The sequence below is a fragment of the Leuciscus leuciscus genome, assembly GCF_965113295.1.
Source record: "Leuciscus leuciscus genome assembly, chromosome: 24".
Taxonomy (NCBI): Eukaryota; Metazoa; Chordata; class Actinopteri; order Cypriniformes; family Leuciscidae; genus Leuciscus; species Leuciscus leuciscus.
Genome location: NC_138723.1, coordinates 6188342 through 6332520, shown reverse-complemented (window position 1 = coordinate 6332520; position 144179 = coordinate 6188342). Strand labels below are relative to the sequence as shown.

At 38.5% G+C, this 144179-nt stretch overlaps 2 protein-coding genes across 2 annotated transcripts; both read right to left on the bottom strand.

Annotated features, from left to right (window-relative positions):
• Window positions 1–38883: 38883 nt before the first annotated feature.
• On the bottom strand, window positions 38884–52483 carry LOC309489138 (uncharacterized protein). The gene is made up of 10 exons (XM_082157719.1): window positions 52373–52483; window positions 51509–51574; window positions 51317–51397; window positions 48925–48990; window positions 48733–48813; window positions 47043–47096; window positions 45639–45737; window positions 41847–41925; window positions 39940–41088; window positions 38884–39904 (listed from the first exon to the last, which is right to left on the bottom strand). Exons 1-7 carry the CDS (start codon window positions 52406–52408, stop codon window positions 45723–45725), a joined length of 399 nt encoding a protein of 132 aa, XP_082013845.1. The 5' UTR covers window positions 52409–52483; the 3' UTR covers window positions 38884–39904; window positions 39940–41088; window positions 41847–41925; window positions 45639–45722.
• Window positions 52484–65451: 12968 nt separating this feature from the next.
• Window positions 65452–130530, bottom strand: epha5 (EPH receptor A5). Its single transcript, XM_082157654.1, has 15 exons — window positions 129786–130530; window positions 108936–109091; window positions 108531–108866; window positions 93827–93951; window positions 90851–91010; window positions 89364–89466; window positions 85531–85598; window positions 83989–84114; window positions 83397–83582; window positions 82828–82889; window positions 81675–81884; window positions 79956–80105; window positions 72597–72790; window positions 68925–69080; window positions 65452–68528 (listed from the first exon to the last, which is right to left on the bottom strand). Exons 1-15 carry the CDS (start codon window positions 130381–130383, stop codon window positions 68423–68425), a joined length of 2736 nt encoding a protein of 911 aa, XP_082013780.1. The 5' UTR covers window positions 130384–130530; the 3' UTR covers window positions 65452–68422.
• Between the last annotated feature and the right edge of the window lie 13649 nt (window positions 130531–144179).

Genomic DNA, 144179 nt, shown 5'->3' with positions numbered 1-144179 from the left:
AATCTGGTAGGTAGCATTATTTGATAGAACACCGCCACAGTAACTTCATATTGACGCGCGGCTAAACAAAGGCAGAGAACCGTAACTCAATTTGAGCGTTCCAAAACAAAGCCAAAGAGCGGTAACTGATATTACGGTGTTCTGCCTTTGTTTCTCATGGGCTTTTGGAAGTTACTGTTAAGACAACTCATTATTTTCTCGAAAAAACAACGGAATTGATTCAAGATACTCATCCACATGATAAAGGAAGTCTTGAATGTGCCAAAAATATAAATAACTCATTTTCGACCAAAAACGAAGTTACGGTCTTTTGCCTTTGCACGGCAGTATAGGTTACAAGCTTCACTATAAGAAAAATACAATAATAAAAAAAAACACCAAATTTTTTTAATGGCTTGTCAAGGTTGTTTCAGATCAACACCTGCAAGTGACCACTAGGTGTCACTGTTGAGATGGTGTCGGATTGATTCGAAGTCTCGAAACAATATGGCCCATTTGGTTCAACTGTTTCATTGCTTCACGAAGCCTCGATCTGCCCACCACTACAGGAAATCCTAGGAGAAATCGTCATGCCGTCAGTGAGGAAGCTGAAGCTTGGGCGTCATTGGACCATCCAAGAGGACAGTGATCCCAAGCATACCTCAAATTCCACCAAGGCTTGGCTGCAGAAAGTCTTGGAAGATTCTACAGTGGCCTCACAGTCACCTAACCTGAACTCCATCGGAAATCTCTGGTGGGATTTGAAGAAGGCAGCCCTAGTGAATAAAACTAAGGAATAACACAGGGAATATATACAGGAGACAGGGAGGAACTGATTAGACTAATTAACAAGACACAGCTGAACTAAATTAACTAATGAGGATGTGGTGATCATGGAGACAAGGAGTGGCGGGAAACTGAAGACAATGAAAACAGAAGAAAACATAGAAGAAAGTCCAAAAACAAGCTGACATGTAACAACTACAAACTGACATTTATCACTTGAGACTTATAATTCAACTTTATTTGGAGTTCTTCTTTATTGCACAATGCAAATGTGTTTTAATATCACTATTAGTAAGGATAGTATGATCTCTTTATAATATCAGCCCCAGAAACGCTGCCAGAAGCTGGTGTCTGGTTATACATCTCGTTTGCAGCAGGTCATAAGAGCAAATGAGTTTTCTCGTCATGACTTCAGTCTGATCTGCTGTGTTTTGTTGTCTTTGACTCCGTGTCTGCGTGATTTGTTATTTTTGAGCACATGTCCTTGTTTTGAAATGTCTTTGTGGCGTTTCCCCTCTCACTTGTTATCCTTAATTCTCATATGTGTTCACCGTCACACCTGTTGCTTATTAATTCCTCATTTAGTGAAAATCAAGTTTTTAATGTTGTTTATGTCTATGTGGTGTTTTTAATGCTTTAAGGCAAACCATGTGTAAATTCATAAGTCGACACCATTGCTGAGTATTTTCTCCTTAAAACTGCAGTGAACCAAAGACAGTCTCAAAAACACAGGTTGAAATCGCTGGTGTTTCTGACGTCACAAACTACCTTGTGTAACGTTGCTGAGAAAGGCAGACGAAGGCGAGGATCTAGACGCAGGGTTGTTTAATAAAGGAACAAAACCAGGGGAATCACAGAGGCAACCATTATACATACAACAACTGACAAAGTAACAAGTGAAACACAAGGGCTATAAATACACAGGGGCAAACAAGCTTAACTAGGAAATGAGGAAACAAGATACACCTGGGGAGACTAATCAACATAAAAAACTACACAGGACTACAAGACTTAGCACAAGACAGGAAATGACAAAAGAACACACAAAGCAAGTGGAACACAAGACAAGAATCATGACACCTTGTAACCAATCAGATCAACATGTGATCGTCAACCAGTGGATCTCTGCGCTGCTGTGAGTGAGTGGAGGAGGGGCTCATTTGCATATTCATAGTAGCGCGTATAAAAATATATAGGTTGAATATAATATGTAGAGTTATATTCAACCTATTTTAAGGCATGACAAAAACATTTTTAAAGGAAAAACTTTTAAATATGTCATTTTGGTGATCAAAGGTGAGGTTTAAGAGATAAAATTAAAGGTGCTCTAAGTGATGTCACGCGTTTTTAGGCCAAAACATTTTTTGTCACATACAGCAAACATCTCCTCATTTCCGCTAGCTGCCGGTCCCCTGAACACACTGTAAAAAAACGCGGTCTCTCTAGACACCACAGGCTCCACAAACGGCAACAAAAACAAACTGGGCTCACCCGTACCACGAAACACAACAAACAGTGCTCCAGCCAATCACCGGCAAGAAGTATTTGAGGGGTGTGGTTTGGGGGTTAGTGCGCGTGGACATGAAGGGGGTGTGGAGGAGAGACGAGAGAGAAGCATGAAGAGGGAAGTTTGAATTATGGCCGACACACGACTAAAGATTATTTGGTTATTTGTTAAAAGTCTGGAATTGCCCCAACTTATTAAGTGCCAACAGTCCCAATCAAGAGAACAAATTACAGTGATAAAAAAACTTTGAGACAAGAAACAAATGCTTAACACAAGAACTTAAACACAGAGGTCAGTGCTTGGCCAATGCATTGGAACCATTGTATTGCTGGCAGAAAACTACCAATGGAAGAAGACAGTTTGCGCTAATTACACTTGTGTTATGAATTGGAATGCAGTGGCGTAATGAAATCATGCTTTTTATATCCTGAAGCATAGAGTATATTTCAAGCTTAAGATTGAGTGAGGTTTAGTCTAAGTGCCAAGCTACTGAAAAGAACATTACCATTGTCTTGTATGGTGAACGAACAACACCTCACTGTTTAGTGGCATTTAACTGATTCACTACTCTGCACAAACATCAATCAACTGCATTTTAAACATACCAGACCTGTTTGTTTTTTGGGAGATGGTCATTCCAAATATGTTGTGAAAGAATCCAGTTAAACTAATGTGGTCAGTTGTGATTTATCTTTGATGTTCTGGAAAAGATGTCTAATTAAATGCGTAGTTTTAAAAGTTGAAGTGTGTATGCCCCTTTAAGACAAACCACTGTCAAAACCAACGCTATCTCACGACCAATTCGTATGTATTTTACGAGGTGGCTAATTCGTAAGACTTCACTCGTACAAAATTGTATGATTTGTCTAAACCCCAGTGACAGGTAGGTTTCAGGGCAGAGTAAGGGGTAGGTCATTCGTACAAATTCATACGAATTAGCCACCTCGTAAAATACGTACGAATTGCCGTGAGATCGGGTTGTCAAAACAGCAGTTATACTACTGGATCATACTAAGATAGTCCTCAGTGAATTCATGTAGTTTTGCAGTTACATCTTTTAAGCTAAATTTGCAAATAGTCAATAATAGTACTGTAGGTTTATGGATCAATGTTACATAATAGCATATAAAAAAAAAAAAAAAAAAAATCACTTTGACAGCTTTATAAATATATATATATATATATATATATATATGCAATTTAAATTATTCAAATCCCATTGCAAATCAGGTTTATTGGCAACATTAACAGACTTTCAGATGTTTGCAAGGAACAAATCAAACAAAAGTTATTGAAATAGTTGAATAACAAATATTAAGTTTTATCCACAAATTAAACTGAAAAATAAACTTTTAATGACTTCTGCAGTCTCAAAATTATGCAACCCCCTTGAATAGAATCCCTCACAACAGCAGACATCAGCAAAACAGGTGTTGTCTCAAGCACACCTGATGCAACTAATCAAGGGCTTCATTAGTTGTACCAGGTGTGCTTGAGCTAGAACACACAAAATACTGACTAGGTTTGTTGACGATCATGTTTGAATGCATGTTAGAAATATGGCCAAGTCAAAAAAATGGTCCAAACAATTAAGAGAAGATATCCATCGCCCTTCACAAACAAGGAACATGATACAAAATGTTCCTATAGACATTGTTGGAAGCATAGTTCGCAAGTTCAAAGTTAAAGGAACAATGTTTACACTACATGGACGGGGCAGAAAAAGCAACCAGATTTCTCAGAAGGCAGGTTCAGAAAAACCCTCCAGTGACTGCAGAAGACCTGCAGAAAGACTTGGTGGCAAGAGGCACTGAGGGTTCAGCTTTCACAGTGAGGCGTTTACTAAACGCATGCCAGAACTCCAAGACATACACCACTACTGACCCAAAACCACAAGAAAAGTCAGATCCAATTTGCTCAAATATTGTAGACAACATTTGAAGTGGATCAAAAAAGTTCAATGTTGTCCTAAAGACAAGAACGGGTATTGTTCAAAATGAATGTATAACTTTGATGAAAGGTTTTGATCCATTTCAAATGTTGACTACTGTAAATTAGCCACAGATGTTTTAGGATTCTGCTCTGTTGAGCGATGAAACAAAACTTGAACTTTTCGGCCCTCTGGATCAGCGGTGTGTCTGGAGGAAGGATGAAGCATATGCTGTAAAGAACACTCTGTCTGCAGTTCAGCATGTTGGGGCTCGTGATGCTCTGCGGCTGCTTTACATCCTCTGGCACTGGAAACCTGCAGTGTGTGGAAGGCAAGATGGATTCATTGAAGTATCAGGAAATTAGGGATGGCTGACGCGAAACAGTCGTTCCGAAGCTTTGCGAGATCCCGAAGCGCAGATGTTTCGAAACATCGATCCGAAGCGTGATTCAAAACACCCATGTCACGTGACTATGACCAAACAAAGCCTCGAAGTGTTTCACTAAGTGTTTCATCAGGTGTGGTCCGCCGAATCAGCGTTTGATTGACACGGTCGGGAACAGACCACACAATCGCACATCTGTATAAAAGTGAAATCAACGCATATTGACCTCGTGGGTTTTTGTGAGAGGAGTTTGATTTTGAGATAGCAGATTTTTGGTGATATAGTGACAAAGTGCGATTTGATTAGTTATAGGCTATTTAGGCTTACATTTAAATTTAACTGGAATTTAAATTAAACTGGAACGAGAGAGCCGTAATCTTTCCTCATTTGTATGTCCTAGCTAAAAAATATCTTTGCATGCCAGCAACAAGTGTCCCTTGTGAGAGGATTTTTTCAAAGGCTGGAGAAATTATCTGTAAAAAAAAAAGAAGTATAGGCTAAGTCCTTACACAGCAGAGAAATTAATATTTTTTAATAAAAATCTCTAAAAAAGTGAGACATTGTGGCTTGATTTCTTTGATTAATATTCATTTTGCAGGACCAAAATAACATTATGCACAGTGAGGAGCCCCTAGCCCTACAAAGGCAAAAGACCTTAAGTTGCTAGAGTGTGGAACTGAGAAAAATTACTTTAAAGATTTTTAGTTGTCCCGCCAAATTAATTATAGGTAGGACACTGGAAATCTGGCAAATAGATGTTTTAGTAATGACAATTATATACATAAAAAAATCTTGAGCTCAAACTTGACTTTTGACCACTATTTTTAAGTTACTGTACTCTGCCTTTGTATTGTCAGCAAAAAGTGAGAAGTCATGCCAAGGCAAAAGGCAGTAACTTCCACATTATCAATATTTGGTTGCCGATCACCATTAATAAAATCATTATAGTAACACCTGTATAAAATCTAGTGATCATGGCATTTATTTTGTATGATTTACAATTATTTATAGCCATCTATTGCTATCCTGTGCTTTGGTTGCATTCTGATGGCATTATTAATACATTTGACATGACAAAATACCTCCATAGATATATTAGTCCAGCGTTGGCTCGACCGTGTTTAGGGCGGGGCTGAAGTCGCCGGCGAAGTTTTGGCACTCTGCCAGCTAGATGCATGAGGGTTTCAACTAGGTCCGCTACCTGAACTGGGTGAGGCGGGGCTTTAGTTCTTGGTTGTATTCATCTGCTATCGCACGTTTGTCGATGGAGCGGTTTCAGACCATACTAAATCTTTTGACCGCGTTTATGCAGGACAAAGCTCTGAGGACATCAGAAGTTACAGGGACTGATGGCAGCTGTACAAAGTACACAAGCTACACCGTCATTTTAATTTTAATGGAAATTAAAACAAAGGATGATAACCATACAATCTGGTAGGTAGCATTATTTGATAGAACACCGCCACAGTAACTTCATATTGACGCGCGGCTAAACAAAGGCAGAGAACCGTAACTCAATTTGAGCGTTCCAAAACAAAGCCAAAGAGCGGTAACTGATATTACGGTGTTCTGCCTTTGTTTCTCATGGGCTTTTGGAAGTTACTGTTAAGACAACTCATTATTTTCTCGAAAAAACAACGGAATTGATTCAAGATACTCATCCACATGATAAAGGGAGTCTTGAATGTGCCAAAAATATAAATAACTCATTTTCGACCAAAAACGAAGTTACGGTCTTTTGCCTTTGCACGGCAGTATAGGTTACAAGCTTCACTATAAGAAAAATACAATAATAAAAAAAAACACCAAATTTTTTTAATGGCTTGTCAAGGTTGTTTCAGATCAACACCTGCAAGTGACCACTAGGTGTCACTGTTGAGATGGTGTCGGATTGATTCGAAGTCTCGAAACAATATGGCCCATTTGGTTCAACTGTTTCATTGCTTCACGAAGCCTCGATCTGCCCACCACTACAGGAAATCCTAGGAGAAATCGTCATGCCGTCAGTGAGGAAGCTGAAGCTTGGGCGTCATTGGACCATCCAAGAGGACAGTGATCCCAAGCATACCTCAAATTCCACCAAGGCTTGGCTGCAGAAAGTCTTGGAAGATTCTACAGTGGCCTCACAGTCACCTAACCTGAACTCCATCGGAAATCTCTGGTGGGATTTGAAGAAGGCAGCCCTAGTGAATAAAACTAAGGAATAACACAGGGAATATATACAGGAGACAGGGAGGAACTGATTAGACTAATTAACAAGACACAGCTGAACTAAATTAACTAATGAGGATGTGGTGATCATGGAGACAAGGAGTGGCGGGAAACTGAAGACAATGAAAACAGAAGAAAACATAGAAGAAAGTCCAAAAACAAGCTGACATGTAACAACTACAAACTGACATTTATCACTTGAGACTTATAATTCAACTTTATTTGGAGTTCTTCTTTATTGCACAATGCAAATGTGTTTTAATATCACTATTAGTAAGGATAGTATGATCTCTTTATAATATCAGCCCCAGAAACGCTGCCAGAAGCTGGTGTCTGGTTATACATCTCGTTTGCAGCAGGTCATAAGAGCAAATGAGTTTTCTCGTCATGACTTCAGTCTGATCTGCTGTGTTTTGTTGTCTTTGACTCCGTGTCTGCGTGATTTGTTATTTTTGAGCACATGTCCTTGTTTTGAAATGTCTTTGTGGCGTTTCCCCTCTCACTTGTTATCCTTAATTCTCATATGTGTTCACCGTCACACCTGTTGCTTATTAATTCCTCATTTAGTGAAAATCAAGTTTTTAATGTTGTTTATGTCTATGTGGTGTTTTTAATGCTTTAAGGCAAACCATGTGTAAATTCATAAGTCGACACCATTGCTGAGTATTTTCTCCTTAAAACTGCAGTGAACCAAAGACAGTCTCAAAAACACAGGTTGAAATCGCTGGTGTTTCTGACGTCACAAACTACCTTGTGTAACGTTGCTGAGAAAGGCAGACGAAGGCGAGGATCTAGACGCAGGGTTGTTTAATAAAGGAACAAAACCAGGGGAATCACAGAGGCAACCATTATACATACAACAACTGACAAAGTAACAAGTGAAACACAAGGGCTATAAATACACAGGGGCAAACAAGCTTAACTAGGAAATGAGGAAACAAGATACACCTGGGGAGACTAATCAACATAAAAAACTACACAGGACTACAAGACTTAGCACAAGACAGGAAATGACAAAAGAACACACAAAGCAAGTGGAACACAAGACAAGAATCATGACACCTTGTAACCAATCAGATCAACATGTGATCGTCAACCAGTGGATCTCTGCGCTGCTGTGAGTGAGTGGAGGAGGGGCTCATTTGCATATTCATAGTAGCGCGTATAAAAATATATAGGTTGAATATAATATGTAGAGTTATATTCAACCTATTTTAAGGCATGACAAAAACATTTTTAAAGGAAAAACTTTTAAATATGTCATTTTGGTGATCAAAGGTGAGGTTTAAGAGATAAAATTAAAGGTGCTCTAAGTGATGTCACGCGTTTTTAGGCCAAAACATTTTTTGTCACATACAGCAAACATCTCCTCATTTCCGCTAGCTGCCGGTCCCCTGAACACACTGTAAAAAAACGCGGTCTCTCTAGACACCACAGGCTCCACAAACGGCAACAAAAACAAACTGGGCTCACCCGTACCACGAAACACAACAAACAGTGCTCCAGCCAATCACCGGCAAGAAGTATTTGAGGGGTGTGGTTTGGGGGTTAGTGCGCGTGGACATGAAGGGGGTGTGGAGGAGAGACGAGAGAGAAGCATGAAGAGGGAAGTTTGAATTATGGCCGACACACGACTAAAGAGACGACGTTCCGATGAACAAATTGTAAAGAAGAGGGACAAGGATAAGGAACGCGCGAAGTCCCGAATTTACATCGGAAAAACCCTCGAAATGTGGCGAGAACTCCGCCGGCAGAAGGGCTTCCAATCAGACATTCAGTTGCTCTGTTTTTGCAGAACAAGTAAATCCATTTTTCACCCACTGTTTGTTATGGATTTGAATGTTCATTTATAGGCTATTGAACACTTTGACTAAATTTGTTTACGACGCCGCCTTTGTTTATGCTCACTGGGAAACGCGAAGCTAACGTTATCTTGCTATTATTGCGTCCTTGTATGGGAGCTATAGTTATAGTTATAACCTCAGGTGGCGAAACGATTTTAAGACAATGTTTCTCTTTTTCTGCATTCTGTTCTGCAATATATAAAAGCATTTATCTAACTTGGTGACATTACACATTGAATGAAGTGTCAGTAAAACTTAACTTTGTTTTTAGTGACTACTTTGACTTTCCTTTATGCCGGAAGGGAGGGGAGGAGGGAGGAGACGGGATGAGGAGGAGGGAGGGTCTAGCTAGCCTCCGTTTTGTTTGACAACAATTCGAATGTCAACACTCCCGGCATCACTTAGAGCAGGGGTTTTCAAACTGGGGGCCGCGGCCCCCTAGGGGGCCGCCAGGGGGCGCCAGGGGGGCCGCAGCAAGTTGGAAAAAAAATTTGTTAATATGAGTATTGTTATAAAATAACATTTTAATAATTTGTTGCATAGCCTATCTGAACATTATACTTTTAATGCTAATCTTTTAGAGATTAACTGATTGATCGGCTGGTGACCAGAATTGGCCGATTTTCACATGATTTTCAGTCTGACATAATGCCGATTCAAATGCACTCGGGCGCCGCATGATTAACATCGCGCAACATCAGCATCACACGTGCACACAGAACGCACATGTAGGAAACCTTGTGAATTACGGCCGTTTCAGACCGCGAGCGGCGCGTGAGTAGCGCGATTTTTTTTTTCGCCGTGCATGTTCAGTGAGTGCATTCACACCGCGAGCAGGAGCAGCGCGTGAGCGTCAAGCAGGAGCGTCGCGTGCTGTGAGCAGTAGTGAAGCGGAGGGTTTCGGCGCCGAGTCTATTTTTGCTGCGCTGCTCACGCTCAATTAAAGTGAAAGCACACTTTTGATGGACAAAATAAATATGATTTCACACAAAAAGTACCAAAAATGCACATGATTTGCATGTATAGTGTGTTTTAACAAGAACTTCAGTAGGCTTCAAGAAAATGAAGACTCAAAAATATTTATAGAAAATGTACCCATTTAAACTTGTTTTTATTAATCAGTTTGGATAAAACTGGTGTTTTATAAAAAATATATATATAGAAAATAAATATTTGTTTGTGCTGTAAAGTGGTTAGAAAAAATTAAATCAGAATCGGCTAAAATCTGTATTGGCAGGTCAAACTCAATGACAAATCGGAATTGGCCTTGAAAATTGTAATAGGTTCATCTCTATAATCTTTCTGATTGGCTGGTGTCAAACACCATCACATAATCTGATGTTCACCTAGATGTTTAATTTATTTATTTCTACATTTGCCATAGTATTGTCGATGGGTTCAATAACACATCCTGCAAAAGGGGGGCCTTGGCCAGAACCTAGTGGTATTTGGGGGGCCTTGTCATGGAAAAGTTTGGGAACCCCTGACTTAGAGCACCTTTAAGGACTACAGTTGTGACTTTAAAAGTTGCATTTTCAGTTGAATTTGGGGAAATCACTTGAAACATTTTTTTGTGTTGAGCCATTTCAGTTACTTGTTTGATTTGTTCATTGCAAACAGCTGAAAGGTTGTCCATTTTGTTTGTGTGTGTGTGTGTGTGTGTGTGTGTGTGTGTGTGTGTGTGTGTGTGTGTGTGTGTGTGTGTGTGTGTGTGTGTGTGTGTGTGTGTGTGTGTGTGTGTGTGTGTGTGTGTGTGTGTGTGTGTGTGTGTGTGTGTGTAAATCAATGTTAAAAAGCAAGGGGTCAACTATGTAAAAAAGGTCGATTTTAACCAAAATTATGAAAGTAATAAATGTAAGATGATGGCAAGTTTTTACACAAGTAATAAAGGTACTTCAAAAAGACCTTTGATGGTTGTACTTTATTTTACAGTACACCTGTGCTTAAATACAGACCTAAGAAAGTAGTGGGTCATATGAGGTTATGGGTTAAGTTAAGGTTTAGGGGTAGGTTCAGGGACAGTGCCTAGTTATTACCCAGTTAGAGTAATTACTATAATAATATGTGACCCTGCACCACAAAACCAGTCACATGGGAATTTTATGAAATTGAGATTTATACATCAGCTGAAAGCTGAATAAATAAGCTTTCCATTGATGTATGATTTGTTAGGATATGAGAATATTGGCCTAGAATACTGGAATATGAGGGTGCAACATAATCAAAACATTAAGAAAATCACCTTTAAAGTTGTCCATTTATGTTCACAATTGTTCTGCATTCACTCACAAAAATAAATGTTTTATACATTTACGGTAGGAAATGTACTAAATATCTCAATGGAACATGATCTTTACTTAATATGCTAATGATTTTTGGCATAAAAGAAAAATCGATAATTTTGACCCATACAATGTATTGTTAGCTATTGCCACAAATATACTTGTGCGACTTGTGACTGGTTTTGTGGTCCAGGGTCACATATGTGCCGTACCAGTAGGGGGCAGCATTCCTTATTGTATGACACAGCTGAGGCCTCCAGAGACATAAGGCAGACAGATGTGTTGTGTGTGTGCATGTGTTGGGGATCTTCTTGCAGGAGACTAAGCTCTTTTAGGGAGCACTATCACGTCTGTTTATAGCAGTGAGATGGAGGTGTAATTAAATGGGTAAGTTACACCATGCTCCCATTAGTATTGATCCACTGCTATATGGATACACCTACAAAGTAGCCCCTTGCCGGCAGGGAAAGGAAGGTTTATGTTTCTTCCAATCTGCCGATTTTTTTATATTTAATGGATACATTTTAGCCCATGGACATAATTGTAGCTGAGAGACCATCCTGAAGGTTAGCAGTTCTGATGCCACAACAGCTCAACACTGAAGAGTCACATGACCGCTGGTAATTAAAACAGAATGTGTGTGATTTGATGTATAACATCAGCTTGGCTACTGTAATGACCATCAGTGTGTAATCTGGGAAAGGACACCTTTGTAAAGCAATAATCATAGATTTGTGGTCCAACGAAAGAAAAAAAAGAAAGAAAAAAAGTTGCAGGTCAAAAACACTATTAGTGTTGCTTATGTTCTACAAATAGCACTATGATAATCATAATGGAGGAGATGCAGTATAAAAATAGCCTTTTAAACACTCTATGGGTTTATGTGGAGATTAGAATCGCCATGGCTTTTACGGATTACTTTTGCTAAGAATTATTTTTGAGAATGTGGCAAACATTACTAATATTAATAACACACACACACACACACACACACACACACACACACACACACACACACACACACACACACACACACACACACACACACCTGTCTAAAGTTCGGAAACATAACAAAAAACTAAAACAAAAAAATGAAAGAAGTCTCTTCTGCACCGACTGCATTTATTTATAATTTTAAATTAATTGTTTTCTATTTTATTACATTTAAAAATGTAATTTATTCCTGTGATCAAAGCTGAAATCAGAAATCATTCTGATATGATTGAAACCATTTTTTATTTTTTTATTGTAATTTAAAAAAAAATATATATTACTGTTTTTACTCTATATTTGTCATCTAAATAAATGCAGCCTTGGTGAACATAAGAGACTTATTTCAAAAACAGTAAAAAGTTACACTTTATTTCAATGTCCTTATTACAGTGTACATGTAAGTAGAGAGTAATATTATTTGACAACATATATTTACTATAGGGGGTTACGCTTTATTGTAAGGTGTCTTATTGTAAGGTTTACTGTTACAGTGTAATTATACATTTAATTACTGAGTAATAATAATTAACTACATGTACTTACTATAGGGTTAAGGTTAGGATGGGTGTTTGGTTAAGGGCTAATTGCATGTAATTATGCATAATTTATAGTTATTACTACAGTAACTACATGTAACGTGTAACAATGACACTGTAAAATAAAGAGTTACCCTATAGGGTTAGTTAAATGCATGTAATTTAATGTTTGGTCCTACAGTAAGTGCATATAACATGTGTAACTTTAAAATAAAGTGTTTCCAAAAAAATCTGGTAACACTTTATTTTACAGTGTCCTTGTTACATATGTTACATGTACTTACCATAGTAATAACAGTAAATTATGCATAATTACATGCAACTAACCCTCAACCAAAACCTAACCCTAACCCTATAGTAAGTATATGTTGTTAATTATTATTACTCAGTACTTAAATATATATTTACACTGTAACAATGACATCTTAAAATAAAGGGTTACACTTTATTTTAAGGTGTCATTGTTACAGTGTAAATATATATTTAAGTACTGAGTAATAATAATCAACTACATGTACTTACTATAGGGTTAGGGTAGGATTAGGGTTTGGTTAGTTGCATGTAATTTAGTGTTATTACTATGGTAAGTACATGTAACATATGTAACAAGGACACTGTAAAATAAAGTGTTACCAAATAAAGTATAACCAAAAATCGTAATTATTCCAAACTTTTGGCCCATAATAGGGCCTATAAACAAGAAGAAAAAAAAAAAAAAAAAACGCATGAAGGGTGCACACTATTATTCAGTAAGAATAATATTTCCAACAAACATTGGCTTGTGCATGAGTAAAATGGACTACCTATGTATATGAAACATGGTGCTTTTGCATTCTTTTTGAAGCTTGAAAGCCTCCGTCCCAATGCGGGAATAATTGCATGGAATAGAGCAATCAGTACAATTCCTTTTCTGTGTTCCATAAGAGTCCTTAAAAGAGCAAGGTTTTCTTATTCTGAAGAACATTTCAACAATATACAGAATGTTTTGTATAATGAAAATGTTCTATGGATGTACAAGGTTCTTAATGGAACCTTGTAATGGAACCTAAAGATTCCAAAAGCAACCTTTAATTGACCCTTCAAGGAATTGTTATTACATATATAAAGAATAATTAAATTAAAAAAAATCCACAGCAAAGAACCTTTAGCGCAATTGAATAATTCCATGGATGTTAAAGGTTCTTCATGGCACCATAAGCCGCTTTCCACCATTGGGCAAAACTGGCCCAAATAAGGTTTGGTTTTCACAGTGGGGCTGATAATCGAGCTCTATGGAATGAAATACAAATGCGCCGGTCTTTGCCAGCACACTTAACCAGCTGTGCTGAGAATTCTGGGCCCCTGGAATGGACATTTATGGACAAAGAACATTTATTTTTAAGACTGTATTGTGACTTACAAAACAGATTTTCAAGCTGTAGATGACAAAGAAGCATTTTAATAAGCTACATGGTCAAATAAATTTGAATTGAAACCAACTTAATTTCTTGTGTTCATATATGCACTTGAAATGAGATACTTTTGAAATTGTGCTCGCAGATTAGCCAGTCTCTATCAGTGACTTCATTATTTTCCCTTCAAATCCTCACAAATTATAATTATCCCTTTGGTCCAAATCCATAATGTTAGCAGTCTAATTGAGGCAAGCAAGCATTTTTAAACTTGCTCTGTATTCATGAGGACCGCACCACAGTGAACATGTCTGGCAGCACTCAAGATGCAAATGACTGTGGATTTAGACATGCTGCAGATCTGTCGCTCGAGGGCATCTGAACTGTATCTTATTACCCACAATTCAGAGCAGACCACATCCATGTAAAGCCTACATTTTCCACCCTCCTCTTCAGTTTTGAAAGTTTGTTACAGAAGTTCAGTGGAGACACAGGACCCTTGTCACCATGTTGTGCATTACAACCTCTTGTTGGCTTTTTTTAAAATCTGGAAATGCTTGTTATTTACACAGGCAAAGTAGATGACAATTTAAGTTTGACGAAGTTAATGGATGTTAAAGTGTAACAGTGTGGCTGTGGTAATCACACAATGACAAAGGAGTCCAACAACACACAGGGCCCTATTTTAAGGATCTAAGCACATGGTCTAAAGCGCATGGCGCAAGTGCACTTACAGTAGGTCGTGTCCGAATCCACTTTTGCTAGTTTTACGATGAGAAAAATGGTTAGCGCCCCCGACGTATGGTCTAAAAGGGTCGTCCCTATTCTCGTAATGAGTAATGGGTGTGTTTTGGGCGTAACGTGTAATAAACCAATCAGAGTCTCATCTCCCATTCCCTTTAAAAGCCAGTTGCGCTCACGCCATGGCGGTTTCGCTATTTATATGGCGGAATTTGCAAGCGGAAAAACTGAACGCTTTGCTAGCGAGGAAACGGATCTGCTCGTGCGCGAGGTTAAAGCGCAAGCAGACCATCTACGGGACAAAGTGTGGACCCGCCTATAGGCGCACATTACTAACGCGCTCTTTAAATAACAAAATATATATATCCTGCGCCATTGACTTTAGACCAGGTTTCAGTTGGTCAATGGAGCAGTCTATTTCAGTTTCCTCAAAATAGCAACGCACCAACAATGCGCCTGAACACACCTGGAACAAATAGATGCAAAAGCATTTGCTATTTAAACAACATGGTGCAGGACGTGAAAATGATAACTGCGTCGGGCTGCATTTCGCCATCTGTATGATAGGGCCCACAGTCTTTATTAATAACCCCAAACAAACAGGCAGGAGATCGCAGGAGAAATGCTAGAAAACAAAAACCAGAGTATTCGTCAATAAGATAATTGTTTTTGTTGCTGTATTTTTGTTTGTTCTATCCATCGGTTGTCGATTGAATGGAGGCAGAAGAATGAACTTAAAAATAAAGCATGCATTGATGAATCAATCATAATAAGATCATTAAGCATTTAGAAAATAGATGCAGTGAATTTCCACTTCTTGTATTCTTTGAGTTTAGAACCACATTAAGGCTCTTTTAAGGTGTGATTTTGCAGAACGTGACAGTGTAAAATGCAGTCCGTTGTTGCATGGAAAACAGAAGCTCAGACATTCTGCCAAACTTCTTTTTTGTTTAACAGAAGAAACACAGTAGTCTGGGTTTGGAATGATTTCAGGGTAAGTAAATTACATCTTTTTTTTCTTTTCTTTTTTTTTTTTTTTTTAGCAAACTATTCCTTTAAAAGTAAAGTGTCATCATTTGCTACAGAAATTGGTGTAAACAGGTGAAAAATAATGAAGATGTTTTCTGCAGACTTCTGCTGTAGTTCTTCTACTTCTATTTCCTCAGGCATTTATACCGGAGCACTGTCTCTTGAGGGCCCCCTATAGGGCACTTCAGCAAATGAATATCACATGCTGTCCTCCAGTACTCTATCTGGCAGATTGCTTATTCTGTTTGTCAAAAGTTTAAGCTGATGCAATGAACTTATTTTGACCTTTTCTGTTTGCCAACAAAAAAAAAAAAAAAAAAAAAAATCCTACAGACTCACAGCTCCTTTGGGAAAGGTCTGACTTCTTTTCTCCTTGCACATACTGCATTTTTTAGGGAATCGGGCAAAGAAGGAATATGAATGATGTTATTCCCACCCAAAAGTCTTATTTATTAAAATAAAAACACACTAGTTGCACTTTAGCTTTTGATCAGGACCCAGGGCTTCATCGCAGAGCCCAGATGAAAGCAAAAAGGTTGTTTAATGCACACATAATAAAGCCTTTGAAAAAGTTCCCAGTGGAGCTGTCTGAACGCACTGTTACAAATGCCACTTTTCTGCTCTTCACATGCACGATTTAAAATGATTAGGATCCGTGGTGAAGGCACATAATGAAAAATTAATTGCATCAATCTTTTCATTGTTGTGAGCGAAACAGCTCATTTACAGATGGTCATTCCCCACCTGCTCAACCAACCGGCGACAGCTGAGCAGAGCGCGGCTATGCATGCCAATGACACACACACACACACTCAACATGGCTGAGACGGTAAACGTTTCAGACAAGAGCTTTACATTTCTTCAAACTTTCTTTCTTCTTCACAATGGCAAGGATGAACAGCAATAACAATAATAATGAGAGAGAGCAGTAGGGTAACCAATATTTATCAGAGACTCTTGGAAAGGTTGTGTGTAAAGCATGCTAATATCATGCAAGAAAACTGCCCTGAAGTTGGTAGAATGTGTGAACAATCTGGGAAACATCAAACGTGCAAAAGGAATGAATAAAACTGCATGACTCTTTCAGTGTAAAATATAAAAAAAATTGAAGCAAAGTTTTATAAAGCAATAAATGCACAAATCCAGTGTACTTTAAAGGGCACCTATTATGCAAAATTCATTTTACATGGTGTTTGAACATAAATGTGTGTTGGCAATGTGTGTACACAAGCACCCTAGAATGATAAAAAATCCACCCAGTGCTTTTTTTATAATCCCCATAAATCATAAGCACTGTCTCAGAACAAGCCGTTCTCAGATTCGGGGCAATGTGACGTCACTTTGCACAGGCCCCTCCCACGACTGTTGATTGACACTGCAGTTTGAGCATAGACCCGCCCTGAGTGAGCTGGACACGGAGTCTGCCATTGTTTCGACGCTTGAGCAGCTGTAGACAAGAATGTCTCCTAAGCGATTGAGGTGTTTTGTTGTTGGATGTAAGAATGAACATATCAGTCTTCATTTACTCTCGTTGTTACTCGAGGATGGATCTGTACTGTTTGTGATCCAGCTTACAGTCTCCGGAGCGACAGTCCTAACGTTACTGACCACGGCAGAAATGAAAGTGAGAGCGCACACTTTATCACAGCTCATCGGATATAAGGTTTACCAGTTTATTAAGCACAGACTGAAAAGGTGTGTATATATTTGTCTACTGTTAGTTGTAAGGAGTGTTTTGTGTACTTCGCTGTGTATGTTCCATGATAATGAAAGGGAGAGAGAGAGAGAGAGTTTATAAGACTTTAATGTGCACTTCTTTTACTGTGTTTATTCAGCTCTTACAATGATTCTCTGGAGTAAAACTAACGCTTCATCTTTTGTGTGATGTACAATAAACTTCACTGAACTCATCAGTATATTTTGGTCATCATTCGGACGAGGTCTGCTACAGCAGGCTTGTATTAATAGTGGATAAAAGCAGATGACAAATAAGTTATAACCATAATTAAACTAAACTATACCTGTTTTATCTCCATACAGCATATATTCTCTGGCTCTGTGGGCATTATTGTCCGACTCCGAGTCGAAATGAACACCGCAACTGAGAGAGTTTCTGTTCTGATATTATCAGATGAGATTGTCCTGGCTCTGAGCGCGAGCTCGTGAGGCTCCGCCCCCTGGGCCGGGCAGCAGCAGTTCATTTGCATTTAAAGGGATACACACTAAAACAGCGCGTTTTTCTGAGCTCCAAAGAATGACAATTTAAACATGTTGTAAACAATTATCTGTTGGGTATTTTGAGCTAAAACTTCACATACATACTCTTGGGACATCAGAGACTTATTTTACATCTTGTGATAAGAGTCATAATAGGTGCCCTTTAAAGTGAGACCATGGGTCCATTCTTCACACGTCAATACATCTGTCATCTGAGATGAATTTACAGATGCCAGATCTTGTGATAACTGATCTCTGGATAATTTGGTTGTTTTAAACCAATTTTGCGGATTTGATTAAAACATCTGGATTAATTTGTCTGAGATTACTGCGCGTGTTCATTGGAAAGGGCAGATATATCGATACTCCAAACCATGATCTTTAATGCAGCGATTGGCTGGAAGCAAGACAGCAACGTAATGATATCATATAAAAAAATTTTTATAAAAAACATCACACACCTGATAAAAAACTAGAATTTTTGGACTTTTATAAGGAAACAGTCAAGCAACCAAAACGACACAAAAGTTGTAATAGCTGCCCACATTTTGCATGCAATCCCGTTACCACATAATTTTTACAGTGATCTGCCTTTTTCAAGCTCAAGTATTCACTGTTACCTGCAATGCTTTTAAAATATTATTAGAATATTGATCATGCAAATAATTGTATTTAATTTATGTGAAATACACATTTATTAATAAATACAAGCACAAATGTAATCAGTTACCCAACCTGAGTGAATACTCAAATTAGCCAAAATCTACAACCACGGTTATCATTAACTGAAAATAAAACTATTAAAAGTAATCTTTGAATTTAGATAATATAAAATTAAATTAAATATACAAAACAAATTAATTTTAAGTTAGCATAAACTAAAAAAAAAGCACAAAAAAAAGCACAAAAAAAGAAACTAATAAAAATTACAAAAGCACATGACAGAAATAATAAAACATAAACTATGGAAATAAAAAGAAAATAACATTTATGCAAATAATATAATTAGCATTAATTAGCATTTATTATTAGCATTACAGGCTATTACACTAATCACAATCATTTAGCTCAAACTCTGGTTCTCTATTGCCCGTTCAGTTCGTGTGCTCACCAGCAGACACTGGGCCCGAACCCCAGGTGTTGTCCTGCACAGACACTGATATTGCTCTGGCTGGAGAAGTGTGTTTGATCCCCTTGTGAGGCAGGCAGATGGCTTCCTTTGTGTAGCGATGGCTGTTATTAGCCATGACTCCCATCCATATGTTCCAATGGAAGGGCAGCTGGCCTGGAGATTCATTTTTTAAGCAGGTATTTTATGACTCTATCTGCAGTCAGTGTTCCCCAATGTGTGACCAATAGTGTCTCCAATGTCAATACCTTACTTAATATACTGGCTCTGCTGACAACATCATTAAAGTTACACATCCTGACTGACATTTTTGAAATGTTGGTACTGTAAAGGTCAGGGATTGGTTACAAATAGGAAACATCTGTACATTTTCCTGAGCTTAAGATGATAAATACACCACAACAGGAAGGACACAGACTCTTGGACAAACCGGTCCAGGCAGACTGAAGGCGTGTCTACTTTTACACGACAACGATATGCTTAAAACGGAGAAGTTTTTCCTTTGAGTTTTCCATGTACAGGCGACATCATTGTCAAAACGATCCCCATTCACACAGATCCGCGAAAACGACTAAAAACGACTAAAAACGCTGTATTCTGTTGCCAGGCCAATAGATGGCGATGAAACACTATAGACTGAACATGTGCATGACGTCATCGTCTTCAGAGATTCTCGATTTTGTTGTTTACATGGAGACCGTTTTCAAAAAATGTGCACTTCGAAACCCGTTTTCAAAAGTTTGCATTTTCAGGCCCAAAACACTGTTGTCGTGTAAACGAACGGCCAAAACGCAGACAAAGTTTTACGTTTTTATTTGAAACCGGTTTCATGTAAACAGACCCTTAGTTGTCCAGTCACATCTATGTTACGGTCGTGTTTCTTTTGCCTGCCTTATTTGAAATATCGTCAGTGTGGATCATTAAAGACTTTTGACCCTGCTTCCTTCATCTTCGTGCATTTGTATACAGCCGAGTTGTGACATGAACATAATCTAGCTAACATTTATATTTTAATTACCGCTGAAAAGTTTAATGTATATGTAAAAATCAATGTATTTATCATAATGTACTCTAAATGACATTTAAAAAAAAATGATGTCAGAAAGATATCAGTTCTGTTGTTGTTCATAAATACCAGTAGTGATGTTGTACAATGAGGATGTTGTCATCTCCCAATGTGTGGTGAGCCAGGGCCTTTATTGTCCTTACCAGTGCCTGGATTCATGTAAATTATATACTGATTCATGACCTAGAGAGCAGATTGTGAGTTTTTCTGCTCATGCTAATGTTACAAAGTCCCGGGAAGAGCTGACAAGAGTTACGCTTCAGTCAGTGCACTGAATACAAAAGCAAAGATGCAGCATTTTAGATGCGCAGTGATGTGAAAAGAATGAATATCACTGAATCGTGAGGACCAGGGCAATACTGGACACAAAACTGCTAAAAAAAATTATAATAATGATGAATTCAAATAAAAAGTCAAACCTGTTAAGAAGCAATCAATGGCATGTTGGTGCAACCTCACACTTCTTCCATTTTCTCAAATAACTTATTTATTTCCTTGTTGTAACTCAATATGTCAACAAAATGATGTGTCCTGTCATGTCAAATATATATAATATTGACATACAGTATATAGCATTCACTTTGATTAATAATGAATACAGAATGGTTTCCAACAGACTATATCAGCTCCATATACTGTCCTCGTGTACACTTACTCATAAAAATGCTGATACCAACAACCGATACCACGCAGAATGTGCACAGTGTTTGTGTCCAGACAAGGAAACACTGACAACAGAGAGTATAATGGGGATAAAAAGAAAGCTGTCTATGTATTAAATGTATATAATAAGTGGAATGATAAAGGCCCTCTAAAATCAAAATGCACGTTTTTTTAGCTTTTAGTATGAATATGTTAGCCTTAAGGTTATGAATAAGCTGGTGTGTTCCAAAACAATGATAAAATTCACATTTAGGAGTTATAAGCATTCCAAACTTACAGTCTCTCACTTCCGCTAAAATGGATCACGGATTTTTATGACATCACCTCGACTTCAGCTTCTCATCACATCTTCTGTCCAATCAAATGCTCTCTAGAATCTAAAGCTCCGCCCCCTATGCTATAAACACCACCTGGCCCAAGCGACCGTTGACCGTCACGGAGCAACATGGGCTGGAGATGTGTGTTCGGTTGCTCAAACGCTCAAGTTTTGTTCCATTTTCTAACTGTACGTTGGTTAAGAGTGAAATAGCTTGAATCCAGCGTATCATCAGCGCTCGGATTCGCTTCCATGGTGCTGTCAAGTACGACTTGCAGTCTGTGAGGTAAACTAAACGCTATTGTCTATTTAAAAAGGGGGAGGAGCCATTCAATATATCCCGCCTTAGCTTCCTGTTTCAGTGGAAATTACGTCAACGCATCAAACAAAGCTCTGCCTTCCAAGGCGCTTCAGTGGGGCTTTAAACTAAATAGTAACGCCTATATTGCTGTGGTGCACGAGCTGATAAGTGAAAACATGCAGTGGATTGAGCGGACAGCGGCACAGACGCACGTCCCTTTTTCACAGACAGCAGTAGCAAAGACAGTAAAATACGGCATTAATATGCACTTTATAATAATCAGCCAATATCCTAGTAATATGCATGCTAATAAGCAACTAGTTATTAGTGAGAATTGGTATAAGCAATTACCCTAGCATAAGAGACTTATTTCAAAAACATAAAAAAAATGTTAGCGCCCTAAACTGTTTAGAATGTACTTAGTGAGGGACAATGTCATAATTTTGATCAAATAAAGAGTATACACTGGTGATTCATGCACAGTACCTTTATTCCAAACATGACTATTTTCACCAGATGGTCACCATTGCTCAGACAATTTACTATTAGTACAAAAAGTAAACAAAATATGTTTACAAGATACTATTTCTTATTTTTTTATATTTACAATAAAAGCATCTACCAGTGTTTACAAAATAATATCTCATTTCTAATAAACTCTACAAAACTTACTTAAACACAGCCTAAAACCAGTTTGTTGAGTCTGGTCTTGACTGGGTATCCTAGGAAAGAAGAAACGTTTCCATTCTGTTTCCATTCCATATCTGGTTTTGCAGTGTTAATGAAATTTGCTAGTACTCTGTGTGATGTTTTTCATAGAGGTGTGTGTGTGTGTGTGTGTGTGTGTGTGTGTGTGTGTGTGTGTGTGTGTGTGTGTGTGTGTGTGTGTGTGTGTCCTTCTCAGCGCGTGAAGACAGTTGTTAACGAGAGCCATGGCAGGGTATCACTACACTTCCCCATGAGGAGGTGAACTCTCATAACTCTCCTTCTCTTCATCAGGTCATTAGTTCCAAACACCATCCTACCCAACATCCTTTGGGGGAGAAGAGCAAAGCAGAAACGGCAAGGAGAAAGGGAGGACGTTTGTTAAGAGGAAGGAGGCAGAAAATCGCAAAGGCCACGAGCGTGAACTCGACAGCAAGTATTCCCATTGTAAGGGTGTGAAAAGAAAAGAGCAATACAGAGTCATGGTGGAGGAACATCTCCTGTTGGAAAAAGGGTAAAGGGATTAAACTCTTTCTCAGGAGGCAAAGGATGCAGCGGCTCCTCAAAAATAAATAAATAAATACAATTGCGAGAAAATAATCAACAGTATAAAAATAATACAAGAGATAATGAAATATGAGATTATATGATATACATACATAATATACATAATATGTAAAGCAGCCTTTTTTTTTCTCAACATCAACATGATTGGTTGATACCAATCAGTATGGAAGTACATTTTACCATTTATAAAAAGTGTTATACAGTTATAAGCCATAAACCATGCAATCAGCTGTGGGGTGAATCAAAATATTACAAACTTTGATTTTAAGCAAAGAGGCATTTGAAAATCGGACATTATGACAAAGGTAGAAGATTGTGTACTTAACGGGATAGTTCACCCAAAAATGAAAATTCTGTCATCATTTACTCACCCTTAAGTTGTTCCAAACCTGTATGAGTTTCTTTCTTCTGTTGAACATACAATAAGATATTTTAAAGAATGTTGGCAACCAGAAAGTTGATGGTAGCCATTGGCTTCCATAGTAGGAAAAAAAAAATACTATGGAAGTCAATGGGCTATAAACTGACTGATCATTCAAGTTTGAATAATCGTTTAAATTCTATGAGAAAACTGCCACAACTACACCACAACTATAATGATAATGACACAGAAGAACTATTTAACTGGAATCAGAAAATTATGTTTCCAAGAATTCCAACTGATAAATTATTTTTAAAAAACAAAAAAAACATCGACTGCTGATATGAATCCACACGACTAAAGAGCTTGAACATTAAAAGCAGCAGGTGACATTCACTAATGCATTTAAACAGAATGTTTTCATCTGTGTAGACTCTTATACAGTTATCGTTCTAGTCATGGCTGTCATGTTTCTACATGGTTGCCTGTGTTCTCATTTAATCATCCGTTGTCATGGTTTCCTATTAGTGCTCACCTGTTCCCTGTTCCATTGATGATCTTCCTTTGTGTATTTAAGCCCTCCGTTTCTTCAGTTCATTGTCTCGCGGTAACACTTATGGTTTGTTGTGTTGTCCTTCTAGTGGTTGCATCGTCATTTCATTCATTCAGTGTCAGGCATCGCGTCTGTTGGATTATACACACAGCGTCCGTGACATCCACATACTTTTCTAGTCTCGTCTGAAATAGTAAACACTCTCATTGTGCGTATTCATGCATCTGTCGACTTACTTGCAACTAAAAACCCAAATAGATCACCGACAAAATGTGAGAAAAGATTTTGTTAATGTCTAATCCTTTTCTACAACACTTATTTTTCTATTTTAGGGATGCTTATTTAAAATGCATTAGCCTGTGGAAGGCACATAAAATATGCATCCGTTGGACTTTTCACCTTTTCAGAATTTATTTCTTGTATAAATCAAAGGGAAACTGAGTCTTTTATGGGTAAAAACTCATCCATGTTTCATGAGGTGCCAGAAGCAAGACCTAGATAATAGAATCCCTATCACAGGCGCTTTGTGTTCGGCTCTACCTTTCCCGAGATTCCATTACATCTCACACATTAATAGGCATGCCACATTACAGGAGCGTTTCAAGTGTGTATCACCCAGAAAATTCAATAAACAATCCACTAAGCTATTGTTTTAAGGTCCAAAGCATCTAGTTAGACTAAAAGATGTTCACAATTGCTTAAATGAGCTCAGAATGACAACAAGTTTCTACAGTATTGTAGAAAACTTATGGAGCATTACGTTATTCTACAGCTAGCTTTGAGCAACATGATGACTGTGGACATAAAGCTCAAATGGGACACTTGACTATTTCATTCAAGCACTGTGCAAATTAAACACTGACTTTCAAAATGATGCCCTTTTAAGGGAATTTCTTTAGGTCATGTTCAGGACTCAATATTTACTGCAACATTTGAATACCCTGTTGAAAAGGTCCTTATATTATGTAATATATATATTCCTCAGGGCAAATTGGCTATTAAAAGGCTAAAGGTTACGACTATAAAAGTAAAATTGGCACGACTATCCTGATTCTGGTACACTGTGAACATAAATAAGACTACTCTGCCCCTTGACGGTTTAAATACTAGGCTCAAATTCACAGGGCTCAATTACAGACTGACACATTTACAATTTCTTATTAGCTGGCCACTAATTTAGGGCAGTTTCTCATCTGACTTCAAGGAAGAATAAGCCGATTTCAAAGAAGAAATAGCTGGTTTTACCAGAGAGCTTCATTACGTCAGATCTTTGATATATTAAAATGTTTAGTTTGTATCAGGGATTTAACGCATGTAATACCATAAAACACAATGTTACGCTTTAGAGTACAACACTACATTATGCTTTAAAGTTATGTTAATGGCATTTTGTTTACAATTAAATAAAAAAAAATCTAAATCTAAAAATCCATTCATAATTTTTGTTGTGTTTCCCAGTAAAATATCTAAACATGATCTTTTTTTGGGATGGATTTTTTATTTTATTTTTCTTGTTTAGAGCATCTAACAAAATACTGTTAGATTGTATGTTTGTTTGTTTGTATATATATGCCACATTTGTAGAAGGATAGACAGTGAGCTCCACAAATTGCGGCATCCTTCCAAACAATGGCAGACAGCAACATAGTGTCGGCCCAGATCCGGCCCACATCTGGTACACCTTCCACACGAACCAGATGTGGGCCGGATCTGGGCCGACACTATGTTGCTGTCTGGGCATTTACTTGATTTACTTGAACTTAGTCTTTCATTTAAAAATATTCACAAAAATCAAATGGTTTAAAAAAAGAAGAAAATTCTTACCATTTATTTATTTATTTATTTATTTATTTCTGAATTGACTTATTCCACAATTAACACCCCTTCATTTCATACTCTGTGTAACCTCCCTTTGCCAAGATAACCGCTCTGGATCTTCTCCTATAATGATGAACATATGGCAATACATCCGAGACCATTCCTCCATACAGCATCTCTCCAGATCCTTCAGATTCAGAGCACCTTTTCTTCAGCTCATCCCACTGGTTTTCTTTTTAAGATGTGCTTTGGATCATTGTTATGCTGGTCAATCAGTTGTTGATTTAATATAGTTTATGATGCCATGTATTCAAACAAGTTGTCGAGGGTCTTTGGAAGAGAATCAGCCCCACGACATTAAAGATCCACCACCAGTCTTCATAGTGGGGATGAGGTCATTTTCCACATGGCTATGTTTCTGTCTATGCCAAACCCAAATCTGTTTTCCCAAAAAAGCTTTGTTCTGGTCTCATCTGAGCATAAAACCCAAGCAGTCCCAATGAAAGTTTCAGTAATGCCTGGCAAACTGTGTATGTGCATGTGATTGCTGTTTGATGTTACCAAAGGCGTTTTTTGTATAAATGTATATAGTGTTACCAGTTAGTCACAAATACTTTGATTCCAGTAAGCACCATGGCACCACGGTTGCCAGTTAATTACTGTAAAAAATCCCAGTTAGGTCTTACAGTTACGAAAGATTTATATATATATATATGTATAAAATGTAGTTTTTTTTAACTTCCTATTCACCAAAGTCTACTGTTTCTGAAAACTGTTTTCATCATTGATAATAATAATACATGTTTCTTGATCATCAAATAATCATATTAGAATGATTTCTGAAGGATCATGTGACACTGAAGACTGGAGTAATGATGCTGAAAATTCAGCTTTGATCACAGGAATAAATTTCAGTTTACTATATATTCCAATAGAAAACAGCTATATTAAATTGTAAAATTAATTTCACACTATTACTGTTTTTAGTGTATTATTGATTAAATAAATGCAGCCTTGGTGTGCAGAAGAGACAATTACAAAAACATTTTAAAAAATCATACCGTCCCCAGACTTTTAAATATGTAGACGTAAATTGGACGAATGAAATGTAGAAGGACAAAGGAAAGAGCAACCATTTCAATTCAAAATATTATCTCTTTATATTTAGAACATACATATGTAAATGTATTAGCAGCATACTACATTTTATTAATTTTTCGCTAGGGTACTTCCTGTTTTTTTCCACATTTTAGCCCCAAAAACCCAAAGAAAATACTTAAACCAAGTAAAAATGTTGCAAAAATACAATACAACTGACTAAATTGATGAGTTGGTGGGAGGTAATATTGGTATTTTTGCTGCAGGGAAGTCACCCCAGGCTGCAACACCATTTTTTGATGATCGATTACAGCTATTAGTGGCACCACTGTAGAAAAGAGCAAATACAAAGTGTGATGAAAGGTTAACCTTCTGGTTCTGGCCACTAGTATCCTCAAAATTCATTTCTCACTGTCAGGTGACTCAAGGTGAATTACAAAGTGAGGCATTGATAGCGCAACAGATTGTGACACATTGTGATATCATTCATTGAATGCCATTGCTATCATGCACAGTAATTTCAAAAGCATTTCATTATTATTATTTAGGAAACATTTAAGATATGTTGAATGTTTTGTATTTACATCACTGCCTTCCTTTAAGCATTGCACATTATGTTTGACTCCATGGAAACCGAAGAACCAAATCCATCTGTGCAGAGACACTCTAGTGGTGCGTCCCGACGTCAGAACAGAAGTTATCATGTCAGAAAATAGACATTTGGAGTTAAAGTGCTTCATCATAGAGGTCATTGTCTATGCGCTTAATTTATTTGATCAAAACACAGCAATATTTTGAAATGATTACAAATAATTATAATTTAAAAGATCTGTTTTCTATTGTAATATAATGTAAAATGTAATTTATTCATGTGGTCAAAGCTGAATTTTCAGCATCATTGCTCCAGTCTTCAGTGTCACATGATCCTTCAGAAATCATCCTAATATGATGATTTGATGCTCAAGAAACATTTCTGATTATTATGGCTTAACATTAATAGCACCCTCTTTGAACTGTTAAGCCCCCCCCTTAGCACCCCCAAGAAAAACATCCTGGAGCCGCCCGCCAATGAAACTTGTAAAAAGCATTCACTTCCTCATAGAGCTCGTAATTACAAATGGGACTTTTTCTGAGATCCCCTACTTGAACCACATTCTACTGTTTCCTATTGTAGGAACTGCATTGTAGTGATCTCTGTGTGAACTTGGTCCTCATTGACTTCTCTGAACGACTGGTGCGTCCAGTAGCTTTTTCTTTTTTTCTTTGCCTGTAAGTTCTTCTCCTATGCGAGAGTGCTTGGACGCATGTGCCTGTTACTTTTGAGCACCTTTTTCTCTCCAGTTTTTGAATAGCTAGGAAGTTAGAGTATATTGCTAGTGTATTTTTGGAATAAAGTCGAGTTTGTAATTTGCTGAAAGTGCTGGGGCAGGAAAACTCTGTCCTGGAGGGCCACTGTTTAACTCCAGCCCTGATAAAACTCACCTACCTGTAGCCTTCAAGCAATCCTGAAGACATTCATTAGCTGGTTCAGGTGTGCTTGATTAAGGTTGGAGCTAAACTCGGCATGACAGTGGCCCTACAGAACAGAGTTTGCCCATCCCTGGCCTAGGCTAACTGTAACAAGTTTGGGGGCTTGCAAGGGATTTGATGCATACAGTCAGACGATGAATACAGTCAGTCACAGGCAATCCACACTTCAATCCAGAAGGGGGGCACTTTTAAAAATGTTTTACCATCTCAGCACAAACTTCAAAAACGCAAATCTGTGAAAACGCAGACTGCGTGCACATGCGTATTACGTGTTTAGTCTATAGGTATGCCTATAGTCTTATAGGCGTGTAGTCTTTCTTTACAGATTGACCTCACCAAATTACTTGTCTGGCCTTAAAGGGGTGGTTGATTATGATTTCACTTTTCTAACTTTAGTTAGTGTGTAATGTTGCTGTTTGAGCATAAACAACATCTGCAAAGTTACAATACTCAAAGTTCAAAGCAAAGGAAGATATTTGCTTTTAAAGAAAAGGACTACAACAAACGGCTGGTTGGGACTACACGACATTCCTCCCGGGTTAGTGACATCACTAACCCTAGAATTTACATAAACCCCGCCCCCGGGAACACGCAGTCCATGTTGAGAAGAGGAAAAGTTGTTGTATAAGAGTACATTTGTGAGTCAGCTCAAACTTTAGCATCCATCTTTTCACATGCAATAGAAAGTCACTCTGTGTGCATCTCACAACAGTTCCTATATGAGCGATTTATAGATTTATCATGACAGAATATCCTAATTGAAGATAGTTAACTCCACATCAGCAACATAAATTCATCAACTAACCATTCAGAGACGTCCTGTTGCATTCTACATGTTGTCACTTCTTCTTGAGTCTCTCCATCTTTGTCTGATTCCGTTTTAACATTAAAGGCAGAACAGTTTCTGTCATTTTAGTGTGTCTGCGTGAGGTAATAGCAGCTGCTAACACACACACGAGCTCTTGAAACCCCGCCCTCTGCAGCAGCTCATTTGCATTTAAATGGCCAGGCACAAAACGGTGCGTTTTTGCAAACCCTCAAAATGTGACAACTTTAACTTGCTATATAAAAATATCTGTGGGGTATTTTGCGCTAAAACTTCACGCACACACTCTGGGGACATCATAGATATATTTTACATCTTGTGAAAAGGGCATTTTACCACCCCTTTAAAAATTCATAATACATAATTTGTTTGTTGCCTCCGAGTAGCCATGTGAACTGGAATCATTCTGACAGCATTCTATCAGTACGTTGGGAAGGAGGCCTTCACAGGGGAGAGACTAGTTGACACTTCAGGACTGTAATGTCGTCATGTCCAGGCGCAGGTCCTTCATCAGGTCTGGATACGTTACTACAGTCCAGTGATGGAATACCATGTCCTGGAAATGGGATGCCACAGGTGTCGCTTCACTCGCTGTCTCTTCGTGGAAAGACTCTTTTTCTCCTTCTCGCTCATCTTTCCGTGATTTCTTGGAAAAAGCATAATATTGAACTTTGTGCATCCGCCATTATCCCCGCATGTTAATAAACTCACGTGCAAAGAAAATTACATTGTATTCTACACACAACACCTTAATCAAACCACTAAGTTGGAAAACAGCTGTTGCGTTAGAGTAACAAATCAAAAATTCCTCAATTTTTTTAAGTTAGTTGAAAATTAGTTGTTCAGGCAACGCACTCGCTAATTTTGAAAATGCACATGCTTAAAATATAGATGATATGATACGACTATAATGATGAGTGAGACCTTTGCATTCTTGTTGCCAATTCCAGGAAAATTAAACTAGAACACAGTAAATTGAGTAAAGTTCCCAAGATACAACATAATCCTCCAATGCTACTCTGAAATATGACTCTCTTTTAACGCCATTTTAAAGCATAACTGTGAGTCCATGCAGATGAATCACATGGCGTCCCTGATTGCTCTTGAAAGTGCTCCCATCTGGAGTTCGCTGACAGATGATGAAGCGTCCTGGACCAGTCTGGCTCTGAAAACTCCCCTCGCTCATCAGTATAATGAGGACGATCATTTGTGAACTCATGCTGTGGCTTATGGCTGCCACCGGAGCTCTCAAGTGATTTCTGCTACAAGAACGTCCACACAGCTCATTACTTTGAATATGTCTGCATACCGCAACCAAGCCTGAGTGTCTCTGGGTAGTGAGGCAGAATAAGTAGGCTGCAATCACATTTGCTTCACCGCAGGCAAAGTGCTGTGTCATTCAGCAAAAACCAGCTTTATAAGCATTTATACGCCTGTGTTAGAGGAAGTTTAATTCAATAGCAAGGACATTGGGGTATGGGACCGTTTTTATTGTAGATTAAAGAACAAGTTCACTCAAGAATGAAAATTATGTCATTATTTACTCACCCTCATGCGGATCCAAACCCCTTTTCCACCACTGAACAGCTCTTTTTTTTCCGACGATGTCCAAAAAGGGCTAAAAGCATAATCAAAGTGGTCCATAACCTGTGCGATATATACTCTACTACTGCTATATACTCTATATATACACTCTACTCTGCTCTACTATTTAAAAATTATTATTATTATTCCGCAATGATGCATAAAATGTATTAAAAGTGATAACAAAGACTTTAAAAATGTGGGTCTTTTTAAACGTTCTATGTATCAAGATTTTCACAACAAAATATGAAGTAGCATGACTGTTTTCAACATTGATAATAATCAGGGATGTTTCTAATATGCAGCAAATCGGCATATTATAATGATTTCTGAAGGATCATGTGACACAGAAGACTGGAGTAATGAAGCTGAAATAGATTAAAATAGAAAACAGTTAAATTTAATAATGTTATACAATATCACAGTTTTTACAGTTTTTTCATCAAATAAATTCAGCCTTTATGAGCATATGAGACATACCCCAAACATTTGAACAGTGATCATTCTACAATAATAATACAATAATAACAATAATATTCCCAAAACCATCATTCAACAATAAAAAGCTATCAAAATAATTGATTTATTTTAAAATTGATTTAATTTAGATATCATATTTCATATCATAATGCATCAATGCAAAATGTTTCTAAATGTCATAATCATTTGTTAACAAACAAGTATTCATTACTTCAATGAGCTCATTGTTTCTGCCTTAAATTATTACACTGTTTAAATTGTGCATTCAGAAATAGTGCATTTCTAAAATAAATAACTCTGATCACCATATATTGCAATGTGGACTCATGCATTTTCTGTAGAGCTGCTCTGAAACGATGTGTATTGTGAAAAGCGCTATACAAATAAATGGGAATTGAATTGAATAAGAACATGTTATGATTAGCGTTAATTGAGAGACTGATCCTTTTCTATTATGAAGTGGCTGTCTAAGTTTATAAGTCAATTTTATGGCAGAATTCTTTATGAGTGAACTATTCTTCTAAGTCAAGGTAGTGTCACATAACCGCTTCAACACATTAGCAATCCTTTCCAATCTGCAAAAACAAGCATAGAAACCGTGTGTAATTCTAAGCGAACAGCTCAGGGAGTAGATAGCAGCGTTTGCCGTGCCCTCTGAACACCAATGACAGTGCTCATTAGAAAGAAATAATGGCGCTCCTTACATGCATTGGCCATTATTAATATGCCTTAGCTCGGGGATGTCACAGGTTAACTACTATTTCATTTCACCTTGGACGACCTCCAGCGAAACATACCTAATACTGCTGTCAGCTCCCCTGCTGACAATAGCAATTTAGCGGCGTCCACACTTACTACAGGGATAGCACGCTTTTAAAACACGGGAGACCTTGAGAGTTCTGCTGAAGTGACAAACACAATGACCCTCATCACACACTTGCGCGGTCTATCGGCACACACCTTTCGGGCTCTCCTGGGCCTGTGCCTGAGGGCTCGATGAACACCACAGAGGCTGGCAAGCGCAGGCTAGCGACAAAGGGCGGAATTATTAAGATCACACGTCGTGGCCGAGATCAATACGAGGGGATAGGTGGGCAAATAAGAGGGAAATAAAGCAGGAGCCCGGAGCAAAAGGAGCACGTAATTGCACTGGCTGTTTATGGCAGGAGGGATGTTTAACCACACAGGCAGATTAGCATGCGCTAGGAAAAAAAAGGTTACTTGATAATTGGTTGCAAGATAAGATGAATCACAAAGGTTATTGGTGCTAGGTGGTACTTGTATCCAGGTACTTGTAAAATCATTTAGGATGAATTTTGTGGCAAAAAAACAAAAAACCCTTACCTTTAGAGCTCAGCACTAAGCTAATATTAGAGCTAAGTGGATTTATTTTGTGACATAAGGATTTGATGTGTACAGAGTTTTTAGTGAATGTTTTGCTAAAACACATTTTTACTAAAATATATTTTGTGTTCAACAGGAAAAAAATGTTTTTGGGTGAGCTGTTCTTTAAACAACTTGCAATGCTATTAAAGATGTGATGTTATTAATTAGAGATGCACCAATGTATCGAGCTTTTATTGTCACAAGAGGGTGCAGAAAAACGTGTCAGACTGCAACTCATACTGTTTGTGAAGAAAATGTCATATTGAATTTAGGGCAAGTTTAACACGACATTAACACTTTAACAGTTAGAAAATAGCAACATGATTTTAGGCTTTATTTGACCCTATCACTCATAGTTCAAGCCAGGGTTGCCAGACCTGCTTTTTCCCCACTACATCAAACATTATTTGTAGCGCCTGCCATCCAATAATCGCAATGAGATTTGTGCTCTGTTACTTCTGATAAGAAACAAAGTCTTAGCTTTTAAATTCTGTAAATTTTATCATGAAATTCAAACAATAAATTGCGTTTTGATGCTGTTAAATATGACGTGACATATCGCCGTAACGCCTCAGTTCAAGTCTTTTCTTCCACTTTAATACAAATGATATCTCGAAAAACATGCATGAATATCAGAAGGTATGTTGAAAGATGCAGTACAACTTACCGAAATCCGAATCATGTCTCATGTAATCACTCAATATGCTTCAATCGTGGAAAGACGTAAATAAAACAGCTTGTGAACAATATCACTTAATGTTGCATTTAACATTACCACAGGAAAGTCATCCAGTGTCCTCAGTTAGTTAGTTAGCTAGCTAGCTATAAAAACACTAGAGAAAAGCTTATTTACTGTTAATTATATATGTTTGAATAAATTTACCATGAACTGTTTAGAAAAATTACCTTATTTGCAACTGAGTTTAATAAAAACATTTTGGCTTTTATTTGAGTGTAAATATTATATCTGGAAATAAATAGCAGTTGAATATCATAGCTCTGTTGTTCATTTTAACCTATAATATTATAGTGTACAAAAATGAGAGGGTTCCCTGTATTTGCAGCATTATTTGGGAGAGATCGGTATTGGCATCGGCCCGATATCATTCTGAATAATCAGCTATCAGTATCGGCGGAGAAGTTTTGTATTAGTGCATCTCTATTATTAATAATAATATTACATATTCTGCAAATGGCAATGTACATGAATATGCTATATTTATTATTTAGGCCTATCACATTGCATAATTATTTTGTTTTATGGTGTAGCAAAGAAAAAAAAAATACTGGCCTCAATAGAAGAAAAAAAAAATCGACCCAGCCTTATAAAAAAAAAAAAAAAAAAAAAAAAAAAAAAAACATGCCTATGGCGACATTTCTGCAAAATGATATTATGTTGCTCTTTGCATGTTTCCTGACAGTTTCAAAGTGAAATATAGTGAGTAGTACTAAAAGTATGTTCAGTTTTATCTGAAACAGAAAAAAAAAGTTGCTGCCTTAAATTTTTAAGTACAGTCAACTTGGATGTTTAAGTAATTTCAACTTAAATTACTTTAAAATGAGTTGAACTTAAGTTATTTTGATGAGTTAAAGCAATGTAAAAAACATAAGTTGTCATAACTTATTGTTCATATCATTTTTTCATCACAGCATTTTTTAAATGCTCTATTGTTTTTGAAAACAAGCAAAAGTGAGAAACATACTTCCTGAAGAAACCATGCAATTTCAGCTTGCTTCTACAAGTCTATGAACGTGACTTATGTTTCACAGGATTCAGTGAAGAATAAAAGCTGTTGTGTTTTACTGCCACTAGTGTTCATTTCAGCTGGAAACTGAGTTTTTGCAGAGATGTAGTCATTTTTCAAATGAGCCTGTGTTGAACAAAAGATTTTATCGGGAAGATGAGATGATACAAAGAGGGTTTAAATACACTTTTAGACACATAAACCCTCATACTGGCAGGACTGGAGACACGCTGTTGAAGGTCATTCATAATGATTAAAATCCAAATGATTCATAAATGACCCAGGGGATTGTGGGTCTAGTGGCACCTCTATACATGGAAATTGCATTACCAGCCAAAGACACTGTCCAGGGACTCGCACCTCGAGCATCAGAACAGACAGCCCGTGCCGCAAGCAATGAGCCATCAAAAGAACAATCAAATATGACGTTAGGCAAGGCAGCACTAGCAGATAAATGGTACAGAGAGGTTTCTTGTATTGCTGATGTGGAATCTTTGGTCATTTCGATATTTGATATATGACGTTGCCCTTGAGGTTGAGAAACAGGGATTGATAATTAACACCCAAGGCGATGTTTAGCAATGTGATTTCCCAAAGGAGCGCAATGGTTAGATGAGACTTTGTGCCATAACAAACAACTGGATTGGTATGAAATACATAAGAGGTTATATTATCATACACAGTACATTTATTGGTAGTTTAAAGTAATGAGTGATGAAGAGAACCAGTGAAGAACTTCTACATCTCTGGGTTATTCTACAGACTCTGTGTCTTTTGAGTCCCCTATTAACATATGTGTAAATAGTGACTTGAACAATGAATAGTGAAAATCTACACATTAACTTTCAATGCTTGTTGGTATATGAACACATGCTGTTTTTTGTTAGCCATTTTTTGGACATTGTGTTAAGTTTAAAGAGGACCTATTATGCTTTTTTACATGTTCAACTTTCTTTAGTGTGTATTGCTGTTTGAGCATGAAAAAGGTTGCAATGTTAAAAGCACAAAGTCCCTCCTTCAATCTGTATATTTTAGCGTGTCCACAATCAGCATGTGCATAAATGTGCAAGGAAGCCGCGGAGTTTGACGTAAGTGGAAACCATGATGAATCAAACATCAAATAAAGCTAAATGACATAAAACAATAACAGTGATAGTCATCAGGTGCCATGTCCATAAGTGCAGCATCTTGGAGATCTTGAATCGTTTAATTAGCAGAATGTATTACTCCACTACATGCACGTGACGTCATTAACGCCAGTCCTTTATCGTTGAATCAATGTGACCATGTTCGGGTCGTGACTAGCTAATTAGTTTCTTCAACGATGCTTCGTACTATGGTTGTTACTATGGTCATTGTATTGGAAACGCAAGTTTTTGAAAAAAAATACCATTTTTGTCTGTGTAAACTACAAAAATGCACAATTGTGAAAATGGTCATTACGTGCTCAGTCTATAGCAGTCCATATTTTCCTAACGTTTTGCCACTTTATAGTCCAGGTACATTTGTATTAATAAACCGACCTCATCGTCCGCTGAGACTAAATTGATTGATATTTTTGCCATTTTTATTGTTTGTAGAAGAATGCGAATGTGTGCAGGCAAATAGTGTTTCTTTACAAAGTGACATCGCCAACTACTGGCCTGGCAGCGTAATATAAAGATTTTTATCCGTGTGAAAGGGGATCGTTTTGACAACGTTTGACAACTTAACAAAAACGCAAAGGAAAATGTTTTCTGATTTCTGAAACGTGCTGCGTAACACGAGAATGAACCTCATTGGTTCTTGCTGAAGTTCAAACGTGCTGTGTTACACGAGAATGAACCTCATTGGTTCTTGCTGAAGTGCAAACGTGCTGCGTAACACGAGAATGAACCTCATTGGTTCTTGCAGAAGTTCAAACGTGCTGCGTAACACGAGAAGGAACCTCATTGGTTATTGCAGAAGTTCAAACGTGCTGCGTAACACAAGAATGAACCTCATTGGTTCTTGCAAAAGTTCAAACGTGCTGCGTAACACGAGAAGGAACCTCATTGGTTCTTGCAGAAGTTCAAACGTGCTGCGTAACACGAGAATGAACCTCATTGGTTCTTGAAGAAGTTAAAACGTGCTGCGTAACACAAGAATGAACCTCATTGGTTCTTGCAGAAGTTCAAACGTGCTGCGTAACACAAGAATGAACCTCATTGGTTCTTGCAGAAGTTCAAACGTGCTGCGTAACACGAGAATGAACCTCATTGGTTCTTGCAGAAGCTCAAACGTGCTGCGTAACATGAGAATGAACCTCATTGGTTCTTGCTGAAGCTCAAACGTGTTGCGTAACACAAGAATGAACCTCATTGGTTCTTGCAGAAGTTCAAACGTGCTGCGTAACACAAGAATGAACCTCATTGGTTCTTGCAGAAGTTCAAACGTGCTGCGTAACACACGAGAATGAACATCATTGGTTCTTGCAGAAGATCAAACATGCTGCGTAACACGAGAATGAACCTCATTGGTTCTTGCAGAAGTTCAAACGTGGTGCGTAACACGAGAATGAACCTCATTGGTTCTTGCAGAAGTTCAAACGTGCTGCGTAACACGAGAATGAACCTCATTGGTTCTCACAGAAGTTCAAACGTGCTGCGTAACACGAGAATGAACCTCATTGGTTCTTACAGAAGATCAAACGTGCTGCGTAACATGAGAATGAACCTCATTGGTTCTTGCTGAAGCTCAAACGTGTTGCGTAACACAAGAATGAACCTCATTGGTTCTTGCAGAAGTTCAAACGTGCTGCGTAACACAAGAATGAACCTCACTGGTTCTTGCAGAAGTTCAAACGTGCTGCGTAACACACGAGAATGAACATTTTGGTTCTTGCAGAAGATCAAACATGCTGCGTAACACGAGAATGAACCTCATTGGTTCTTGCAGAAGTTCAAACGTGGTGCGTAACACGAGAATGAACCTCATTGGTTCTTGCAGAAGTTCAAACGTGCTGCGTAACACGAGAATGAACCTCATTGGTTCTCACAGAAGTTCAAACGTGCTGCGTAACACGAGAATGAACCTCATTGGTTCTTGCAGAAGATCAAACGTGCTGCGTAACATGAGAATGAACCTCATTGGTTCTTGCTGAAGCTCAAACGTGTTGCGTAACACAAGAATGAACCTCATTGGTTCTTGCAGAAGTTCAAACGTGCTGCGTAACACAAGAATGAACCTCATTGGTTCTTGCAGAAGTTCAAACGTGCTGCGTAACACACGAGAATGAACATCATTGGTTCTTGCAGAAGTTCAAACGTGGTGCGTAACACGAGAATGAACCTCATTGGTTCTTGCAGAAGTTCAAACGTGCTGCGTAACACGAGAATGAACCTCATTGGTTCTCACAGAAGTTCAAACGTGCTGCGTAACACGAGAATGAACCTCATTGGTTCTCGCACGTTAAGAAAGTATGCTTGAGTTTCAGTTTACCATTACTGATGTGTGCGTTGATGAATGTTAGAGATAGACTTGTGTTGTTAACTTTGAGTCTTAGTCTTACAGAATCGTTGGGGCACACACACACACACACACACACACACACACACACACACACACACACACACACACACACACACACACACACACACACATGTCTGGTTCACTATCTTTGTGGGGACTCCCCATAGACTTAATGGTTTTTATACAGTACAAACTGTATATTCTGTCCCCTTACACTAACCCTACCCCTAAACGTACCCATCACAGAACACTTTCTGCATTTTTACATTTTCAAAAAAATATAATTTAGTATGTTTATTTACCCATTCCCCTCATGGGGACTGCTGGCTGGTCCCCACAATGGAGGTGATCTCAGGTTTTACTATCCTTGTGGGGACATTTGGTTCCCACAATGTAATATAAATCAAACGCACGCACACACACACACACACACACACACACACACATACTTGTTTTTGTGGTATAGAAGGACACTGATGCCCAAACAAGTTTGGTGGTGGTATATGGGGACACCCCTTTCCCAATGCCCTACAGTGATGATACAAATATCAAAAATTTTGTTTTAATCTGCAGATCACAAATCTGACTTCAAATGTTCTATACACACAACAGAACAGAAAATATGACCATATGATATTTTGGTGGTACACAAGGACATTCCCGCCCATCCTAAAATGTTCCCGCCTATGACATAATTGTGATTTTTGGGGCCCGACTTGATTATGAGGACACTCTTTTTACAATACACTAAATATGTCATTTCAGTGGATTACAGGGACCAATGTGTTTTACTGGTACATGACCACACACACACACAAACCTGACAACACAGTGTATTACCAAGACTAAGGTGATTTAAGAGGACTGGATCTTAAACACAATACACAACTGCATAATCCAACATTATAAGGACGAGTGTGTTTAATGGTACATGCCCACACACACACACAAACCTGACAACACGGTGTATTACCAAGACTAAGGTGATTAAAGAGTACCGGATCTCCAATACAATACACAAAACAACTTGCAACATTACAGGGACAGAAGTGTTTTAGAGGTGCTTTAATTATGAATTCAATAATATCATCATAAACATTGAGTTTTTTTCAGTTTTACCATGTAATACAATCATGTCATGCCATTTTAAGGGGAAAGTGACATCCACAAACTTAAAAACATGGTCAATAAAACTTGCACAACTGTGTGATCTTTCAGAAAGCATACAGTATCATTACTGTTTTGACATATTAAAATGACAAACAGATGAACCATTCAAAACTTCGAAAAGATTGACAAAACAGCCCTTGGAAACAGGCACAATTTAAAGATGTCATTAAACAGGCTTTGAAATGTATAAAATGAACTCACTCAACATGCAATATATGCTGCAACATGTAGAGAAACCGACTTACAAGGGACGGTTTACCTAAAAAGACAATTCTCTTATTTCCAGAAAATGTAAACAGAATTGTCAAGTTTCAAAGCAGAATTACAGAGATAACAGGAAAAGTATTCAACAAAGTTAGTTTGGGCTGTACATCAGCTCTAGAAGAGTATAGTGTCATTAGAATACAACCATCATTGTAAGTACAAAAGCTCTCATGTGTTTAGGGCTGGGTATCGTTCAAAAAATTTCGATACCAATACCGATACCGATACCTTGATTTCGATACCGGTTCCTAAACGATACTTTTTTCGATACCAATTTTATGAAATCCATTTTAACAAGATTACATAACACTTTACCTCAGAAAAACTTGGTGTTATTTTTTCAGTTTGACTCATGCTCCTTAGCCAGTGCACAAAGGAACAAAAAAAGCACAAAGGAACAAAATATTCCTTATACATATACATAAGGAACAAATTTTTTTTTTTTTATATAGAGCTCATGCTCACCAAAGCTGAATTTGTCTGATCAAAGATACAATAAAACTTGTAATATTGTGGAATAGTATTACAATTTAAAATCTTATTTGAATATATTTCAAAATGTAATTTATTCCTGTGTTGTCAAAGCTGAATTTTCAAAATCATTACTTCAGTGTCACATGATCCTCCAGAAATATGAAAACAGTTTTTGGAAACTACGATACATTTTTTCATGATTCTTTGATGAATAAAACATTCAAAAGAACAGCATTTATTTAAAAAAAGGAAATCTTTTGTAACATTACACATGTTTTAAGGTCATTATTGATCACTTTAATGCATCCTTAGTGAAAAAAAAATTCTGACCAACCAACACATTATTGAACGGCAGTGTACACTCAGTAGGTCATTATTGCAATATAAACACAGTCAGAGTGATCAACAAGGTATATCTTCATTTACCAGTCGAAGACGGAGCAACTTTCTGCTCTTATGTTTACTCCATGCACTGTCAAGGGCTTCATCATATCTGTCGCGGTACCGTCTTTGCAGCAATTATTTTACCACAAATACTGCATCGCGCGCTGTTGGCATCGAGCCTGGAGAAATGTATCCACACTTTTGATCGACATCTTTAGGGTATTGTGAGTGTGTGTGCTCGCGTCTCATTGAGTATGTGCGCGAGTTTGTGTGTGTGTGTGCTCGCGTCTCATATGAGAATGTGTGCGTGGACAGTTTGTGTGCGCGCGCGCGTCTCATATGAGTATGTGCGCGGAGAGTTCCCCGCGTCTCGTGTGTGTAGAGTTCACGTGTATGTGCGCGAGCGACTTTAGGCGTGTTGTTGTGCATTTCATATGTATTTGTTTGAGCACTGACGTTGACGAGTTAACCCCTTAGGTATCGAAATATGGTACCGAAAAACAAGTCATTTTTCGATACTCGATAGTATCGAGGCAATTCGGTCGGTACCTAAAAAGTATCGAACTCGGTACCCAGCCCTACATGTGTTTAGAGAATACTAAAGCATGTATTCTTCTGTACAGAGAATGAGAGAGAGGCAGAAATTGAAAACCCACGGAAAGGATCCTCAGCGGTCTTACACTGCTGGCATTCAGTCAGTGTGGCCAGTTTTCCTTTGGTTATACACTCACCGAAAGGATTATTAGGAACACCTGTTCAATTTCTCATTAATGCAATTATCTAATCAACCAATCACATGGCAGTTGCTTCAATGCATTTAGGGGTGTGGTCCTGGTCAAGACAATCTCCTGAACTCCAAACTGAATGTCAGAATGGGAAAGAAAGGTGATTTAAGCAATTTTGAGCGTGGCATGGTTGTTGGTGCCAGACGGGCCGGTCTGAGTATTTCACAATTTGCTCAGTTACTGGGATTTTCACGCACAACCATTTCTAGGGTTTACAAAGAATGGTGTGAAAAGGGACAAACATCCAGTATGCGGCAGTCCTGTGGGCGAAAATGCCTTGTTGATGCTAGAGGTCAGAGGAGAATGGGCCGACTGATTCAAGCTGATAGAAGAGCAACTTTGACTGAAATAACCACTCGTTACAACCGAGGTATGCAGCAAAGCATTTGTGAAGCCACAACACGCACAACCTTGAGGCGGATGGGCTACAACAGCAGAAGACCCCACCGGGTACCACTCATCTCCACTACAAATAGGAAAAGAGGCTACAATTTGCACAAGCTCACCAAAATTGGACAGTTGAAGGCTGGAAAAATGTTGCCTGGTCTGATGAGTCTCGATTTCTGTTGAGACATTCAGATGGTAGAGTCAGAATTTGGCGTAAACAGAATGAGAACATGGATTCATCATGCCTTGTTACCACTGTGCAGGCTGGTGGTGGTGGTGTAATGGTGTGGGGGATGTTTTCTTGGCACACTTCAGACCCCTTAGTGCCAATTGGGCATCGTTTAAATGCCACGGCCTACCTGAGCATTGTTTCTGACCATGTCCATCCCTTTATGACCACCATGTACCCATCCTCTGATGGCTACTTCCAGCAGGATAATGCACCATGTCACAAAGCTCGAATCATTTCAAATTGGTTTCTTGAACATGACAATGAGTTCACTGTACTAAAATGGCCCCCACAGTCACCAGATCTCAACCCAATAGAGCATCTTTGGGATGTGGTGGAACGGGAGCTTCGTGCCCTGGATGTGCATCCCACAAATCTCCATCAACTGCAAGATGCTATCCTATCAATATGGGACAACATTTCTAAAGAACGCTTTCAGCACCTTGTTGAATCAATGCCACGTAGAATTAAGGCAGTTCTGAAGGCGAAAGGGGGTCAAACACAGTATTACTATGGTGTTCCTAATAATCCTTTAGGTGAGTGTATGTGCCTTAAAATGTTCAATTGCAGCTGTAACTTCAGCATTTGACCAGCACACTTTTTGTCCTTTCCACAAGGTTTTCTATTCCTACCTCACATTCATTCTCTGTACAGAAGAATACATGCTTTAGTAAACTCTAACTATATGAGAGCTCATGTACTTACAATGGTGGTCATATTCTGATTTAAACCTCAGGTACCTTGAGGAACTTCAGTGGTTTCTCGATGGGCATCTTCTGAACACCTGTAGGAAATCAGTTATAGACAGATCAGAAACTCAGATGTAACTCAAACCTGCATCTAGAACTTAAAACTGGTTATACATCTGATATCTAAAAATTACATTTCAAATGACACTCATTATTCTGGAGATGGAATGTTGTGTTAAACATCTCCTTTTTAAAGTTTTTGACCAACATGAACATGATAAACTTATTGGTTTGGTACTGATTCCATTAATTTTGTTCTAGAAAAATTGTTATTTATAATAATATCTGATTATTGATAACTGATTTTTACAATTAATGGCAAAAGGAATGTTTAGAAATGTAATCTGATATTATCTACTGACACACTATAGCAGGGTTCACCAATCTCGGTCCTGGAGGGCCGCTGTCCTGCAGAGTTTAGCTCCAACCAGCTCCAACACACCTGGTTGAAAGTTTCTAGTATGCCTAGTGAGACCTTGATTATCTGGTTCAGGTGTGTTTAATTGGGGTTGGAGCTAAACACTGCAGGACAGCGGCCCTCCAGGACTGAGATTGGTGAACCCTGCACTATAGTATGATATATATATACATACACTATGAACAAAATTCTAAACGCTTTTGTTTTTGCCCCCATTTTTCATGAGCTGAACTAAAAGTTAAGACTTTTTCTATGTACACAAAAGGCCTATTTCTCTCAAATATTGTTCACAAATCTGTCTAAATCTGTGTTAGTGAGCACTTCTCCTTTGCCGAGATAATCCATCCACCTCACAGGTGTGGCATATCAAGATACTGATTAGACAGCATGATTATTGCACAGGTGTGCCTTAGGCTGGCCACAATAAAAGGCCACTCTAAAATGTGCAGTTTTGTGTGGTGTCGGGGGGTGGGGGGTGTGGGGTGTCGGGGGGTTGGGGGGTGTCGGGGGTCTGGAAACAAGTCATTATCTGGTGTGACCATCATTTGCCTCACGCAGTACAACACATCTCCTTCGCATAGAGTTGATCAGGTTGTTGATTGTGGCCTGTGGAATGTTGGTCCACTCCTCTTCAATGGCTGTGTGAAGTTGCTGGATATTGGCAGGACCTGGAACACGTTGTCGTATACGCCGATTCAGAGCATCCCAAACATGCTCAATGGGTGACATGTCCGGTGAGTAATGGTGGCCATGCAAGAACTTTGCAGAATGGGGCCGTGCATTATCATGCTGCAACATGAGGTGATGGTCGTGGATGAATGGCACAACAATGGGCCTTAGGATCTCATCAAGGTATCTCTGTGCATTCAAAGTGCCATCAATAAAATGCACCTGCGTTCGTTGTCCATAACATACGCCTGCACATACCATAACCCCACCATGGGCCACTCGATCCACAATGTTGACATCAGCAAACCTGTCTGCCATCTGCCCTGTACAGTGAAAACCGGGATTCATCCGTGAAGAGAACACCTCTCCAAAGTGCCAGACGCCATCGAATGTGAGCATTTGCCCACGCAGGTCGTTTACAACGACCAACTGCAGGTCGAGACCCCGATGAGGACGATGAGCATGCAGATGAGCTTCCCTGAGACGGTTTTTGACAGTTTGTGCAGAAATTCTTTGGTTATGCAAACCGATTGTTGCAGCAGCTGTCCGGGTGGCTGGCCTCAGACGGTGTTGGAGGTGAAGATGCTGGATGTGGAAGTCCTGGGCTGGTGTGGTTACACGTGGTCTGCAGTTGTGAGGCCGGTTGGATGTACTGCCAAATTCTCTGAAAAGCCTTTGGAGACGGCTTATGGTAGAGAAATGAACATTCAATTCACGGGCAACAGCAGGTGGACATTCCTGCTGTCAGCATGCCAATTGCACGCTCCCTCAAAACTTGCGACATCTGTGGCATTGTGCTGTGTGATAAAACTGCACATTTTAGAGTGGCCTTTTATTGTGGCCAGCCTAAGGCACACCTGTGCAATAATCATGCTGTCTAATCAGTATCTTGATATGCCACACCTGTGAGGTGGATGGATTAACTCGGCAAAGGAGAAGTGCTCACTAACACAGCTTTAGACAGATTTTTGAACAATATTTGAGAGAAATAGGCATTTTGGGTACATAGAAGAAGTCTTAGAACTTTGAGTTAGATCTATAATTTTGTTCAGTGTATATAACTGGCTTAAAACCATTTTTCTTTGGTGAAAATACTAACGTAAAATTGTACCACAATATATATTGGTTTAAAATAATAATAAACATGTTCATAAACACAAACTTGTTATGCTGGGTACACACCAAAAGATAATCAAGCTGATTTTGGGCCGATTTCCCCCTTCTGACAATCCTAGCTGTGTCCCGATTATCTTGATGGTTATAGATTATCTTATCAGATTTTCCCTTGGTGTGAGGTGTGTTAAGAGTGTCCGAACCTGATCGGAAGAACGTCGGAGCCGCCCTGATCTCGAATCGCAAATATTCAACATGTTGAATATTTACGATCAGAAATCCTGAAATGTGGGGGGAAGCCCAAGGACAAACGCGCGCATGCTCTGGAGATTATCACGTGAAAGGAAACAATATCCAATCAGAAAGCGAGATGAAGGAAGAAGGAAGCATAACAAACGCAGTCATGGCGGCACAAAGTGAAATTGATGTGGACAGCAGAGATGGAGGATCAGCTTGTTGATTTGTGGAACAAATGTTTACACAACGTGTTGTGTAAAACTTTTCCAAACACTATCATTGCAATTTCTTCCTGCATATCGTCCGCCATGCTTATTCTGAGGTCTCTAGAGTGTTAACAGTCGAGACTCTGATTGCATGGTCTTTAGGGTTGGGTATCTAGAACCGGTTCCAAAATGCCAAAAACAGGGGATTCGATAAGACGTGCGCACTTCAATTCCGCTTATCGATTCCTTACTTTGGTGATGCTCACATGCGCGAGGTGAATGGCAGTGAGCATTTGTTTACAGTTGTATTGATCTGCCAGGACCTGCCTGCCGCACATGCGCTGTACATTATATTTACGATGGCGGAGCGCAGCAGACGTTCAAAAGTTTGGTTAAGCTTTTCAAAAAAAGATGAAAATACAGCGAATTGTATCACATGCAAGAAAGACATTTCATGCAAGGGAGGAAGCACCTCCAATATGATGAAACATTTGCTGCAACACAGGGTCAATTTGAAGGAATGCAGCGCATTTGATTCGGTGCGATCTCTCAACAGCAGTACCAGAGGTTTCCACACACCAGATAAAGCTACTAGCAGCAGCAATAGCAGTCTCTCACACTCAGGTACAAAACTAGAGCCACATAATTCTGGATAAAACGAGAACCAGTTTTGTTTAAAATAGAGATCATGAATAAATACATCAGACAATTAATACGAGTCGAGTCTATAATTCCTTAAAGTGTTATATATATACAGTATATTGTAAATTAAGATGCATTGTCACAGTTTTACTGGTAATAGCCTAAATGTAACAAGAATAAAAGGTAGAAAAAAGTATTTGCTCTCTTTTTTCTCTCCAATAAATATTGGAATCGAAACCAAGAATCGTTAAGAACCGGATTCGATAAGCAGAATCGGAATCGTTAATTTAAACGATACCCAACCCTCACGGTCTTTTCACATCATGGCACACCACACACTATAGGAGCAAAACGGTTAAATCTAGGATTTTTTGTCCTCATGTTTGTGGTCTATCACATTTTGAAAATCTTATAAGATGTAAAAAATCTTTTGGTGTGTAACCCAGCATTAGTTGACACATACCAACATTACTGGAGACGCCTGCAGCTCCAGCAGGAACATCACCTTCAGAACCGCTTTCATCAGGATCACTGGCATCAGAGTCCGTCATACTGATCTCATCTTAAAGAAAAAGAGACATTTAAAACAAGAACATCTTCAGTTTAACCTGTATTCAGAAGTCATTTATGAAACATGACAAATGGCACCGTTTAATAATAATAATCATATTAATAACAACTATAATACTTCACTAAGATCACTATTATTAGAATTATCGCCTAGACAGTGATATACTAATACTGTCAATGAAAAATTAATATTTTATAATGAGTATATTATTTTACAATAAGAGGTTATAATACTTTCTTAATTTCTTCACTTAAGCTGTTATACTGGCAGAAACCTGCAGTTTAAGTGAAAACAGGTTTATAAACGCATCTTATTGCAAAATTGGATTACCACAAAAAAATGTGGATATAATGCGAATGTGAAAATAGAGAGTAACTGGTGCTGGTTGCGTTCCCAAATGCATGTTAAACTTATGGCACATGCAGAGATGGAGTTCACTGCATTCATTCCCTGTGAAACGAGGCATGGAAAAAGCCAGATCATGAGCTGATCGAGCGAGCAAAGTGTGCTCTTCAGTGTGAAACACACAGCACAACAGACTACAGACTTACTTTCTTATCGTCTTTTGCGATTTGATAAGGGCATTAAGCCATGTTGTGCTTTTGATTTTAATATGTTTGAGAGATGCTTTGCCAAAGCAATTGCGCAAAAAACAAAGACAATTTATGTTATTATGAGGCGTAAAAATATTTTCGGTTCTTTTGGTTCAAACTGTGGAGGGACAGATTAGACTGTGGTGGGTCACTAGAGTAAATTAATGGTAACACTATGAATTTTACTCCTCCCAAAAATGCCAAATAATAAACAGGTGAGAGCGTATTTTAGGCTATATGACACGATATAGTGAGATATGACAGCGCTTCTGCAACACGCATCACTGCAGATGAGTAGCTGAGGATCTCTTCAGCATGCTGATGCACAAAATACAAACTAAAAATAAATTAAAGTAAGTCGCAGATGCTCAACACACAGTCATCTTCATTAAAAGTAGTGAGAATAAATGATTTTACCAGTGCTGATGCTACTCTCTCTCCTATTGATCTTAAAATTAGCTGATACAAAAAATGCTGCTCATAGCGGTAGCTTTCGATGACGTGAACACCGTTAAATCTGATATAGCGCGGGAAATGAAGATCGGATTTATGTCTGTTTTGTGCAGACACATTTATGTGGCCAAGTGTAAATGGAATTGTTTTGACAATGAAATGACCAGGTGTAAAACAGCCCCAAAGATGATGTGAAAAAGTTCTTACTAGACTAGCATTTCCTAAAATGATGCAATGCTCTTTTTATTACCATCTCAACACAGTCTTGATCCTCCAATGATGATTGTTCCTTCTCAGGGCTCACCTGAAAGCAAGGCAAAGAAAGAAAAAATAAACATCTATTAGATACAAAGGATTCAGAGATTCTCCAAATGAAGCAGCACAGATACTTGACTCCATTAACACTGACTGATCACTGTCATAAAACATAAAATTAAAACAATTTCACATTATCAATGATATACTTGAGCAAAAGAAGGCTGATGACGCCAAACTAATTCAGGTATGATGGGACATTTCAAACAGTGACTTAAGATTTAAAACACTGTGACATAAGTTGTAATCAAGTATAAAGTTAAAACCCTATAAATATATGGTCATAACCAATCAGGGATGCATGAAAATAATGCTCATTATTAATGTTATCATTGTCAATCCGATAAGAAAATTAGGCCGCTATATTAACACTAATAAATAATGGATTACTTCCTTCAGCTTCAGATGTGCGCTGTTCACCATGATGGTTTTGAAATGTTTGAATCACAAATCTGTGAAATCAGCGCATTGTTACAGGGAGAGTTCGCTTGTGGAATTGTAAGTTGTAATATTTTTTATTTTTGTTATATATCTGATTTATCTCATATAGGATGCATTTGGCTGAGTTAATGAGTGCTGCAGTAAACACTTCACTGTAGGCCTACCGGTGGTCAGCAAAACATTAATTATGATTGGGACTGTCATATATACATAACACTATAATGAGCAAACTATTGCATTAAAAACGTTGTGAATTCTTTGGGTTTAGTTGCTGTGTTTCAGCGTGTAGTCCTGGGAGGAGCGCATCCACAACAGGAGTTTCACTATGTAATAGTTGATTACTATTAATAATAGCTCAAGTTAATCTGTGCATGATTTTGTGCAAGTATAAGTTGTAATATTGTGTTTCTTTTGTATAAATATCTAATTTATCATATATAGGTTGTGTTCCGTTGAGCTAAAACCATCTAACAAAGCCTCAGTTTAGGGGTGTTCCTTCAGCTCTTTAGGCCATTTCATTTTAAGTTTAATGTTGTCTAATAACTTGTTTGCATTTTAATTTCATTTGATTTATTATTATTATTATTATTATTAAGGCAATAGATGTTTTGGTAAAACTTCACAATACATATGTTATTGCATTAACTAACATGAACTAACAGAGAAAAACTTTTGTTAATGTGAGTTAATAAAATATGTGAGTTCATGTTAGTTCACAGTGCATTAAATTAACAGATACAACACTGGATCCTAAAATGTCTTGGAAAATGTTGAGATTAACGTTAAGTAAGATAAACATTAAGTAAATCCTGTAGAAGTATTGTTCATTCATTGTTAGTTCATGTTAACTAATACTAACAAGATGAAACCTTTTTATAAAGTATTGCCATTTTTTTATAAAGAAAGTTGGAAATATGAATGTAAAATTCATTTTAAAAGTTAAGGAATCTTACATTAGGCCACTGTACTGTATATGTTTGATTTATGTTGAAGTGTTTGGGACATTGGCTTTAAATGATGTGCGTTTCGTTTTTGTAATCAGGCTTTCAAAGTATATCAAATTTTGGATTTAGATTCATCGGCTAATATATCAGATATCGGCTTTCGAATATAAAGAATGATCAGTTATCGGCCCAAATGTTCATATCGCTGTATCCCTAATTTGATTTCCAAAAAAACAATACCTTCTGTACATCTCTGACTTCTGACTGGGACGGGGACGGACTCTTCATTTCGAGAGTGGAGGGTTCAACCTCACTGAGAGTCTACAAAACATCACATTAGACATGAAACAGTGGTGTAAATATGTGAACACTAGATCTCACAGATGTCTCTGCTTCGTTTGCTCGTTCTCTTCCAGCACAACTCTCACTTACCTTGTCTAGTCCCACAGTAAGAGCAGCACAATCACTGCCTGATGACCACTGGCTCTTATGGCTCATCTGAGAATATGAAATTAAGCGTTACATACAGAAACACTTCACCTAAGAGTTTAAAAAAAGCATTATAAATGGAATATATAAAGGATAATGTACAGTCAGTCAGTAATTAATAAAAAATAAACTGACAGGATAATAAGGGTCCTGATACACAGCTACCTATCAATAAATATTTGCACATGAAATACTGATTTGAGATAATATACAAGATTACAAAATAGTTAAAGTTTTCAAATCAATATTTCAATATTTAAATGCTACCACAAGGTAATGTTCACGGCTTTTATGCATCACATTACATGTGTTTTCATTCCAGTGTGTCAGGTTGTGTGTAGCTTTACACCAGTTTTATGAGGACACCGTTTTATGAGGACATCATAAGAGCATGTTCCTGATGTTTGACTTGACTGAAGAATCTCAGTGTGTTGTGTAAGTTTAACAGAATACTGGTCTATGAGGACACTAGATTTATGAGGACATCATAAGAGCATGTTCCTGATGTTTGACTTGACTGAAGAATCTCAGTGTGTTGTGTAAGTTTAACAGAATACTGGTCTATGAGGACACTAGATTTATGAGGACATCATAAGAACATGATCCTGATGTTTGACTTTGACTGAGTGTGTTGTGTAAGTTTAACAGAATCCTGGTCTATGAGGACACTAGATTTATGAGGACATCATAAGAGCATGTTCCTGATGTTTGACTTGACTGAAGAATCTCAGTGTGTTGTGTAAGTTTAACAGAATCCTGGTCTATGAGGACACTAGTTTTACTGGGACACTGGTAACTAGATACATTTGGACGGCACTGAGTTCAAGTGTGTGTATGTATGAGAGTGATACGAGACATTGCGCCTGTGCTAGATGTACAGTAAGTGATCGTGACTCACTTCTTACACACACAATCATAATTCAGGGACTGATAACTGTGGCAAATAATCTGTTTCTGAGGAAACAGAGTTATTACATTAACTTATTGGATACCTTTAGATTTGCTGTATCTTGTTCAGGTTTCATCTGATTCTTCAGAGTTATCATCTGAAAAAAAAAGTAGTAAAAATATATAAAAAAGACAAATAAATACTAATTTTAGTATCACTTATTGAAAGCCAAACAGAGGTTGCTATTTTTTACCAACTTCTTCAATGATTATATTTAATCTGACAAGCACAAATAGTTTTCGCTATTGGTATTAGCCACAATGAGCTGTGAATTATGGGTTATCAGTATCGATCCTAATATTCCATATGTGTGTCCCGGTAAAACTAGTGTCCTCATAGACCAGGATTCTGTCAAACTTACACAACACACTGAGATTCTCCTGTCAAGTTAAACATCAGGAACATGCTCTTATAATGATGTCCTCATAAAACGGTGTCCTCATAAAACAGGTGTAAGACACACACACACACTTGACACACTGTAATGAACATGCATGTAATATGATGCATTAAAGCCATGAACATTAACTTGTAGGGCTGCACAATGTATTGCTTTATCATTCATACCTATCTGTGGTAGTGACATTGCAGTATAGGCCTCTGTGAAGTCAGGCTATATAAAGACTCTGCCGTGTTATTTTACAGTTGATTACTCAAGTTCTGTACCTAAATGCTGTTAGACTTACCTGGAATATATGAGGCATTGTTTATTTCACATCTTTGTTAATTTTTTTTATCTCTGCTTGCAATTTATTATTTTCTATGCAGATGCAAACCCCTACAAAATCACACCAATCATTCTAGAATGATTAATTATTTCCAAATAGAGCTATTCAATTCATTTAGTGAAATTGCTTTTCATATTGAAAAACTTTTGTTAATGTGAGTTAATAAAATATGCGAATTCATGTTCGTTCACAGTGTATTAAATTAACAGATACAACACTGGATCCTAAAATGTCTTGGAAAATGTTGAGATTAACGTTAAGTAAGATAAACATTAAGTAAATCCTGTAGAAGTATTGTTCATTCATTGTTAGTTCATGTTAACTAATACTAACAAGATGAAACCTTTTTATAAAGTATTGCCATTTTTTTATAAAGAAAGTTGGAAATATGAATGTAAAATTCATTTTAAAAGTTAAGGAATCTTACATTAGGCCACTGTACTGTATATGTTTGATTTATGTTGAAGTGTTTGGGACATTGGCTTTAAATGATGTGCGTTTCGTTTTTGTAATCAGGCTTTCAAAGTATATCAAATTTTGGATTTAGATTCATCGGCTAATATATCAGATATCGGCTTTCGAATATAAAGAATGATCAGTTATCGGCCCAAATGTTCATATCGCTGTATCCCTAATTTGATTTCCAAAAAAACAATACCTTCTGTACATCTCTGACTTCTGACTGGGACGGGGACGGACTCTTCATTTCGAGAGTGGAGGGTTCAACCTCACTGAGAGTCTACAAAACATCACATTAGACATGAAACAGTGGTGTAAATATGTGAACACTAGATCTCACAGATGTCTCTGCTTCGTTTGCTCGTTCTCTTCCAGCACAACTCTCACTTACCTTGTCTAGTCCCACAGTAAGAGCAGCACAATCACTGCCTGATGACCACTGGCTCTTATGGCTCATCTGAGAATATGAAATTAAGCGTTACATACAGAAACACTTCACCTAAGAGTTTAAAAAAAGCATTATAAATGGAATATATAAAGGATAATGTACAGTCAGTCAGTTATTAATAAAAAATAAACTGACAGGATAATAAGGGTCCTGATACACAGCTACCTATCAATAAATATTTGCACATGAAATACTGATTTGAGATAATATACAAGATTACAAAATAGTTAAAGTTTTCAAATCAATATTTCAATATTTAAATGCTACCACAAGGTAATGTTCACGGCTTTTATGCATCACATTACATGTGTTTTCATTCCAGTGTGTCAGGTTGTGTGTAGCTTTACACCAGTTTTATGAGGACACCGTTTTATGAGGACATCATAAGAGCATGTTCCTGATGTTTGACTTGACTGAAGAATCTCAGTGTGTTGTGTAAGTTTAACAGAATCCTGGTCTATGAGGACACTAGATTTATGAGGACATCATAAGAACATGATCCTGATGTTTGACTTGACTGAAGAATCTCAGTGTGTTGTGTAAGTTTAACAGAATCCTGGTCTATGAGGACACTAGTTTTACTGGGACACTGGTAACTAGATACACTTGGACGGCACTGAGTTCAAGTGTGTGTATGTATGAGAGTGATACGAGACATTGCGCCTGTGCTAGATGTACAGTAAGTGATCGTGACTCACTTCTTACACACACAATCATAATTCAGGGACTGATAACTGTGGCAAATAATCTGTTTCTGAGGAACACTGGTCGCATGGCACTGCTTAAGCATGGAAACCCTGAACTCACCTTTATAATGATTGCTGAATCTGCCCTGGAGCTCATCTTTGTCTGTAAACGGCATGTCCTCTTCCAGATCTTGATCTTCTCCTTCACTGACTCACTTCAGTCATCATGTGTCTGCGCGCATAGAAAAAGACTCTCATTAATCACGACCATTGCATTTCATTTGACATATTATTCAAAAAGCTTGTTTTAAATAAATTGATCAATTATGGTAAACAGCATTCAAGTTATTTTAATACTTTATTATTATATGATATTTAAGGAATATGTTAATTGATAATAACTATTCATTCATAGATTTCATTCACAATTGATACATTATAGGCAATAATAGTGACAGTATTAATAAGACTGAATCAGACTGACAGTTCTAATAATATTCAGAGTATATTTTATTATAGTCAGGAGTAATATGAGCACATATTTGTGTCTTAATGTGTTTAAAGCAAGCATAACTGTAGTAATATTAACAGTAGCATATCAGGATACTGTACTGGGTGAAATAGCCTCCCCTTCACATACTGTAGTCATGACAACGCGTTATTATGATGGCTAGACTATTTTATGAGATCAGAAAAGGTAGCAGTTACAAATATAGTGCAATCGAAAACGAGTTTAAAATGACAAGCATCGCTGATTCCCTCATGTCAGTCTGTAAACAGAATCACTATAGGTCCGCTAGCACCGTTAGCATCACGCGCTAGCTGCTTTCTAACTGTAAAACGAGCAGCGAAGAGCACACAGAACATGCACAAACAAGCCAACCGGACCCACATGCTATTAGAGAAGCAATTAAACAACGTTATAACTTACCTTTTGGATAACAGTTGCCTTCATCAGGTCCACAGATGTCTTCTCAGGTGCAGAGTTTGTCCAGTCCAAACAGGAAATGACGTGACGACGAATGACTACACCTCTGATTACGTTGTACTTATCATAATATAAACGGGATTTTATTTATTTATTTATCTATCATATATTTAATGCAAAATTAATAAATTACAGGCAAAAATACTTAAATAATTAGTATTTTGCATTAAGTTGCTACACATTTTAAAGCTGATTGAAGCTCCGCCCACTGGCGCCATCTTGTTTTCGCGATCTCCCGCCTACCGGTACCGATCTGACCAATCACTAAAGCTGATTGAAGCTCCGCCCACTGGCGCCATCTTGTTTTCGCGATTTCCCGCCTACCGGTACCGATCTGACCAATCACAGGCCCCAAAGAATACACTTGTGTAAAAGATGCAAATTTTTGATGACGCGGGTGTAATACCAGGACCTGGCTACAGGGGCGCACTCTCGAAATCAGGGATACACTGTGTATGGTAAAATTTCAGGGTTTTGTGGTATGTAAGGACATGGCGCCAAACTTTGAGAGGGAGCTTCTGGAACGTAGTAAATGACATCTACGCTGTCGGATTTATGAGGACATGGCCTCTGTCCTCATAAACCCAAATGTCCCCATAGTGCTGGTGCGTATTCAGGTCAAAAGTCCTCGTAAACCACAAAAACAACACACACACACACACACACACACACACACACACACACACACACACACACACACACACACACACACACACTAAGGAACAATGCTGAGACAAGGGATGAAGATGATTTGAATGACTGGAGATAACAGCAGTAGTTACCAGGGTAGCTGGACACATTAAGCATCTAAGTAGCAAGATGAACCGTTTGTAAAGCTGTGTCCCATTCAGGGGCTGCATCCTCCGAAGGCTGCATTTGAAGGCCGATTGTGTCACAGCGGCGCGACGAAGGCTGTCCCAAGTCGAAGGATCCTTTAATGCGGCCTACTGTTAGTGTTGCCAAGTCCAAGGTTTTCCCGCAGAATTGGGCTACTTTTTCCGTGGGATTTTTTTTTTTTTCGCTGGTTGATTTCCTATCCCCATAAGTATGATTTCGGCGCTCCAACACCCCCAAAACATCCCTCAGACGCACAAATACAGTGGAGAATTCGGCCGCCCGATAGAGAAGAGCCGATGGGCTTTTTGGGCTACTTTTGTTCCACAGAACTGGCAACCCTCCTCCCGTCCTTCTTTCCCAGGACTGTGAAGGATAGAACGAGGAACAGCACCAGCCAAGAGAAACGAGACCGAGAGGAGGAGCTGATCGAGATATTTAGGGAGGACATGAAGTTTCAGAGAGACAGAGCAGGGAGAGAATGGACAGATCGTTTTATATTCTTGACAGATTGGTAGAGAAATTAACTTTTGTTTATATGAATTAAAATAAGTAAATTAAACAATCGTATACATTATTGATTTTTTTGTAAGTTATGATTTGTAAATGAAACAAAAATAATTTCTGTGCATTGTTTATTTTTGTAGTGCAAGTTATAACTTGTAAATGTAATAAAGAAATTATTCTGTACATTTATTTTTGTCGTGTCAATTAATTTGTACATTTGATACTAAATCAATTGTTCTATACATTTTCACTTACAGTACATTTTACAACTATTTACAAGATAAGTTACGTTTAAAGCTACACTGTGTGATATTTTCCCCCATCTAGCGGTGAAATTGTATATGACTACCCAGTGAATATTAGTTTCTGTTCCTTTCAATTTCGAGGGCGTTTTAACTCCTACGGTGGCCGTATTATTCCAAGATTAACATGGCTTCCAGTTCGACTTCGTCCAATTGCGCCTTTGAAACTATCACCTGTGATCCGTCGCAGCACAGATTTATGTAACAAGGTAAACAATACTTTTTCACCATTGACGTGAGGAAAAGTAACGCAAGTTATACTAGAGGTCGTTCTGGCGTTATGCACAACCATGCTATGGTAAGACAAGCAACTATAAAACTTTGAATTTACACAAATAGGCTGAATTACCTGCCGAGAGGAAAGCAGGCAACTTCGGCGTCCGATTTAAAATCTTTGCTCCTCATGAGCTCTTTCCATCTGGGAAAAGTTACTCCAATATCGACTTTGGTCTTGCTGATTTGCCTGTCGCGTTGACGTTTTAATTCTCTCTTTCGCTTCCTTGGCGACTCTGCTACATGTCCTCGAAAATAGGCGTGATCCTCCATCAGCAATCTTTCAAATCTGCCGGCAGTCGCGAGTAATCTCCCCCTCGCATTCGTCTCTGTGTCACTGAGTGTAAAGCGCGAAAGGCGAAGCTTGAATTTACAGGCATGTCCCTCTTTGGCTAATGTAGTTTCAAGATGGAGGGGCAACATGGCGACCGGCATTCGAACCCCTCACCTGTATGTACTTTCAATGGCAGATTATAAACTTATGAGAATACTTTATTACTTGAAATAAGTAAATATACATTAATAAGCACATATATTTTTGAAAGAACTAAGTGTTTTTTGCTAAGAATCAACTAAAAAAATTACACAGTGTAGCTTTAAGATAAGAAATACAAAATAAAAGTTTAAATTAACAGTATACATAAAACAGATTGGAAGAAAACATGTAAGGCCTCTGCCAGTGGGACATCATCTGGGATGAGTGCATATTTCCACTGTCCACCAACAGGTTTGTAGGGATGCCTCAGGCGTGAGACGTTCTCATATAAAATATTTTAACATGCAAACCCGTTCGATGAGCTAAACTCTGCAGGACAGCGGCCCTCCAGGACTGAACGTTGCCTATCCCTGATCTGTCAGACATATTTTTTGTGTTTCTATTATATACTGTTCATATTTTTTTAAACACATATCTAATATTTGTTTTTTAAACAAATATCTAATATTTGTTTTTTAAACAAAGCAATAACTAAATCAGCATACTATCATCTAAAAAATATTGCAAGAATTAGATGCTTTGTTTCCAGACAAGACTTAGAGAAACTTGTGCATGCTTTCATCACCAGCAGGGTGGATTATTGTAATGGACTCCTCACTGGCCTTCCCAAAAAGACCATAAGACAGTTGCAGCTCATACAGAACGCTGAGCAGAACCAGAACATATGAACATATCACACCAGTCCTCAGGTCTTTACACTGGCTCCCAGTTAGATTTAGGATTGATTTTAAAGTATTATTACTGGTATATAAATCATTCAATGGCCTAGGACCTCAATACATTGCAGATATGCTCACTGAATATAAACCCAACAGATCACTCAGATCATTAGGATCATATCAGCTAGAAACACCAAGGGTTCACTCTAAGCATGGCGAGTCTGCTTTTAGCTATTATGCTGGAACCAGCTTCCAGTAGAGATCAGATGTGCTCCTACAGTGGTCACATTCAAATCCAGACTCAAAACACTTCTGTTTAGCTATGCATTTACTGAATGAGCACTGTGCCACTGTTCGTCCGACTGTTTTTACTGTACTGTATTTTATTTTATTTTTCTAAACTGTTTTAATTATTCTTATTTATTTTTATTATTTCAATTTCTTCTATGTAAAGCACTTTGAATTGCCATTGTGTATGAAATGTGCTATATAAATAAACTTGCCTTGCCTTGCCTTGCATAATATCAAAATCTAATATCCATGTGTAAAAAGTCAGTTTTTCATAAAAAGTACAATATTTGCCTCTGAGGTTAAGTGGAGTTGAATAACAATCTAAAGTACTTAAAAGTTATACTTTATTCCAGAGTAAATTTATGTCGTTACATTCCACCACTGTTTTTTTTTTGAAACTAACAAAATGTATTGTCACATTAATAAATTGTTGCTAACTGTGTCCTGGGAGTTGTTCAATGGGACGGTCTGGTTTTGTTGCCTAGCAACTGTGACAGCCGTTGTGACGAGCAGCAGTAACATTGGTACTGGACTTTATATATAAAACTTTATATAAGTTTGTATATATATATATATATATATATATATATATATATATATATATATATATATAGTTATAACTGCCTAAAAACATAACGTGGTTGAAATGTTCTAGAATGTCTAAAATTTTTTACCATGGTGCATGATAAAGTCTAAAGAGTATAACCTATATCAAATCACATACTGGTAACATATAAGTCAACATTTGAACCTTTATTGTATTTTTTTTTTCTTTCATTTTTATCATTAGATACATCTGATTACTCGATTAAATCGAAACCCAATAATTACATTTAAAAGTGTAATCTGCCAATTTCGTCTCCGGTGCACAATGAATTATGGGGTAGGCAAGGCTGTGAAGGATCCTTCTGATGTATCCTGCATTCACAGCAAAATAAGGACACATTTGCCATTATGAGAGATATAATGGCAAATGCGCATTTGCCACATTTTGAAGGAGCCTTCAAAGGACCTTCGAATTGGGACAGCCTTCGTCGCGCCGCGATGACGCAATCGGCCATACTTTCCCCTTTAAACCATAGACAGTAAAAGTCTAAGTTTAAACGAGTCTCGGTGCGTCCCCCGAAGGCCGCGTCGGCCGCACACTCTGAAGGACGTGGCCTTCTAAGGATGCAGCCCCTGAATTGGGACACAGCTTGTATAATCAAACGAGGTCACGACTGAGGAAGTGTGTGCTCTATATAGTGCTGATGATGAGGGGTACTTGAGTCCCAGTTGCTGGTTGCATAAACTGCTAAGACTTGTTTTAAAAGTTAGTCATCACATTTTTTTATTTAAGACTGTTCATAACTGTTTTAAGACAGTTAAATACAAATGTAGATTGCCCTAATTTGATACTAAAAAGCAAGACTGACTGCCCTTTGGCTAACCGATATTTGGTCATACTAGTACTTAAGACATAGGCTGAATACAAAATCACCCCCTAAACCCTCAATCACTACTCCCTACCATTAGTGAATTCGGACAGCCGTTGAACGCACATCGACTGTACACTCGTTATTGTGGTGCATTATGGTATTGAATGAGTGCACTCAATAACGTCCACTGGTTTCGGACACCACTACAGATGGCTTTCCCTAATGCCCTATTTGAGCGTATAGGGGGTGATTTTGGATTCAGCCACAGTGTTAACAAAATGGCTATGTTTATGCAACTGCCCCCAGGTGTGCGTAGTTAGGTGCCAGGATGATGGGAAATGCAGTCCATGACAAATATGTAATTTAAAGGTAAACTTTTAATATTATTAAAAAGTGCACTTTTTTTTTAAGTGTCCTGAAATGCGTAAAACAGTCATGAAAGTGCACTCTATATATTATATAGTGTGTGTATATATATATATATACAGTATATATATATACATATACATACACACACACACACACACACACACACACACACACATATATATATATATATATATACATACACATATATCTACAAATGCACATTAATTACAATTAAGCACACTTTTTCACATGGGCATAATATGTTGCATTATATGCAATATATGTTTTTGGATTTGCACAGAATCTCAGTGCTCAATATATCGATATAGTTGCTTTCAAATGTGCCATTAAACTAATTGTGTTATTATTCAAGCAACCAGATACGCATGTCTATACAGTTTAGCAAACTGTGACTAAATTGATCATCAAATCCCTTCACACTGTTGCTTCACCTTAGCAATAGTCGACCTGAAAGAGAAAACGTACTCGGTTAATAACGTAACCTCGGTTCTCTCTAGAAGAGGGAACGAGTACTTGCGTAAGTATCTTACGCTAGGGGAAAACCTCTTTTCCTCGAGATATTGAAGCCAAAAATTATCCTTAATTTTGCAATAATGTAAAACGCATTGCAGCAGCATGCAGACATGGGCGAGACAGCTCGCGCGCCCATTGGCTGCTCTGCGGCAACTGCACCAGCCTATCGATAGAGGCCCCTCATGATGTCAGGACCAATGAGGGTGCTTCGCGCCCATTACGTCATGTCCCGCCGAAAGCGGGTGGGGCTAGGGCTATAAATACGGCCCAGAGAGGCTGGTTTGGTCAGTTTTTCATCGCTGAAGCGAATCAGAACATGACGCATGCACGGCAAGATACGCAAGTACTCGTTCCCTCTTCTAGAGAGAACCGAGGTTACGTTAGTAACCGAGTACGTTCTCTTACGAGAGGTCTCTCGTACTTGCGTAAGTATCTTACGCTAGGGGAACACAATGTAAAACGCTGTGCGTGCTTGAGACATAACACTAAAGTCCCAAGGTGCCTAATCACAAGGGACTCACAGAGAATCCGGGAAGAGGGGCTAGAATAGCATCATTCCTGTAATATGGAGCTCTGATAAGAGCATGTTATATCAAGTGTTCCACACAGCCAGGGCGAACTCGGCCTGGACTGGTAAATATGGGGGACTTACGCACTGCCCAAAGAAGTATACAGACGATCAGTGATCGACGCTCTAGCAGTTTCAGCATCCTGAGCCGATAGCATCGGGCGGGCAATACTGAAAAATTAAACCGAGAGCAACCTAGCTTGTAAAGCGGGAACCTCGAGGTTATAAAACCTTATAAATGTAGACGGGGAGGCCCAGCCTGCCGCCATACAGATATCTTGCAAGGCAATCCCACTGGACCAAGCCCACGACGAGGCCATGCCTCTTGTGGAGTGCGCTTTGACACCTATCGGGCATTGCAGGCCCTTGGATGTGTAAGCTAGCGCTATAGCATCAACTATCCATCTGGATAGACTCTGTTTTGATGCAGCTAGTCCCTTAGAACGTCCGCTGAACAAACAAAGAGCTGCTCCGTCTGTCTGAAAACAGATGAGCGAGACACATAGGCTCTTAACGCCCTGACCGGGCAAAGGAAGCCTGCGTCCCCTTCCTCTTCAGATACCGGCAGGGCCTACAGGGAGATAACCTGTGCCCTAAACGGTGTATTGAGGGATTTAGGAACATATCCGTGCTTTGGTTTGAGTATGACTCTCGAGTCATTAGGCCCAAACTCCATACACGTCGCGCTCACTGAGAGCGCTTGCAAATCCCCTATGCGCTTCACTGAAGCGAGAGCCAGAAGAAACACTGTTTTGAAAGACAAGAGTTTCAGGTCTATTGACTGTATTGGCTCGAATGGGGCACCTTTCATGGCTTCCAGAACCGCGGAAAGGTCCCAAACGGGAACTGAGGAAGGTCTGGGAGGGTTCAGCCTCTTAGCTCCTCTAAGGAAGCGAATGACCAGATCGTTCCTTTCTAATGACTGGCCAAGCGGTGGTTCAGCGAACGCTGCTATGGCCGCCACATAAACTTTGAGCGTGGATGGGGTTCTGCCCTTATCCAGAAGCTCTTGTAAAAAGGAGAGAACCTCCGGCACCCCACAGCGTGAGGGTGAAGTGCCACTCGCTGTACACCAGCTAGTGAACACAGACCATTTTGAGGAATAGAGCCGCCTCGTAGATGGAGCTCTAGCACTCCCGCTGGGAGGTTAACTGGTACCCGTTGATGGCCCACACATGTAGGGACCAAAGCTCCGGGTGAGGATGCCAGATCGAGCCGTTTGCCTGCGAGAGGAGATCCCTCCTCACCGGTATCGGCCACGGGGCGGTACTCGTCAGCTGCACCAGGACTGGAAACCAGACTTGGTTTGTCCAAAAATGGGGCGACGAGTAGCACCGGGCATCCGCTCTCCCTGATTCGCTCTAACACCTGGGGTAGGAGCGTGACAGGGAGAACCGCATAGAGCGGGCAGCGGGGCCACGTGAGCCAGCGCATCCCTGCTCTTGGAGAAAAATTCCTGACAATGAGCGTTCTCTTGAGACGCAAATAGGTCTATTTTCGCTCTGCCAAATGTCCTCCATAGCAGTTTGATTGTCTGTGGGTGTAAAGACCATTCTCCTGCCGGAAGATAGTTTCTGGACAGTCTGTCTGGTCCCACATTCAGATGGCCGGGCACATGCGCTGCCCTGAGCGAGCGCAGATTGTGCTGAGCCCAGACCAGGAGGTGTTCCGTCAGCCTGTGAAGGATTCTGGATCTGATACCTCCTTGGTGATTTATATAAGCCACCACTGACATGTTGTCCGAACGGACCAAGACGTGATGTCTTATCTGGGGACAAAAAACGCCTCAGCGCGTTGTCGACTGCCATCATTTCCAGGCAGTTTATATGCAGAAGCTTCTCCCGTTCCGACCACTGGCCGAATAACGGTCTGCCCTCGACCAGCGCTCCCCATCCCGAGGTTGAGGCATCCGTAGACACCACCTTCACACTCGAGGAAGTCCCCAGGCTTACTCCTGACCGGTACCAGTCGGTCACTGTCCAAGGTTTCAGAGCTGCGACGCATTTCTGATCGACCTTGAGGCGCGCGAGACCGGAGGTCCAAGCTCTGCGCGGCGCGCGCTTTCAACCAATACTGCAGCGGGCGCATGCGAAGCAGACCCAGCTGAAGCACTGAGGATGCTGAAGCCATGAGACCCAGCATCCTTTGAAACTTTTTGAACGGGACTAAAGCGTCGCGGCGAAAAATCTCTGTCATGCGCTGAATACTTAGTCTGCGCTGCGGCGACAGCTATGCTGTCATAGAGTCCAGATCTGTGCACAGAAAAGATATTTTCTGACTTGGAGACAGCGAACTCTTCGCCCAATTGACTGTGAGACCTAAATTCTCGAGGTGATCGAGTAATATGGTCCTGTGTTCTATGAGCTCCGACTGTGATCGAGCTAGAACCAGCCAATCATCCAAATAATTCAGCACTCGTATGCCTCGGAGCCTGAGGGGTGCGAGCGCTGCATCCATGCACATCGTGAATGCGCGAGGTGCCAGGGATAGGCCAAATGGCAGGACTGTGTACTGATATGCCTGACCCTCGAAGGCGAATCTCAAAAATCGCCTGTGACGTGACGCTATTTGTATTTGAAAATAAGCGTCTTTCAGATCTTTCGACATGAACCAGTCCCCTTGGCAAATTTGCGAGAGGATTTTCTTGGTCGTGTTTAGTCGTCTTAGATCTAGAATGGGTCGACCGAACTGTAGCGAATAGCCTCTTTCTATAATGTCTAGCACCCACTTCGAAACCCTGGGTAGCCTTGCCCATGCGTTTGCACGAATGGCTAGGGGTTGAATGCGAAGCGCGCTCTGGTCGCTCAGCGACAGAGGGGCTTCAGTGTGCTGCAACATAAGCGTCGCGCTTATGACATTTGAGGCAGGGGGCGCGCTGATAACAGCGGCCAGATTGCCCGCGCTCGACTCCTCTGTGGTGGTCAACCGAGAGGGGGAGGGCTGGGCGAGTCCCGTAAGACCTGTCATGTCTATGTGTGAATGTGGGCGTGGGATAGCGGGCACATTTACAACACTGAGAGCATTGTCCGCCTGAGCAGAGCGAATGCATGTTGGTTTCGTTTTACAGAAACCTTGAGACATGCAGAACGTAGTGTTTGTGGGCACTGGGCAGTGGGCACATTTACCACATTTAATGCGCAATCGATCTGGGTCGATTTCATGTGCGCGAGCCCTGTGTGACGGGCTGTGTTTCTGTGTAGGAATGAGCACTGGGCAGTGGGCATTTTGTCTACACTCATAACACCATCGGCCGTGGCCGGAACACCAGAAAATACACTCTTATGGGATTTATCTGGGTAGCTGTAAAAGCGGCGTTTGTGTGCAGGCAAGCGGGCTGTGTCGCCGACTTGTTTACTGCAGAATACACTGGAACAGTCGCATTTACTGGAACTGAACGAGCGAGAAGTTGCCATAGAAACAGAGAGCGTCAACATGCTGGCGTTTGTTTGCAGGCGTGCGTGTATTACAATAGGCTCGTCCACTGCAATATTGACATTTCCAGAAAAATGTGTGAGAATGGAGGTAGATCCAGCCGCAGCTGGACTAGGGACACTCTCTTTTCTCCTTTCGCCAGTGACGCACGGAAACCATAGAAACGGTGCTTGGGTGCAGGCGAGCGGGTTGTACAACACGCTCGTTGGCTGCAAAAATACACATCTGCAGTCGCCTTTTCAGGGAACTGACAGAGCGAGCATTGACGGCAGAATTTTATCTGCCGGTAGACCCAGGATCGAACACGGGTCTCTCGCGCGATAACCTGAGAATCTGCCACTGGGCCACAGGGGAAGACACATAGTCATTTAGTTAGCGCGAGTATTATCAGAGAGCGTCAACATGCTGGCGTTTGTATGCAGGCGTGCGTGCGTGCATTACAACAGGCTCGCTCACTGCAGTATTGACATTTCCAGTCGCCTGAACTTCAGAGGGGAATGAGAAATGTATGAGAAATAGAATTCGGCCCGGCCGCAGCGGGACATAAACGCTCTTTTCTCCTTTCGCCAGTGACGCACGGGAACCATAGAAACGGTGTTTGGGTGCAGGCGAGCGGGTTGTACAACGCGCTCGTTGGCTGCAAAATGCACATCTGCAGTCGCCTTTCAGGGAACTGACAGAGCAAAGCATTGGAGGCATAATTTATCTGCCGTTAGACCGGGATTCGAACACCGGTCTCTCGTGCGAAAAACCAAAGATTCCGCCACTGAGCCACAGGGGGGAACACAAAGGCTTTCAGATGCACGAGCATATAAGAGCGTCAACATGTTTTCTTCGGCGTTTGCTTGCAGGCGCTGCAATATTTATATTTCCAGTCGCCTGATCAGGGAACTGAGAAATGTGTGAGAAAATTCAGGTCAGTCCAGCTTCGCGGGACTATAAACGCTCTTTTCTCCTTTCGCCGGTGAGTGACGCGTGAAAGGGGCGCAGGGGCAGGGTATAGCTTTCTTGTATGTAAAGAAAAACTAACCCCGACCGTCCGCTTCCAGCCTCCCCTGTGAACGGCGCAGTTTGCGCGGCTCGAACAGAGGGAGAGAGAAAGCTAGCCCCTTGACCGTCCGCTCCTGACATCCCCTGTGAACGGCGCGGTTTGCGCGGCTCGAACAGAGGGAGAGCAGGTATCATCCTCCAAGCAGGCAAGGCAAGCGGGCGCACCGGCGAGCTCTGCGTGTTGGGGGGGCGGGGGGCGGAGGCGCAGTCTCGGAGAAGGATGCCAGGTGAGTCCGCAGAGTCACCATAGGCAGTAACTAGCTCGCAGTGAGGGCAGTCGCCGTCAGCGAGCACGAGAGCTGCGCGTCCTCAGGGAAGGGGCGTCTTGAAAAAGACGCCCGGCTCTTTTAGTGCAATGGGAGTGTGTGTCGCGGCGGCGAACACACACATACACAAAACACAGTAGCAGAGAAAAGGATATGTACGCCGGAAAGCGTGAGCAGGAACGGCGACTGAAGGCGGCGAGTTGTCGACCGGCAGCTTCAGATGCAGACTAATCCCGCTGGGTGCTTGAATCAGACAGCGCGGCTTCCTCTCAGGATCCAGCGATGCGTAGGCCCGCTGAAGAGATGAAAAACTGACCAAACCAGCCTCTCTGGGCCATATTTATAGCCCTAGCCCCACCCGCTTTCGGCGGGACATGACGTAATGGGCGCGAAGCACCCTCATTGGTCCTGACGTCATGAGGGGCCTCTATCGATAGGCTGGTGCAGTTGCCGCAGAGCAGCCAATGGGCGCGCGAGCTGTCTCGCCCATGTCTGCATGCTGCTGCAATGCATTTTACATTATTGCAAAATTAAGGATAATTTTTGGCTTCAATATCTCGAGGAAAAGAGGTTTTCCCCTAGCGTAAGATACTTACGCAAGTACGAGAGACCTCTCGTAAGAGAACTGCCCACAGAAAACAATTAATGCTAAGGCTCTTCAGTTCTGCTGTGAGATCCACTGTCATGCAGAGTTCCAGCACAAACCCTGATCAAACTCACCCGGGGTTAATCAAGGGTTACTGGAAAATTACATGCAGACATGTTTGATCAGGGCTGGAACTCGTGCTGTGTTCCAGACAGCTCTGAATTTGGATTTTTCCCAGCTCCTACTTGGAAATAACACCTGAAATACCACTCGAAGTTGGACATTGTTAGACAGATCGATCAACCCCGACCTCTGCTAGACGTGTCATTTGATGTTACTTCCAAGATGGCAGCAAGTCCAGTTTTCAATTAGCATAGCATATAGAGCAACCGTATGTCAAACGGTCAACTTTAACATTAGACATTAAGTTTATATAATGATACCTTCATTTTAACTTTTTGTCAGCTGTTTGGTGAATGGTAATATGTTATTTTTATTCAGTTTTTGCCATTTTGACTGAAGTGTGACATTTCAACTGGGATATTCCCAGTTCCACACCTGGTGTTGGTGAATATCAGCTAGTATTGCGATATTGCACTGCATAGAGAACTCAGCAATATTGGGTTTCTCTCCAGTTTATTACAAAAAAATATAAAATTTTATATATTACACTACAAAAGACATTTACACAACAAAACACACAGTAAAAGGTAATAGACAAACAATTATCACATAGAAACTACACCCTTTTTTCCCCTGTGCTTTTCATTCTTTTCTCTCTCTCTTTATTGGACCAAATATGATGAAATATTTAAACAATATATTATTCATTTTGCTGATCAAATGCATTTGTAATGCACAGCCCACCAACACCATGATGATAATTTTGTATCAGAATAAATGTTTGGAAGCGATTTGATGCACTCAACATCAGTGATTTAGGCTAGTGATTTTAGACATGTTTTTGGGGTGGTGGGTTCGAAAGATCAATTAGTAGTGTGAGGTTATACAGTAATTATACAAAATTGTTAAACCTTGTGCTTGCCTTTAACCCCAAAGTTCACAGGGCTATAGAACGATTTTCTGTGCTAATCAGTAAGCTTTTTAATTGCAGCTACATTTGACATTTCCAAGTGCGAATTAGATGTATTTTTTATGTAACCACAATCATAAATGTCAAACAAAAGGCAACTGTTCAATGTTTATGGCTACAACTAAGTTATCTAAATTTACATATTCTAAATAAACAACCTGATAATAGGGCAAACATGCTTGAAAACATGATGAATCTGGCTTTTCATTCTGACAGATATGACCAATGGTTATGAAGAAATATCACTACAATAAACAACAGCCACAAATCTGAAAACACATTTTGCAGTATTAAAGCATGGCGTGTGGTTGGTCGGGTTAAAATGTTTTTCAGTCTACAGTCAAACAGTTTTTTCAAATCCATTAAAACTTTTTTTGCCATTATTTTGAAAATACAATGGGGTTAAAACACATGTATAAATTCAATCTAAAATTATATTTAACTTAATATGATACATAGTTAACCCAAGTAAATGTCAGAGCAAGATAAACTGCATTGCATAAAATACCAATTTCCAAGTATAATATAGTAACATTCATTGCAACACATCAAATAATATTCACTCAGTATATAACAAACAGAGCAGATGTATAAGTGCAAATCAATGTAGATTCAAATTAACTGAAAATATGTAATTAACTTTGTTAATAGGATTTTTGACCATTATTAAATCTGATCTTCACTGAACACTTCCATTTGACTAATTTAGGAGCATTATGCTGCTATTTATGTGATACAATTAAATTTCAAGAAATTAAAAGTAATATATATCTACCAGAGAGGTTTTAATGGAAATATTTCACTGACTATAATTATGAGCAGTTATACGAGGTTTTGAGGAAATATGTGACATACTTGAGCACTTGTTAATACAATCTTGTGGCCTTTCAGTAGTGTTAATAGGAAAATAATGTGCTGTAATAAACAATTATGAACCTAAAATATGGTTAGAAAGGACCTAATGCCTGTAATTTCTGAATATGAGTCCTAACATTCAACATTTCCTTTTATTATTAAACCCATATCTATAATGCATGTGTGGCAAGTTGTCGATTAACAGACAATCATTTCAATTTATACCTCAGTGTACATAAAAAGACAATTGAAACTTATTTTACTGCTCTTTTTGAGAAGTTAGGCAGCCTTCATGTGCTATCGGAAATGTTTACCCTTTCCTAATAATTGGGGGAAATCTTATTCAAAATGTACTGAAAATATTTAATTTGGAATAAAATGTAGAGTCACATTCGTTGACAGCCATATAACCAAACTTTTGGATTATTGTCAACAGTAACCGACACCCTGCCTCACATACGGCACATATATTTTACTGTTTTCTTGCTAATGTAATGTCTGACATATTAAACCAACTTAAAGTCAACATGAAACGATATTCGCAACCCAGTGTACTTCATTAACGTGATGTACTTCATAATATCCCAATCTATAATTATTTCCTAAGTTTTTACATTTAGAATTTTAGAGGTTCTACAGATATATGAAAACAATAATGAATTGTGCACAATAAAACCAAAAACCTGTATTAAGAAAGTAAATCGGGTCCGTTTTGAGTTCATGTTGACTTTAATCTCACCATGCTGTGAAAAACTGAGCGAGGCAAAAGAATGAGTAGCAAAATATAGTAGAGTTCACACATCAATGGTAAAACAACTTTTCATTTTCTATCTAATGAAGCACTGAGAGGCAATATAAACATTTATTGACTGGACTGAATATACATAGTATGTTAGCCCACCCGCACACTAAAGTACAGTATATCAACCCCACATGAACATGGATGGATGCATTTGAGCTCCACTTTATCTACGCAACTGTACACTATTTACAAGTAAAACATCAAAACATCAGTGGAACTAAATAAACATGTGGTTTGGAAACGTGTCACATTTTCAAATACAAATACAAATTTCCTCCGCGCTTCATGACACATATATTGTGCAAAAGGAAAATGATCCTGTCCATTTCTTTGTCCTCTTATTAAATCAAGGAAGCGACATTTTAGAACAAAGTAAAATCAACATCAAGCTCGAAATCTACTATTGCTTTGTTTAACACTGCCATTCGTTCCCTCAGCCCGTGATATGACTTCAGTCTCAGTGCCTGAACTTTGCCCCAGGTGAACTTCGTGTGAGAAAAACATCCGAGCCGATCTTGGTCTTTTGTGGAATTCCGGAGGTAATAATATTGTTGAATGAGGTCATGGAAAAACGCTATACATTCAGCCCAGAGACACCTGATCCCAAGTCAGTTGTCCTATCTGGAGATGTGCCACACTTTTCCAAACAACGACTCAACATTTCAGTCAAGTTCCTCCTGTGACTCTTCGACGGAGGCTTTGCACAAACGAAACAGTCACCGTTTGTACATCTATCCAGCGTTTCTTTTTTCTTTAGCATCAGATTTCATCGTTAAATAGTTCCGCTCAATAAATAAGTGTCCATAGAAAGTGCTAGGCTACTATTGGAAGTTCCTCTAAAGCAGGTCTCAGATGGGCAAAGTGGCGTTCATCATTTGGACTCGCATCTCCTGAATGCTGTTGAGAATCTTTTTCTGATGACCGGCCAAAGTGACTCCAACCCTCCTAAGATCTCTGCAAAAGAACAACATACAGCTATAAAATATGTTTATCTTAGGGTTCATTGATAAACCTTGATTGATTCCAGCTTTTTTAATCATTATTTAGTGATTTGTACAATTTTAACTTCTAATAATGAAAGTAAAACGTGTTTTTTTAAAGCATTTTTTGCCACTACATTTGTTTGATACACAAAATGAAAGAAAAGACCTTTAAAATGCCTCAAGTAAAATCATTCTATTATGCTGATTTGATGCTCAAGAGATCATGTAAACTATGCTGTAACAATTAACCATTAGAAAGTGCATCCAAATCAAAGATCAAAACATGAAATGGAGGTTACACTCTCAGTAATTTTAACAGTAGATGAACAGCAAACAGGCTCAATGTCCTCCACAACAGATGACTTACTCCAAGGTCATTTGAGTGACTACTTCCAGAGAAGTGTATCCACTTTCCATGAAAAGCTCGGTGTATCGACCCATTTTTATGGCCTCTAACCATTCCTCCACCGATCTGAATACACAGCCCTCGGGGCTCCCGTGCTCCACTAATAAATTGGACACTCTGCGGGAGAGACAGGTACAGTGGTGAACAAATGGATGCATAAACCTGACATTAAAGTTCTAGGTGAAGGCTGGATACTAAAAACCTTTACAGATCTGAGCTGACACAAGCAGAATGATGTACCATCTAACAGGCTTTTAAAAAGAAAAAAAAGGCATATCACAAATGTATATTGTAAGTTTTTCCCCCTCGAAATTTGTTACAATACTATAATAACTGTTATAGACCAGACAAAATTTTTTATAAAAATCTTCACATAATCCTAAAATAAAATAAAAAATGTTTTCATGGCTAAAATAATTGTAATTAATTTGTTGGATAAAAAAATAAAAAAAAAACATTAATGAGAATGGAAACGAGATACCGCATCAGTGCGTTGACGCTATGGGAACGCCTTCAGTGTAAGCCGGTGTCTGAATCACGTGTAGTACACGCCTTCAGGTGTATGAATCACATTGAATGACAATCATCTATTGGCAACGGGCAAAGTCAGGTGACGCTTGCGAGAGTGACACCAGGTTCACTGGTCTGACGAAGCCACACTGACATACTTGAAGTATAGCAACGCAACATGGCGTCTCGTTCCCATTCTCAGTATCCAATGTTCAGTTCCCTTTTGAGGTAACACCGAAGCCGCGTCATTGCGTTATGCGTTATTTCCCACGCCTACTGAGAGAATGCCTGCACTACAGGTTAGACTTGGTGAAGGTGCGAGGAGACAAGGCTGGGCCGAAGGGAAGAACCGATACTGGTAAGCTTCAGCCAAAAAAAAAGCAAACCTCAGGAACTTAATATTTCTATTTGAAAATAAACATAGTTTAAGTCTATCGTAACAAAAAAAAAATCCTCAAATTGGATTTGAGACATACGTTTTAACGTCAATATCTTGAAACTGTAAATACAAAGAGTTCAGTTCAAAAGACGAAGATCAAGGTTGGGACGCAACCCTCAGTCTTTTTTGGTTATCAAAAAGTACCGGCTATAAAAGGTCTCTTACTTGGAGGGGAACATTATCTCTGGCCCTTTTGTCCAGGAGAGACTTCAAACTCCTGTGAAAGCAAAGGAATCTGCTCTGGCTTCACCGTAGTGGGGAGCACGCCATTGAAACACAGAGGATGAGACCTGAACTGGACTCTGTAATCTTTCTCTATAGTTCGCAGAACCCAAGGAACAAACCGAATTGGATGAGAAACCCTACCAGGAACCCTGCCGCAGGTCTACCCCCGGCAGGCTGGGACTGGGTGCGGTGCTCGAGCCCCAAGTCTTTGCTAGGGGGAACGCGATCAGCCACACTGGCCTTCTGCTCCTCCCTCCTTGAGCTAAGCTGCTGGACAGGAGGATGAGGGCCCAGCCTGCTGGACCCGGCGAGGGATAAATTGCTAGAATGGTTCCGACTGATCCTTCGCCGCCTGAAACCTATCAACGACGATGTTGGCGGTGCTGAAACCTATCAACGATGGCGCTGGATGTGCTGAAACCTATCAAATGACGGCGTTGGCGTGCTGAAACCTATCAATGATGGCGTTGGCTGTGCTGAAATCTATCAAATGACGCCTTTGGCTGTGCTAAAACCTATCAATGATGGCGCTGGCTGTGCTGAAACCTATCAATGACGGCGTTGGCTGTGTTGAAACCTATCAAATGACGGTGTTGGCTGTGCTGAAACCTATCAAATGACGGCGTTGGCGTGCTGAAACCTATCAATGACGGCGTTGGCTGTGCTGAAATCTATCAAATGACGCCGTTGGCTGTGCTGAAATCTATCAATGATGGCGTTGGCGTGCTGAAACCTATCAATGATGGCGTTGGCGTGCTGAAACCTATCAATGATGGCGCTGGCTGTGCTGAAACCTATCAAATGACGGCATTGGCTGTGCTGAAACCTATCAAATGACGGCATTGGCTGTGCTGAAACCTATCTAATGACGGCGTTGGCTGTGCTGAAACCTATCAAATGATGGCGTTGGCATGCTGAAACCTATCAATGACGGCGTTGGCTGTGCTGAAATCTATCAAATGACGCCGTTGGCGTGCTGAAACCTATCAATGATGGCGCTGGCTGTGCTGAAATCTATCAATGACGGCGTTGGCTGTGCTGAAACCTATCAATGACAGTGTTGGCGGTGCTGAAACCTATCAATGACAGCGTTGGCGGTGCTAAAACCTATCAATGACAGCGTTGGCTGTGCTGAAACCTATCAAATGACGGCGTTGGCGTGCTGAAACGTATCAATGATGGCGTTGGCGTGCTGAAACCTATCAAATGACGGCGTTGGCGTGCTGAAACGTATCAATGACGGCGTTGGCGTGCTGAAACCTATCAATGACGGCGTCGGCATGCTGAAACTTATCAAATGACGGCATTGGCATGCTGAAACCTATCAATGACGGTGTTGGCATGCTGAAACCTATCAAATGACGGCGTTGGCATGCTGAAACCTATCAAATGACGGCGTTTGCGTGCTGAAACGTATCAATGACGGCGTTGGCTGTGCTGAAACCTATCAAATGACGGCATTGGCTGTGCTGAAACCTATCAATGACGGCGTTGGCTGTGCTGAAACCTATCAATGACGGCGTTGGCTGTGTTGAAACCAATCAATGACGGCGTTGGCGGTGCTGAAACCTATCAAATGACGCCGTTGGCGTGCTGAAACCTATCAATGACGGCGTTGGCTGTGTTGAAACCTATCAATGACGGCGTTGGCGGTGCTGAAACCTATCAATGACGGCGTTGGCGTGCTGAAACCTATCAATGACGGCGATACCGGGGCACACGGCAAAAAGGCTTTTTTTTTATCCCAAAAAGGTTGTGAAAAGCCAAACAGCCCAAAATCTTCAAATTGACCAGTGCATTTGTCTATATAATGTGCTGCCTTAAAATTCAGAACAAATATTTATATGAAACTAAGCTTATAATCCTGCTTTCTTATGCAAGTTAAATCAAACTTTATTATGACTATACATATTAATATAATCAGTGATCCCTTGGCCACACTTGCTGATATTATCATCCAGGGCAAAGAAAGCAAATTACAGTGCAATAACAGCTACCGAAACATTCCCAGACTCCAAATCAATTTCATATTAAACTTGAATGTAACTGCATAACACAATTACTGATAATGGATGATTCCAACGTGTAAGAATGAAGAACACTCCACGTGCAGAAAATGTATTCGATACGTATAATCACAGTAATTGGAAGTCATTTGCACACTGTCACTTCTGTTTAACTCAACATTAAATCATGAAATGTGAGTGCGTATTTGTCACAAGTGTCATTAAACCTTGATTTCCTGTGACAAGCGTGTAGCACGGTGGTTAACCCTCGGTTATCCATTTTTCACAGACGTCACATCATTTGTGATCTCAATCACATGGCGTAAATAACAACATAATTAGCATATGCTCTGATGGGAACAATAAAGAACGAAAACAAAGAAAGTTTATTGAAAGGACAGTTACACAAATGAAAATCATGAGCAAAGTAAACAATAACGGCTGGTCGTTTACCTGTTAGATGGGTTAACCAGACCCTTCAGGCTGCTGGGATTGCGGATGAGTTTGTCCAATAAGCTGACAATCTCTTCGAATTTTGGCCGGCTGTTCCTGTCTTTCTGCCAGCAATCCATCATGAGATGATAGAGGGCGGTCGGGCAGTCCATGGGACCCGGGAGTCTGTAGTTCTCCTCCACTGCCTTTATCACCTGAGACAACAGAAAAGATTGCAACCACTTTACATCATGTTCCATAATAAATATATGATGTGCCCTACGTGTCCAAACACTGATTGTTCTGGTTCATGAATTGTTGCTAGGTGGCAAAGTCAACACACTTGACCTTGACAACAGTAACAGTATATACCATTTAAAAGTTTAGGGTCAGATATTTTTATATATATATATATATATATATATATATATATATATATATATATATATATATTTTTTTTTTTTTTTTTATTGAAATGATTGTCCTTTATTTTAGTTAGATAATATTTTTTATTTAATATTTTGTATTTTTAGGGGATTTGATGGTACTAAATTATATTTATCCAGTAGGTATAATCCATTTATTCACTTTTTGAGCATGGACCTGAAAATGAAATTTCCAACTTAAACTGTCGTAAATCTTAAATGCTTCGTAGCACAGACTTAAGTTTGGACTCTTTTTTTAAAGTTGACACTTGGCAGATTATTTCTGTTTAATCTAATTCAAATACGGAATTGTTATTTAAAACAATAGCATTTCAATATTACTGATTTGACTGTACTTTGACCAGAAGATTCTTCAGAATTTCCAGATTAAGCATGTGTTTTTGTAGTGCCTAATTTGACAGATCATATTATATCATATAATTAATGAACATGAATAGACAGCTATGTTGTGCTACAGAGTGAATTTAATATGTCTATTTGAACTTTTTGTGAGATTCAAAAAACTGGCAAGATAAACCAGAAATCTGAATCAACAAAGAGCGTCTCTCCTCTCCTCCAAGCTAAAATAAAATCCCCCCACACTCCCACATCACAAAGAGCAACACTACATCAACAGTGGCTCCCTCGCGGAAAAGCCTCACAGAGAGAGAGCCGAGACAGACAGAGCGAGAGAAACACACAAGTGTCTGGCTGAGCAGAGGAAGCCGAGATCTGAGGGGAACCCTCAAGAAACTGTGAAATAAAACATCAAATAACTTTCCCTTCCCGAGTGTGTGTGAAACAGATTAATGATGGAGCGCAGAACAAGATGTGAGGCGCAGATGAAGCCGTCACTGGCAACTGTAAAGGAGGAAAAAAAAGGTCAGTCGTGCTTGATAAAACCATGACTGCTGTGTGCACCTCCTTCTGGGATATGGTGGGAAAACATAAGCATCGCCTTGCGTTTCATCTCTGCCTGCAAATATACTTGTCATCTCATGCGCTGACATATGACATGCGCATCTACATAACAAAAGACAGCGAGGCGGCTGCTCGGCATGTGCTTTTCAATATCTGAAGCTGTAATGGCTTAATATATGCAAACAAAACTCAATAGCCTGTAGTAATAAAAATGGTCCTCGTTTGTTATGTTTTTACAACATTAACTTTTGTGTTTAACATTTAGGTGTATATTTTGTTTTGTTTTGGATAGACACTGATACGTACACTATTGTGCATAAAAAAAAATAAAAATAAAAAGATATTACACATTTTTCCCAAATATATTTAATTTCCATTTCAAATAAATGTCGCTTTCAGTCGGTTACATTCGACGTAGTAGATGTGTTGATTGATTGGGATCACGCTTAGGGAGCCTGTCATCTTCGAGTATTGATAAAACGAGCCAATGCACATTGGGGTGCGAGCTTTGTATCCACGCTCCTCTCCGCAGCGCGGGTATAACCACGGAACCGGATGCACGCACCACTTGTCTCTACTTGTCTCAAGTCTCTCCCGGTGCTGGTGATTCTACAGCGCGAGTGCTGCGGTGGTCGTGAGCCTTCTGAGCTCTCAACTGCTGTATTAACAGCATTCGTTTTTGTGTTTGTTTTTTCTGACGGCCGGTTGTGGGTGAAGAAAGTGAGTGCTTCACTGATACAGGCTGCACCATCCTTGTAAGTGTTGTCACGATCATTCCCCTGTGTGCTCCGGGACTGGTGAGTTTTTCATTTCCTGAAAGAGCAACACGGGTGCGTTTGCGTCTTTTTCAAGATGTCATTCCACCCGCGCGTTTCCGGATTCGGTCATTCCCTGTCCCCCTCTGACGGTCACATTAGTTGCATCGCGTATTTGGGATTAAAGCATGCTGAAGCAGCTTTTGTGGATAGTTCATGTTCTCATTGCGAGAACATGACTATCGCGGTGTTGCGCCTTCGTCTGCGAAGGTTGAGTCCCCATTACCACGCCCCACCCTAGGGTGCCGTGTGGGATGGGTGATCAGAGGATCATAGTGATGGCTTCCCTGCCCGGTAACCAATCCCTGTGGGCCCCTTACTCCTCTATCACACCGCAGCCGGTGGAGCCCACCGTTGAGTGCGCTGGTCCCTCTGTAATGGACCGACCAGCCGTTTCATTCGGGGCCCCTCCAGAGGACAGGATGCTGATTGCAGCATCGGAGGATGAGCTGGCCTCTGGAGATGATGACTTGGCTGCATTATCCTCCTCTGGCAGTGTAACGTTGCCCGAGCCAGATCCAGAAATGTCAGCTATGCTGAAACGGGCCGCCAAGGCTGTCGGGCTTGCGTGGAATCCTCCAACCGTGTCCCGAACAGTCTTGGTTAGGTGATTGGTTTCTCAGGGCAGGCTTACCAGTTCGTGGGCGGCACCTTTCTCTGCCAGAAGAGAAAAACCTGTGGGCAAGCTGCTTCCTCTTTGCATGCCATGGCGTTGCTACAGGTCTACCAGGCCAAGGCACTCATGGACATGCACAAGGGTACCCCAGACCATGCGTTCATAGGTGAGCTCCGCACCACAAACGACCTTGCCCTCCGGGGCACGAGCGTTGCGGTTTGCGCGATTGGTCTGGCGATGTCCACCCCAGTGGTCCAGGAGCGCCATCTCCGACTCAACCTGGTTGATATGAAGATGTGGACAAGGTTCAGTTCCTGGACTCCCCCATTTCCCAGGATGGGCTGTTCGGCGACGCGGTGGAGATCTGCGCCCAACAGTTCTCTGCCACCCAGGTGCAGATCCTCCACCTGCTCGTCGCCGAGGGCGTCCCCCTGCCGCTCCCGCTGGGCCTCCGCAGCAGCCTCTAACCAGGCCTCAGCGTGGAGCCAGCCGCAGGCAGGCCGCCCAGCCTGTGTCAGACGCTGCCAAACCAGGTGGCAAGCGTAAGACCAAGTGTCCTTGACACAGGCCAACCAGGGATGGGGGGACGAGCTCTTCAGATGGTTAACCCGAATTGTCAAAGAAAGAGCAAATTCCTCTGTTCCTGGGTCCCAAGAGGGCCAGACTGGCGGTGTGTGACCCTGTAAAGCCTTGCACCCCTCAGCCCCCTCTTGTGTCGCCAGCCGGCAGCTGGATGCGGTTCGAGGACCCGATTATGCCTTCTCACGCACCACCTGCCGACCCGTGGAGACAGGCAAGTGTTGCATCGCACACTCAGACCCCGCTTCGGGCCGCCCCGGGCCTTCTGAGCCGGGTCCCTGTCCTCCACCTCGCTGCCTCACACCGGGTACGTCTGTGGTACACTTGGTTCCCTGGCCTGGTTCGTAGAAGCCTTCTATAGCCCGTACTTCATTGTACCCAAGAAAGGTGGTGGGTTATGGCCAATCTTGGACCTGCGAGTCTTGAATCGGGCCCTTTATAAGCTTCCGTTCAAGTGGCTAACACAGAGACGCATTTTTGAATGATCTGTCCCCAAGACTGGTCTGCAGCGTTCGACCTGAAGGACGCGTACTTCAGATCTCTATCCTTCCGCAACGCAGGCTATGCCTGTGTTTTTGCGTTCGAGGGTTCGAAGTCAGTACAAAGTCCTACCCTACGAGTGCTCCACAGCAAGCTGGGTCTCTGGGTCAACTGGGAAAAGAGTAAACTCGCCCACGGGCTGAGGATCTCTTTTTCCGGTATGGTGATGGACTCGGTCCAACACGTCTCTCAAGAGGAACGTGTCCGGTTGGTGCTATACAAAAGTGAGAAAGAGTCCCACTGAAACTTTTCAGAGCACCTGGGGCGTATGGCAGACGCAGCCGCAATAAAACGACGTCTTCCATATGAAGACCGCTTCAGCACTGGCTTCACGGCCGAGTCCCGAGGTGGCCGTGGCAGAGCGGCACGGTGTTTTGTTTCTCCGGGCCAGCCGCCCCTAGAGCAAGTGTCCACCAACACCGGCTGGGGGGCCACGTACAACGGGCATGCAGTAACGGGGGTCTGGGTGGCCCTCCGACTGCATTGGCATCAACTGCCTTGAGTTGCTAGCAGTACACCTTGCTTTGAGACGCCGCAAAATGCCGCTGCTCAGCAAGCATGTACTAGTCTGTACAGACAACATTGCAGCCGTTGCGCTACACTTCCCTCACATGTCGAAACTCGGCACTCAAAGCGCTTTACATGGAAGGGGGGAATCTCCTCAACCACCACCAATGTGCAGCATCCACTTGGATGATGCGACGGCAGCCATATTGCGCCAGAACGCCCACCACACACCAGCTTACTGGTGGAGAGGAGACAGTGATGAAGCCAATCAGTATATGAGGATGATTAGGAGGCCATGATGGACAGAGGCCAAGGGGCAAATTTGGCCAGGATGCCGGGGTTACACCCCTACTCTTTCGAAAGACATCCTGGGATTTTTAATGACCACAGAGAGTCAGGACCTCGGTTTAACGTCTCATCCGAAGGACGAGGCAGAAATTAGAGGCGGAAATTTGTTATGAAATTATAACAAATTATTATAATTTAATTTGTTAATACTTATATGAATATTTAGCTTTTTAAATGAATTAGTGTGTTCGATGGTACATTGCATTTCGCTGTGGTATAAAATTAGTATCAAGACTCTGATTCTGACCAAATAAAATTCTCAAAATATTTCTTTCGAAAATTTGACATTTTATTTATGAATTTGTCATTTAATTAATCATTTATTATAAATGCAATACTTTATAAAATTAGAGGTTTCATAAAATAAATAAATAAAAGTTTTATTGGTCTTAATAAATATACTTACCCTCAGGGTTTTTATAATTAACTAAAACAAAAATTATTAAAAATATTCTATAGGAATAAAGCTGAAATAAAATTAAAAAAAATAAAAAATTTGTTGAAAAACAAACTAAACGAAAATTTGAAATGATGCCTTGGCAATAAACTGAAATAAGTTGAGGTTGAAGCACCAACATTATTAACTATAAATAAACAAAACACTAAAACTAACTAATGAAAAAAAAAAAAAAAAAAAAAAAAAGAATAATGACAAAAGCAATTCATAAATTACAAAAAAATTAAAATACTAAAAATGTAAATGAAATTACTAAAAACTCTACTAAAATTCGCATTAAAGCTTAAAATATAAAAATGAATGCTAATTCAAAATATTAACAATAATGTATAATAATTAATAATAAAACTATAATAAAAAATAAAAATAAAATTAAATAAAAAACACTATGCTTTATAAGCTGTCCATACATTATTATATGCTGTATGTTTCAGTGTCTATTCAAATGTTTAAAACAAAAATGTGGGATGCGTGCCAGTGAGATCATGTTTGTATTCAGTCAGAGACAGAAACAATAGATGCTGTAAGCTTCTGGTAAAAGCTACTGTACACAATGTCCAACACCAAACTCCATTATGCCCGGCAGATTTCAGTCTACAGGGATCTGATGGTGTTTCCGTGCAGAAAAGCCAAGAATAAAATCTCTGTGGCCAAAACCTGGTTTTCAACCCAAACACCCATTACCAGCATCCCGCGTGTTCCTTTTCTCACATGACCTTTGACTCGACCGCAGGCGGATGTACCGCAGTGGGAGAAAGAGCTGATCTACCCCCAACCCAACCCCAAAATCTGCATGGATCTCTGCCCACTGATGGGGTTCGATATGTCGGTTTAGCTCAGAGTTTACCCTCACTTCCTAATCCATTTATAGACATCAGCATTCTATCGCTCTCATTTCCCCTAAGGCAAATCCGAGAGCATATGAGCGCTGAAAACGGCCATGGGAAGCAATTATTGTGTTGTAGTGTTAAAATACTGCAGGGTAAAACTGCACTTTGGCTGTAACGCTGCACTACACAGAATATTTTCATAAATGTATACTATATAATCACTGGATGTAAGATAGGATTATATTTATATAAATAACAGCCAAACTGAAAATAATTGGTGTAGAAACAATTGTCGCTCAGAAATTGCTATAAATTTCACAAACAATTATAAAGAAACAGCAAGGAACACATTGAATTAAATGTAAAATAGTGAAGTATTTTTCTTATAAAATGTACCCAAATTATCTTTGTTTTACTTATAAAAAAATAAAAAAAACACCAGTAGGACATTTGCAATTACATATTTATTACATCTATGAACATTTATCATTTTTGTAGGCCAGTCATTTTTGACCGGGAACACGACAACTGTAACAAGGTGGACTAAAATATGCTCAAAACTGAGAAGTTTTTCCTTTGAGTTTTCCGTGTACAGATGACATCATTGTCAAAACGATACCCATTCACATGGATCCGCGAAAACGACTAAAAACGCAGTATTCAGTATTCTGCTGCCAGACCACCAGATGGCGATGAAACACTATAGACTGAACACGTAATGCGCATGTGCACGACATCATCGTCTTCAGAGATTCTTGATTTTGCTGTTTACATGGAGTTTACACGGCTGTTTTTCACGGATCCATGTGAATGGGGAACGTTGTGACAATGGTGTCATCTGTATGCGGAAGACTCAAAGGAAAAACTTCTCCGTTTTAAACATACCGTTGTCGTGTAAACGTACCCAAAACTTGCACTTTGAATCCCGTTTTCAAAAGTTTGCGTTCTCAGGCAACCAAAACGCCGTTGTCGTGTAAATGAACGCCCAAAACACACAATACGTTTTGCATTTTAAATTGAAAGCGGTACCGTGTAAACAGCCCCTTTGTCCAATATGCGGATAACGTTAACTAGCATTTTCGGGAAGAAGAAAATCCTCTCCGAGTCAAAATGACCCAAAAACAACATGAGGGTTAAAAAGACCAAATCTAAGTTTGTGTTCCAGTATTGAAGTGGATTCAAGATTTATAACATTTTAAGTTAGAAATTTATTTTTCAGGTCTTTGCACAAAAAGTGGGATTGACAGGTTCAATTGTTTTCAACGTCTTCACTTACAAAGACTTTATGTAGCGCCAATAAGACCACATTTGAACAGAATTTAATAGAATCGTTCCGACTTACGTCTTGATTGCTCATCTCCCAGTATGGTCTCTCGCCGTATGACATCACTTCCCACATAACAATGCCGTAGCTCCACACGTCACTGGCTGAGGTGAATTTCCTGTAGGCGATGGCTTCTGGAGCCGTCCACCTGATGGGAATCTTCCCTCCCTGCGAAACAAACCGCATGCTGAATTCCACGTCTCAGATCATAAACACGTCTTGTCAAAAGATCTTAATGGGTGATTATCACTGGGAAAGAATGCTGTCAGCCTGTGAAAATTGACAAGGAAGCATTCTGTCTGTGGACGGCTGTTGCATGCTAATCGCTAATTGACTGTCCTGGTGTTAGCGCTCTCAATTTCTGTAGGCAACTCGCGCACTGGGGAGACATGTCTTAATTTACTTTGTCGACAGTTCACGCACATCTACACGCACGTGAAATGCTTTCTTCAGTGATACTTTGACACACCAAAACAAGAAACAAAGATGACAAGAAAAAAGAAAAAGAAAAAAAAAACTATGCTAATTATGACAGCCACCACCAAACCTCTACTAATCCTCTTTCAGACTAAGGCAGCTCCTTTTTCAGGACTCAACAATAATTTATTTTCACTGTAGATTTATTTTATCTGGCAAAATTGAAAATTCTTGATGTGTTTTAGCAACATATATTTTATTAAAGTGTCCCTTTTATGCTATTATCCTAATTTTGTTTTGGAGTTAAACCTTTTTTCTCCTACAATAGGTTTACATGCATTAAAGGTCAAAACACTTGAATTTTCTCATTTTATCCATTGCACATAACCTAATTTCTCAAAGAGTCTGAAAATGGTTTGTTAGAAGATTCAGTCTCTCTAAACCACTCCTTACTGCCAGCCTATGGTCCAGTCTGTTGTGATTGGTCTACTCTGCTCTGATTGGTCAGATGGTCCAGTCTGTTGTGATTGGTCTACTCTGCTCTGATTGGTCAGATGGTCCAGTCTGTTGTGATTGGTCTACTCTGCTCTGATTGGTCAGATGACCCAGTCTGTTGTGACTGGTCTACTCTGCTCTGATTGGTCAGATGGCCCAGTCTGTTGTGATTGGTCTACTCTGCTCTAATTGGTCAGATGGCCCAGTCTGTTGTGATTGGTCTACTCTGCTCTGATTGGTCAGATGGTCCAGTCTGTTGTGATTGGTCTACTCTGCTCTGATTGGTCAGATGGCTCAGTGTGTTATGATTTGTCTACTCTGCTCTGATTGGTCAGATGTCCCAGTCTGTTGCGATTTTTCCACCGCTTACGGCACGTGTCGGAAACAAAATGCTCATTACCATATCTGAGGAGCTCTTCCTCAGCATTTGTTACAAGCACTTGAATATCCGAAAAAACTAAATAGCGGCACTTTAAGTATTTTTTAAGAGTTACAAATTCATCATAACTTTTCTGAATGCAGCTCCTGGATTGTTTAAACACCCTTCACTAATATAATTATGCAAATCACTGCAAAAAGGGCTGCTAAACAATTTGCATGGAGAAAATTGTCACATACCATCGAAAATGGCCTTATTGCAATCTGAAGTAAAAGTCCAGCTTAATACTTTACTGCATTATTAGAGAGCAGGGAGGGTGTTCAGGAAAAGTAGGATGATATTGGCATTGGATTTGAATAGGGTTTTAAAACAAAGGCCTGCTGGGAGGTAGCTAATAGATGCAAGGTGTAGTAGGTTAGCCAGTGTCTATGCTCTGAAGCACGTACGCGGGTTGTGTAGGCCGCCTCTGGGTCGTCCTCCAGCACTCTCGACAAGCCGAAGTCGGACACCTTACACACCAGGTTGCTGTTGACCAGGATGTTGCGGGCTGCTAGGTCACGGTGCACATATCCCATCTCAGAGAGGTAGCGCATTCCCGAAGCAATGCCTCGCATCATTCCAACCAACTGGATGACAGTGAACTGACCGTCATTCTTCTGTTGGAGCAGTAAAGACACATAATACATATGATTAAGAGTGTAATATATCAAATTAAATCAGGAAGATTGGCTAATTGCACAAACTCCATTCCAAGTAAGCTAGCACTTTATTTTAAAGTGTCCCTGTTACATCAGAATCAGAAAGAATATTATTGCCTATTGCACACAAACAGAATTTTCCTCGGTAAATGAAGCTTCCAGTGCACACATATAAATACAATAAGAAGACTCAAAATAATAAAAATGTTTGTTGGGTTTTGTCGGATCAGTGTGTTACACCCGACTGAACATGTTCAATCAGCGTTTGTTGGTGTCTGTTGGGGGCAGTGTGAACCTGACCGTTAATTTTCATCAAATTCTTGTTTGTTGGTGTTTGTCTGTGCGGTGTGCATTGGCCTTAATACACAGAATTGGCATATTTACATATATTAACATATTTACAGTTAACAGAATTATGGATAATAAATATAAGTTCTAAGAGAGGCCTTGGGAGGCATTTAACAGTTCATAATATGCATAATTAAGAAACTAACAATAAACCAAACCCTGTAAACCCACTAAAGTGTAACCCACTTTATTTTAAGGTATTTAAGGTTTATATTTAAGTACTGAACAATATTAAGCAACTACATGTACTTACTATAGGGTTAGGGAAGGATTAGGATTTGGTTGAGGGTTAGTTGCATGCAATTATGCATCATTTACTGTTATTACTATGGTAAGTACATGTGACATATGTAACAAGGACACTGTAAAAATTAAGTGTTACCAAATAAAGTGTAAATTAAAATAATATACTGTCTCTGTGTAATTACACATCACTGGCATTTTAAGTGCAAGTTTTTAATGACATTTCCATAAATTTCATAGAATGATGTTTGTTGACGAATGTCATAGTAGTGTCTTTATTGACTGTACTTCCAAAAAGCAGAAACTGTACCTTCAAAAAGGTGTCCAGGGATCCATTCTCCATATATTCTGTTATTATCATCACTGGTTTACCTTGTGGAAATGAATAACACTCATTTCAGGGAATTGCTATGCTATTATTATGTGACACATTAAGTTTTAGCCAAAAAACAAACCAAAAAAGGTTTTCAGCACTTGTTACACAGGCTGTGGAAGTTTCTAGCCCTTATAGGGTTAAAAAGTTATTAGCATAAACACGACTGCAACTTTATGCTGTTGTTTTGTGCTAGAACGTTTGAGATAAAGACTCCAAATTTGCTGTGGTTAGTGTTCAGACTATCCTCTATTTGCGTGCCAAATCTCACAACTTTTTACCTTATGGTTCCGGAATAATAATAATAATAACAATAACACTGACAATTACAAGAGGGGTCTTATCCCTTGGCAATATAATTTGCTATTGGCACCACTAGATGTAATTAATAATAGTTATTCATACTGTGTATGAATGTTAATGTTTCCAACTTTGAACCGATCATAATACTGAAATAAAGATAACATGCAGTAATTTTCAGTAATAATCATATTCAAAAGACTCACTCTTGGTGACCACCCCCTTCAGGTGTATGATGTTGGGATGGTCGAACTGGCCCATGATGCTGGCCTCTCCCAGGAAGTCCCGCCTCTGCTTCTCGGTGTAACCGGCTTTCAGAGTTTTAATGGCCACTGAGATCTCTCTCTTCCCTGGCTGCCGAAGCAAACCACTGCACACCTCACCGAACTCTCCTGCAACCGGAAGGCAAGAGCCATCAATGAACCGCCGCACGGAAGAGCCAGACAATGAAACGCCTCATTGTGCTCGGGCAGATTTCCCTCGTGAAGCGACAAAGTGCAAAACTACTGAGGTATGAACTTGCTTCCTTCTGAACGAATAAAGTCTGGCAGTGTGACGCTTCCAGAGCAAGATTTTATACAAAATGTTTAGCCCAAGCCTCTTGTTTCAAGGATTTTTTTACTGGGAAAAGATCTGAACAGATTTCATCACACACAAAATGCTATGAACAGTCAGTCGTAAAGATGAGTTGGAATTTGGGGCTCCAAACCATCTCAGATTTTTCTTTTAGGCGGTGAGTATTTCATATGTAACCTAATTTGAATTTTGTTTTGTTTGACTTGCACATAACTCACTCACCAGCTCCAATGACCCTCTCGATGGTGATACAGGAGACATCAATCTCCTTGGCGAACTCGTGGACAGCCTGGTTGGGATCTTCGTAGGTGTGGGGATCGATATATGTGCGGACCGCTGGGAATTTGACTGTGATGAAGCGAGAGAGGACAAGAAACAGAGTAAAAGAGGATGAAATGTTGATTCCTGGCACTTCACAGCTCTTGGGTTGGGTTATGTGATATCACGGAAGAAGACGCATGCAGGAACGATGGGGAGATGTTGTTTGAGGTTTCATCTCTGGAGACCGTGTTTGTTCTTCCCTGCTGCGTCAAACACAACATATTGATGGATTGCTCTAGGACTACATAATAAGAATAAGCCAAAATATGCCACACTAATATGTGCCACTGTATCATTGGGTACGTGGTTAGTGTGGCTGTAGCCTCATGGGACGATGAGGTTTTCAGATTACGGATGGGTGTCCAAGTAACTGTAATGATAATACACAGCAAATAATGTAAGCCTATGGGATTTTTTTGATCTTCCTTATATTGCCAGCGAATATTACTACTAATTATATTATTATTATTATTTTTAATATGAAAAAGATGATTTAGACGTTAATAACTTTGTAATTAATAATACATTATTAACAATAAAACAATAATAATATTAACTTGTTTTAATTATGAATATTATTTGTATTGTTATTGTTGATGTTGTTGTTGTATTTTGTTGTTGTAATTTTTTATATAATACTAATAATATTAACAAAAATATTAATATCAATGATAATGATAATAATTTCGTTTTAACGAAATTATTATTATTAGCAAAAAAATGTTGTAGGTGTTAATAACTTATTATAAAAAAAATAATACTATTATTTTGTTTTCATTTTAATTATGATTAGAGTCTTTATTGATATTATTGTTATTGTTATTGTCGATGATGTTGTTATATTTGTGTATTTTGTTGTAATTTTGATATATTAATAATGCTAATATGATTAACAATAATAATTTATATTAATGATAATAATGTATTTTTATTAACAAAACTATTATTATTATTATTAGTAGTATTAGCAGTAGCAGTACCAAAAATTGTTATGTTGTTAATAACTTTGTAATTAATAATAATATATTTATTACTAACAACATCACAATAATAATGTTCTTTTTTATGCTTATAATTATTATAATTATTATTAGTAGCAGCAGTAGTAGTACCAAACATTTTAATAGTTGTTAACAACTTTGTAATTAATAATAATATATTTATTACTAACAACAAAACAATAATACTGTTATTTTTTATTATTATAACGAAACGAAAAATATATATAAAAACAATTCCATTGATTTAATATAAATACATAATATAATAGCAATACAAACAACCCGAGGGCTTCAAACGTGCTGTTAAAACAAAACTCACTCATGCCGAATGCCTTGACGTCATGTTTACCCTCACGACTGGAGCTTATGAGAGGATGAGACTCGCCCACTGAACTCTGGGTGAACCCAAATGTGTCTGTCTGTCCCTTTCTGTTACACTTACTGTGACCGTTGTGAAAGTGCATCTTCTCCTCGTCTGGATCCTGCTTGGCTTTGCTGTAGCCACAACGTCTGTGAAAAACAAGACCTGCGTTATTCTTTATGCAACATTTCTCTATAAAAAACAACCCCCTCCACTCATTTTCCCTCATTTTTAGATGCAATGCCACTAATTGAATCGCCTAATAAAGGAGGGGTAGTAAACAGAGTGGATAATGGCTGGCAATGGCTTTATCTGCTTTCAGCACAAGAATACTCTAGAGAGGACTATCCAAACATGCACGCATGCAATATGACAGCAGTCTTAAGTGAACCCAATGCATCACTGTTTTATCTGCCAGCAGTCAGTGTGTGTGTGTGTGTGTGTGTGTGTGTGTGTGTGTGTGTGTGTGTGTGTGTGTGTGTGTGTGCGTGTGTGTGTGTGAACATCCAACTAGAATAAACAAGGCATTATCCACTTCAGAACTGAGATACAGACAGTGGGGTAAAAACTATTTGTACATTATCAATATATATTATCTTCTTTTTGTATTTGTTATAGATATATATATTTTAACTGCATTAAAAGTGTACATATCATGCAATTAATATGATTACCAATTTAATGACAAGTTTTAATTGTCTAGGGTACGTTCCACGTTGGATACTACAGTATTTTTTTACAGTATTTCACAGTATGGGAGTTTTCTGCAGTACACAGATTCATACCATATAATATATACTGCATGCTGCCAAAGGAAACAGTTTGTAATATGCAGCAATAAAGAATAAATCCATAAAGAGCATTGCGGGATACAGAATGTCACACAGTGCTGTGATTGTGTACTTGGCAAATTTAGTATATATGCATATTGCTAATGGCAATATTTAACTGTAACTATTGGCAGCATACACTATATATCATGCAGCACACTAGTATTTTAATATGAGCATATCCATAGTGTAGAACAGACCATTTTTCACCATGTACTGTTTAAAAAAAACCCTTCAGGCAGATCCCTGCTCTGTTTAGGAGTATAGTGTCGACAACTCTCCATGTGTGAGTGTGTGTAGTCCCGTGGGATGGGTCTCTATGGCTCCAGCCCCAGGGGAGGTACACACACTTCACACACTAGTGCAGAGCTGATGAGTTTGTCTGACCGGTGTGTCAACCCTGAAGCCCCGCCTCTTCCTGCGCTCCACGTTCCTCGCTCGACTTTCTTCTGCTGGATTTGATTGGAACTCTAAAAGTCTAAAGTCAATGGCGCGATTTTTTTTTTTTTTTTTTTTTTTAAAGAGTGAGTTAGTAATAAGTGCCTATAGGCGGGTCCACAACGCGTGTACACTTTGTCCCGTAGATGGTCTGCTTGCTTTTAAAGGGAATGGGAGATGAGACTCTGATTGGTTTATTACATGTTATGCCCAAAACACACCCATTACTCATTAAGAGAATAGGGACAACACTTTTAGACCATGCGCCGGGAGCACCGACCATTTTTCCCGTCGTTAAACTAGCAAAAGTGGATTCGGACAAAGTGCGCTTAGATCGGTAAAATAAGGCCCATTAAGTTACAAAACCAAAATCCTGACTGTAAGAAAGACTACCCTTCTGAATAGTATATATGTATTTATATTTATCTGTATGTGAAAAAAATCCCACTATGAAGTGATAATTTAACAAGCGAGGCCAAGCGCCCCATTCTCAGCCACTGTCCTCGACTCAACCCCGAATTTTTGCACCATCACCTTCAAATCACTGCAGTTCTCTGACAGCTATACTAACAGCCCTGTCCGGTAAGAGCTTGTTCTCCAGACAGCCTGCTGTAATTGCCTTCTGATGGTGCCCTTGCAGCTCATTCATGAATAAGTCTTGACCTAGTAAGGCCAAGAAGGCTATTAACAACCCTGATTGCTTCCTGCAGGAGAGCGTGCTTCAAAACCATCTGTGACATGAAAGGTGATGCAAGTGTCAAGGCTGTGGCCCACATGATACACTGATACACACTTTAAGAGTAATTGCTTGAAACCGTTACACCCTTGAGAGACACCCTAACCCTTGCTTAAACAATTCCAACTTCCCTTCAAGTGGCAATCTTGAGGCTTGTAAGAAATTCCACCGGCTGATGTCTGATTCTGAGGTCTTCCTCTCGTGCCTGTCGTCAATCTCAGTGAGGTCTTGACACCATCGAATTAAAGGTTGCAGCTCGGCTCAAGGGTAAAGTGCGAGGACAGACTTAAAGTGCATGACTGTCTGAACTGTTCTATGGCATTCCATATTATAAATAGTATGACCAGTAAAAATTCCAAAAATAAAAATTGTGCTTCAATGTAATTGATTTACCATAATTTTTATTTAATTTTTTTGTGTGTGGAATGTTGGAGTCTTCATGCACTGAAAAAAAAATGATTCGTTGAATTTAATAAAAAAAATATCATAAGTGGTTGCACACAATTGATTTTAGCTACATTTAAACAAATGCATTAAGTTGAACTTAATTTTAGTTAAAAAAAAAAAAGATATATACTTTTACTTTTTAAATTTAAATTTAACTTACGATCATTTTTTTTAATTAAATTCAACTAATCATTTTTTTCAGTGTGCACTCAAATGTTGCAGCTTAAATTACGTACTGGAGGAGGAAGGGGTTGTGAGACTCTTGATACTGGTTGACAAAATGTGCACTTGTAGTGCACTTAAAAAACTTAACTCAATATTTAATTTTTATTTTGAATAAACATAACATCTCATAAGAGCAAATAAAAGATGAGCACACATTCATATCTACACCTAATGCACTTCCAGTGTAATTCTGGAAAATTGTGCGCTGCTTATTATAGACAGAACGTGTCTCAGTTTGTTTCCTCTAGCCAGGGAGGACAATAGCATGCATTACGGACTCATTTTAAAATGTTGTGCCTGAAATGCAGAATAGGACAGCGTGTATGGAACAGGATATTGTTGTTGGCTCCTCGTCATTCTCTGCCATTGTGTTTTGTGATCGTGAAAACAAATCTCCCACCGCTGTTTACATTAAGAAGCGGGAGGCACATACTTCATGCAGTATTTTTCCCACTATAGAACTACGACTGATCAGAGATGTAGATAATTCCCTCTGTGAGCTCTTTGATTAGCTTGATACATGACGGCTAAATCAATTTATATGTTCAAATAAGTGAAAATCCCATTATGAAGTGATATTTTAACAAGTGAGACCAAGCGCCACATTCTCAGTCACTGTCCTCGACTAGGTTGTTGATTAGGGATACAATTTATCGATTAATCAAGAAAATTAATTTTATTTATTTATTTATTTTCATATTTCATTTGTAGTATTTTATTTTGAACCAAAAAAAACAAAAAAAAAAACGACATCCTGCCCAATGTTGCCCTCCAAAAATTATATATCTTATTTTAAATATACATTTAATGTCCAACAAAATGCACATTTAATGCTAGAGCATTAATGTAAACAGGTCACATGCTGCATTCTTCCAATCAATGACTGACACAGCAAATATGCAAATAAGATCATTTTCCCAGGGTTTAGGAATGTATAGTGCGAAATACAAGCTTATGAATACCCAGGATTACTGTTACTTGATTAATCAATGATCACGGTTGATTATTTTTATTATCAGTTAGTTTTTGAAGCCTACTTGTTATCATTTAAAACAAACCATATCCAAAAATTTAAAGCAAACATAAATTGTCAAACGTTTTGCTTTGGATTGTGCTATCCTTCAAATAAAGGTAACTGTGATTTTGCAGAATAAGACGTTCCTAGGTCAACATATTTTGTTGATCCTGGAACAACATTCCCGTCCGGAAATCGATGTTTTGTTATGGTGGGTTCTTACCTGCCACTCATCAGGAAACCTGTGACCAATGCGATGAGGATGATGCCCACAGTAACAGCTACAGCGATGATGGGCACCTGACCCTGGTCAGTCGAGGCCGCTACTGCAGGGGCAGAGAGAAGAGACACCAGGGCAGGTCGAGAGCCCGTCAGAAAACATCATAGCTTGTTTTTTTTATTTTTTTTTATTAAATGTATAGGTAATTGTTGCTAACATCAATAATTGCACAACACTATTATGTCAAAGATTTGCAAAAAAAAAAAAAACATTTTCCAGTTTATGGGATCTTTTGAGTTTGTGAGTTCCCAGCATGCATTGCAGCATGAATAAAGTATGTGGTTACTGTTATAAGGTTATTGTTTTACTGTTTGCTCACTTTTGTTGTTGTTTTGACACAGTAGTTATTTGTTGTGTTGTGATGTTAAGAGCATACTGTATATACAGAGCTCCTAAAGGAACATGGTGAAGGGGAAACAAAATATGAGATGGGAGAAAAAAATGACATGTCAATGCCAATGCTTTTTCATTCTCTTGCAAATGTTTTGCGTTCCCTGAGAAACGTTTCCCTTTTCAACCTTTTGAGTTATTTGCGAGCGAATGCAAAGTTTCTTGGGGGAACGCAAAAGTTTTGATATAGGGGCCTGTCACTAATTTCACTAAATTGTTTTAAAAATTTGAATTTGTTCATAAATGCAAAATTATTTATTTAGCCAATAAATACATTGAGGTAACAACAGATTTCAATTAGGAACATGATTATATGGAAGTGGCCAAAAGTTATGTCTTTTGATATGATTATATCATAGCTATTGGTATGGTAATGGATATTGCAATGTTAATGTATTTGGTCTTGAGGGAACAGATCTGCTACGCTGCTGCTGCTACAGATCAAGTACAGAGACTTGCTACTGCCAATACATTCACAGACATTGCTGTGAGAATGCAAGACCTTCTGCTTCTGCTGCATATGTAACATACATGAATAACCCCGTAGCAGATCTATACAGGTGGAGCTGGGGAAGGGGGAGGGCTTCTGAAAGCATGGTGCAAACTAACAGCAACACTACCAGTATTTGTTTGAATGTTATGACGCAGCTCATTGGCCGCAGATGCAACAACCAATCAGCTGTGCCATGTAGATAATGACATGATCGCTACCAAAATAGTTATACCTACCAGCCTGCGCCATCTAGAGTTTCATGATAGAACTAGATAATTCAATATTTCTTAGCATGCATGACTCTAAAGAGGCTGTAAACTGGAAAAATATGTAATTGCTATCTACTGCTATTATCTAAATGCTATATTCGCATTTAGTGAACGAACAAATTCAAATTGACAAAACAAATTAGTGGTATAATTATATAATGCATAAAGTTGGCTTGAACTTTTAAGTTTTCTCAACTAATTCCTTTTTACAGTGCATATATTGTTATTTTACAATGACTTTGAATGTGGCTTATCAATTCAGATCCTGAATCACTTACAGTAAGGGCTTGTTTCAAACTCGAAGCGCCGGCTAAAGCCTCCGTATCCTGCAGAGGTGCGTGCTCTGATTTGAAAAATGTATGCTGAGGAAGGTTTAAGGCCGTCCACCAAAACATCCGTCTCCTTCGACTTTATGATAGTGTAGCTTGTTTCCTGATCCTATAGAGCCACCAGAAGACAAGAGAAGACAAAAACGGTCAGAGTGGGATAAAGGCCTTGCATCCCATGAGAGAATGGCAAAGTGTGTGTGTTAGGGCCAGTAGAGAGGATCGCTTTCATGGTCTTCACTGGCTTTGTTTTAAAGCCCTGTGTTAAGTGCTCCGTCCATTAGCTTTCATATGACCGGGTGTGGGGCGTCATAGCTTTTTCTTTTTCTAAGTGCATCGTATCAGGGTTTCACAGAACGGTCCAAAACACTGAGGTCATGAGGAGCTAAGGCTCGTTTTCAGACGTTTTCTGTCTTTAAATGGCCCAACAAAGCAGCCGGAAAATGCTGCAAGGTGAGGAGCAATCAGAGATGGCGATCGGAGAGGGGATTTAGTTTCAGGCTTTGTGAGGGTTGTCGCCAGCGGGGAGGTCTGGTGAGACGCTCAACAACAACCGCTGGTAACGTCACTTCATTAGAGGAATAATTCTGTCATCGTTCACTCAACCTCATGTTGTTGTACAGGCGTATGGCTGATATACTGGTCCTTCTTCTCACAGCTCATTTTCGCCATAATTTTCACACAAAAATGAGACGATAACTAAATAAAAAACAATTTTGAGTGACAAAAACTATGACGAAAATCTATTTCAATTTTCGTCAACGAATAAAAGCTAGACGGAAATGTTAGAGAGGGATGATGTGGGAAGAGAGCCTGTTATAACTGATGTCCTGCGTTTGTGGTAGATCCGCACATTTGAATTGTAATGTGCTGATCTACGCGGCGGGACATAAGTTGGCATACACTTGCTTCATGTCTCATTAAACATTCAAAAATGTAAAAGTCTGGGAGAACGAGAGCAGACACATGGATAAATCCGAAAAAAAAAAATCAGTTTCCTGTGCACTCAGACAGTACTGAATTGAGCTCTATTCAGCGTCTTTTCAAGCTTGAACGGACAAATACACACACAATTACGTCAAAATGTGTGAGTATTCACGTAAACCCAGTTGGTTATGTTTGAACGCAAACAATTGGGAGAATATCGGAGGTGTATCAGTATATTGGGTCCGTGCAACTGGCTTTAAAGTGACAGCAGCCTAATAAACCTGATCTGTCCGTCATTAATGTTAATCAAACAACAAACGAGAAAGAGAAAATCACTCACTGTTCTTGACTGAATAACTTTAATAGCTTTAATAAGGGTTAATCTATATTTAATTTATACAACTAAATATGTCTGCTTGAATGAAGAATGCATATATCATTAAGATAAATAAAGACATGTTATACAGTATGTCACAGCAGTTAAATCTGTGTCGGTATTGCACGTTCAAACCTTAATATCATTCATATTTACATGTTAATAGATGTTTTTTTTCCAGGAGTTTATTATGAGCTTTGAAATTTTTGAGAAATGTTTAATTGATGCAATACAATTTAACTAAACCCATTAGATTTTAGTCGACTAAATTTACTATTTTATGATATTTAGTCGACTAAAACTAGAGAAAAGCCCCCAAAATGATAGATTATTTGATGTGTATATCTATCAATCAATCAATCAATCAATCAATCTATCTATCTATCTATCTATCTATCTATCTATCTATCTATCTATCTATCTATCTATCTATCTATCTATCTATCTATCTATCTATCTATCTATCTATCTATCTATCTATCTATCTATCTATCTATCTATCTATCTATCTATCTATCTATCTATCTATCTATCTGTCTATCTATCTAACACACTGTTGATTTAACACATTCATTTGCTAAAATTAATTATGGAAAAACAAAGTGTTAAAATGAATGCTTTTAGCGCACACCCAAGCGCAGATCTGTCATCTTTCATTGCATGCAATTTATGAACATAATGCAGGGCAAAAAAAATGGCACCATATGTTTGTTTTTTTTGTATTATATTTATCTGAAATTATATGATAATATCACTTGAGAAATATCCCGAATATATGCAGTGATAATGACTTCATACAACAGTTTAATACACAATAAGCTAATATTGTTTCATTTTAGACCTTGCCTGTTTTTGCTTAATTTCACCAATAAAAATCGTTTTTTAAAAAGCTACAGCAGAACTGTTGTGCATCTCCAAGCAACACATAATTTATTTTTTCATTCATATTCATGCTACCTCTGAGCTTAAAGTCTGTGTAAAAAATACCTAAATGCAACTTCAGACCCCCCCCCCCCCCCCCCCCCCCCCCCCAAAAAAAAAAGCCATATTGTAGTCATAAAATGTATAGTCATTCCAAATGTTATGTGGAATAAATTCTGTAGATGTTTTTTATATATATATTTTTTTTATACAGCAACTTTTTCTATGTCTATTCAGTGCTTTTTTAAAAATCTAACACAATAATGACTTTAGATGATCTTTTGTGGGGTAATTTTTCAGCCAAAATATATGTGCGATTAATTTGCGTTTAATTTGATTAATTAATCAGCACATCATGTAATAAATTAAATAAATAAAAAATGAATTGCTGACAGCCCTAGTTAGAAGATAAACTGAACAAAACAAAATGAAGAAGGAATTGTCTTCACTTTTTCTAGGTCAATAAACAGTGTTATTTGACCATACAAACTCAAGGTCATATTTCTGGGCCACTGATGTACTTTAAAACATTCTCAAACCAAGCTATAAATCATGATCATCAGGTTTTATAAAAAATAAATAAAATAAAAGTTTAGAAAATGCCATAAGATATTTTTTTTTTTTTTTTTTTTTATATACCGGTAATATAATATTGTTTCTTTGTTTTAAGATAAAATGTGATCTTTACACCATGCAATATTTACCTTCTCAAAATACTTGATCTCGTACTCCAGAATGATGCCGTTGGGTCGGTCGGGTTCTTGCCAGGACACTGAGATGCTATTCTTCGCTGTCTTGCCTTTCTTCACCACGGTTATAGGAGACGGAGCTGGGAACAAAGTTACATCTCACTTCAACATTTTTCATCAAATCAGGCAGAAAATGTATTTTCTTGCGTGATGCAGTGAAGTCCTGATGCAATGTGCTGTAATTGTCATCTGAAAGTTTCTAAGTCTATATGTTTGAGAGTTATTTTTGATAAGTCCATCCCCTTAGCAATTCTAATTAAATGAAGAGATCACATTGTGCTAATTACTTTAATGTGATTCATACTGTTCAGAGCAAAAAGCAATTCAGAAGTGTGAAATATTCTAAACTTCAGTGATAGAGACTATCAGAGAGAATGTCTTTCTTCTTAACTAGATGATTGCTTTGAGAAATCGCTTTGAAAGTGGATTCAGGCAATGACGTACTTTCATTTTAGTCTAACCTAATTATTGCGGACAAAATAATGCATGGGGAAATCTGTCCTGATTTACCTCCTTCCATCACTCTGAACATGAATTAAACTGTTTCATAGTTTATATCATTTGTCTATAAAACAGTTTGTCTGATACTACTCACAATAACTCTGTTAAATATTCAGTGTTACATTATAGTTTTACAGTTCAAATGGAGTTCAAACTGTAAGTGGCAAGAGTGGCTTTTAAATGTTGGGTTGAAATTTCTAAATTAACTATTAAACAGATTTTATGATTCATTTTTTGTATCTTAAAATCACTATAATGCATGGTATGAAATGGCTATATGTTTTCATGGTGCAGGATGGGGAAGAGTGGAGTCGAGGAATCGAAGTTCAGCAATGCTTTATTACACAGAACAAGAAGATGATAACCAACAGTTCTCTTTAGTTAGCTAATAATTGACAAACTAAAGAGAACCACAGGGCTATATATATATATATATATATATATATATATATATATATATATATATTTATCTTAGAAACAAGTTCAGTGGGGTCTATATGGGTTCTCGACACCATTTTAAAGGGATACTTTACCGTTTTTTCATATTAAACTATGTTATTCCCTTAACTAAGACGAGTTGAAACTTGTAAGCACTTCGACTTGGCGCAGTAATATCTTCACTCGTGAAAAATCCTCTCACCGGCCCCCGCTCCCTCTAGTGAAGATATTACTGCGCCAAGTCGAAGTGCTTACAAGCACTTGCTATGGTATTCCGCCATACAAAATAGTTATCCATTTTACACGCTTAGAAAAGCGCAACGTTTTGTTTTGTGTCACCGTCCTAGGTCGAGTTACACTTCGCGAGTAACTGTATTTAAATAGGGAAAACGTGGAGATGTTTGGTAGCTTCTCTGCTTGGCCCATATTAAATGAACTGGGCTAACAAAGTTTCGCCGCAAGACAGAGGGATTTAGTGCACGCACTGAGACGAGAGAGGTATGTATCAACTCGTCTTAGTTAAGGGAATAACATAGTTTAATATGAAAAAACGGTAAAGTATCCCTTTAAAGAACCCTTTATGCCAGAAAAGTTCTATATAAAGAGAAACATCTTAAATGATTGCATGATACTTACATGTATAATAGATGTTACATTTTTCTAGAGATAAAGTATGTTGTTTACTAACTATTTAGTTTAAAAGTTAGTTTAGTTTAGTTATCAAAACATTAAGGCGAGACATTACAGGTGAATAGGGTACAAATCTTAACTAGCAGATATCACCATGAAACTTTCCCAGTTGATTACCTACATTAAGATGAGAAAAAAAAATGTATTACAAGTTTTCTGTAATTTAATGTTTAAATATGCAAATTAGGCAATGTCTAATTAAATATGCACTCAATTATTTTTAAAAAACGAAATCTGAGAATTGGATAAAGCCACGTTAAAAAATATTTTTTTCATTGTGTTCACATATTACAGAGGGATTTATGGATATTAGGGCTGTATTCTTCCAGTCGATTAGTCGATTATTTGGTCGATACGTTCTGGCTCGACCAAAATTCTGATTGGTCGATTTTTTGCCGCGTTCATTTCATTAGTTTTGCCGCGTTCATTTCATCAGTTTTGCCGCGTTCATTTCATCAGGTGGAAAGCACTAATTGCTAATGGGGGTGTTTTCAGAGCACCCCTGTTTCACAGGTAACAGTCTGTCTTCAGAACACCCCCCTTGTTTTCACTTCTTTTGGATTAGCCCAACTCACCGGAGAAGACGGACAGATTGAAGAAAGTAGGCTACTAGAAGGTTTGCTGAATATTACTTGATCTGGTTTATTTAATAAATATAATTTTTTTTTATTAAAGTGGATGTGCCTTTTGTGTTTAAGAGTAAAAGCTTTAAGTTAATAGTCTATTCGTGTCTCAGCCGCGAAGCTGAGCTCCTATGTTCAGCCCATAGACTGTAAAAAATAGGTTCAGCCTCACTCTGTGCGAGCTGCACAGAGCGGCTGAAATTATAGAGTCGGTCAGTTATTATAATACATATGACAGAAACAATTGTCTAAATTATGTTACATATTCCTCAAAAGTTCTTGTCATGATATCACTAGTTGACAACATAGTACTATTTTCGGAAATCATAAGCTATGATATTGCGCAGGTGCACGTGATGCAGCGCTGTCAGAGCCGACAGACTCGAGTGACTCATTTCAGTGCAAAATAATTACGTCAAAAACGATTTAATACTGCAAATAGCCTACTAGTTTTTTTAATGTTTATTTATAATTCATTTAGGCGGACAACAAGGCTACCAAGTACTGCGCACAGTGCGCAGCTAATTAATTTAACGTTTTTTTTCTAACGTCATTTTTAGTCGATTTTAGTCGATTTTTAGTCGAAAACTTCAGGACTTCAGTCGACCAAGATTTTCTTTGGTTGAGTACAGCCCTAATGGATATCTACTTTTGTTATCCTGTAAATCAGAATATACTGTCAATAGCCTTAAAAAAAATATTTTTTTTCGCCATGTTTTTTGGAATAAAATGTTATATAAATCAGGCTAGGAATAATATATTTACAAATCCCTCTGTAAATGTCTTCATAATATAACTGGGTACAAGACTGGAAGGTTTGGTGTATATCGGTGCTACTGAAGTGGAGATTTCAGACTTGGAGAATGAGAGAAAAGTCATTTTGAGAAAACGGGATTTATAGATTTATCATCAGCCAATGAGATTGCACATTCAGCCCTTTTACTTTCACGATTGGTTGCTGCTAAAAAGGAAATGAGCATATTTGGATCCAACAGGATTGTACAGGAGAGAGAGAGCTTTCTAACGGTGTGTGTGATGACAGGGAGCAGACAGAGATCGCGGAGCAGCGGGAGGATTAAGAACGCCAACTTTTGTTGAATTTATGAGAAATCTACAGACGCAAACAGACAAAGTGTAGAAAAATAAAGACCTAAATGTGTATTTCAGACTTTTTTTCACCACAAGTCTGAAAGAAGACGTGTTATTGAAGACAAATATCCCAAAATCTCAAAATTGACCAGTAAAAAAAAAAAAAAAAAAAAAAAAAAAAAAAAAAAAAAGTTTTTGCCTGCCGTGTCTCGCCTTAATTAAAACTAAATCCATAAAATGATCCCATGATGGGAACCCCTAATAAGTTTTGCATATGAAATGCCTGATAGAACTCTTTACGTTCTATATAGAAACATTTCCTAGAACTAAACAAGACACAGGTGGACTAAATAAGTAACCATAGTAACAAACAAGTGACTACTTAATAACCTAGGGAACTGAGGAAACAGAAACAACAGATTGAAAAGAACATTAAAACAAGAGTATATAAATTTATATATAATTTATATATAAATTATATATCAGTTATGCACATTAGAGTTTTATGTCAAATCTTATGTTAAGTGAATTGTTACTCTTACTTATTACTATTTATAGAATTACTACTACTCCGGAGTCAGTCCGACGCGTGCTTCCACTGCGCATGTGCATTAGCTTGATCCAGTCTAAAACAATATATATATTTTTATGTCATGATTCAATTGTTTAGAAACTAAATTTATGAGACAGTTGTTGTCAGATTCCATTGGTGATTTTAAATATGAAATTGTACCGTAAGCTTGGCAAACAGTTTTGTAAAATTTGATGTTTCCCCGTTCAAAGAGATAGAGCTGCACTCGCTGCCCGAGAGGCGTTTCAGAGATGCTGTGAGTCTCAAACTCATTCTGCGCTTGAGTCCTCTCTCACTGTTCTGTGACAACATTTCAATTACGTTTCTTCAGAAAATGCTTTTTATTCATATGTATTATATTTTTTTTTAGGTCTTTATGTACTTTTTGAAGCTTGAGAATGTTGGTTCTGTAGACTTCAATGGATGGGGAAAAAAATGGTGAGAGAATATTAAAAATAATATGAATGAAAGTCTAAAGAGTTTGGAACAACATAATGATGAATTATGTATTATACATACTTGGGATAGTCTTATTCTGTGCCTAAAGTGTCCTAAGTAAGTCATATTTGGGGGCCACTGTATACTATATAATTTTAAGCAAGACTTGAAACTGTTACTAGTTCATTTCTCTGTTGTTGCACTATAGGAACTATAAGAAAAGATCATACTGTAAAAGTAAACTAAAACTTTAAATTCAGTTGTTCATTTTCCAAGTCCCCTCTCTCCTTCTTTCTCTACTGTGTGTGAAGTGTCTTATATGAGAAAAAAAAAGCCCCTATCTGTCTATATGTGGAACGGTGAAATCAAACCCGGCTTTATGTTCCTCAACAGAAGTGTCGGACTGTGTCCTAGAGATAAAACGCGTTTAAGTTCTTTGGCCGATCCTTCAAGCGCTGATCCAATAGCTCAATAGAAACCCACCATAGGAAAGCAAAGAAAAGTGTTTCCCCCCATCCTCTTTTTTCCCAAACAAAGAGTAACTGTATCCTTTTTGCCCAGACAAAACTGTAATCATTCCTATCTTAAAAGCCTGAAATGGTATACTATGGCAACCTGATCTGCAGGCCTGCAGGGAAAGAGAGGTATTGTAGAGGGTAGATGGGCCACTTAAACGCTCTGGCAGCCTGTTAAATGTTTGACTTTCAGTCAAGCGGGAGACGCGGCCCTTTGAGTTATTGATTCTCAATAATCCTTAAGGTCAGCACAGGGAATTTTGATCTATATTGGTGATGGCACGGAACAAAAACATCAGCAGGGGATCCATCAAAATAGTCATGAAGTATGACAGAGAGTGAGAATATAAACACACACACACACACACACACACACACAATTAATTGAAATTAGCACCTGCAAACCCGCTAAATGCGGGTAAAAATCAACTGTGGTTGATACATATACACACATTAGTCAATGGCTTGAATATTAATTTTTAAGAACTAAAACTAAAATTGAAATACAAATAACTCAAAGGTACAATATGTAACAATTTTGAATCAAAATATCATGCACACTTGCACAGTGTTATATATTTCTTTCAATTATATATTTACATTATCCTAAATGTTTTCAAGAATTTGTAAATTCAGAGAAATTCACAATTTTATATAGTGCCTGTCCCTTGTCGCCTGTCAATTACGTAATATCCGCGTTATCCCTGGTTTCCGCTTGTACTGCCATAGTAACCATGGCGACAGACGTGGACAACTGCGTAATGTTTAGCGGCACGCTGTTTTCGTTGCGTTTAAACATTATGGACCATGGGAAGCAGACTTTGGGACAAAAGGAGAACTAAAACGAGGATCAATATCAGCGTGGCGTTTTCGAGATGTCGTCCGTGACTAACAATTAGAATGCATACTGAAAATATAAAAATTATAAATATTTTCTGAGAATTTTGGTCCATCCATTAAAAGTCCAACCAACATTTTCTTACAAATGTACCTCATAAAAATAATCCATATGAAAATAATGGTTTGATCCAAATCTTCCGAAGAAACTGTATATTTTATTAACTGAAATAGTTTCTTACACACTTGCCACCATAAAACACTGAGTTTCACTGCAACTTACAGCAAAAGATCACTTGATCTTCACTTCCAAAAACTTTTCATTTAGCAGTATTTTACTGTAAAATTACATGAAATGTCCCATGAAATCAATTATAGCTTTTCAACATATAGAGTATGTTGGAATAATTTGATCCTACTTTCATTTGCCTATGAGTGTAAAACCCATTTAATCTAATTCCACAGATATTGCCCCAGAATCAACACAGGAATGCAAAACAAATGTGCAGATTTGGCATAGTAGGCACTTTATATGACGCCAACACAAAAGCAGTACAGCTTTCCTCCGTGTGAAGTTTCACAGCCCTATTTTTAGTTCAGTGATAGATTTCATCTAACATGCTTTGCTTAGTAAATTGTGGACCATCTAATAAATGTGAGAAATCCAGACACTGTTTATTTCACAGCTTGAAAATGACCAAAAGGCCAAAGATTCAGAACACTTGCCAAACATTGAGTTGCACGCAAAAGTAATAAAGTCCTCAACAGATCATGTCACCATTGACAACTCCCAGTGCAAAGGTCCCGCTCTCAGTTCATTAACAGATGGAACGCCAGCCTTCTCCGGGAAAACGTGTCAGAGGAAGTGTGATGATAGCACTCGGATTAATGCCTCCAAATGGGAAGTGTTGCCTTCATCTAGTGTGAGAATCCTTAAACTCGGAAGCTGCTCGATATCAGTGCCAGTCGTGGAATCGCAAACACGAAACAGCAGGAAATGTCACTACTTCCACACCAAACTCGTGTAGAGAACTATTTTAGTCTTTTGCTTCACACAGACGAGCCGCTTTAGCTTAATCGCAGTTGTCAAACAAGAACCCGACAGCATCACTTCCTGGCGGATCCACAGCCACTCCAGGCAATATTGGGTTTTGCGTAGGCGAGATCTTCCAAGCAAATATCTGCATGTAATTTGATTGAAGTTAGCATGCCGGGCTGTGGTTTTCATCCGGGTAAGAAAGGTCATCTCCTCCGCTCCGGCCCCGGATCGATGCCAACACCACCATCTCGACAGGCCGTGTCTTTGTAAACAAGTGTTGTTTGGGGAGCCCCGCCGAGAAGCAAGATGAAGAACCCCTGGCAGAGCCGAGCGGCCCGTCGGCCAAATCCAGGCCTGAGATATAACTCCTGCCAACAGACTCCTGTGCCATGCAGCCAGAGGCCTGGCCTGAGAACTATTAGCTACCAAATACAATCTTGTATTTGCCAAACATATCTGCCCTTATATATAGCATCTGGCTAGAAAGAAGCGCACAGATTCTAGGACAACGAAAAACACATCGTCTCGATTTCCATTAAAAGAAACATCAACTTGAAAAACAAATTAGATGCAAACATGTGCTTGAGAAGCAATACAGTCTAAAATAAAAGTAAAAAAGTATGTTTTATATATTTTCAAACAATATATCTTAAATTAAATCTTATTTTTTTTTATTTTTTTTTTATTATGCATGTTCACAAGTTTGGGGTCGGTCATTTTTTTTTATTTAATATTTTTGAAAGAATTATTCACAAATGCTGCATGTATTTGATCAACAATTACAAAATATTATGACAATTTAAAATAGCTGTTTCCTATGTGAATATAGTGTAAAATGTAATTTATTCCTGTGATAAAAAGCTGAATTTTCAGCATCATTACTCCAGTCTTCAGTGTCACATGATCCTTCAGAAATCATTATAATATGATGATTTGATGATCAAGAAACATTTCTGATTATTATAGAATGTCTTATTTTACCCAGTCTTTTAAATTATAGTTACACATTATGCAACACTTCAGTTAAAACTCAAAAAGACTCAAAAGTAATACATGAAAATCAGACTGGAAGAGCCACTTTCAAAGCTGTAATGGAAAAAAGATATATAGACACCTGTGGCCACACATCTGCTACTCTGTTTCAATATGCAATGTTGTTTGGTAATCATTAACATACACATAACTAAATTTAAACTATCACTTAGCCTATTTGTGCTATTTCATTTTTATCAGATACAGTCCAGCACTAATTTGTCCTTAACATTTGATGATGATTAAGGTCATAAAGTCAGGATAAATAAGTGACTAGTTAACTTTTGGCTCAAAAAATGTACAGTGTGTTTCTTGCGGAAGAACATTGTTTTGGTCGTGTTTCGGCTCTGCTGCTCTGTGCAGATGAATGTAGTTTGAGGGACAAAATATCAAATAAATATTTTTTTTCTTGGTGAGAATCCTGACTTTTTGTCTCAAAAATCAAAAATCTGTTGTTGTTTTTTCTCGCAATTGCATGTTTTTGGGCCAGATTTACTAAATGGGGCAAATTAGCGTGAGAACTCAATTCCAAAATGTGCCGATGGGAGTGTGAAGTTCTGCTCGTGATCTACTGACGACTGTCAAATGAAAGAACACAGACGCAACCGGATCATTTCCAAAGACAAATGCAATCTAAGTCTGGTTTAAAACGTGGTGTATTTTTATTTTTATTTTTTTGTTAAATTGGTGTGTGGCTTTTTTTGGTGTGTTAAATAATAGTATAAACACCAGTGAATTGACTAGTGAACCTAGTAAATCACCTTGCATGATTCATTTAAATACTCTCTTCCCACACATTTTGCGTCTGAAAGTGAAACTCCAACAAATGCATATGCAATAAGTTCAGCCGCAAAAATAACCCTATCCACGTATGATCAGCGCTCACTTTTCATTGTCAAGTCAAGTCAAGTCAAGTTTATTTGTATAGCGCTTTTCACAATACAGATTGTATCAAAGCAGCTTCACAGTATTAAATTTAAATAATACAACAAAGTTTGTTTCAAGAGGAATTTATTGATTGATAAAATTAAATTAAATATCCCCAAAATATCCCACTTTTCATTGTGTGTCTTTAGTAAATCCCGACAGTAGTTTTTCAACGCCAAAAGGGGGTTTGCATTGGAGCACGCTGTAAATCTGGCCCTGTGTCTCACAATTCTGACTTTATTTCTCACAAATACAAGTTTATATCTCACAGTTTTGAGTTTAAACTCATAATTGCAAGGGGGGAGTCAGAATTGTGAGATAAAAAGTCCCAATTTTTTTTTTTTTTTTTGTTTAGTCCATGGCGGAAACAAGGTTCCATTTTTCCATTTTTTTTTTGTGACAAAACAATTTCAGTGTCATGCTATAGCCTACTTTACACTGTGTATGGATATGACATGAGACACACATAGGCGAATAGTGTATTCGGTAAATACAGGGTTTGGATGAGGGATTTTTTGCACTCTCTCATTAAGAACTATTTTTTTTTTATCAGATAAAGTTAAATCATAGCTTTAAATTACTTCAGAGCTGGCGAAGCTACTTTGAAACTGAAGTTTGAAGATACAAGCTACTAATAATTTAAAGTAGTCAAACTATAGTTAAACTAATCTTTTGACAATGTAGTTAGAAGTGTAGCTACAGGCTAAAAACAAAACATAGCTAACTATACCAAAATGATGAAACTTTTTTTTCTTTTTCTTTTTACATGATCTGGCCAAACAAACCAATTAATTAGCATGCACATGAATTTCTAACATTGTACATGAGATGCTGATTATTAGCTGGCTTGACTGTAAAGCCGTATGCACAACATCATGTGACGCTACTAGTTGAAATTAGCATGTTAATGGAAAGCTACACTATTTTAAAGATGGCTATCAAACTATTGAAAGTTAGATGTGTTGCTACTTTTAGTTAGTTGCTCCCTACTAGTGACCGGGTCACCATCTGCAGAGACTCAAACGGATGTGTCGAGTTTAGTAAAGCACAAGTGCTCACAGCCGCTTGCCAGAAGAGCTTTGCTGAGAGGCTTTGAGAATACTTAGTGTCACAACTCTTTTCAGAATGATACTTCATGTACTCAGCAGTCAATGAGAAAACAGTCAAGGCTCACAAAATAATTCGGCAAAAAAAAACAGAGCTCCACAAATGTCTCCACTCATGCGTCTGTCGACATTTATCAGGGAAAGCACTTGAGAGGCATGCCAATGCTAAAGCGCTAATTGCTGGCACCTGCAAACTATTCAGTTTGTTTTGAAATCCCGCTCACTCGAAAATGCTGGAAATTAGCGAGCATTTGATCAACCTGTACAATCTGCTTCCAGTTCTAAAAATCTCCCCACTTCAGAAGTAAAAACAGAATTTATATCATCTGCGTCTTTGTAAAGATCCGTGTTAGCGAGCTAACGTTCCACACACAAGCCTTGTTGACTATGCGTGGCAGCTCGCCTTGTGCTGCAGAAATTATCATTTTGCTTGTCATAATTAATAGTGTTTTAAAGAGCATAATTCCTCTGTTGATTTGAGAGTAACTTAATGAGCTGAGCAGATGTTGAAGTCGTCTCTTCAGGGGGAAATACTGTACCCTCACAGCCCTGGTGAAATAAATTAGCACCCTAAGACTGTTTCTGTAACCGCATCTGCTGTGCTTTTGTGACAGAGATGCATCGGCACGGAAATAGGCACAAATATTATGTTAAATATTTCTCCCTAAATTACAATGCGGTGTTTGTATGTAAAGGTGGCAAAAAAAGGCCTGAGAGTTTAGGATAATGGATTACGCAAAGTGGAAATAACTGTTTTACGCCTGCAACTCCTGCACCTGTTGTTGTGTTGCTGTGCTGCGGGTCTGTACGCCTGAGGTTCACCTCCGCATTCATGTATTGATTTATAGGTCACTATCGGTTTAGCATTGCTTTGATTATAATAACTTTGTTATTACTATATTATTATGGTGTAAGACAAACAGTACAATTGAGGACTTGGGGAAAACTGACAATTAAAAATTTATTATTAAGAAAACTTGTTTTGCTTGAAACCTTTTGATTAGAAATATTTACATAAAAATATATTAAAAAAACAGACACCTAGATAATTACATAAAAACTGCCAGTTTTAGATAATCTCATTCTTGTTAATTTAGTATATTTATAAATTATTATATTATTTATTTTGATTTAGCTTTTTTTTCAGTTTTCAGTTTGAAAAAAAGTCAATAAAAAAATTTGCTTTGATGTATTCCTGTGTTGGTTTTATACATGTAATATTTGAACCTAAACATATTTCAGTTAGTAAATATTCAACTTTCTTTCAATTTCTTTTAAGTTTGAGATTTTCATATAATATTTTAATTTATTTTAGCTTAATTTCAAATGAAGTAAAGGTAACACTTTATTTTACAGTGTCCTTGTTACATGTGCTTACCGTAGTAATAACAGTAAATTATGCATAATTACATGCAACTAACCCTCAACTAAAACCAAATCCTACCTTAACCCTATAGTAAGTACATTTAGTTCATTATAATTACTCAGTACTTAAATATATAATTACACTGTAACAATGACACCTTACAATAAAGTGTAATCCAAGTAAATTATTTTAATAATTTTAGTTTTAGTAAACAATGACAACACTGATATTATGAGATTATGAAAAATAAAACTAACCAAAATTATCTCCATCTTCAAAGTTGTTAGTATTTTATCCAATATATATATATATATATATATATATATTTTTTTTTTTTTTTTTTTTTTTAATGCCCCAGGTTATGCTATTTTAAAGGATTAGTCAGATGGCCAAGTCTGTTGTGATTGGTCTCCTCTACTCTGATTGGTCAGATGACTCAGTCTGTTGTGATTGGTCTCCTCTACTCTGATTGGTCAGATGACTCAGTCTGTTGTGATTGGTCTACTCTACTCTGATTGGTCAGATGACTCAGTCTGTTGTGATTGGTCTCCTCTACTCTGATTGGTCAGATGACTCAGTCTGTTGTGATTGGTCTACTCTGCTCTGATTGGTCTTCTGCTTACAGCAGCTCTGGATCTTCCTCATCACTTGATACACAGTGATACAAACAGTAGCTTTGGCGTCACTTTTACTCTATCAATTCTAGCACGGGTCCTCATCTTTTGGAAGCAAAGTGGATTTGCATTAACAGCACAGAAAACAGTATCTTCTCGACATGTTGACAACAAGAAACCAACTCTTACAGGCCTCAGCTACAACTACAGTGTTTGTTTGTGGGCAACCAATGAAGACCATAGGCTATCATTATGCAAATTAGTTACAAACCTACGTAAGAAGTAAGGTTCGACTCAATTTCAGGCAGTTCAGAATCAGTTCTTTCTTTTGAGAGACATTAACTCCACTTATCTGTACTTTGAAACTTTGCAGACCTTTTACATTAACAAACAGCCGTATTACACACTACATGAAAGGTAATATCAGAAAAAGCATAATAGGGGCACTTTAAGACATACATGTACAGTAGGAATATCCCAGAATGTGTTTGCTTTGAATGCTGGCCTACAAAAGATCTTCAAATAGAGCTGTGCTTCAAACGAGGGAAGACAAAAGCAAGATAATGGCAAAGTGATTTTCAGTCAGTCGACACAGTTGAAGCCTGAATTCCCCCTCAATATTTCTATAGCGATTCACGTTCAGACAGTAAAGCACCTTTGTGAGCACATCTGGTCTCAGAACTCCAGCCAAACCTCTCGCTTAGCCTCCAGCCATCCAGTTCACATAAAACATGACCGCTACTCGACACATCGAACGAGCGGATTATCCCGACCGCAGAGGCAAAGCGCTCAGCATTCCTCTGCAACCTCCACTCGGCTCACGCAAAAATCCTTCATTTCAAAAGTGCCTTATCAACACTAACACTTCCACGATACACACACACACACACACACTCATTAGGGGCACACAGGAGTCCCCACCCCGCTGTCTCTGGGCAATCCCCAGCAATTACAGACCCGCTTACAGATAAAGCAGATTACGCTTCAGTGTCCATTAGGGTCATCATTAGCTTAATGAAAAGTCAATGGCAGTCAGGAGAGGGGCAACTGAATTGAAAAGGTTTTAGTGCCAGTTACCCTTGTCAGCCCCCTTTTTATATATGTGAATAAGAGGTAACATGACAACCATGAAAATGATAAATGTGGTGAATTGACTGGTCAAAGAGTGTAAAAAATACCTGCTGTTTACAGTAAACAATTTCTTTTTTTTTTCTTTTTTTTTTATCACGTTAAAGGCAACAAGTAATGAAATTTCCCTTTATAATTTACTCTATTTAATTCAGGTATTATTGTGCACATTATTCTAAATTAAATTGTCTGTTTTCATGATTTTTCTTTAAAATGTAATAACTTTCGCCATCTCTGAAATAATTTTCTTTTTTTAATAATATAAACAAGGTCATGTGGGTGGGAGAAATGAGATTAACCAATAATATCACCCTGTAGAAAAGAAAACTTATTTATATTGTTTAATATCTCAACTGTTTTTATTTTTTTTATTTGTACATTCCTAAAAATTTAGATTTTTTTTTTTTTATTGACATTCATGTTCCATGAAGATCCTTTAACAGTTTCCCTAATCCTTCCATTGCACAAAAGGTTCTTTATAGTGGAAAAAAAAGGTTTTATATCCACTTTAGTAGGACTTTAGTACATTTAAGGCCGTATTTGCACTGCAGGTCTTGATGCCCAATTCCAATTTGTTGACTATCAGTTTTTTTTTTTTTTTTTTTTGACGACCAGGTGTCGTCTTCTTTTAAAAGTAACTCATATCCGATATCTGCATTTACACAACACACTTGGCGAAACAACCCAAGGTAGAAATACTGACATGGAAAAGTTTAGGCCAAAAAGGAAGTAAAAAAACGGCACAATTTGCAATGGATGCAGAAGAAATGTTTAAAAGTCACTGTCTCTTCACCCCTAAGGCTCAAAAGACATTGAACTTCAGCATGACTCCACTGGGTTGAGCCTTCATCCTACATTGCGCCATTGAAAAGAGTCATGTGATCGTGGTTGGTGTCCATCTGAGTTGTGGAGATCGAGAGATTTTGAGTTGTGTTTTGTTATTTGTGACAGCAGTCGCCCGTCAGGGGCTGCTGTCATTACTTTCATTTTGTATTTGTTTATTTTACGTTTATTAAAGTTTTTGAATGTTTGCCGGTTCCCGCCTCCTTCTTCCCACAACATCTCACCTTCCTACAGATACGCTTAAAACGGAGAAGTTTTTCCTTTGAGATTTCCGTTCAATCCCCATTCACACGGATCCGCGAAAGCGGCTAAAAACGCTGCCAGTCCATTAGATGGCGATGAAACACTATACTGAACGTATGAACTATTACGACTGAACACGTAATACGCATGTGCATGACATCATCGTCTTCAGAGATTCGCGCTTTTGTTGTTTACACGGAGACCGTTTTCAAAAACTTGCACTTAAAAAAAAACGTTTTCAAAAGTTTGCGTTTTTAGGCACCCAAAATGTTGTTGACGTGTAAACGAACGGCCAAAACGCAAAAAAAAAGTTGTACGTTTTTACTTGAAAGCGGTGTTGTGTAAACAGCCCCTATGTGTATACCTAGTTAAATACCTTAGTTTAATTTCCCCTTATATATACCCCTCAGTTCCAATTTGTCCACTTTGTCAACGTTAGATGGCTGTCCTGATCATACTTTGCGTTTAAGGATCAAATATATCCCTGCTCTACATCATTTACAGCTGCAAATTTTGTTTTACTCTGACTGATATATGTCACACTGCACAAGTTAAATGAATTGCAAATGCTGTTTTAAGCCCTAGGAGACAGTATGAACTCTGTCATGTTAGGCTTAAGCATGTAATGGGAACAATTCCAGAGGGACGGATCCACTCACCGGCTTGGTTGGTGGTGACGTTGAGCGAAACATACTGGCGCAAAGGGGCAGTTAGTTCCGACACCCCGTTCACAGCCTCCACCTCAAAGGTGTAGTTGGTGTGAGCCTGGAGATCCACGACCATGACGGAGGTGTTCCTCAGACCCGTCCGCTGGGGGAGGAATCGCACGTGGCTCCCGCACGGCTCGTAGTGGCCCGAATCTGTGCTGATCTTACTACACAGGATATTGTATCGAACATCTTTCCGTCCGCCTGTCTCTTCCGGGGCGGTCCACTCCAAGAAGACGCTGGTCTCGTTCACGTTGGAGATGGCGTTCCGTGGGGCGGAAGGGGGCTCTGCAAGATGATGCACTAAATTACAGACATTATACAAAATATGGTGCACATAACGGAGGTGGCACTTACTTGTGCAGGCCATATTGGTGGGGTCCGATTCGGTCCTGTAGTATCCCTGCTCACATTGACAGGAGGTGGAAGCCTCCACCTTGGTGAAACTTCTGGGAGGACATTTACTGCAGCTTTTGGTCTGAAGAGCTGATCGGTAAAAGCCTGGCTTACAGACTGCAGAGATATCAAGCACAATACAGAGGCGATTACATTACTAATGCGATCGATCGGCGCCTTTGTACTTGTTCAGGGCTGATGAGAAAATTGAGTCATTAAAGTCAAACAATCAACAACTTCATTAAAAAGAACAGGTGCTTATTTCAATAGAGAGCTGATGCTTTGAACAAACAGTGTCAGGATTTTAATTGAACCGCTACGCGTTAACATTGACAGCCATAGTGTAAATCTTCAAACATTACCTCATTGAAACTCCACAATTTTCACAGAAACATGCACTGAAAGCATTAAACCACAGTTTACAATATCACACCGACAAATGGAATCAGTATATCTGTTTTTTTTTTGCAACTACTTAAATGCTTCTTGATTCAGGACAGGTGCTTATGCACAGCAGACATCCTGTCAGCGCAAAACACATTTAGATAATGCATTGCTGTGGAGAGAGAGAGAGATAGATTATCAATGGCCTCGGCAGTCCAAAGTGCACACAAAGACATTAATTAAAGCCTCCCTGGTGTGCATTAAGAGGCAGACAGCAGAGGTGCGCTGTGAATTCAACCCAACTCTGAGCCACAGCGAGAACAAGCCCAGCTGAAACCGGCAGCTAATGTGGAATAATATGATGTATAATATCATTCAGCATCTAACTATTATTTATGGGCCATATCCAGCGCTTCTGTAGTATGTTATGCTTTTCCCTGAAGTCCACTTAAGGTGCATATGCACCAAAAACAAGTTGTAGTTTTGCTAGTTAGCCTTAAATGTCAATATGAAATCAAAATTGAGCCTATTTACTTTTTTAATATGCATTTCATCACGATCTAATCCTTTTTAAAATGATAAAATCATGACTTTACTTGAAAATGAGACAGATTACTGAAGTAAACAAGTTGCAAATGAGGTTTAACATCCATTTTAAAACTTCTATATAAATAAATCTCTTTTATGATTGGCTAAACTCCACATTCTGGTGTCATTCAAACTTTACTTTAAGTAAATCAAACTGTATTTCAATAAATGTGCCCTATAAATATCTACCAACCACTATTGCTTTAAGGCCCATTCACACAAAGGCTGTGGCTGACCTTATTGCATATGCATTTGTAGGAGTTTCCCTTTCAGACGCAAAATTTATAGGCAGAGAGTATTTAAATGAATCATGCAAGGTGATTTACTAAGGTGTGCGCTCGTCAATTTACTGGTGTTTGCACCATTTTTAACCACCCCCCAAAAAAGCATGTTTTAAACCAGACTTTAATTGGTAGATTGCATTTGTCATTGGAAATGATCCGGTTGTGTCTGTGTTCTTTCACTTGACAGTCGTCAGTAGATCACGAGCAGAACTTCACACTCCCATCTGCACTTTTTTGGAATTGAGCTCTCACGCTAATTTGCCCTGTTTAGTAAATCTGGCCCTTAGTGCCCAAACCAATGAACGATAATTCACTATTTATTATAAGCATGCACTGCAGTTTTGTCTCCTGCCGCTTTAAATGCTAAAGCTTGTCAAAGTCGGATGGATTCTGATCGGATGTCAAATACTAATTCTAGCTTTGCAGAGTAACTATCAAGCGTTTTAGATAAAATGACCAAAAATATACAGGTACAGTCAATGTCTTGTTGAAAAGGAAGCACGTATTGTAATCTATACATTGGGATGGTATAATATTCTTTAGCCAAATTGTCCCTATATTTATCAATGATCATTTCCTCTTCATCTGTTGCCAAATCGCCTGATCTAAAAGCCCGGTAAAACGATATCATGACTTTTTTCTTCTGCACGTCTTGCATATCCATCTTTTTCAGTGCCAACCCAATGGCCTCCAGACAAGATTTGCTCAACTGTAGCCGCCTGTCTGAGGCTGTAAATAGATCATCTTTGCCCCATTGGCAGCATTTAGACGAGACTACCCTCGCATGAGCTAAATGGATTACTTGTTTTTGGTTAATATGGTGAAAAATTGTGTTCCACAGAGGAGAAATATGCATAAAGGTTTGGAATGAAATGAGGGTGAGCAAATGGAAGAATTAGATTTTTTTTGGTGAACTATCTCTTTAAAATCACCATACTTGCCCTACAGTTCTTTCAGAGCTGTGCTACCTAGATCTGACTCTAAGGGCCTTATTTTAACGATCTAAGCGCATGGTCTAAAGCGCAATTGCACTTAGAGCGTGTCTGGATCCACTTTTACTAATTTAACGACGGGAAAAATGGTCGGCGCTCCCGGCGCATGGTCTAAAAGGGTTGTCCCTATTCTCTTAATTAGTAATGGGTGTGTTTTGGGCGTAACATATCATAAACCAATTCATAAAACCAACCTCATCTCCCATTCCCTTTAAATGCCAGTTGTGGTCGTGCCATGGCGGATTCGCTATTTACATGGCGGAATTTGCAAGACTGAACGCTTCTCTAGCGAGGAAACAGATCTGCTCGTGCGCAAGGTTAAAGCGAGACCATCTACGGGACAAGCCGAAGGGTCTGTGAGCGGAAAAAAACACCCTTGCAACTTTGGGCCGGCGGGCCGCCAGCCTCAGTGTCAGGGAATATAGCGTAATATCAGGTCTCGCGATGTAACGAATTGCTTTATGGCACTGCACACATACATTTATATGCTAGCCTTCTGTGTATCATACACACATTAGTGGACATGGCTCTGTGTGTTCGCCGGCTTCTTTGAAAACAAATGCACATGACCAGAGGGAGAAGATGGGAGGGTGGAGAGTCGCCAACAAGTTTTTATGACAGTGTTGTCAAATATCTATTCCGAGCTGTAGGGGGAGCGTGAGTCCTTGTGTGTGTAATAGGCAGTGTACGTGCATTGTGGACCCACCTATAGGCGCATATTACTAACACGCTCTTTAAATAACAAAAAATATATATACTGCGCCATTGACTTTAGACCAGGTTACAGTTGGTCAATGGCAGAGTCTATTTCAGTTCCTCAAAATAGCAACACGCCAACAATGCGCCTGAACACACCTGGTTTTCAGACCAGCAGCACAAATAGGCGCAAATGCATTTGCTATTTAAACAACGTGGCGCAGGACGTGAAAATGATAACTGCGTCGTGCTGAAACTAGCAACAAACACTTGTGTCGCACCTGGCGCTGCATTGCGCCGCGTGTAAGATAGGGCCCTTAATAACAGACATCTTAGTGACTTTGCAATTACCATTAACCTGTGTCCTGCCGATGTAACCAGTCCTATTCGACCCGCTCCAAGCAGGATTCGAACCGGCGTCTCCGGCATGTGAAGCGGGTTTACTAAAGAATGCGGTCTCTAGTTGCACCTCTTGAGGCCAAAGGAGTGAGGTTTACTCGCACAGCTCTTACTAGCTGGCCTCCGTTACACTCAACCCCCTAAACCTCACTCCCATCCGGGTCACGGCACCAAATGTAACTGGTCCTATTTGGTAGGGACATAGGTGGGCAAATCATCATATTAGAATGATTTCTGAAGGATCATGTGACACTGAAGACTGGAGCAATGATGCTAGGGTATTGCATTCGGCCTGTCGATTCAGCTACTTCATTTAAACATTTGGTCATCTGACCGTGATCCATTTAGAAGAGATGGCAATTTGACAGATATAGATCACGACATGGCAAAATGCATTTTTCCACACTTCACTCAACTCCACGCTGCATAATCCCCACAAATGTCATGCAGCATTATGATATAAAAGCCCGTGTTAATGGAAACGAAACAAGTTTTGATTAAATAAAGGATTGGTGCTGGGCTGCACTAATGGAGCTTGTAGGAAGCTTTGATTGCATTACACTCGGGTCCATCGGCCACACATGTCTTTATTAAATGAACAGCTCAGGCGACAAGATTATTCAACAGTTTGTCTACATAATGAAGTCACCAGACAAGTATATATCTGTTATGACATGCTGGGCTCAAACCAGCACAGAACTGATATTTAAAAATATCTAAAAATGCATATTTCATGAAATTGTTTCATGAGCCGTGCAGATGCCTCCTTGAAGATTAGAAGAAAAAATGCATTCTGTTTACTAAAGTGCTTCAAGCTATAATCCAATAGCTCCAAAATGAAGGATTTGGTAGTCTTATTTTATGTATTTATTATTTTCCCAAAGACCTTTTCCCTTTGTAAACCATGCAGGGCTTTGTCAGTCACCGACTGATTTACCAGGACAGATTTTTTTTTTTCTCTTGTCAGGCAACATTAGACCAGGAAACACAATACTGAAATCTTACATCATACAGGCCTTTTTTTTTTTTTTTTTGATTTCATTCCACTTATTGATTTGGCATAGATGTCTAGGACTGAAAGCATTTTGATGTCTTTGTATTGATTTGTAAACTGAACATATAATCATATTTTTATCACACCATGGCTTTATTGATTTGTTTTGAGCATTCATGGCAAGCCTGTTAACAACAGCGAGAGAATAACAAAGCAGAAATTAAAGCATTCCCAGATGTCACTCGGGATAACCGAAACGTTGTATGGTTGATAATGTAAAATCTGAATTAAAAGAATGAAATAGGTCATAACTAGGCATGATATGAGCATTATCATTTGCAGTTTTCACACAGTTTTCTATCGTTAGGCTTATACATATAATACCTGTGTATATACAGTATAAATATATATATATATATATATATATATATATATATATATATATATATATATATATACACACACACACACTGTATGTATACGGTATATACACAGCTACACACACACACAAACAAACACGTACATGCACATTTTAATTCTCATTTAACCAAAAAAAAAAAAAAAAAAAAAAAAAAAGGTTTGTCATCAATCATGTGCTGATAACACACTGGCAACTAAAGCATGACAAAAATATTACATAAACAGAACAGGAGTGTATGAGTCTGTAAATGTGCGTATTTGTAAAAACTACCAGCCTTGGAAGTGGCAGAACATTTTTTATCAAGTTAAAGATTATATAAATAAATCAAACCTGAACACTAAATTATCTTTATCTAAATTAATTATATTAAAAAAGAATTTAGTGTTCAGTTTTGATTCATTTATATAATTTTTTACTTGATTTAATTCACAAAAAAATTATAGAATTAGCATAACTATCAGCAAAAAAAAAAGCACTAAAATAAGTAATTGGAAATTAATCAATGCAAAATGCAAAACAAAGTAATAATTAAATAAATAAATAATTTATGTTCACTAATTAAAATATAAAACACAGACAGTTCAGAATCAGATACTGTACTGAATGACCACTGAGAGTATGTTTTATGATGAGCATTGACCCAGATATCTTTGAGAATAGATTCTTGGCACAGATTTTTAGCCAACAAGCACCTGTGAACACACACACACACATATATACACACACGTTGGTGCACCTATCATTATGTCATAGGCGTAATGATTTTAAAACTGTACAAACTGTATATTCTCTCCCCCTACACTAACTAGGGGTGCAACGGATCAAAAAACTCACGGTTCGGATCGTTTCTCGGATCAGAGTCACGGATCGGATCATTTTTCGGATCAGCAAAAAAAAAAAAAAAAAATGTATTAACACTTTTAAATTATTAAATTAAAATATATAAAATCAACTTAAAGTGCACAAGGCATAATATCTTCTTTTTAACATAATTCATGAAAAACAACTTAAAGTGCAACATAAAAAGGCATGTCCTTCCTTTAAACATGGACCAATGCTTTATGTGTTTCCACTGTCATATAGGGCTGTCAAAATTGCTCAAAAATGACGTTCGAATATTCCCTCTAAAAAACACATATTCGAATTATTCGAACATCTGGTTGCGCATTTTGTCAATGACGTGCATTAGGCCTATGTCAATAACAGGACAAATTAATACAAAGAGACATAACTACTTGTATATGTAGTTCATTTAAGTTTAAACATATTTGACAACGTATTACCTTGCTCGCTCGCACTCGCAGGCACTCTTTCTCTCTCTCTCTCTCTCTCGCCGTCACCCATGCTGCGTTCACACCAAACGCGAATAGAGCGTCTGGCGCGAGTGATTTCAATGTGAAGTCAATGTAAAGACGCGTTTACGCACGTCTGGAGGTTTTGCGGCGCGAATGAGGCGTCACGCTCTCTGCGATTCATAACGCTCGCCATGACCACTCTGTGTGTGGACTGAACATGCGCACAAATTTTTTTTCATAAATCAATCCGCGGATCACGTGAGTGCCGAACCGAAGATATTGATCCGAACGGATCACGGATCAATGATGATCCGTTGCACCACTAACACTAACCCTACCCCTAAACCTACCCATCACACAAAACTTAATAAAACATTTATTAAAAGCCATTTTAATTATGAGGACACAGGAAATGTCCACATAAACCCCTTTACATTGTAATACCAGTGTAATAATCATGTCATTATACAAATTTGTGTCCTCACGTATCATATACACACACACACACACACACGATAGTCAGCCGTCCTGTTTATCACCTCTCAATGGCTTAGTCTTTTGTTAGACCTGCTCACAAGCTCGATTCATCACTGTCACCAGGCTCTTTCAATTCTGACACACACGCACGCACACACACACACACACGCACGCACACACGCACGCACACACACACACACACACACACACACACACGCGCACGCTCTTATCGCTCTTCAGCTGGGTGGTAACTCAATCATCACCTCCATGTCTCTTTTTCACTCTCTATTTCAAGAGAGTGAAATATGTCACAGCAAATCTGTGTTTTACCGGTGAAACTAGAAAAATGGCTTCATTGTTGCCATTTGTTCACGTATTAACTGGGCTGAAATGTTTTAACCAAGTAATTTTCATGAACATGGAATATGCAACTCACTCTCATGGCAATTATAACTGTTTTACGTTTTGGCTAATTGGTGCATTATTCAAATTTTTCAAATTTTTGTACAATCTGTTTACACCCAGCTTACTTTTTTTCTGAAAATCATACATTTTCGTACACTGTAAAATGTGTTCAGTTCACTTACTTAACAAAAATGTAGTAAACCTGTTGCCTTAAAATTATTAAGTAAATAAACGTAATGCTTAATTGAAAAAAAAAATTTGAAAAAATAAGTTATGTGAACTTGACAATTTCACATTACTTAATTTTTTCGATTAAGCATGAAGTTTATTTACTTAATATTTAACGGGTTTCCTAAAAAAAAATTAAGTTAAGTCAACTGATCACTTTTTTACAGTGTACAAATTCATATGAAAAAGCCACCTGGTAAACTAGTTACATTTTTCCTGTGAAATTTAATTGGAATATGACTCAATCACAGCAAATAAGCAATATTAAATGTTAAATAAACTTTTAAGTGGAATATATCATTGAACCAATGATATTGTACAGTTGCTGGAGCTACACTTTTTGTAATGCACATTCCTCTCATATTGAGCATTATTCCTCAGTGCATTCTTTCTCAAAAACATCAACCCTCAATGTATACAGCAAAATATATCACGCCATCCCAAGCCGATTGAGATCCGCTTCATTACATAATCCCTACAGCTGCTAACCCCCTCCAAACATTCACATTACCCAGAATCCTACAACACCGCACCACATCTAGCCCAAACAAACACCCACCAAACAATGACAGATGCTAAATATTATCTCACAACCCGTCCAAGCAAAACGGTGGCCATGAAATTCCTAAATCACTCCAGTGCACTTTGGCCTGGCTGCGTCTCAAATGCGATTTGATTCCAGCATGCTTGACTGCAGTGTCTCATTGATAATGCAGGGATCATCGCTGCTCACAGTGGCAGGGAGTCCATCCAAAGTCGTAATGCGTTCCGCAAAAGGCTAATAGGTAATTAATATGCAGCAAACAGTAGTGCGCCTGGCAATTAACGAGCCGGCAAGGATCTCAGTATAAGCGCCGTTAAAAGAAAGACATTTTGAGACAAGAAGTGTTGATTAATAAGGCTTTATATACCAGAGAGAAAGAAAAAAAACGTTCCAAACTAGCTTTGATAGCAGACATGTCCTATAATTGAAGCCATGATGCTCACTGTAAGATGCAAGCCAGAGCAAGTTAACGAAAGCTAATTGGTTGGAGAACATTCTGATGAAAGCAGTTGATAAATGCCCTGACAAATAGATTTGATGCTAATTACAACAGGAAGTTGAGTGTTTGACATGCATTTAATAAAGGGCGAATTGAGCTAAATGTTAGAATGGATTATCTGTTGCTTAATTGTATGTGCTCAATTATTCTTTTTATAACACAACAGAATGCATCACTACCCTTGTGAAAATGAAGTACACGTTAGCGGACTATAAAGAGAGTCTAATTACAGTGCAAAGTGCAAACTGAATGCAATGCTTTCATAAACTTAATTGTAATTAAATGCAAATGTACTAGTTAAAATGTATATTAAGTGCAATTAGCTGAGCTTTAGAATGATTTTGACCACTTAAGCAGGACTTAAAGGGATAGTTCACTCAACGATGCAAATTTCTATCATTTACTGATGATGTCCAAACCTGTAGGAGTTTCTTTCTTTTGTTGAACACAAAAGAAGATATCTTGAAGAATGTGGGTAACCAGATAGTTGATGGACCCCATTGACTTCTGTAGTATTTTTCCCCACCTTCTGGTCACTGACATTCTTCAAAATATCTTTTTTTGAAAGATGCGTCACTTTTGGGTCAACTATACAGTAAGTGCGTCTTTATATTGTTTGCAATTTCATAATTACGTCTAATGCCATCAAAGTAAGTGTACTTCTTTAAAGCGCTACAAAACAATGTTTAAAAATGCACTTTAAAGTAAAACTTTTAATTTGACATCATTACAAAGTGCACTTTTTAAAAGTGTGTTAAGAATCATCATGAAAGTGTAATCTTTTAAGTGCACTTAAGTTGCCTGTATCATTAATATTAAATTGCCTGTATAATATTAATGCCCAAATAATATTAAAGTGCAGTTTTGCTTATAAGATTTGAAGTACACTACACGTGCACATTTAACACAAGTGTCCCTTTTTTCACAAGGATAAACCATTCAGCACAAGGATAAACCAAAAACCTTCTTTTTTAAATACTGGAAACAACTGATTTCCATTACAATTCAGTGACACTGCTTCTAAATGCTACTGAATCTACAGTATCACCACAAACAAAATTTAATTTTAGTTGATGTGTAACTTCAAAATGAATTGAATGCGAATGTTTGTGGGAAAGACTGGGCAACGCAAAATAATGAGACAATAAATAAACATCTTCAGCCGGGTTCAGACTACACAATATTTTTGTCTGTTATGATAATCACTGTGTCAGACTATGATATTTTGACTCCTAAAATTCTTGTCATGTCATTGACAAAAAACATGTCAGACTACACATTGCTGCCCAACCAATCATCACTTGCCATCTTTAACGACATGCGTGATGTCATCGAGAATCCGGAACTAGCGACTGACTTCTGGAAACAAGAGTGTAAACAAACAATGGCTACCAAAGCGGCGCGTTAGCTTAATGCTAATTCCAGCACTCACCCAGTTTCTGAAGTGCCTCCACTATCTTTTTTCACTCTGCCGTGGTCATCCCTTTAGGAAACATCATAAAGGCAAGCATATTGTTGATATAGAGTAGCTCAACGAACCTTTCCTCCATTGCATAATTCCACCCAGCAGCACCAATACCAGCATCTCTCACTCGTTTCATCATGTTTGAAAAACTGTGTACAGAAGAGCTTCTGTGCTCCTACTGGTCAGTGTCACAGATGTGACAGAACCCATCGTGGAGGACCGGAAAAAATTAAACATGCTAGTCTCTCTGTCGTGGCGTAGTGAAGCGCCACAGTCTGTTGTCGTCCATTATAACACACTATACAAGATACAAAACTCGATTATTGCGTCCCGACGCTAATTGTGGTTTACGAATCACCACGAGGTAGGCATTAGATAAACGTAGGCATCAGAAAATAAATAAATACATTTACTAGGCTACTATCAAAAAAAGTGTAGCCTAACTCATGAATGAATAAATATTGTAAGCTTGTTATTTTTGGTGAATCAATCTAAAAACTCACTCACTGAATTGATCAGAACATTTATTGACTAATTAGGCCTAACTGGAATGTGAGAATGTGAAAATCACTAAATTCCTTAAAGCCCCACTGAAGCGCCTTATAACGCGCAGCTTTGTATGATGTGTTGACGTCATTTCCACTGAAACAGGAAGCTAAGGCGGGACATATTGAATGGCTCCTCCCCCTTTTCAAATAGCCAAATAGCGTTTAGTTTACCTCACAGACTGCAAGTCGTACTTGACAGCACCATGGAAGCGAATCCGAGCGCTGATGATACGCTGGATTCAATAGTAGAGGTTTGGATAAATTCTAGCTATTTTTTTTCTTAGCGGACGTACAGTTGGAAAATGAAATGAAATTTGAGCGTTTGAGCAACCGAACACACATCTCCAGCCCATGTTGCTCCGTAACGTGTCAATGGTCGCTTTGGCCGGGTGGTGTTAGCAAAGGGGGCGGAGCTTTAGATTCCAGAGAGCATTTGATTGGACAGAAGATGTGATGAGAAGTCCACGGTGATGTCATAAAAATCCCTGATCTATTTTAGCGGAAGTGAGAGACTGTAAGTTAATGCTTATATCTCCTAAATGTGAATTGTGTCATTGTTTTGGAACACACCAGCTTATTCATAACCTTAAGGCTAACATATTCACACTAAAATAATTTTGATTTCAGAGGGCCTTTAAGATTTCAATCTCTAGCTGAAATCTATGGTACATTATTATTTAGAACAGACAGGGGAAAAAAATTAATCCGTCAAACAAAAAACAATGAGAAAACATAAACTTGCTTTTCCAAGAATGCATTTTAAAACAGAAACAGACCGCAAAATAAATTGTAACAATGGCACCCCAGATGGCTATCGACTCACACCGATAAACATCCCTTTCCTATGTTTAACGCCCTGTGAGTAAACGTGACTTTAAACGAATACATTCAAATGCCAATATGCAAACATTTGATTGGCAGCGTCTAGTGTTGGTCTTTGTGCTCGGCTATTGTTGAGGCCAAACTTGTGTATTTTTCCTCAGTGCTCTGTTTGAATAGCGGGGCGGATTGAAGTTGATTTATAGCATAGCAAATCTGCTATCTAAATTCCATTATGTCAATGACATCTAGTTGGACGTCTGCTAATACCCACAGCATGTCATCTCTAGCTGATGCCCGGTATACGCAGGCCTGAAAACGCATCAAAATTGTCATTGTTGGGTTTTGTCATTCATTGTGAGATATGAAAAGAGCTTAGAAGGGATGTAATGCTGGACTATTCACATTGTGAATAATCAATTAGATTTTCTCCATATTTGGTGCAAAATAAGTGGAAATGGAGCAAATTAAGCTTAAATCCTGATATTATCTACGCAAAATTATACGGCATAAATAACCAGTCTGAAGGTTAATGCTGCATTACATTAAACACAGACATCCAGAATTTACATCTTCGTACTTGAAAAATGACAACAAAGAAACAACACTTGATGTTAGACTTCCAATGTAGAAACTGTGGGAATCTCAGGTTTCACTGAGAAATGGGTGTTAGAAGTCAAAAGAAGTCAGATGTGAAAAACAAGGTACATTTATATCTGATAACCAAAATGGCAAAGCTAGCTTTTGTTCCAATGTCATCTTCTGAAAGGTATAAGTGGGAATATTACAAATCTGACTCGAATGAAATGCAGCAGAATGATTATGCAAATTGACTTAGTTAATTATCATTTTACATAATGTATTTTTTTGGATGAAAACCTGAATCGAAAGCTCCCCAATCATCCAGTCAAAGCAAAAATGTCAATGTTTTATCAACATTTGAATGATTTGAGGAGCTTTCGATTCAGGTTTTCATCTTTCTGTTTTGATCAAATCCCTGAAAAAAAGCAGTGATTAGCATTCCCGAAATTTAGCGTGCTGCTTGTAAAAAGGAATAAAGGAATCGTGTGCAGGTGTTCACAGGGAATATAATAGGGACAAAAATTGGACATAATTATACATAATTGGAACATTTCTGTAATTTTATCTAATTCAGTTATTCTCAATTGGTGGGTTGCCACCCCAAAATAATGGTTCACAGGTCTAGTGTGATCAAGTACAGCAGGAAAAAAACAATGCTAAATACAAATAATAAAGAGAAACTACTTATACAATATAATAATGCACAGTTAGAATAGCAACTATATCAACTTTGAAAATTATTATGTATTTTTTTGCATTGGCACAAAATTCATTGGTATAGCTAACACTAATACTTACAGTTTTTGGTGATGTGTTTATTCCATGCGTTATCTATCACATATCTGATGTTGTTTAAGCACTTGCACATTTTTAAATGTCATGTCATATCAACAATTGAGCATATTGCATGAAAATTGGGCAATCAAAATTAATTTCAAATATCATTACAATTTTACGGGCAGATTCTGTTGATTCTAGATTCTGTTGATGTTACTGACAAAAAAATTAACAAAAGTCATTGAAACAATTAAACAACAAAAGCTTCTCAGTGTATTTGAATAAGGCAAAACCTGTGCTTGATTTGCATTTGACTGCAACTCCAAAATAACCTCCAAAGACCTTGCATTTCTTCAGTGTCAATGCAGACCTAGTTTGCTCAAGAACAACACTTCAGTGTTCTCAGATCAATGTTCAATGTTCACCCACACATAATCACATCAGAAACTGTTATCCCGCACATAACTGGCATCCACAAATAACAAATCAAGCTATGGACATGTTAGACGCGTCTGGCCTATAAAGCACCTGCAACTGTGAAACCCGATGTCAAATCACATTGAGATTGTGAAGTAACTGTAGAAAGGTATAAACCTCACACGGAGTGCGGGAGGAAATGCAGAATTAAAGACAACCTGGTGCGGCTTCACACACAGCAGCGAGTGTGGACGGCTCTAGCTGTGTAATTGTGTGTGTGTGTGTGTGTGTGTGTGTAGCTGGTCTTTTCCCAGCAGGGCCCCCAGACGGGGTGAGAAGAAGAGTCTCAGGATGAAGCTGTCATTTCCTGACTCTGAAGAATATCCAACGTGTCGCTTTTCAGAGCGCACCGCAGTCTTCACCGGTGGGTGAAATCACAGGTATAACGGCTCACAAATGAGCCCATAAAAAACCCTATTAAATCCTCATACTGACGGCACAGGAAAAATGTAGTCGATCACTATAAAATACCCATCCTACTAAAGTAGTGGAGCCGTTTATGAACAGTGCGTTCAAAGAAATCAATCACTAATTTGGTTTCTATAACTTGTATTATATTACATGCCACAGAAGATTGTGAAAGTGTCAGTTCATATGACAAATATCAAGAATAATTCAGCCAAAATAGAAAATTCGGTTCTGATTTACTCTCCCTGATGTCATTGCAAACCTGTATGACTTTCTTTCTTCCACGGAAGACAAAATATGTTCATGCTGTTCTTCTCCATTCATCAAAAACACGTAGACCTTGTGTAGCCCCGTCCCTTTTCAGCTCTGCGCTCGTTGTGTTCTGTCTTACGGTTTGTATTTCCACAGTATGAAGGGAAGATCTTATGGATTTATGAATGAACCGCTAGTTTTAAAATCTTCTGGCATTTGTTATGACATCCGCTTCAAACATTACAATGCTCATGATGACTTTCATTAACTCTACGAAAATTAAATCGACTTGCCAGATAATTACTTTTCAACAGTGATGCCATAGAAATATACAGAGCTACTGCAATAACAGAAGTTCAAACACAAAATGCTAAAGATGGCTGCGCTCTTGTTTCTCTGGCACAAAAGGTCTATACGTACAGTGACCAGAAGCTGTCAAGCTCCAAAAAGGCCCAAAAAAACCCAGTCTACTACTTGTCACTTTGGGTCTGAGTATTCTTGTTTGGTTTCCTATTCTGTTTCCCGTGTTAGTACATGTTACCATGGTTACTCACTGTTTGATTAATGCACTGCACCTGTTGCTCATTTCCTTTCACTGATCTGCATTTGTATATATAGCCCTGTCTTTGTAGTGTTCTTTGTCTGATCTAGTCTAAGTTAAATGGTTGTCCTGTTTGCCAAGGTTTTGTATTTTGATATTCGGAGAGTATTATTATAGTTTGTTTTCATTCAAATCAACTGTTGCGACTAGATCCAGCCTTTATTTTCGTCCACGCTGTGACACTCCTATGCTACAGTATACTCTCTGGGTTTCTTTAGAATATATTTTGAAGAATATCTACACTGCAGAACATTCACTTACACAGCTTACACTGACTATGGCTTCTAGGCTAAAGTACACAAAAACATGATATATCGAAATAAAATCTAAATTGTGATATATAATTTAATAATAATAAACAAATCATCATAATAAATATTATTATTATTTTATAGCAATACAGAAAACAAATTTTCACCATGTTACTATTCACCCCTAAAATGAGTGTTTGCACTGAAAAGTATTCAGAGTAAAAAGTTTATTTATTTATTACTATTTTAATTCAGAAACACTATCCAAAAAAATCACAACTAATATTTTAGTATTATTATATATATATATATATATATATATATATATTTTTTTTTTTTTCTTTTCAAGTCTGGTTAAAAATGCTATTTATTGTTTGTATTTGTTTTTTTTAACGCAATATATATTGAATAATAAAATATTGCAATGGTAGATTATTTATGATATTGTACAGCCCTAAATTGCAATCTAAATAACATAACAGCAATACTATTATTTATGTACTATATGTTTTAATGTACTATACTCTGTGTCACAAAAATAAAGATATGAGGATGAATAAATGATGACACATTTTTGGATGAGCTTTTCCTTTAAAAATCTGTAACTTATTAATCTGTAACAATAGGTTTGATATTGCCAGACAACAGTCGAAATTACATCCTCCACATTTCACTATAACCCAGCCAGTGCTTGTCTCCCGATGCTGTTAGCATGATGTCCTCTCCAAAATATCTTTGTCTTTGGTACATTTCCACAGTATAGCTCAATCCCTTGGCATGTAGCGAGTGACCGGATCGAGTTTGACATTTGCAGCAGTAACGACTGACAAGAATGAAAATAGAGGGAGACCATTGGAGATCCAGCTCTTTCTGAAAGCTTCCGGCCCGGAGAGCCCGAATGAATTCCACAGAGGGCCGGACGCCATTCCATCCAGTCCATCTTTCTCAGTGTTTTTCTCCCTCACTCACACCTCCACAGGCCTAGCAGGACAGTCTCTGACAATTAGCTTGCTATGTTCACCACTGTTCATTTATATAAGATGTGAACTGGCATGTCATTTTAGTGCAAATTACATGAATTCCCAGCTCAACCATGTATGATATGGGTACATCGAAAAAGCTGATTTTAATGATTAGGAAATGCTAGTATAACATTACATCAAAACTCTTTATTTAGGCTAAATAGGTTGTTGGCCATCTTGGTATCTGATATATTCATCAGAAACTACTGGAATAAAATCTGGATGTAACACAATGGAGATGATGTACTTTTATGGAGTCAAATTCATGCCACACGTAATTCCAAACAAAAATGAAGAATCACAAAGAAAAAGAAAGTATTAAGAAAAGAAAAAAAAAGAAAAAAAAAAGATTACAAAATATAAATAGAGTAAATATATAATTAAAATAATTTCAGAGCTGTTTTTTTTAGCTGATGAACACTGACAACCACAATCCTACTTACATTTAAATCTGCAATTATGCTCACGGCACACATTTTATAATAAAAATAACATCATCATTCTTTGGTGTGGTTATCATTACAGTTAGCGTTTTCATTTCATGAATAGGCCTTAAAGTCGCCATGAAATCAAAATGGAAAATTCTTGTTTTTCTATGGTATATTGCACATCATTATTTATTTTTTGTAATTAATGTGCCTCGTAATCTTTAATCAGAATAACGTACCCTCCCTCTTGCAGCTCATCTGTTCTCTTCTCTGATGATGAGGGCGGAGCAACCTGTCAATCACATGAGATCCACCAATAGCAAACCACAATCATCCAATTAATTCCCCACAGAAAAAAAAGAAAAGAAAAGAAAAGAAAAAATCAAACCCTGCACTACATTTGATCTAGTTCCAGAAGCCATTTCACTCAGATATACGTCACAATAGGGAATGAAAGACTAGCGCAACTTCCATTTCATGCCGACTTTAAGGCCTTTCCTGCTGGGTAATTGCACAAAATTATATAGGCCTACTACAATCTTTCACAGTTCAGCTCAGATTATCTATTATATTCTCTTCTATTCTATTCTCTTCTATTACTTTCTATTCTATTCTTCTATTCTAATCTAATTGCAAGAGGAGCAAATTCTCCTCTAAGCCATTAACCTCTGCATTATTTCTTTTCTACTCTGATAAAATGTCCTTGTTTATTTGACGAACTGAATGTATTCAGACTGTCTCCCTAAAGAGCCAGACAACCCCTTTCCCGCTTTATCTCAGGTGACTGTCATGTTTACATTAATTTTATAATTGCTTGCACAAAACATCTGAATAGGAACACCACTGCACACCCACACCCACAGCTCCAAATACTCATTGTACCATTTTGCCCACTGAATTGCAGCCCGTCCTCCCAGACAAAAGCATTGAAAGCGTTTCCGACACTTTGTCGCCCGGTCTGCTTGGCAACCTGGCCGACTGCACAAACCAACTCCCTCTAAAGCTTACATAGCAGAAGCACCGGACATTCCCTCGGGACAGCTCAATGGAAATGAATTCGCACAGAAATATCACACTGCGCTCAAAAAGAATCCTTATCGCAAAGCGCCAACTCTGGCAGCAGACAAAGGAAGCAATCTGAAGAGAGGAGGAAGAGGATGAAGGAGCCGTTTCATTCACAGGACACACTGCCCTCTTCCAGCACTGGAGCGTGGATCCCTCTATCACTTCCCGTCTTTTCCATCCGAGCCATCATTATATCCTCTGGGCTCCGGTGGTGTGGATGGGGGGGTTGGGTAAAGCCATCATAACTAAGACTTAAACTACATAGAAAACCGCACTTCATCTTCTGCAATCTCAAGAAGCGTGGTTCACAGGGAATGAAAATCAACAGTACTTTCATCGTCCTGCAACTTAGCATGCTAACAGATGAATCAATTTAAATGTTAATACTGTTGACGATCAAAGACTGACTGCAGTTGCTACAGAAACCAAAGTCAGAATACTGCATATATTCATCAAAGTACCAACAGAAAGGTGAAAGCATTAAGAAGAACACAATATTTGAAAGCAACATGAATTGTTTTGCACAGAATCTAAACAATTTAGAAGAACTGCTACTAAAGAGAGAGAAACAATGACTGCTAGTAGTGAAAGACCATGTAGTCATGTAGAAATGTTATGAACATTTTACTTGTTATTGTTCATTTTTTAACTCAAACAGGTATTATTATAACTTATTAGCCACTCTTCTGTAAAGATATTGGCATGAGCCATTGAAAAACCCATTGACAGTTATAGGCTAATAATGAGGCCACTTGGCTCAACTAAACAAGACTCCAGTTTCACAAGTTCACACTTACATATAATCAGATATAGTATAACATATGCATATTTGGCATGGTGTCCGAGCTCAGAATCTGGCCCGAACCCAGAACAACCCCCCCAAATCCCTGGCTGGGATAGGAATAATCGAGAGTGAGGAGTTGGGGTGGAGGAGGGATGCTAGAAAACTGTCGTGAAACAGAGGTAAGTCGGCTCTATAAGCCTCCTCACGTGCTGTTTGGGTGGATTATCTGAACATACTCCCCCCAAACTTTGTTAATAAAACATAATTTCACAAGTTCACACTTACATACAATCAGATATAGTATAAAATATGTGTATTTGGCGTGCTGTCCGAGGAGAGGGCTCTGAGATCAGAATTTGGCCCTCACCCAGAGTACTCCCCCCATAAAAGCAAATAAGCACTGGACAGCCAACGGGAGACGGATTGACAAAGAAAAGCCCAAAATTGGGCTGTGAATTGACGAATTGGTGTTAATGAGAAGGAGCTAGGCCACTTGACTGGGAGGGTTTACTTTGCGTCCGATGGGAGCCTGCAGCGCACAGCATTGGATGGGTAAGCCCGCGAGTATTCGGAAAAAAAAGGGGTTTAAATAGTATACTAATTTGTTGGTTTCTCAAGCCCACGTGATCATTGTTTAATTCGTACCGTCTATGGGGGAACGCTGAGCAAACTATTTCAGTGTAGGGACCGAAAGCGATGCAAAATTCAGCCCAGGACTGAACACGAGAAAGATTTTAAGCTGTGTTCTTGAGAATAATTCGCCGGAGTCAATTTAGAGATTTGATTCACTGGGTGGGAGGCTAAGTCAGTATCTGCATTTGAAAGTATTTGTATTCTGATTTTACCTTATGTGTATGACGATCAAGCCTTAAACAGAGAGGTGGAAGCTGGCTGGGACGGAACACTGGAGGAAGGCTGAGCTTGGGACTCACTCCGGTTGGTTTTAGGAGAAGGATCGACAAAACTTTAAAATGTCCATTTCTCTGTCGGAGTGACTGAGTGGAGAAAGACGCGGAGGAATATGGAGGGGGCAAGGGTAGGCCTCTGTGTTTTGAAGTGCAGTGACCCGACAGGAAGGGCTAACGCCTTCTAGATGAAGCTGGGAGCTCAGGGGCGGTGTTAGGTGTAGTGTTGTCAAAATTACAGACTTCGGTACCAAGTCAATACTGAAATTTAAAAACGGGAGGAGCTTGAATTCGGGCATGTTGGGAACTTAGGGTGGGGCCAAATGCTGGAAAATTGTAGCAAAACAGAGGTAAGTCGGTTCTATATATAAGCCTCCTCTCGTGCCGATTGGATAGTACTCCTCCAGAACTTCAATAAAACATCATTTATTTCATAATGCATCTGTGGATGATTAATTATCAAATTTCTGTATTTAATTAAATTTGCATTCATATTGTGGGATGTTTCAGTTGTATGTATTTTATTCAGAATTATATTGGCCGATTCTGATAGTTGGAAATAAAATCTGCAATGCTGCAAACTATACAAGGAACCCTCTCATTTGGTACACTAATATTAGAGGTTAAAATTAACAACAGAGCTATTATATTCAACTGCTATTTATCTCCAGATATAATATTTACACTCTAATACAAACTGAATTGTTTGTATACAACTCAGTTACACATAAGGTAGTTTTCATAAACACTTCATGGTAAATTTATTCAAACATACATATATAATTAACAGTAAATAAGCAGTCAGTACGGATTTCGGTAAGTTGTACTGTATCTTTCAACATACCTTCTGATATTCGAGATATAATTTGTATTAAAGTGGAAGAAAAGACTTGAACTGAGGCGTTACGGTGATCTGTCACGTCACATTAAAGAGCGTCAAAACGCCATTTATTGTTTGAATTTCATGATAAAACGTACAGAATTTGAAAGCTGAGACTTTGTTTCTTAATAGAAGTAACAGAGCACAAAGCTCTTTGTGATTATTGGACAGGAGGCGAGGCGCTACATGTTTGATGTAGGGGGAAAAATGCAGATCTGGCAACCCTGGCTTGAACCTACGGGTGATTCATAGGGGCAAATAAAGCCTGCATTAACACTGCTATTTTTTAACTGTTAAAGCCTTATTGTTGTGTTAGCTTGCTCTAAATTTAGAGATAGTGCCGATAGCGAAAATAATAGCTTTAATGCCGATACCGATTATTGGCTGATACATCCCTGCATTTCTAGTTCCAGCTTTTATTTAATTTTGCTAATGCGTTTTTAATTACTGTTTTAAAAGTAACTTTTTTCTCCAAGTATAACTTTTTTTTTATTCATTCATTTTATGCTATTTATTAGCCGTTTATATTCAATAATTATGCCTAAATTAGAGCACACCACATTCCAAACAATGCACTCTTTCATTTACATCTCAGCACTGTACAGTAGATGAGCTTCCGTATGGCAATCATTTCTATAGTTAAAGAGAGAAAGTGTTTTCTAGGACACTGATACAGACCGATCCATTACAGTTTGATTATGGTGTTTCCTGGAACACAGTGAGCCCAACACAAATCTGAGAGAAAACTTTCCTGTCAAATTTGAAGACATTTCCTTTGAAAAGTTCATATTTGTGAGGCACGAAGATTTTGCTCAAACTTCACAAAACTTTCAAACTAGATTGTCTCAAGTTTGTTGCATTACTATAAGTACAGTAATGCAGTAGTATCTGGCATGAAGTGGGCTACTATCAAGTTAGGTTGATTGTCTTGTTCATATTGTGAATCATTTGCCTGTCATTCTTACACATTCTGACAGCTGTTTCTCCACCAACCCACTTCTACCATCTCCTGCATGATTAACGCCGCCTCTCACCACTGAGTCACGTAAATCCTTCAAACCATTCTGAGAAAGTATCTTAAATACCAGCAGTATCTTAAATACACACGCTACCATTATGAACATCTTAAATATAAACTCCGCCTGGCATAATACATGAGAAATTAAAACCGTAAAATCACTAGATTGTGAAATGAATGTCACAGTCTACCCACGCCACACAAAGAGTTCAGGTTCTCATCATCGTCTGTGACATTCAGAGACGCAGTTCAAGGGGAATATGTTACACACGTGTGGCATCGGCAGCACTCACATTTGCATAATAATGAAGATGTTCACCAACCTTGACAGGAGCCATTAACTTCCTCATGGCCCGCCTGGCACATGCACCTCCCAATGGGCACCAGCCACTCCCCCTCCGCACTGCAATGCATTCTGGGAAGTTCATCAGCCACCGAGTTGTTGACGCAGGTCCCTGACACCTCCAGAAGCTGTGAGGAATCTGCCCCGGTTACAGTATCCGGGAAGAGGGCCAAATTCCTGACAACAAAAGGACACTTTTTGTAGAAGACCCGGACGGAAACGAGCGCGATACACGCGCCCAGGTCTTGGAAAGCCAGGTAGAAGCCTTTCTTGGTCAACGGACCCACATCCCTAACTTCGGTGTTCAGTTTCATGACCCTGTCTCCGAGGTCAAGCTCTGTGAAGCTCTCGTCGGCCGCGATGGTGTCGATCTTCGAGTATTGGCTTTCCCGAATATTCCTTCTCTCATCGTCGTTGGCTTCGTAATAGTAGACATTGAACGTCTCCTTGCACGTGCCCAGACCTCCGGGAAGACTGTTGCAGTCCCGTAGAGTGAACTTGAGCTCCACGAACACTCGCTGGGCACCTTGGGTAATAATCCAGTTGGTCTGCAACCAGTTGTTCTGGTTGTGCTCCATCACCTTACACACCTGGTACGTGTGGATGGGTGCATAGTTCTCGTCCACCTCTCCGATTTCTTCCCACTATAACACAAGGAGAGAAAAAGCAGATTAACCTGTTAACTGTCACCCCCCTTTTTGAGAATAGACGTAGAAATGCACTATTCAGACTTGAATGGTTGTATATAATGAATGCTTTGGAATGCAGACGTAAGGTTGTTCACTTTAGCACTTCAAAAAATGAGTTATATAAGTTTAAGTTTATTCTACTAAACATTTTTAATGTTATACAAAATTTGGCATCACATTATTTTAGTGTCCTTGTTACATACATGTACTTACTGTGGTAATAACATTAAATTATGCACAATTTTATTCAAATAACCCAAATCCTAACCCTAACTATATAGTACTCTATAGTAAGTGCATGTTGTCAATTAATATTACTCAGTATTTAACCCTCATGTTGTGTTCGGGTCATTTTGACCCGGAGGCCGGAGATAAATTATTTTTGTGTTTATTTTTCAAAAATGTTATTTAATGTTAATACATTAGACTAAAACTTAGGCTATAACTTAGGCTATTGACTTTGCTCACACAGGGTAGAACTACTACCCAAATGTTGGAATCATTTTTGTACTTTTGTGGGATTTTCCCCCCAAACCCTGTTACACTTTTGATGTTCCCGGTCAAAAATGACCAGCCTACAAAAAATAATAATAATCTGGTGTTATGCTATATTATCACCAAATATTGGATTCAATCTTTTTGTCAACTTGTTTTCTTTCAATTAAGTCAGGTTTTGTATTTCTTTTTGGAACTGACTAATCGTAGGCATCACTGATCTGAGCTTTTACACCTCAGATTATTTGTGGATAAATTTGTCAATATTCAATAGAATAAAAAAAAATAAAAAAATACCACTGTTTATCACACTAGTGTGCAATAATGTTTAACCAGGAAGGTTTTTTGTTTTTTATTGTTTGTTTTTTTTGTTGTTTTTTTGAACAAAATGCCACAAAGTCAGACTTGTGAACACTGTCAGACACCATCAAATAAAGTATAACCCAAAATGTATTTGGGCTCTAAAATTGTAATACAATCAAAGTCACACGTCTAACCGTGTTCCAAATGTGAAGCTGATATCATTTCCTATGAGGTTTTGTTTAGGTGCTATACCAAAAATAATCAATAGGTGGAATCCACATTCAAAAGGATTTTTTGATGCATTCTCCTGTCACAAATTAATACATTTCTGTAGCAATATCACTTTTATCCCAAAAAAAGATTGAATAATTGATGGAAATTATGGTCAAACTGAACCTTTAGTCTCAGACCGTTCCAACGTTATGTTTTGTTAACAAAAAAAAAAAAAAGAGAGTTGATTCATATAGTCTGTGAGGGGCTGCCGCTTTACTTATTTTATTATTACATTTATATTTAACATACGCCAGTTCCCGCCTCCTCCTTCCCTGAGCCTTTAACATTGATACAATGTGAAAATAAAAATAAAATTGGGGAATAAAAAAGCATTTCCAGTGTCCTGCTACCGGGACGCTAGCAGCAGAGTGGCCTCGTCCCAAATGTAGGTCTACATTAGGGTGACATAATGTTCGTGCTCAGCAAAAGGGTCCATTGAGGGCACATTATGCCCGGAAAGGGTGCGCTCACCCCCTCTGAATCATGAAATGACAAATGGTACACACCCTGTGCTCTAGTAGACTTCATGGACATGTCATTTGGGTCAAGTGCAATCTGGGAATTATATATTAAAAGATATACAGTGGCTGATGCAATAAAAGTGGAACTGGATTACTTCAAGTGTGGGAACTTTCAGGGCTGTGGACTAATCCTTAAAACTCCCTTTTACATCCTAATTTTCTTTTCTTTCGCGAACTGTCATGAACAATTATCATTATCATCGCATTTCAAATTGTGTACTTTGTGTACTGTGATGGAAATGACATTTGTGGAATAAAATGGCTGATGCCGTAGTTATGTTTAAGATCATTTTTGATAGCTAGCGTTTTAATGTATCCTAAATACACAAAATGAAATACATTTTCACACATCACACACAATTTGACAAAATCTTGCTAAACAAAATAAAATAAAAAAAATCTGTTCACAAGTTGATTGTTTCCTTCACACATCACATGGTTTTTATATTTTCTTCACACATCGTATCACGACACACACATCTAATATTTCTGTCCTAGCCCTAAAAACATAATTTACTCTCCACCAGTAAAGTTAGTCAATTCCATTATATATAAGAATATAACACTGTTCTGAGGACTTATAATTAAGAGTATGTTAGGGAAAATAATTGTGTTGTAACAGTACTGTACGAGAACATTGTGGCATCCATTCACACACCACAAGCGCCACATCTAACAAAATACGGCTGTATGTTTTGCTGTCCGTAGAGATGCTCAATAACAATACATCAGGTGGCAGAGAGATTGGAAAAACAATCTGCCAGCTATAATCTACGCAGTCAGGAGGCTTGTAACATGGCAGTTAACAAAGCAAGACCACGGAATGCACCCTGAGGGCCCGAGCGACCCTTCAGCGCTCTTCAAAAGCGCAGTCAATGACCAGAGAGACCCTCCCGAGGCCTCGTATTACCTCTGCCTGACACTCTCTGAATGTGAGCGATTGTGAGACTGTGTGGACAGTTGAAGAACTGAAGTCTGGACCACTGGGAGTCATACAGCGAGTGCTAATCGTAGAGTCCCGCAGTTCACACTCTGAAAACTCACAGGCTCTTTTAGTACGACTGGAGCACAAACTATTGAGGTCTGTGTTGGCAGTCATTTGTTTCTAATTTATTAAATTCAAAGTCATTACTGCTTCAAAATGTATTAAATACATCAAGCACAGGGCCTTTATCTCAATCTAGTTATAAACTTTGTTTGAAATAGTATCCTATACATTATCTATTTTTGCAGTATGCCCTTGTGAAAAAGAAGTAAATGTCAGCATACGTTTCATGAGAGTACTTATTATGGAGATGATAGATTTTAAAATAATATACTTAAGTGCAAACTGAGTCTGACCTTTTCAGCCACTTAAACAGTGTTATTTATAATTAAATGAAAATTAAGTATGGTTTAAATTTTCAATTAGCTGAACTTTTGAGTGCTTTTTTGACCCACTTAAGTGGGACTTAAGTACAAATATGTGTGTGTGTGTAGACATTATTACAAAGTTCACTTTTTAAAAGTATACTTAAGTGTGTTAAGAAACAGGGTAATGGCCATTTTAGTGTCATTGTTACATATATTACAAGTCGTTACCATAGTAATAACTATATAATTACATGCAACTAACCCTAAACCAAACCCTAATCCTACCCTATAATAAGTACATGTTGTTAATTAAGATTACTCCGTACTTATTGTATCATTACAGTGTAACAAAGACACCTTAAAATAAAGTGTAACCAGAAACACTCATGAAAGTGTGCTCTCCAAGTACACTTAAGTGGCCTTTAAATTCATTAATATTATATTATCTGCATGTACAATAATTTTTTTTTTTTTTTTTTTTTTACATTTCGCAAGTGTTTAGAGTGAATCTTCAGTGAGGAATGGGGAGACTCTGTTTGTCAAAATAAGCAATATAAAAGAGCATTCTGCACTGAATATTCTTCAGTTATAGGGAAACGTTAACAAGGTTTTAGCAAGAAAATCAGTATTACTATGGCAAAGCACATTCAATAATTCATTGGAATTATGAACCATTCAATGAATAATCATTCAAAGCACGTAGTCCCCCATTCTGCAGCGAAGAAATATATGCATCGCTTCTTTCACTCAATGTGTCCACTGACGAAATATTGTCATGAAATCATTTATTTACACTGTTTTGTATCTAACATAAAATTCTGTCATGAGCTGTATCCAATTTCAAAGTCTCAGCTGGAAAATAAATCCGTTTCACAGTGTCATTACTCTTTCTTTTGCTCTATCTTGCTTTTGATAATCTGCCTTTTTAAGACAACATCCTATCCTAAACAAATCCTCTTAAGTGACTGACTTGGAATATGCAAATAGTGTGAAGACTCAGCTCATTAATTCCAACAGAGTTTGTGTTAGCATGTTGCTAAGCAAACACTGTAATACTCCAATGGAACATTTTAATTACATTCCAGTCAGCTTAAACACCCACATTACCATCTGAATTTTACTCGATCATATTCAAGGGCTATAGAGCTGTTTGGTGATGCATCAGTACCACAATGATACAAAAAAAACCGTGTGTATCACAGAATTCTCCAATATGAGCCACTGTGGCCATGATCTGGTAAATTACATTGGCAAAGCTGCAATTTAGAGAAAGTCGCCATTTGAAATGAAAATGGGCCTGTGTGAATGTGGATAATGCAGATAACCAAGGGCGTTTGGATATTCGTTTCAAGCTCTCATGTGAAAATGCATTACTAATAGCTAACAGGCACCCCAGGACGACAACATTTCTGACACATGGATGAAGATGAATAGATCATTCTAAAAGGCCTTCATTACAAAAACACATTGAAAAAGAAGATTGCACGAGGATGCGTGTCACAGCTGTGTAGTGATAACATGAATCATATCAAGCCAAAGATTGAAATGACACACCTGGACATCAGCCTGTTATATTTGGTGGCCCTTGTTGCAGTACCTCTGTGGCCATGCACGTTATTGCATGCCTTTAAAAAATCCTTAAACCCTTCGTTTGCTATATGCAGTATACATCTGAAAATGAATTACTCAACGCGTGTAGTTTTAAGAAAAAAAAGAAGAAAAAAAAGTACTTTCTCTTAGAGTAGATTTAACACAATGTTGCCAAATCATAGAGAGCTGCCCTGCTGCCTATTCCTTACATGCCTATTAAAGGGTTAGTTCACCCAAAAATTTAAAAATTAAACATATCCCATAATTTACTCACCCTCACCCTTCTTTCAGCCAAACACAATCTGAGTTATAAAAAAAAATAAAAAATACCATGGCTCTTCCAAGCTTTATAATGGAAGTGAATAGTAACTGATATTTTGAAGCCCAAAAAAGCACATCCATCCATCATAAAATGATGAAAGAAAAATATCCATATTTATAACTATATCACTTGCTTCTGGTAACATGAAAACTGTGGCTCTGTAGTGCTATCAAAGCATCGATCTGTTCATTTGAACATTCCTAGAGCAACATTGGCTCAGCCAATAGCGTGAGTTTAGGGCGGGACGAAGTTCTTGTCTGACCAGTTACAGACAGGGAAGTTTATTATTTTTGCCATTCGGTTTGGTGAATGCTACAAATGTTACATCCTTCACCTGTCCACCTAATTTTTCAATGTGGAAGTAAGCTATTTTCTGTGTATGTGCGAGTCAAAATTAAATAGGAAAGTGAACTTCTAACGTTGGAGTTCCACTGTAATGCTGCTTGTGTTAAAAAAAACAAAAAAACAAAAAAAAAAACAGAGTACTGTAACTGTATTAGAAGTTTAGTCTTGGGTCTGACATTGGCCCAGTTCTGGGGTGAGGGAATAAATCCAATTAGTGTCGATGAATCAAGAGGGGGTTAACAGACTGGGTTTGACTTTAAGATAGCTTAAAACCAGATGGTGCATTTAGTACAAAAAAAAACAAAAAAAAAAACACTACTTGAATTTAGCCTGAACATTTGTTTTCAGAGTTCTCTGGTTTGCTTTCATTGAATGGAAAAGAGTAGCATTAACAGTCTACATAACAACCCTTGTGTTTCATGGAAGAAAGTCTGGATCGACACCAGAGTGACAGACAGACTATTCAACTTTAAAGGGATAGTTCATCCAAAAATGTATGTTTGTAGTCATTTATTAACCCTCATGTCGCTCCAAACTCATAAAAAAATGATCATATTTGTAACAAAATGACAATAATTGTACTGAAATCTGAGAGATTTCTGTACCTTCACTGAGTCTACAACACCAAAACTTTAACACTTAAAACAGTTAATAAAGTTATCATAATGAGTCAAGTATTTCAGACCTTTTCTTCTGAAAAGACATGATTGCTCACGTTTCACGTTTCAGACACTGTGAGAAAAGAGCTGATGCTGTAGTGTGTATTATGATAAAATGTTTATACTTTGGATGCATGTAAACGTATTGTAGTCCAAAACAATATTAGGAACCTTTAAAATAGCATAACAGGGTCACTTTAATTCAGGCTTTTATTCTCATATAAACAATGATCAATGCAATTACATAGAGCACATCAAGTATGGTAAAACAGAAGAATTTAGGAATATATTTTTATAAATATAATCATATATGCTGAATATTTTGTTGTTATTGCATAGTATCTGTCACTATTTGCACCAAGTATAAACAGCATCTGAAATAAATCCTGCTATTTTAACTTAGTGTGAATAGTATGGAAGTAAAATAATGTCAAATGTTTTTGAAATAAAAAGCCTGTTGAATTGCACTACTTGAAAAAAAAAATAGGCATTGCATTAACCATGCTTGCATTTTAATGCATTGTATTTTTAGGGCTTGCATTTTTATGGGCTGAAATTCAACATGGTTGAATATTTAAGCTGTGAATATTTCAATTAAAAACATTTCAAACACCGCTTTGCAAATTCGCTTCCACAAATTCAGTGGTTCAAATTGACGTCATTGACGTCCAGGAACTGAAGGAAAAGCAGTAGATTGCAGAGCATACTCTCCATCTGCTGTTAGTCGACCTCATCAGCAGGGGGTGCAAAAGCGCGTGTTGTTGACGAAGACCAGCAAAATTAGAGCAAGTCATTCATTCATAAAACTCATTTACAGCAATGTAAGTGTATTTGTGATTATTATGACGGCTGTTTTATGTTAAATTCAGTGCCTTCACGGTTACTTTTCCTGTGTACCCTACATGCATCTTTCTCTACCGTGAACGAGATTATAATGTTATTCCCCGATGCGGATATATAGATCCAATGTTACATTTTTGAGGTTGACATACATTTATCTTGGTTGTTTAGTTGCCTACTTTATATTGTGGCGATGTGCTGCATGCAGGCTATTAGGGTTTCCCTCAATACTTCAGGATTCCCCTGCTGGACATATACAACGCTTAACGTAGCTAATATAACTAATACAGTGATATTAAAAACCAAACGCAAGTCCAGCTCCAGATGGACTCAGAATAACGCGCAAAGCTTAATGCTGAGCGTTTCCCAGTGATAGACTGGCATAAAGTTGGCTTGATGTTGGACATTCGCACATTTAGGGACCGTCTCTAAAGTGTATAAGACTTTGGTATACACGTTTCTAACTCTGATAGCATTTGAATAGAACGACTTACAGTCATAAAACCAACTGTAAAGTGTTCATGTAGTGTCAGGCATAATGCACACCCTTTGGATTTTTTATATTTATTCAAATAAATTTAAGTTTGCTATTGAAGTTAGAAACGTGTATGCCAATGTTGTATGCAACTTTAGAGACGGTCCCTAAATGTGCGAATGTCCAATGTCAAGCCAATTTTACATTTAAGCCTGGTTCACACGGCAGGATAATTAGGCCGATTTTAGCCCCGATTCACCCCTTCCGACAATCTTAAGGATGCTCCGATTATCGTAAAATAATCTGATCAGATATTCCTGCCGTGTGTGGTGTGTTAAGGCTGCTCTCGTCTGCTCGGAAGGACGTCGGGACCGCTCCGATCTCAAATCGGGGATATCCAACATGTTGGATTTATTTGGCCCGATTTCTTCTCGTGTGTGGTGTCCCCCGAGCACGCAGCCTGTGGACTGTGGAGTGTAGCCAATCAGAAAGCGAGGTGACGAGGCGGCGAGGAAACTCCGGGAAATATAATCAAAACAGCCGGCGGCATGGCACACCAGAAAGTCCGGTGGACGTCAGAGATCATTGCCTTTTCTTTTGATAACGTTTTTTTCCGGTTAAAAACAAACTACAAACTATTGCCACTGCATCCTCTTCGTCCGCCATGATTGTTTACTCTGAAGTCACGTTTGATCTTGAGGTATTTTGCGCGATTTCCCGTCTGATCTGGGAATGCTCGGGAGTCAAATCGGTTTGTGTGTGATGTGTTGATTTTGCCGTGTGGCTGCGCACCACACACTGTACGACCAAAACTGTTAGACCCGTGATTTTTTATCCCCGTGTGTGGGGTCTCTCAGGTTTGGAAAATCGGCCGACAATTTTAAAATCGTCCCGTGTGAACCAGGCTTTAGTCATTTAGCAGACGCTTTTATCCAAAGCGATTTACAGTTAAACTAACAATAGGACAACAATATGCAAGTGCTATGACAGTTTAAGCTAATGCAATACACGTAGGCATACTATATACAGTATATATATATATATATATATATATATATATATATATATATAGAGAGAGAGAGAGAGAGAGAGAGAGAGAGAGAAAATAGAAGAGAATAGAAGAGAAGAGAAAGTGTTAGTATTAATTGATCAAGTGTTGATTTTATGCCAGTATCACGAAACGCTCAGCATGAAACTTTGCGCGTTAAGTTCATATTCTGAGTCCATCTTCTTGCCTGTAGCCTATATAGTAGCCTACTTCCCCAATAAGGTGCAAGATTGGTCTTTCATATCACTGTATTAGTCCATAAAGCGTTTTGTCCCGACGGAAGGGGAATCCTTGAGTATGAGGTATTGAGGGAAACCGATTATAATCCTGTTCATGGTAGAGAAAGCTGATGACATGTAGGCTATACAGGGAAAGTAACAATGAAGTTATTGAATGAAACATAAACACAGCTTTTGTGTGTTTATCATCTTTTCCGCATATACTGACACAGATAATCATTTTCATTTTATGAATGAATGTCTTCGTCAACAACAAGCGCTTTTGCACCATCTGATGGTGAGGTCGACTAACAGCAGATGGAGAGTATGCTCGGCAATCTACTGCTTTTCCTTCAGTTCCTGGACGTCAATGTTGAATTTACTGTCGAATTTGAACCACTGAATTTGTGGAAGCGAATTTGCAAAGCGAAATAAAATGGACCGAAAATTGCCTGTTGAATATTATTGGTTGTATTTTTAAACAGTTTGAATATTTTGGAAGTGAAATATGAAAGGTGAATATGGATTATTGAATTTGTAATAATGAAAAGGTGTTTGAAATGTTTTTAATTGAAATATTCACAGCTTAAATATTCAACCATGTTGAATTTCAGCCCATAAAAATGCAAGCCCTAAAAATGCAATGCATTAAAATGCAAGCATGGTTAATGCAATGCCTATTTTTTTTCAAGTAGTGCAATTCAACAGGCTTTTTATTTCAAAAACATTTGACATTATTTTACTTCCATAGAATAGCATACATCACAAGATGAACGAAAGTCTAATGGGTTTTCAACAGCATGAGGGTGAGTAATTCATATTTTTGGGTGAGCTAACCCTTTAACAACAGTAGTCAGTCCAACCTGTACATCTATGATATTATGTGTCATGAAAAACAAAACAAAAAAAAAACATTTCATTTATTTTTTGTTGCAGTACCTCTGTGGCCATTTCACTAGTCAGGCCTTTCAGGATATACATTTCTGTGAACTATCATCACTCAAACTCTCATCCCCTACTGAGACCCTCTCAATTTTCTCTTTCTCTCCATTTAAATCATTCCCTCCACTATCACAGCACACTTATTTACCAATGTTGTCTGCACCTAAAACCTTCAATTCTCCCAGTGTGAGTTAGCATGTGCTATAAGCTTGCATTTTCCCATAAACCCCAACTCCCAGATCACGTCCTTCTCGGCTGTTTACTGACGCTTCACCACTGACTTTCAAACAATAACCCTTCATTACCCACCAATCACCATCGCCCAGCCATCCCTGTCATTGCCGCCCAGGGTCCACAGGGAGGGAGGGAGGGAGGGAGGGGAGGGAGGGGGGGGGGGGGGGGGGGGGGGGGGGGCACGGTTGAACATGACAGACAAGCACGGTTGAAAACAACTCCCTGCTATGATTTTGGCTCTTCGCGTGAGAGTGTGGTGGGACATGTGAATGTGACTTTTCAGGGTGGGTGAAGCGTTTCCTCTGTTGAGCATCACGTCAATGCATTTTCCCCTTCGGTAAAAGACAGGGAAAAAAGGGACAGCGGTGTGAGCCAGAGGTGCCCTAGGCCTGCACAAAGCCCGGATTTAGCTGAGCTCCTGTAAACCGCTTCGTTGACTTGGCAAATCTGGCCTGTTCTGACAGCGGTGAAAGCAGCATGAAGCCAGGGTTGAAAACAAACAAACCGGGGAGAAAAGATAATCGCTGGTATTTTGTGATGTACCTGCCAGTACAGATTGCTGATTGTAGATCCAAAAGCCCCAAAAGCCTCTGCGTCTTCAAAAACAAGCATCTAACCCAATTGCGTTACCTACGTGAACCAGGCAAACAAGAATTTAAACAGTTAATATATAAAAGTTCTGTTCGGAAATCTAGCGAGCTGCCTACCTAGTGCTATCATTTTATGCCTCATTTCTCTCAAACTCCACTTCCGGAGTCCCAGAATGCACTCCACAAACGTAAGGGGTAAGTTCACCCAAAAATTATAATTATGTCATTATTTACTCACCCTCAAGTTGTTTCAAACCTGTATGAATTTATTTTTTCTGTTGAACAAAAAAGAAGATATTTTGAAGAACGTGGGTATCCAAACGGTTGATGGACTCCATTGACTTCCATAGTATGAAAAAAATAAAAAAAATACTATGGAAGTCATTGGAGTTCATCAACCGTTTGGCTACCCACGTTCTTCATGACATATATATGTATATATTAAGTAAATATGGGTAAAATAAAATTAAGAATGTGGGTAGACAAACGGTTACAAATCTTTTTGTGATGTTTCCATGATGCTTCAAAAGATGGTATGATTTGCATACTTTTCCTTGTGGAATTGACAGGATTTGTCATACAATATCTGATTCTTATCTTCAAAAGTCCTCATCATCACGTCATCATGTTTAATATAGGTAACGAGCACTACTTTGGTTCAATAAGATTTCAGTGTGTTCAGGGCTACCTGGAGCAACATTGCATAAACAGAAACCAAACAGCTGACGAAACGGTGTGTTGCTCTCTGTGGTCACAGCTGGTTAGGACAAAAACGAGGCTTAACATGGAAGAGATAACTTTGATTATTCGCATTATCGTCCAGGTCTTGTTAGGACACAATATCAGAGTGATGCAGTTAGCTTAACAACATGCTAACATCTGGGCATCAACTGTGAGACTCATGTGCTCTTCATATAAGGAGGGCTTTCAGCGAGGAGTTTCTGCCAATGAAGAGCATTCAAAATAAGACACTTTTGTTCAGTTTCTATTAGACTATACGGAGACTCTAGGTTAGATAGCAAAGATGGAGGTAGCAAATGTCTGACCATAGGTTTTATGGAAGAATATGCTAATCATTTGGTGGTTTAGGTTTCTCTTAAAGCGATAGTTCACCCAAAAATGAAAAATAGCCCATGATTTACTCACCATGAAGCCATCCTAGGTGTATATGACATTCTTCTTTCAGACGAATACAATCTGAGTTATATAAAAAAATGTCCTGGCTCTTCCAAGCTTTATAAATGGAGTGAATGGGTGTCTGTCTTTAGAAGTCCATCAAAGTGCATCCATTCATGATAAAAGTGCTCCACACTGCTCTGGGGGTTAATAAAGGCCTTCTGAAGAGAAGCGATGCGTTCGTGTAAGAAAAAAATACGTTGTGGGTCAAGTTCATGTCTTTTGCTGTAAATCAATGCGTACGGCCGTCTGCCGGAAGCTAGTTATTTTAGTCGATAAAGTTTTAAATATGGATATTTTTCTTACAAGAACGCATCGCTCCTCTTCAGAAGGCCTTTATTAACCCCCAGAGTCATGTGGAGCAATTTTATTATGGATGGATGTGCTTTGACATTTTTTTTTATTTTTTTTTTATAACTCCGATTGTATTCGTCTGAAAGAAAAAAGTCATATACACTTAGGATGACTTCAGGGTGAGTAAATCATGGGCTAATTTTCATTTTTGGGTGAACTATCCCTTTAATATGTTAAAACATCGAATAACTGTTAACCAATACCTAGATAAATTAAGAGGGTTTATGTGGCATATTTCTCATTAGTGACAGGCTTTACTGAATCTCTTGAAACTGCTGAGCTGTTGCTAAATCCATCTCACACTCCAGATGCTCTGTTGAATTAATATGATTGTGAGTGTAGTCAACTCTAACAGCATAACAAACACCCCGAGCCTCGCAGAAACCAGCGTCTCCTCCCTAACTCACATAATCAATCCCAGATCTCACTTTACCACCAACCTCACTACCCTAGGTCCAAAATAAAATAACTATTGGATTATATAACTCTTTTATTTCATGTGAGAACTCTCTCTCTATAACTGCAATTTGTATCTACACCCCATTTTGTAATGGTGATCTACTCAACATCACTCTCTGTACACTTGCACACGCACCACTTTTCTTTTTTTTTCGGGCAATCACCAACATCAAAAGAATGACATACCATGTTTTTTTGTTGTTGTTTGTTTTTTATTATTATTATTTGTACAATGTTAGATGAACATAGCAATATAATGGTGCATATCAACATATTACCATCTGATATTGTCACTGTATTATCGTCCAGCTACAGTATTTATGAATTTTTTGCTAAATACATTTTGAAAAACAATATGGACATACAAACAGCAGAACAATTTAAAAACATTATGTAAATATGATTAGGTTTATGGGCATTCGGCCCACATAACACTGTACAACCATTTAATAAATGTTACATTATCTTATATTTTATGTCACATGTTCACAAGGGCCCTATGTTTATTTCATTTTTTGTATTTTTTTATTTTTATATTATTATTTAATTTTATTTCATTTTATTTCATTTTTACTTTCAATTTTTTTGGTTTGATTTTTTTTCTGCAGGTTTCTGAATGTTGATCGCACCACACAACTTTGATTTGATGGACTTTTTTTTTATTTGCATTTTAATTTATTTTATTTTTTTGAAAATAATAACAAAACATCAGTTCCAAGGATTTCTTTTGGAAAATCAATTATTTCAATGAGACTTTTTCCTTCACTATGATACCAAGACATTATGTATCATCATCATCACCATCATCATCATTGATTATTTATTAATTTTACTTTAAGTTAAAGTTACTTATGGTTTGTAGAACATGTCTAACTCACTCTCATTAGAGTATTAGTAGACTGTTAGGTTCGGGTGAGTAAAATAAGTCGACATGTTCATGCAAAGTTACTTATGTCTAAAGTGGACCATCGCATTAAAGTATTACCGAAATAACAAATAAATTTTAATTCAGAAACACATGCTCATGATAGAAAAGGTGCATTTCATTTATTGAATATACAAACTACATTTTAACGTGTTTTGAATAAATTAATATATTTATTAAAAAATTAAATATTTAATAAAAAATTAGTATCATATTAAAGTTGTTACCTGATAATCAAATCTGAGATTGTGAGGCTAAACATTTTCCTACTTCACTGATGGCCCTTTATACCTTCATTTCCACTGAAATTGTATTGAAAAAAGATTCACTCAATGGACTAGTAAAATAATAGAATATTTTTATGAATAGTGTCACAAAACAAATCTGACTTAAGAAAGAAAATAACAGCTACACCAATTCAGCCAGCCTTTTAAATCAACTGTTCGATCAAACTCAATGTGTCTTGTATAACAGCAAGACTAGTTAGCATCCCGGTTTTGTTGACATAATCTTCATAAACTGCAAGTGTCACCCTTGAGTAATGTGAACATCTAATAATAGAG

Excerpts from the sequence above, each read along its gene's own strand:
- epha5 (XM_082157654.1), bottom strand. The coding sequence starts at position 130,383 with ATGGAGCACAACCAGAACAACTGGTTGCAGACCAACTGGATTATTACC. Across the intron at positions 82,890-83,396 it reads GAAGGGGGTGGTCACCAAGA|GTAAACCAGTGATGATAATA; the intron begins GTGAGTCTTTTG and ends CATTTCCACAAG. Across the intron at positions 80,106-81,674 it reads AGGCGGCCTACACAACCCGC|GGAGGGAAGATTCCCATCAG; the intron begins GTACGTGCTTCA and ends TTTGTTTCGCAG.
- LOC309489138 (XM_082157719.1), bottom strand. The coding sequence starts at position 52,408 with ATGAGCTCCAGGGCAGATTCAGCAATCATTATAAAG. Across the intron at positions 51,398-51,508 it reads TTACTGTGGGACTAGACAAG|ACTCTCAGTGAGGTTGAACC; the intron begins GTAAGTGAGAGT and ends GATGTTTTGTAG. Across the intron at positions 48,814-48,924 it reads TTACTGTGGGACTAGACAAG|ACTCTCAGTGAGGTTGAACC; the intron begins GTAAGTGAGAGT and ends GATGTTTTGTAG.